Below are 144179 nucleotides of genomic sequence, written 5' to 3'. Positions count from 1 at the left end.
GTGGGTGTCAGGAGCCAGATTTGGTACCAAAGATGAGTTCAAGGAAGCAATTACCAACTATGCTATCTACAATATGACTTGTTTGAAACGATTCAAAAACTAAAATGACTTGTTTGATACTTTTGAAACTTAAATGACCACTTTAGAAAAAACGAAAAACTTAAAAGGACCTTCATATGCATTTGACCTAATAATTATCTTTATGAGTCTATATATTTCCAAATGAAAGGAGAGAAAGGAAGAGAATTTCAACTCAATACAAATTAAACTCGTGTAATTAATTCAGATCTATTGAAGTATTTGGCAGGAGTGGTGGCAACTTCCTTCTCATTTGTGGACGTAGCCCAATAAAACAGCGTCGGTTCATTACAAGTAGCACATAACAAATGAACCATGTTGTGTATATAATAATGTATGCATATACTCCCCAATTGTTTGGGAGGAACATCAACACCAAAGAAACTATTGAAAGTGAACCAAACACTTCCATGAGTGTATCAATTCTTCTTGTGGTAAACTTAATCTTAATCCAGAAGACCAAGCAATACAGTAGAAAGCTAGCAATAGAGACAAACATTGTCTTTGGATGGACATGAAATGCTGTGGGATTATCTGGATAACTAATTTGAAGGAAACCAATGAGTACAAAGAAAATAAAGGCCATAAGGCCATGAAAAGGATTGGTTTCCACTCCCATGATGTTATAAACATTAACAACACTCACAACATTGATTGTCACTTCAGGACCTTGATTAAAACTGGATATTGGTCTCATAACATTGGCCATGTTTTTTTTCTTCTTTCTTTTCAGCTGAGCCAGAACGGTAGATGCAACCTCTCTATATAGAGTCATTGGTCAATACTCAATAGTCATGCACTCATACTGGCTACTGTTGAAACAATATCACTTTTATTATATTAACTTTCTATGAAATTTCCTATTTGAAAAAAAAAAAGTTAATTAGCCCAACTATTTTAGATTTTTTAAACACAACGAAACTCTGGTGATTCAACCTTTTGTGATAAAAAAAAAAACATTTTAATTTCCAATGAAATTACCCCGTAATTACTAGTTGAATTTTAAACGCAAAATAACAATCAGACAAAAACGAGACGATAAATGAACAATATCTTGATTGTGATTTCTTTGATAGTATTTGACATCTTGTTCTTTGATGGTTGGGTATTTTAACTGTAAACCCAGCTGACATTTGTCACAACAATTTGGTCGTGGGCATGCGTTCAGTAATGATGTTCGTTTTTATCTTCAGATCATCTGGATAGTTAGTATCTTGGTAATTTAGAATGAGCATAGTGCTAGAATTTTTCGTTACAAGGAGCTTACATTAGAGTAATTATTTGATCGCATCAAATTTCATTTTTTGTGGTGGTTAAAGACTCACAAAATTATTATCTTTTGTGTAGATTTTCAATTGTGGTGGTCTAACCCTTGACTTTCATTGGATATATTTACGTGTAATTTTGTCCTTTTCATTTCTCTGGCTGGTCGTGGATTGATTGTAATGCTTACTTTTTGACCTCTTTAAGCACACATAGTGCTTCTTGAGGAGGTTTAATATATTATTGTTTTTGCCCTCTTCGGAAAAAATCAATTGGACAAAAACTAAGCGATTAAAATAGACATGTTTTTTATTACCAAAAAATAAAAAAAATAGACATGTTTTAAGCACAAAATAATGGGGAGAATTCTTCGAGAACTTCTACGGATATGCAGTAGGTGAAAGCCTTGAAGGTCAAATCTTTTAATGAACACACTTATTTAACTTTGAAAATCCACTTTGACCTTTTTATTCTACTGACAACAACCATCGATATTCATATTATGGGAAATGCTAACTTTTGCCTTGAGACACAAGTTTAAAATCTCGACATAGAAATATATTTTTTTTAAAATTGTGCATTTATTGTATTAAAATTTTATTTTTTAATACAAAAGTTATATTTTAATTTCCTTTTTAGCTTCTTAACTTGTGCCCTAAGAGTACAAGTTAACATGATCCTAATTATATAAGCGTTAACTATTGAAATTGACCTCGTAATATACACGATGTTTGAAAAAAGATCCTATAAAATAAAAAACACATAATTTGACCCTTTAATTCGAGATTCTTATTATTTATGACCCTGTAATATATGTGAAATATGAAGAAAAAAAACAACTTAGCGATTAAATTTTTTCATGACTTTTTAGAGGCATGTTAAGAACTTTAAAATATGACTTTACACAAAAAGATATAAATTTTTTACAAGCGAGAAATTAATTATGAATTTTTAAATCGTCAAAAACTCAAAAAACAAAACAATGGAAATCTCGATCTATAAATCAAATTTTGAGCTCATTATTTGTAGAGACATCTATAAAAATATATAAAAAGTATCTACAAAGTTTTATAGTGTTTCAAAGACGTTTCAATTTATTTTTATTTTTCAACTAAAACGTGCAAAATTGAAATTTTGTTCCTAGTAAGCGCGGATATTCACTCACTACAAGAAACATTACCTTTTGCCAGGGGCAAAATCCCTGGGAAAAGGACAGAATCCCTGGCAAACTGGACGTTTGTGAGGGAATTTCCCAGGGGCACAAGCACTCGCAAAAGCGCTCGTCGCTAACCCTTTGCCAGGGGTTACACCCCTGGGAAAAAAACGAGGGCCTAAACCCCTGGTAAATGGCCTGGCATTTTCCCTGACATAATCCCTGGCATTTTCCCTCACTTTATTCTGCAACTCTCTGACTCTGACTGCCATGACTGACTGACAACTGACTGATGGAAAGTCAAGTCAGTTCGAAAAAAAACCAGGGACATCCGAGGGGTTTAACCCCTGGCAAACGTCCATATAATTTTTTTTTAAAAAATGTTTTATTTATAAAAACATATTTTCATTAATTAATTAAATATTTTAAAAATAATTTTAAATAATAAAATGTATTTTAATTAATTAAAAAAATCGATTTTTTTTAAAAGTTGTTTTTCAATTACAATTAAATGGCTCAAAAATTATATTGGTTTAATTTTGATCGATAACCAACTTTCTTGTACTATACTATTGTTTTAATATATTATATTGTTTTATTTTATAAATTGATAAAATATAATAACAAATTTTAATTTATTATAAAAACAGATCTTAACAAAGTTTTAATTTAAAAAAAAACCTGATTTTTAATACACTATTTTAAAAAATTGTTTTCCAACAATAGACCTTTTTCGTAAAATATATTTATAAAAACCAGTTTTTAAAATTTTTATTTTTTTTAATAACAGATTTAGTTTAACAAACAGTTTTACTTTTAAAAAATATCAGATTTTTGAATACACAAATTTAAAAACAATATTCCCTAAATTTTTATTTTTTTTAAAACAGTTCAGAAATGTACACTTTCCTGAAATTAAACTGGTCCTATTTTTCTTAAGAAACAACTCCTATTTTTCTTTTAAAAAAATTCAGTTTATTATTAAAAAAAACAGAATATAATATAAAGCTTAGTGTTTGACCATATAATTTTTTAACATTCTACTACAACAAGCATATATTTCATTTTACCACAATATAAAAAAAACAACATGCATATATTTAATTTTATCACAATAAAAACAACATGCATATATATATATATATATATATATATATATTTCATTTTATAAAAAAAAAAAACAGCATGCATATATTTTATATTATCACAAAAAAACAACATGCATATATTTTATTTTATCATAAAAAAAAATAAGATGCATATATTTCAATTTATCACAACAAAAAAAAAAAACCTGCATATATCTTGCAAATTCAAATTAAATAAACCAACATTCATGCATAATAATATCAAAAAACAAAAAAAAAAAATTAACATGATTATATATTTTTTGGTTCAGATTTTCGAAAAAAAATTTGTTTTACAAAACAGCCAGCATATTTTACAACATATCAGCAACATATATATCATTTATATTGTTATGAGGAAAAAAATATTACTAACTTGTTGAAGCTTTACAATAGTAGATCTGCAATGCAATACAAAGACAGCAAGATTTGGGCAATAGCTAACCACATGAGGCAGATAAAAGTAACACAGCTGCAAATTACATACAAAATAAATAACATTAATAAGTAATAAAAATTAATATCATGATAAAACATGTAACAAATGAAGAAATTTTTACCAAATAAATGAAGTTTGATCAATGTGTTTTGTGAAAGTGTTGTGTTTTATGTGAAGAAAATTTTTTAAGTGTTGGGCAAGCTGTTAATGACCGGTGCATGTTCTTTTATAGGCAAGAAAAAAACCCAGGGCTTATCCGACGGCAAAGCCCCTCGCAAGCCTGCACATTGCAGTTTTTGCAGGCCCTTGTCAAGTCAACAGGAATCACAGCAGAGATTCCTCTACTTTTGGCAAAACCCAGGGGTTGTCCCTGGCAAAGGCCGTGGTTTTTTGCTGACATTGCCTTGCTTTTCACCTGCCACACCTGCATGCATCTCCTTTTGAATTTTCAACATTGGCGCCTTGCAAAAAACCAGGGCTTTAGTGAGGGCATACCCCTGTGTTGTATGCCAGCGGTAGTCCTTGGCATTTTCCCTGGCAAATTTGCCAGGGGTTTCAAACCCTTGTCAAAATCCCTGGCAAAAGGTCATTATTCTTGTAGTGACTGGTCAAATTTTGTTCCCTAATTTTGTAGGTATGGTTAGAACATAATAAGAACTTTCACAATGAAATTTTGGAATTTTTAAATGAGAGACAAATTAATTATAAATTGTTTAAGAAATTTGTAATTATGGAGAGTAAAAATTCATAATTAATTTGTCCTTAATCGAAAAAAAATCTATTTTTTTTAATGTAAAGCCATATTTTAACGTCCTTAACGTGCCTGGAAAAATTCATTGAAAAATTCAACCTTTAGCTCATTTTTTTGGACTACGCGTATATTACAAGGTTAAAAATAATTTTTTTTATCAAATTACAAGGTTAGAATATATGTTTTTTTATTTTAGAGGGTCATTTTTCAAACATAAAGTATATTACAAGGTCAAATTGAGTAATTAACCCAAAAATAAATAAATATTTGCATTTGTACTATAAAGTGATAATTATTTTGAGAGAAAGACAAATGTTAAAATGACAATTAAAATAAGATGGGGGAGTAGCATCTGATTTTATTTTTTTTTAAACAAACAAAAGGGGTGAAGAGGTGATGAATCAGCGCCCTAGAGATATAAACATAAAAAGAAAGAAGGACAAAAGGAGAAGGGGGACTTAACCAAAATCTTCTCAATAAAGGCAACAAAAAACAGGGGCCAAACGCCAAACCCAAAAAGAACAAGAAAATAAAAGCATACAAACAAAGGGGAAAAGAAAACGAACAAGAACAAGGAAAGTAACTCATAGAAAGCTCATGAATCAATCTGGTAACCTACCCGCGGAGCGAGTATTGTGAACCCGAAAACCCTTCTGCTTATTTTTCTTCTTTGTCGACCGAGACTCCACCTCAATGAAGGGCTCTTCCGAAGCAGCAGAGCGGTTTCTCAGATAATTGATAGCGGCCTCTCTTTCTTCCTCATCAGTGTAAAGTTGAGGCACAAAGTTCCTAGCATGAGTAGCATCTGAATTGATCTAAATTGCAAAATAAAAATCATCAAGGTGTATTTTAGTTGATCATTTTAGCTCTCAAATATAACATGTATTTTGTTAATTATTTTAATTCTCAAATATGGTTTCTATAAGTCAATTTAGTTCATAAAATTACAACAACAAAAAAAAAAAAAGAGAGAAATTAGAGATGTATCATTATTTAAGATTGATTTAATAAATGAGGTATCGGTATATATTATAAACTAGATGTATCATTTATTGATTGAACCTGAACAATGATTGATTTTTCTCTTATAATAGAGACCGAAAATTGTATTATTTAATTTTTCATTAAACAATTGTAACATGTAAGACTAACCTTTTCCTTCTAAAAAAAAGTAAGACAGCCTTCGGAAGTTAAACTGGATGTTTTTTTTTTTTTTTTGACGTTTAAGTTAAACTGGATTTTGAAATAAAACTGGTACCACAAATTGAATAATTACGCAGAATTAAAGACGAAATAAAAATGAAATGTCTCTGGCTGCTGGTATTATATACTCCAAAATTGTATACTAATTTTATTTTATCCGTAACATATTACTATTGGTAACTGAACTTTTTATAGTACCACTACAATTACCAAGCATAAATTCATAGTTTAGATCCTCTGAAATACTTGAGAGACTCGTTTTTTTTAGAAGAGTTGAGAGACTCAATTGATGAAATAAAGCAGGTAAATAAATAAGGAATTAAATTATTTAATTTAATACATCCCCTAAGAAAATATTTAATACATAAATTTGCAATTTACTCTATTTCTCTCAAATGGACCTCTTAAAAATTTGAAAGGACTCAAATTAAAAAACCTAGGGAATTCAGATATCTTTATTTCTAGATTTCATTGGAAAAGAGATGAAACACAAAAGGTGAATAGGAAATTTATCGTCAAATGAGTTTTACCATCATTAAGTTTTTTCATTCTTTTTGGGTCTATATATCTCCAAATGAAGTATTTGGCAAGAGTGGTGGCAACTTCCTTCTCATTTGTGGACGTAGCTGAATAAAACAGTGTGTGTTCATAACAAGTAGTATATAAAAAAATGAACCATATTGTGTGTATGATAATGTATCTAGATAATGCCCAATTGTTTGGGAGGAACATCAACACCAAAGAAACTATTGAAAGTGAACCAAACACTTCCATGAGTGTATCAATTTTTGTTGTGGTAAACTTAATCTTAATCCAAAAGACCAAGCAATATAGTAGGAAGCTAGCAATAGAGACAAACATTGTCTTTGGATGGACATGAAATGCAGTGGGATTATCTGGATAACTAATTTGGAGGAAACCAATGAGTACAAAGAAAATGAAGGCCATAAGACCATGAAAAGGATTGGTTTCTACTCCCATGATGTTATAAACATTAACACTAACAACATTAATAATTGTCACTTCAGGACCTTGATTAAAACTGGATCTTGGTCTTACAGCATTAGCCATACTTGATTTTTCAATTCAGTTTAGCCAGAATGGAAGATGCAACCTCTCTATACTACTGTATATTGTTGCAAGATTATAACTTTAATTAAGTTTCCATGAATTTTCCTATTTGAAAAATATAGGTAACTAGCCCAACTATTTTAGGTTATTTAAACGCAATAAAACTCTGGTGATTCAATCTTTTGTGATAAAAAACATTTTACTTTCCAATGAAATTACCCACTAATTACTAGTTGAATTTTAAACGTAAAATAGCAATAAGACAAAACTAATTAATTATTAAAAAAGACATATTTTAAGCACAAAATACAAGCGAGAATTCTTAGGCTTTGTTTGGGAGTTTGGAGGGGAAGGAAAGGAAAGGCTTTGACGGGTGCAAAATATGTGGAAAAATAGAGAAATCTTTCAATTTTTTTAAAAGAGTAGTTTTTTAGAGAAATGATAAATTAATGCATATGAGTACTTGATTTTTAATTTTAAAAATGTTATAACAACATAGATTAAATTTGAATAATTCTTATTAACCCTCCAAAACCCCCCAAAACACTTCCCCAATACAATTTTTTAGTTCCTCCAAATGAGGAGGGTTTTGTATTATGAAGAAAAGTTAACCCCCAAAGCCCTCCTCTATCATTTTCCTCTATTTCTTCCACTTGCTCATTCCTTTTTTCCTAAGCCTTTCCCTCCCTTCCTCTCCAAACTCGCAAACAAAGCCTTAGAGAATTTCCACGGATACGTAGTAGGTGAAGCCTAGAAGGCCAAGTCTTTTTATGAACTCACTCGTTTAACTTTGAAAATCCACTTTGGACCTTTTATTCAACCACGACAACAATATATGTTCATATTACACTCTCTTTACGCGCACTGGCAGACCGGAATATTGAAAGGAAAAGGAAAACCGTGTGCTCATTTCCCATGCTACATGCATATACCTCCAAATCCAATCTTAAGTAGTATATTTCCGATTTTAAGTACTTCATCCGATCACTATTATAAGGAAAAATTTACTTTTTATGTTCATTGAATGAGTGAAGTATGCGGCTATTAATATAGACCACATATATCATTTATTTAATGAATTTAAAAAGTAGTTTTTTTTTTATTATAATAGTGAATGGAGGGAGTATGAGTTAGAAATAAAATATTTGATTTAATTTAGATCAAATATATTTAAACTTTTATTTATATTTGTCCTCGTGAGTTTACCTCAGTTGGTTGGGATAATGCATAAAATATGCAAGGTCCGGGGTTCAAACCTCGGCCACTACCAAAAAAACTTTTATTTATATTTGAGATCAGAGTAGTATATGGTGAGTAGTTGATTAGGTTGGGTCATGAAAGATTTGGAGGATCATCACATCAGGCCTTGAACAAACATCAGGGGGATCATCACATCAAACTTTGAACAAACATCATGCCTTGAACAATTATGCAAATGAGATAGATACCACATTTTACCCCAAAATTATAAACATTAGGTTTATGAGTCTCTTCACTTATAAGGTGTTCAACGTTCACTTTTTCATCTGATATGAGATATATTACTCACACTTAATACACCAATAACCCCCCTCAAGTGTCAGTCCAACCATTCTTTATGGGTAAGCTCCCCCTTAAACGGTAGCTTTTCCTTCCACTTATACTTGTATCGTAGTTTCCGTTCTCAACAGGATAGATCGCCTGAAAATCCTTGGTCAAGAAGATTTTCGACAAAAGGAGTCGGTGAAACCCTTGTCAAACCTCGGCTCTAATACTATTGTTAGGTCATAAGGGGGACCGAGGGATCACCACGTCGAAAAAAATCATATAAATGAGAGAGACACCACTTTAACTTAAAATCTTAAGGAATTAGGTTTATGGGTCCTATCTCACTTATAAAGCTTGAAATCATATACGAACCGAAATTAGAGAACCTTAATTTCATCCGGTTCCTCTGCATATGGAGTTTATCAATTTACTCCATTTTCCTTCAAAAAAAAAAAAATTCAATTTGCTCCATTTAGATGCTTCGATGTTCGACACGTGGCAAACAAATAATGAAGGGCTGAGATTAAAAAATTAAAATGAAGGGTTTTTGATTAAAACGCATTCGTTCCTCTTTCTTTCTCTGCAAAATTCACGATCCCATTGAACCACCGTTCGCCGCCCGCAGTTCGTCGCTCTCCACCCAGCGCCGTTGCTGCTAGCACCGCCGTCGTGGATAGCTTTCTGACAGAAGTTCTGTTCACTCAACACACGTCTCCGCTCACACTCGCTAGTTGCAAATCGTCTCAGTTCAAGGTGTGTACAGTAAAAATCATAAATTTATTTCTCAATTTGTGTTTTGGGTTAATGAATTTTGATTTCCACCTGCAAAATTGATATTCACAATCACATATTCAAACACTTTTCAGTTTTCACAATTATTATGAATTTGTGCTATTCTTACATTCTTATATATGAAATTATAATCACATTATATATGAATTTATATTTACATGTGATGGTTGATTTGCAGCTTGTACTATGTCAATGTAGGATAATATTTGATATATTGCATATGTGCAGAACACAAGTCACTGGAATAGGATAAACCATTGTTCTCTGCGTCATTGTGTTCCTACTGAATCAGCTTAAGATGACCTCTCCAGACACTCATATTTTCATGGAACTTGCAATACAACAGGTAGTGTTTCTAAGACCTCTTTGTATGCACCGCTCATTTTTGCATATCTGCATTTAGTCGGGATTTGTTTTCATGTGTAATGAACTCAGCCGATGACTGTTTCGTAGCTTAACAAAATGTATTGTAGTTGGTTATGTGCTTTCTTTAACCTTTGACGAACTTTGTAATGCATCAAATTGAAAATAATGGAATGTGGCATAGAAAATTGGTGCTGATTGAGTGTAAAAATTGCATGGCATTGGCATATTTTGGTAGTAATAGTTGCATCCAAATTGATAACTTAAGTAAAGTTATTGTTTGCTAAGTATTGATTTTACCTTCCTTTTATGGACCATGTAGTCTAGTTTCTAGTGTGTATTATTGCACCTTTTTATCTTAGAGAATTGAATTCCATTTGTTTCATGTGACAGGCAAGGTTAGCTATGGGAGCCCTTGAAGTACCTGTTGGGTAAGCCACCTTTACAAATTGAATTGGATTGAATGATATCGGAAGTATTCATTTTTTTCATTGATTGATGTTGTTGTTAAGATTAGAAAGTGTTAGGATAGTGTAATGACCAGGCCAACATCCACATTGATCCCTGGAGCTAGATGTTTGCATCAACTCGTGGAAATGCATTTTATATAGTAATTTGGCTTGCCATTAGATGGCGGATATCAGAAATTATTTTATCATTTAGGGATGTAATTGTGTTTTCGTGTAAATTGAGATGTTTGTTGGGAATTCCATATTTCTTTCGTCCTATTGTTGTGTTCAGCATGGATTTGATTTGCCTGCAAAGTCAGATTAATTTGTTTAATAATTATGGTATTTGCTTTGTCTTTTAACATGATATAACCATGAAACAAGTTGCATTCAACATTTACTTGTAATCTTGAGTGTTTATCCTGTCATCTGTTTGGTGTCAAACTGGTTAAAGTGAATTTGATCAATGACCATACTGTATTTATTGAAAATTTAATATCTGTTTACAGTTGTGTAATTGTTGAGGATGGCAAGGTTATAGCCTCAGGAAGGAATCGAACTACCGAGACACGAAATGTAATTTGTTCTGGATCACTTTTATGTTTTTATATATGGTCATCCTCATGTTTGGAAGTTCCTCCTTTGATAATCAATATGATGTTTATAACTATGGAAGTGGTGTTGTAATTTGGATTCCAGTGGAGGCTATTCGGCCAAGGCAGCTTATTCGCTCCTCTATAGGAATTCCACGGCTGTGTCGGCCCTCCCGATTGATTTGGTTTCTGCTCTGGCACAAGTGTGGAAGTCTAGAGCTCCTCCCAAAGTAGCAGCCTTTGCGTGGCAACTCCTTCAGGATAGGCTGCCTACCCGTTGTAATCTCTTTAGGAGGAGGGTCATTCAGGACCAGGTTGGCACTCTGTGTGTTCTGCGGGGTGATGGAGGAATCGTCAGATCATTTGTTTTGTTCTTGTGTGGCTATTTTGCCAATTTGATATGGTGTTTCTAGGTGGTTAGGTTGGGAGTTAGTGCCTCACTCGAGTATTCTAGGTAGTTTTCTTAGTTTTGTGGGGTTGGGATCAGGTAAGAAGGTTGCCCTTGGTTTACTTTTGGTTTGGCTTGCTGTTGTGTGGGCTGTTTGGAACTCTCGTAATGACATCATTTTTGCGGGAGGGACTCCATCTGTCGATCTTTTAGTGGATAAGGTGAAGCTCTCATCTTGGAAGTGGTTCCTGGGCTATGAAGCCCCGATACGGATACGGATACGGGTACGATATGATACGGGTACGCGAATACGTCAAAAATTTCAAATTTAGGATACGATACGGCTTGGATACGTTTACAATTTTTTTATATATATATATATATATATATATATATATATATATATATATATATATATATATTAGACATAAACGCACAAAAAATAAATAGCGTGAAATCTTAAAACTAATTACACCAAGTCAAAATACAATGGACCATTCACCAACTAAGATATCCTTTAAACCAAAACATACCATATAAACAACCTGCATTATGATGATACCAAGGTAGTATGAAGATAGTCACCCTTTTCAAGTAATGGCCAATATAATGATCCCAATTTACAAAAATTAATACTTGTGATCAAAATACAAATAAAAATTTTAAATAAAAATTAAATCATTCGGATACTTCTGGGATACGTATCCGGGAGTATCCTTAACGTATCCTTAAGGTATCCAATATATTTTTAAATAAAAATTAAATTAAATCTTTCGGATACTTCTGGGATACGTATCCGGGAGTATCCGCGGAGTATCGGTATCCGATACGTATCCGACACGGGTACGGCACCATTTTGGAGTATCCGGGCTTCATAGTTCCTGGGTAAGAGCTCTGTCAGCCTCTGCTCCTTTTATGAGTGGGAGGTGCAACCTGTCCTGTGCTGGTTCCGGTAGGGTGTTTGAGTTGTGGGTCCTGGCTCTCTTCTGGGGAGTTGTGGTGTGCCAGCCGCTCCTTTCTGGCTTCTTGTCGAGGTGTTTTCTTTTTGTTTTAATTGTTTTTTTCCTTGTTTTTGTTTTAGTGTGATTGTGGTTTGATGCTTTTTGGCTTCTTTTCTTTGAGTACCTCTAGTATTCCGAGCCTAGTATCAGTTTTGGTATCTTTTGTTCTTTTTTTGTATCTCTGTCTTGTACTATTTGGGATTTGCTCCCTCCTTTTTCTATCTATATATTATTACTTTGCCATTGAAAAAAAAAAAAAAAACTATGGATCACTTTTGAGTTTTATGCGTTTCTTCTACCTTGGAAGCTTTTGTGAAATTTGGATTCTGGAAGTTTAGTATTTTAGTATATAGAAAGATTAATATTACTTAATGAAGTTTTGTTTTTTTTACTAAATAAAATTTTACAGGCTACAAGACATGCAGAAATGGAAGCTATAGATGTGCTTCTAGAACAGTGGCAGAAAAATGGACTTTCAATGACTGAAGTTGCTAAAAAGTTCTCAAACTGCAGTCTTTATGTTACTTGTGAACCATGCATAATGTGTGCATCTGCTTTATCAAACTTGGGTATGCTCCTTCAAATCTTCAGTTGTTCGATCTATTTCAGTATCTATCTTTATGTTGTCCTTTCTAATTCAATAATTTGTCAGGTATAAAGGAAGTGTTTTATGGCTGTTCCAATGATAAATTTGGAGGTTGCGGATCAATACTTTCATTGCATTTAAGCGACGCTGTGTCGCCTAATAAGTATGCCTCTTAACTTCTCCATATCTTTTCTTTTAATTATTTTTGTTTATCATTTTGTATGCAAGCTATTTGTTTTTTTATTTTTTTTGTTTTTTTAAGCACCAATTTTATTACATCTCATGTTCTTTTGGGTGTTTGTTTTATTGTTGTATTTTCTTATAGCTCTCCACTACATCCTTTATTGTTTATAAATGGGTAGTTCTAAATTTTCTTCTCATTAACATTGTATTTCCATCTACAAGGGGTTTCAAATGTGCTGGAGGTATAATGGCAGAAGAAGCTGTCCTTCTCCTACGAACATTCTATGAGCAAGGAAATCCAAATGGTAAAGTTCTAGTCACTATTTTTTTAGCAGATATTTTGAATAATACTGCTAGCAGATTATAGGATGCAAGGTAAATTACAATGACCTCCCATGAGGTATGTTAAAATGTCACTCACACCCCCTATAGTTTTACAAAAAAACACTAACCTCCCTTCACCTTAGCGGTGTTAAACTACCATTAGAAAAAATAAGCGAAAACTTCAATTTCTTTGTTGCATTCTTACGGAACCCACGTGCTTTAGCATGAAGATTGAATTGAAGTCTTTCCAGGAGTTACGACTTACAAGTGGCAGCGTAATGCTTGCACAAAAATCTCATTCCAATGGAACCCGCTTCACAAATGTAACCCCCCCTAAAAAACACAGTAACGAAAAGTTTTCATTTAAAATCCTCCACAGATCTAATTACTATGAAGATGATGAGAAGTATTGTTATCCCAAACTTGTGTAAATTGTGGAAGAGGTGCACACTGTTGCAAAATGATTGACTGTGTCTGGTAGGATGTTACTGATAGGGAAGAGAAGGCGATGTGTGAAGAACTACTGTTTGTAAAGAGTAAAGACTTTAGGATAGGGGAGCAATGGTTGAAATAAAACAACAAATAAAGTGTGTTATTGCCGATTGAAAAACTAGATGGGATGTGAGTGTCATTTTAACATTTTAGGGGAGGTGAATGTAATTTGCCCTAGAATATATGGTCTAAAAGCTTGAGTTTAGATTTCCAAGAGATTTGGGGCGCGGTCACAATGGACTAGGTTAATATATTTTATAATTTTATTTTTCTAATTTCAATTTATTGTTTTCATTTCATTGCAGCTCCAAAACCCCACAGGCCTCTGGCACATCAAACAACAACTTGAATTTGTATATCAATAGGTTGATTTTCGTTTTATTTTTCTTCCTGGGAAAGGCATCTTGTTTATTTGTGAGTTGGTTTTGGCAGTCTCCTTCCTATTTATGAACGGATAGATATAAATCCCAGAAACCCTAATGTACATTATTGTTTTCCACAATTTATACTGTGGCCTGTCTTGCTTTTTCTTCGTTTTCTATTCAATAACTGTTGCTGATGTGTGGGCGCAAGCCGGTGTTTGGTTAGTAAGTTAAACGTGGTTAATTTTAAAAACGTGATTGATTAATGGTTATACTTTGAAATGTATATTTCTTGATAAACTTTCAAATTATTGGAAAGAAAGACACTTTCCATTGTATCTCACAGCACTGCAATGAAAACTAAGAAAACGCTTGTCATTCTGTGCAATCATATATTCATATTAGAGTCTGTTTACTTTCATCACAGTTTTCATTATTTTAGGAAATGCATTTTTTCTACTTACTCTCTATCACAAATGTTTACGAATGATTCATTCATCTCCTTGTTTGCAAATTAAAATAAACATACATTTTTAAAAAATAAAAACAGTATATATTTTCAGAAAGTAAATGGAGTTATAATCAAAGATTTTTTACCACAACATAAGATACACAGAATGTTGGGGTTAATTTGATCAGACCAACCAATCATAAACCGGTCATTTGATCACAAATTCACTTTTCTAACTAAGAGAAGCCAAATTAATAAAGTTATAGCAGTATTTTCTTGTTTTCTAGCCATCCTTGTTGCCAATTGTTAGAAGGGTACTTTTAAAGTCAATTTTAATAAGAGACTCCACTCTCATGATCCATTGTTGATCTTTCGTTACAATAACTATAAGTATTTTGTAACTACTAGTCTATAGTTACGTATCAAATGAATAATAGAATAACAAATCGATAACCAATGAATCCACAATTAAATTAATTTCACAGCTCATCTCATCATGAATCATATGAAATGGTGATTCATACTAAAATTTACTATAACAGGGATACATTCGAATAATAAATACTTAACAAGACAGCTCAAATAAACCTTAAAAAAAAAAAAAAAAAGACAGCTCAAATTCATTGATGTAGTTATCTCATAATTAGTCTCTGTTTTTTTTTTTTTTTGACAAGATAATTAGTCTCTGTTGAACAATTCTTTAAGAAAAGTCTCTAATGAATAAATCCAAGGAGTTGAATACCTGTTTTTACTGTGTAATTTGCCGACCTATAATGAAAGTTTAATCTTATTGGTGAGTGAGACTACAACTGTACAATTAAAAATTGAGTACAAGAAAATAACCCCTATTATAATTGAGGTGCACGCTGTCATCATGAATCATACTGAGAAGTGAAATAGAACTTAAGATAGACACAAAAAGTAAAGGTAACCCAAACAAATTAGTTGCAGGCTTCGTCTGGATATAACAATTCGAGCGGATTCTACAATGTAACATTTGATATTCATCTTCAATATTTATATAAGACAAATTTCATGTGATGTGATGTTAAACTCTACCTAAAAAAATGTTACATGTGAATTAATTATATAATTTTTTTTCCTCAAACTTTTATTAAATAAAGAACATGTTGTGTCTATGACTATATTTTGGTGTAACTTTTTAGACTTCTAATTTTCTTTTTCATTTAAAATGTGCATAACAATTTTTTTATCATTCTCTTAAACTATTTAACTTAAAATATTATCTTTATTTTTTGTCAAAAAAAAATATTATCTTTATTTGTGTAATCAAATAACTAAAATTTTAAAATAATTGCATAAACTATGCAACTTTTATTACTTTTATCGAAATACAAATAGACGGACAAATTACCAACCTGTCTACCACTTACTTATCAATTGTTCATAAATTATAGATCAAATTGTCTATAATCGAAGCTCAACTGAAAAATGTCAAAATTGTTAGACGTCAGGACTTGGATTTGATGTCACGATCCCTCACTTATATGTGTGAGTTTTTTTAGTGATTATTATCTACCAAAAAAAATTATAGATCGAATTATGTCACCAACTATACAGACACAACACGGAAAATACTTGGGTGACATAATATCACCGTGACATTAAATCTGGGCCACACAAATGTACTCATGGATGTGTTGTGTGACCCAGATGCAAATGACAATGTGTGTTGTGTGACCCAGATTTAATGTCACGGTGACATTATGTCACCCAAGTGCTGTCCAGGACTAATACTATATACGGTTCAAGTATGACAAATATACTATTTTTTAAGTAGTTTTTCTGTCAACGTCAACATATGATAAATGGTGACAACAATAAAGCAAATTAACTGTAAAGAGAAAAACAATAAAGCCAATTAAACTATATTATATAATTTGTAATTTTACTGTGAACATTTACGAAGCTACCATTCTACATTCAAGAAAAGCCAAATATATTAGTCCAAACTTTAGTATACTCATTTTAATTGAATCGTTCCTCAAACTCTAGTTAACCAACATATAGTATGGCTGTATTAGCTGCATGCATGATTTGTGACATATTAGCTAGCAATGACGGCAATTTCAACTATGCATTTGAAGCGTCCTTTTCTTCCTATATATATAGAAATTCAATTTTCATTTGAGAAGCACAATATATCAGAGAATATTAAGAAGAGCAAAGTCAAAAGGTTCAAAATGAAGCAGATATTAATCATCCTCTTTTTCTTTATACTTCCTTTGGCATTTGCTGATCTGCAGTTAGGGTTCTATGCCTCTTCCTGCCGAAAAGCCGAGTCCATTGTTAAACAAGTTGTGCAGAAGCGATTCAATCGCGACAAATCCATAACCGCAGCTTTGCTTCGCATGCATTTCCATGACTGTTTTGTCAGAGTAAGAACTATCTAGCTAAATATGTTCTAAGTGTTAGTTTGATAAAAAAAAATATCCATTTTAAGTTTCAACAATTATATAAAAGTTAGATGAAAATAGTTGGTTAACATGAGGTAAAAAAAAGTTTATTATAACTTGTAAGATAAGTTATTCATTTTTAAAAAAAATTATAGCTTCACTCCTCTCTTGCATTTGCAATTAGAGGTTGACCGTTGTTATCCATCAACTAAAAGATCAATACTCAACGGTCAACCACTGCAGAGACGAGACAAGAGAAGACCAATTATTTTGAATTTATTTTTCTATAGTATAATTATTGAAAAGTTTATTAAGTTAGCTCTAGGCCATTCTCAACTACATCGATTCATAACATACATTTCCATCCATGTGCAGGGTTGTGATGCATCCCTCCTCATAGACTCAACCAAGAACAACATATCAGAGAAAGATACAGGTGCAAATGACAGTGTTAGAGGCTATGATCTAATCGACGATGTAAAGGAAGCAATTGAAGCTGCATGTCCATCAACGGTTTCATGTGCTGACATCGTAGCACTTGCTACAAGAGATGCTGTGGCCTTATCTGGAGGACCAAAATACAACATTCCGACTGGAAGACGCGACGGATTAATTGCCAATAGGGACGACGTTGATTTACCAGGACCTAACATTCCTATAGGAGCACTATCACAATTTTTTGCTGCAAAAGGAATTACAACCGAAGAAATGGTGACCCTTTTGGGAGCACATACTGTTGGTGTTGCTCATTGCGGTTTTTTCGCAAGTAGGTTATCTAGTTCTAGAGGGAAACCTGATCCTACAATGGACCCTGCATTGGATACTAAGCTTGTGAAGTTATGCAAGTCAAATAGTGATGGTGCTGCATTTTTGGATCAGAATACTTCTTTTACCGTTGATAATGAATTTTACAAGCAGATTCTTCTTAAGAGAGGTATAATGCAGATTGATCAGCAACTTGCTTTGGACAAATCAACAAGTACTTTTGTGTCTAATTTTGCTTCAAATGGTGATAAGTTTGTTAAGAGTTTTGCAACTGCTATGATAAAGATGGGGAAAGTTGGAGTTTTGGTTGGAAATGAAGGAGAAATCCGCAAGAATTGCAGAGTCTTCAACAAACGCAATAATTAGCTAGAAAGGATTGTAGAGATTCTATTTTCTATTTCACTTTCTTTTTATTTTGTTTGAAAACATTAGTTATTGATTTCATTTGTTTGTTCTTTTGCAAACAGAAATTAACAAGAATGGATGAACAAATGTATTATTTTTCCTTTAGATGTTTGTAAGAATTTAGTACTTTTAAGTTTTTTTTCAAAACAAATTGTTCATGTAAGTTATAAAATATTGGTACCATTACCCTTTTTTCATCCAACTGTTAAAAAAATGTCTGTGGTTGTTTAACGTTGATGTGACATTTATAATGTTGTTGATGATTTATTTTTTTTGTCAAATTGGGTTGGAATACAGAAAGAAAATGTACACAAGTAATCATGTTTGGTGTCATAAGCACTTTTTAGATTTTGCCACCTCAACATTAAACAATCACGTAAAGGTTTTTTAGCGGAATTGGATGAAAAAGCGTAATTGAACAGACATTTTATGATTTAAAGAACTAATTTATGGTGGATTCTAGGGTGAGGGTTCAATTAAGTTCCTCACCGGTGAGCCACTTTGAACAACAAACAAGAGCCATTAGATTAATTGAGCTCAAAGATTCTATTATGCACCGTACATACTAGATCACATCTCTCATCTTTTTCCTCCTACTTTTTGGCTCCCAAACTCCATATCCACGGTCACAAATCCCTTTAACAAGTTATTATCCTTGTCTCAACATCTCCAATCAACTTTCACTACCACCATTTGAGATGTATTTTATGGCTATAGGAGTTATTTCAAACAAGACTGTAGGAAATTATGATTTCTTCAAATCGAAAATCTGTTTCTTTTATTAAGATGTGAATATGATAACTATAGGAAGTGAAGGAACAAGGTTTAATATGTCAGTTTTAAAAAATCTATGTTTTTAAAAAAATTATTTTCTCTTTTGAGATGTAAGAGCAACCTAATCATTTTAAATTGAAAGCAAGGTTTTTTTATTGTGCAAAATCTATGTTTCATGAAATGCTTAGATATGGAATTAAGGGTTTTGAGTGCCAAAATGAAGAGTCTTAAGGTTTCCTGGTCATTGTGATAGATTGGTCTGGGTGTAGATTAGACAATGGGGGCGGCGGGTGGATCAATATCTGTCGAAGGGCATCAGTTGAAACTTGAACGAGATGTAGAGAGATGAGTGGGGGAGAGAGAGAGGCTGGGGTATGGATTGTGTGTGGAAATACATATGTGTTCTCATATTTGTCTCTAACTCATCCAAACCTTTTAAATTAATCTGACGACATCTAAAAGTGGCTCACCGGTGAACTGCGTTGCATGGGTGCAGATACGGTACCCGGTACGGGTGCGGGTACGGGATACGCCTTTTCTCAAAAAACAAAGGTACGGGTACGTTAGGATAATACTATTTTTTTAATTTAAAATAACATAGCATGAGGAAGGAATATGAAAAAAAGAAGGAGTGACTATTATAGAAAACGAAAAAGGAAGATAAGAAGATACAAGAAAAGGCTTGAGTGCTAGACTTTTCTACTTCTATAACTATTGGCAGACAAGAAAAAGTGGAAATTAAGTAAGTAGCAGCGGTTCTCTAGTAAATGTTGTTGTGGCTCTTGAACGGTTGGAGTTTATAATTATAATTGCTATTCTTTCTCATGAAAAAACAAAAAAAAAAAACTATAATTGCTATTAATTCTCATGAAAAGCCTCATTTTCTCAAGAAAAAACGGTTATGCGTACCCTGAGAGTACCACCGCCGTACCCTAACCGTACCAAGGTTTAAAAACAAAAACAAAAAAGTTGGTGCGTCATGGGTGCGTACTGTACGCGTACCGTACGAGTGCCAGTACCCGCGCAGTACCCGGTACGGGTACGTTTTGCAAATTGGAGTACCCGTGCTTCAGAGCCGGTGAACCATTTAGTTGATGGTTCACCCTAGACGTCACCCTAATTTTTAACCAAAAATCCAACTAACTTTTTAAAAATTAAACATCTAACTTAAATTAAAGAACCGCAAGTTGTATTTGGCCTAATTATTTTTATTGATCTTGTACTAGATTCAGATTAGAATAACTAGCTAATATTCCCTCTGGTCTCGCATACAAGCTAAAATAGTTATTTTTTTTACACATTGATAAATAATTAGTCTCATTTAAGATTTTCTAAATAGTAACTTGTATTTTTACACATTAAAAGTAATCAAAAAAATTATTTGTATTTTTCAAATTATTCATCATAGGAACATGTTCTACGAGAGTAATAGAGTTATTGACAACATGACTCTCCAAAAAGAAAAAAGATCTGGTTCGATTTCTAGAGTCATCTATTTGAAAGGTAAAAAAATAAAATGTACGACCGTTGATAGGAGGATTAATCGCATTGCGTGTCCGAAAGACCTAAGCAATGGGTAAACCTTGATAATTAGTCTCATAGTAAGTTTAAAAAAGCCTAAGCCGTGGGAATACCGTGGCCGACCTTTTGGGAGTCAAATATCATAATTAGGGTGAGTTAAAAAAGAACCATTAACATAATTTTTGTTGCATCTCCATCAAAAAAAAAAATTTGCTGCATCTATTTGAGAAAAAAGGAAGTATGTTAGAAAGAATGCAGCTAATATAACCAAACTATCGATTAGGCTTTTAAAGTGATTCAGTATTAGGTATTTAAAAATTTGGACTTGTATATATCTTTTCTCCCATTTTCGTAAACTTTAACCACACTTGCAAATTATACCCTAAAGTTGCTTTAATGGTGTAACCATAGTGCAGCATTGAGAGAAAAACTAGTTGAGACAGCCGATTATTATTGAGAAAAACTAGAATTTCTGTCAATGTATTCTATATTTAAGTTAGTCCAAATTTACGAATACTCAGTTGAATTCAATAATTTTTCAAAGTCTAAATCCATAGTTTACTTTCGTTGTATTATATCTGCATACAACTAGCAACATATTAGCAGGCAATTCAATGTGAAAGGTGACAATTTCAATTATGTGAAGCCTCTCTTTAATTTTTTTCCTATACAATGAAATTAAGCCTCTTTCATTTGAGAAACACAAGATCAGAGTGTATTAAGAAAGTAAGAGTAGAGGATAAGAAGTCTTAAAATGAAGGAGATATCAATCATCCTCTTTTTGTTTGTACTTCCAATGGCATTTGCTGATCTACAATTAGGATTATATGCCTCTTCCTGTCAAAAAGCCGAGTCGATTGTGCCGCAAGTTGTGCAGAAGCGGTTCAATCGCAACAAATCCGTAATTTGAGCTTTGATTTACATGCATTTCCACGACTAACTTGTTAAATATATTCTAAATTCTAGCTTGTGAATTTGTATAATTAGTTTCTGCTAAGAATATGATTCTTATCTAACCAAAAAAAAATCATTTTAAGTTTCATCAGTCATACAAAAGTTCCATGAGAAAACTTGGTGAAAATGGTAATTGTTACTTGTACAAAAAGTTATAGTTTAAAAAATCAAAGCTTTGATCATGTATTACTAAATTGGTTTGTCATACGATCAACCTGACCACATAGGCATAAGAAGATTAGGATCTATTAAAAAATTGTTTTGATTTAATTTTCGATAGTTTTTATTCAAAAGTTTATTTGTATTGATAACATACATTTCCATCAATGTGTATGGGTTGTGACGCTCGCATCTCTTCTCATATCTCAACAAATAGCACGAAATCAGAGAAATAAAATGACGCAAACGAAACTGTTAGAGGCTATGATCTAATAGACGAGCCGAAGGAAACAATCAAAGTTATTTGTCCTTCAACAATATCATGTGCAGACATCATAACACTTGCTAGAAGAGATGTTTTGGACTTATCCGGAGGACCAAAATACAATGTTCCGACTAAGCTTGTGAAGTTGTTTGAATCAGGTAATGATGCTGCATTTTTGTATTAGAATATTTCTTTTATTCTTGATAATGAATTTTACCAACAATTTCTTCTTAAGAGAGGTATATTGCAGATCGATCAGAAACTTACTTTGGATAAATCAACAAGTCCTTTTGTGTCTAATTTTGCTTCAAATGGTGGTAAGTTTGTTAAGAGTTTTGCAACTGCTATGATAAAGATGGAAAAAAAAATGGATTTTTGTTAAGAAATAAAGGAGAAATTCGGAAGAATATTGTAGGGTCTTCAATAAACTCAATTAGCTAGAGTGGATTGAAGAGACTCTATTTTCTATTTGGGTTTTATGCGTATTCCTACCAAAAGTCGAGTTCATTGTTAAGCAAGTTGTGCAGAAGCGATTCAATCGCGACAAATCCATTACCGCAGCCTTGCTTCGCATGCATTTTCATGACCATTTTGTAAGAGCAAGAACTATCTAGCTAAATATATTCTAAATTCTAGTTTGTGAGTCTGTATAATCAGTTTCTACTTAGAATATGATTCTTATCTAACAAAAAAAATATTCATTTTAAGTTACATCAACTTTTGAACTACCTGTTTTGCATACACTTCATTTTGGAAGGAGTATCTCTTTATGTTTGTGTACAATTATCATATATATATGTGTGTGTGTGTGTGTGTGTGTGTGTGTGTGTGTGTAAACTTGTAAATGACTTGTTGAAAAAACATGTACATGACTCACACACACCCACATATGCACGCACGCGTGCGCACACACTCAAGAATGCAAATAGTTTTCAAACATTGAACAATTTTCTAATTTTCAATGTCAATAAAAATATCATTCTCAATATAAGTAATCAAACAATTATTTAATCATTGATCCTTTTCTTTATAATTTCTTTTGCTTTTGCTGATCTAAAATTAGGATTATACTCCTCCTCTTGCCAAAGAGCTGATTCCCTTGTTCAGCAAGTGGTGCAGAAGTGGTATAATCGAGACAGATCCATAACCGCGGCCTTACTTCGAATGCATTCCACGACTGTTTTGTCAGTACTAACTTGTTAAATATTTTTTTAAGAGTTAGTTTAAGAGCTTGTATAATTAAGATCCATAACTTCTAAGTATCTGATTCTTATCTAACAAACAAAACATCCATTTTAAGTTTCAATAGTGAAAATGTGTAAGTAATGACAACACAGAATAGTAATAACTTGTGAATTTCACTAATTTGCAATTGAGATTTCAATAGTGATGAAATAGTACACAAGTTCAATTATGCAATAACCACAGCAAGTAAAAGGAGAAAATTGAAGGTACTCTTCTTACAGATAAGCAGTACACAGCCACAGAAAAATAGGAGGGAGAGAGAGACTTGTATTCACCAAATTCTTGCCTAACTAATCCAAAGCACAACTCAAGCATGAACACATCAGTTTTTTTACTATATTTCCATCTTTTTTTTTTTTGAACAATACTATATTTCCATCTTAATTGTTGCTGTTGCTACCGTTGCTCAGTTTAGTGTAGAGGACGAAGGAATATACATGCACCAATTTCTGAAAGCGCTGACACGATCTCCCACAGGCTGGTCAAACAACACCCACCACTGCAAATGGAACGGTGTCACATGCCGATCGAATCGTGTTACCACCATCAAGCTTCCTTCAAGCTCACTAGTAGGTACAATCCCTATCATGATCAACACTCTCACTAACCTCACACACATTGATCTTCAGAACAATTCGCTAATAGGTCCTTTGCCTTTGCCCTCATTGTGCTCCACACTGTGGACCTCAGTCATAACAACTTCACGTCAGTCAAATCTTATTGCTTTAGTGTCATGTTAGGTTTAAGAACCCTAAACATTAACAATAATTTGAATCTCATAGCATGGATTTTTCCCGATTTGCATGATTCCAAGTTACTCCTTTATTACCCGGTACGCTATTTGTTTCTTCGTCATCATCTTGCTCTTCTATTTTTCTTTTTTATCTATATTTGACAAACTAATCTTCAATGAAAGTGTTTTAGATGATCAAAAAACATGTAAATGACTCACACACACGCACATATGCACGCACGCGTGCGCACACACTCAAGAATGCAAATAGTTTTCAAACATTGAACAATTTTCTCATTTTCAATGTCAATAAAAATATCATTCTCAATATAAGTAATCAAACAATTATTTAATCATTTATCCTTCATCCAATTTCACATCCGATTCTTGATAATACTCATAACAGAGAAAACTATTTCATTAGTTACAGTTACCACATATAATATCAATGACAACTTTAAAAACCAATATACTAATAGATACACACAATATGTTTTTCAGTGGATTGGGATTTACAATTTGAAAATTGAGATATATTTAATTTTTAGTTTATTAAGTGTGGATCTTTTACCATTCCTCTATTTGTTCGGTAGTGGAGTAGTGTATACAAATATTAAGTTTTAAATTTTTAATGAAATTTTTCCGCTTCCAATTTCAACCTTATTTACAATTTTATCATTCTTTATCTAATTAGATATTGAATTTCATCGTAATTTAAAATTGGATCAAATCAAAAAATAGAAATTAGGATTAGATATAAAAACAATAGAATTTCACAAAAAAAAAAACTGGTAATTACGAAAGTTTGATAAAGAATTGTTTTACACGTGAATCAAATAAGGTTCTGCGGAATAAGTCGTTTTTAGGTGTTTAAGTTTCACAAATGTACATACTTCTGATCTAGAATTTATGTCAATGTATTATATATTTAGATTAGTCCATATTTGAGTATACGCAATAGAATCCAAAAAAAATTCAAAGTCTAAATCGAAGTTTAGTTTGACTGTATTATAGCTGCATACAACTTGAAACACATTTGTAGCAATTCAGTGTGAAAGGCTACAATTTCAAATATGTGAAACCTCTTTAATTTTCTGCTTATATATAGAAAGCCAATTTTCATTTTGAAAACACAATATCTGAGAGTATTAATTGTTAGGAAACTATGCAAAATTTCCCCATAGCCAGATTAAATGAAAGTGAAATAAATGTGAAATAATAACACACAAAATTGTTAACGAAGTTCGGCCAATAATGCCTACTCTCTGGACTGCTGCAGATCTCTTTAATAAAATGGGAAATATATGCAATTAGGATTATATGCCTCTTCCTATCAAAAAGTCGAGTTGATTGTGCAGCAAGTTGTGCAAAAGCGGTTCAATCGCGACAAATCCATAATTGCAGCTTTGATTTGCATGCATATTCAACGACTGTTTTGTCAAAGTAAGAACTAACTTGTTAAATATATTTTAAATTCTAGCTTGTGAGTTTGTATAATTAGTTTCTGCTAAGAATATGATTCATATCTAATAAAAAAAAATCATTTTAAGTTTCAACAGTGATACAAAAGTTACATGAGAAAACTTGGTGAAAATGCTAATTGTTACTTGTACAAAAAGTTATAGTCTAAAAAATCAAAGTTTTGATCGTGTATTACTTAATTGGTTTGTCAAACGATCAACCTGACCACAGAGGCATAAGAAGATTAGGATCTATTAAAAAACTATTTTGATTTAATTTTCGATAGTTTTTATTCAAAAGTTTATTTGTATCGATAACATACATTTCCATCAATGTGTAGGGGTTGTGATGCTCATAGCTCAACAAATAGCACGAAATCAGAGAAATAAAATGACGCAAACGAAACTCTTAGAGGCTATGATCTAATAGACGAGCCGAAGGAAATAATCGAAGTTATTTGTCCTTCAACAATATCATGTGCAGACATCATAACACTTGCTAGAACAGATGTTCTGGCCTTATCCGAAGGACCAAAATACAATGTTCCGACTAAGCTTGTGAAGTTGTTTGAATCAGGTAATGATGCTGCATTTTTGGATTAGAATACTTCTTTTATTCTTGATAATGAATTTTACAAACAAATTCTTCTTAAGAGAGGTATATTGCAGATCGATCAGAAACTAACTTTGGATAAATCAACAAGTCCCTTTGTGTCTAATTTTGCTTCAAATGGTGAGATGTTTGTTAAGAATTTTGCAACTGCTATGATAAAGATGGGAACAATTGGATTTTTGGTTGGAAATAAAGGAGAAATTCGGAAGAATTGCAGGGTCTTCAATAAACTCAAGTAGCTAGAGTGGATCGCAGAGACTCTATTTTCTATTTGGGCTGAAATAAGAAATAAAATTATTTAAGTGAAATCGGAAATAGAGTCTTTGCAATCCACTCTAGCTAGTTGAGTTTATTGACGACCCTACAATTCTTCCGAATTTCTCCTTCATTTCCAACCAAAACTCCAATTTTCCACATCTTTATCATAGCAATTGCAACTTGCAAAACTCTTAACAAACTTGTCACCATTTGATGTAAAATTAGACACAAAATGACTTGTTGATTTATCCAAAGCAAGTTGCTGATCAATCTGCAATATACATTTCTTCGGAAGAATCTGTTTGTAAAATTCTGATCCAAAGATGCAACATCATTATCTGATTTGCACAACTTCACAAGCTTAGTATCCAATACAGAAGGATCAAAATTCTTAGAATTGATGTATCTCTGACCAAGCCCTAGAGACTGGAGGGTGTTAATGATCATTATTTAAGTTACAAAATCTTATAATCATATATAAGATAGTTAATTGTAAGGTAATACATATATTGAATTAAGTTACAAAATCTTATAATCACATATAAGATAGTTAATGCATGTGCATAAGTATTTTTATGAACATAGTCAAGAGGTGCCGAACTACATTAATCTGAATATTTTTTTAATCTCTTTCCTACGTGCTTATATGTGTCCCATCAAAGACCTTTAGACATGTGGGCAAAGTTCAATAGTGTGCAAACTTTTCTCTAACACTGCAATATGATAAGTACTTATAACCAAAGCTGGAGAATTGATGTAGATTTCATTAATTTTTTTATTTAACTATTAAAAGGAACACCTTTTATCAAATGGACCATTTGAGCCATTCTTTTGACATGAGTCAAAAAAGCAGACATTCCACCAGTTAATTATTTACGTTACTAAAAAGAAATACCTATACCTAATTGTTTAGTAAAAGGATCTTTTAATCATAAAAAGTAGAGCCATAAAACAAGGCTTTTTAAGACCCTTGGAGACTTTGGTTATAAGTAAATAAGACTAATTGCTCCAAGAAAGATAGGAAAAAGTGATAAAGTAAAAGCACTTATGATCAAAGACTATGAGTCTTTGCCTTGTTAGAACTGCACTTAAAAGAATTTCCAATTATGACTTGCACTTCACTAGACAACAGAAAAATAAAGTAAACGTAAGTAGGGTAGTGTTTTTCCCTAAAGATAAAGGATAATGACTTAACCAGCTTAAAAGAGAGTTCTTACAAGATCAAATGTGACATACTACTAATTTCATCACTTTTCCCGTACAACATAATTCTTTCATGGGAAAAATCACTTTTAGAAAATGTATATTAATTTTCAACACTTTCCCTTGGTGCTCTTTTCTTGAATTGGAAAACGAATCAAAATTAAAGACCAACTAACTTATGCATATGTGTGTCCTATGAAAGTAATAATAATAGTATGTTTAGTAAAAGTAATTTTTGTTCTGAACTTGATAAAAATCCATCCAAAAGAAACTTTACACCCAGGGTCCATCGGTATATTGTGCATCACGAGTATTCATTGCCGGTGAAGATTAGATGGTGTTCCAACAATCACAACGGGTAATCGCTCGATTACCTTATCGGAATTTCCATCCAAAACTCCGGAAAGGTTCCTCTATGAAAGGACATTCACAACTAGGAGAAAGATATACATCATTATAACAACTACCTCTCAATCTCTCATTGACTTGAACGCCTCAATATAGATAGGTACAATACCCCATTGAGAAGCTACATCCGTTGTCATCCATCACGCTCAAGCAAAGCCAACCTTCGTTTGAGATCCATCTCGGATCAATTTTGATTAAAATTGATTGTGTATTGATTTGTTTACAATTAAGTTTGAATGATTTACCAAGTTTGATGTAAACATTAATACACATTTTTCAAACTCATCACCCAAACACTTACATTTTGACAAAAATAATATGAGGCAAAATCAGTTAAACCACCACTGAAATCAAACACATACTAAGTGTGTGTTTGGATAAACATTTGATAGATGTGATTTTGAACATGGTTAATTTTGTATATTGATTTGATCAAGATTAAGTTTGAAATAAGGTGATTTATATTTATATATTATCACTCTTAAAACAAGTTTGATGTAGAAGTTAGTCTCGGAATCAAAATCAATTAGATTCAAAATGATCAAACTATTCTACTAGATTTTACTAAAATCCCATTTGACAGAAAACAAAATCAATCTCAACATATCTTGTGTGAATCCAAAAACACAGATAACTTCCAAAATTCATTCTAATCACATTGGACAATTGAATCATGAACTCACACATCTCAAACCAATATATATTTGCCTACATGCATTAATAACATCCTACACTTTTCTATTTACAATCCCATAAGTGAGTACTGTTGCAGTAGAAATAATCACTGTCAATTATCCTTTATTGTGTCAAATTCAAAAATCATCATTTTCAGAGATTATAGCTCAATATAAATTTAAGTACACAATTGAAATAAAATCTTACAACAAATACCACAAATCAATGCTACCTTAAAAAAACATTGCAAGAGAAACGAAGGCCAGCAATATGTACTAGTTTATTTGACTGAAAATATCAATGAAAAATTTAAAGCTAGAAAATTATTATATGCTTTCCTGGATTGTATGAGCATGAGAAATAGCTCCTGAGCTGGCTTCCAAAATCTGAGAGCCACCCAAAACACCGTCTTTTCCTTCTTCATTAGGCTTCTTGGTAGCTAATGTAGCCCGGATAGGACTTTTCGAGACTGCATCTGTGACATCAGTTCTAATTGTTTTTCGAACCGGAACACACTTGTCTGTTTTATCTTCATCTGCGAAAACTGTATCTCTATTGTGCTTTCCTAGGGTTGGTGAGCCATTTCCTGAGCAGCAACTGTTACTTGTAGAGGAAGGCGGCGAGAGGCAAAGTGATGGTCCACTCCAATGTGATGCTGCTACAAGTTGTAAAGGTATATTTTGTGGCTGAATTCCTGGAATTGCCAACATAGGTGTTGGACACCATTGCATGGATGCCGAAGTCGGATGAACTGCTGCCATTGAAGCAACATTATTCCAACCTGGATTCATTGGTAGTACCCATGGAGAAACAGGATAACACTGCAACCAATTTGATGCATTGTGTTCTGATACTTCATTTCCTTGATTGCCGGTGTTTGTTACAGAAGATCCACACAAGGACGGTTCCTCTCTATGTTGCACAGAACTGTTTGAATTTGCATCGGCACTTCTTTTTTGGTCTCTAAGATGAAGCATTGATTCCATTGATTCGCAAAGAGGGGTATCAGGACCAAATTTCAATACAGTCTCGTTATCCATGGATGTGTGGTGGTGATCGGATGAGTTTGTAGTTTCTAGCCTCGTGGTTGGAACTCCATTCGTGGTTACTATAATTTGCCGGTATTGAGAGGCTAGGTGCTTATTCTTCCGCCTCCCAGCACCTATCGGAACATTTCTCATCGTTCCACCAGCAGTCCAGTACCTTTGGCAGTTCTTGCAGAAATGTCGAGGTTGATTGACGTTATAGTTGTTGAAATAACAAAACTTGGTGTCCCAACTGTTGCATCGCGGACACTGAACAATCTTGTCTGGTTTCTTTAAGAGTTTATCTTGATCCGTATTACCGGTCTCCGTGTTATCTTCGGTGGGCTTGGAATTTACTATTGGCTCCTTTTCTGGTATAGACTCTTGTTTACTATCCATTGAATCAGAAGAATTGTCTTGTTGCTCGGTTTTTTCTGCACAAGGTATTTCCACTTCTGTTTTCCTTGTACTGCTGCAAGTATCCTAAAATTTAAACCACGAATTAGTGATAAACTAAGCAGAATACAAACTGATAACATAACCTAAGAATAGACAGAGAAATGAAATCAAGGAAACACAATTACAATATTAACAAACACAACAAATTCTCACATAACAGGACACAAGTATAACTTTTTGGCACCTCAAATTTTGCAAGCATAACATGCGCTTATTTCACTAGTCCTGATCTTTTACTTCTATTGGATAACAATATCTGCCTCAACTTCTGCTTATCTCAGATAATTAGCAAAGTATTGAACTCAATTCATATACTTGATTTGATGTACAGTAAGACTGACAAAACATCAGAGATTATGTTTATAATGCCAAGAGAAATCATCATAAAAAAAACACCTAGAAATTAAGTGTACAAATGACTCTAAGAAAATGAAGAGGATCAAGACCAAATCCTTTGGTTCACATCAATCCAAGAATTACAAAAATCAATTTGATGAAATCAGTCTAAGTTAAGTTTTTTTATCTTTAGATATAACATCCATCTTCCATCACAATTAAAACATAAAGAGAGAGATGCTACAATTCAAAAATGAAACAAATTCATCAATCATCAATCATTGGTATAACTAGCTTCACCTAAATACCGCCTTTGTTTACATTATATTGGTCTTAACCCTCTACTCTCTAGTAATCCAGAGTTTAGCTGGGAAGTAAGTAAAGTCTGACTAAAGATTGTTATAGTCCGGATTCAAACCCGGGTTCTACGGAACAATTTGTCCTTACCTCAAGCTCATTAAAATGAATCTTAATAGTAACAACACCTCCACTAAGAAACAAAATTATCCTTCAAACTTCAGAAGATTTTGATGCTTAAAATGAACTCAAACAACCAACCAAAAATCTCAACAACCCCATAAGAAAACAAACAAAATAAAAATCCAAAATTTACGTCCAACCCATTTTCATATGCAACATATACAATGAAAGAAAAAAGCATGATACATGAAGAAAGACATAAGCTGAAAGGCTGAAAAACTTGTTATGTTGTTATTATAGTTATATATGTACCATGGGTCCAGAATTGGCCGGAATTGGACATTCCGGCACCGGAATCTTCCAACCAAATAGCATAATACCATGATCCTTCTGAGTCTGAGACATGTTCATATGTTGTTTCAAACTTTGAAGCTAAGCAAAGAACCTTCAAAAAAACATAAAAACAGAAACAGAGGAAGAATCAAACGTGTGAGTGTAAAAAAACAAAGAAAGTGTGTGTGTTTGTTTGTTTTCTTTTTTCTTTTGTGTAACTACTAAAATTTGTTACAAAACAAGACAACTTTTGAAAGGGTAGAAAGAAAGAGTTGAAAGTTGCACTATAAACCCTCTGAAAGTAAAAAGGTTCCCTGCAAAAAGCACAAAGAACATGAGGCATCAAAAACACACACACATTAGTACTCCCTCCGTCCCAATTTATTTGACCCCTTGGCTCATTTCACACAGATTAAGAAAAATGTATAAATAAAGGGGAAAGTGGAATATATTGTATTGGGAATGATGAAAGTTGTATTGAAAATTGAAATGACTCAGTTATTTTGGGACACTTTTTTTTAGAAAATGGGTCAGATATTCCGGGACGGAGGGAGTAATTTTTATTTTTATTTTTATTTTTTCATTTACTTTTTATTAGGTAGATAAAAAAAAGTATTCTTTAATTCTTTCCTTTCCTTTCCTTTTGCAATCACAAAGTGTTTCTTTTCAAAAGATTGCCTTTTTATTTTTAATTTTTTTATTGAAAAGTGTTTTCTTTTCTCTTGATTGTGCCCAAACATGGGACCCTATTTATACATTGAATATAAATGCCTTTATTATCATTATGTTAAAGAGCTAATCTAATTGAAATTAAAAAGTTTTAGTTTTTCTCTCTAAAATCTAATCTATTTTACTTATAACCCAAACTGCTAAACATCTTCCTTTTTGCATTGATGAAAATGTGGAATTTTTTTTACCTAAAAATATAAAATAAGGAAGTTTAGACTTAAAAAGAAAACCTACTTGTATATCACAAAAGAAATAATATTCTAATATTTTCATTCTTATTCTTTTGTTCTTATTCTTTTTTAGAATAATCTCTGTATACCGACATTGTGCATTTGTTAATACATATTCAATTAAGTTAAATTGCAATAGCACTTTATCATGTTAATTCTTAAAATATTTTTATAGACACCTATTTGATAATATATGATTGAATGTATGTGTAACAAAATCATATATAAGATTTGAATTCTTTATAGTTACAAAAATTAAGTCAAATCTTAAAAAAAAAAAAAATCAAATCAAATGTTAATAATAAGTAACATTTAATTAGAGGTTTAGAGTTTGAATTCAACTTTAAAAATGTAGCAATGTTAAATTTTTTAAAAGATGATTATTTTTTCTATTACAAACTTACCAACTTAAAGGATGAATTTTTATCTTGTCAAAAAAAAAGGATGAATTTTTACGACTCTATGCAAATGATATTTAGTTCACACAAAAAATATCATGCAGTAAATAAAATATGTACATGCTTTCTAAAAAAAAGTGAAACATGTATACTTATCATGAAAAAAATAAAGATAATCCTTGAATACATTTTTTAGCTCACATTTTCTAATTGTTGTTGGTTAAAACGCATATCAATCTTATCAATTTTATATGAAACTCACATGATTTAATGAGTTAAAAGAATATACTATAGAATTGAGATATGTATGCATGTATTTGCATTTTGTGCTTTTAGTCACGCTTAATGGAATAGCATATATGTACTGTATATAGAATATTATTATTGGCATTGGAATGGAAAAAAATGAAATAGATGAAAAAAAGGTGGGGATGAGAAAAGGGAGAAAGTAAAAGTGCTAGCTAAGTTGGGGGTGGAGACAGGTGGCAAATGAGTCAGCAAAGAGAGTAAATGATAACCAAGAAATAAATTGGGTATTTCTTTTCTTGAAGATGTGGATGACATAAGAAAGAGAAAAAGAGACAAAAGTGATTCTTGATGCTTTTGCATTGCCGACTTAAACATGGGCCATGCTTCCATGCAATGCAACCCAACAACGCTAAGGACTAAGGAGGCTCACTTTTTACGCCGCCTTCATCATCTTTGCCACATGCTCCTAATATACATGCCAATACTATTGGAGTATACTTATCACATTTTCTATATAATAATACTTTTTTCTGGGAGAATAAGGTTTGAAATTTGGTTGGGAAAAATAATCTTATTTTGTTTCTGGGAGAATAAGGTTTGAAATTTGGTTGGGAAAAATAATCTTATTTTGTGTTTGAGATGTTAAAGTGAGATTACTTCCAACCACAATATTCAAGGGAAAAATAAACTTTCGGTTTTATTCAAGGGAATTTACGGTCAATATGATTTTACAATTTGAATTTTTGTATACGTTTGGTTTCACTTTTAGTAGAGGTAAAATCAACTTTGAGAGTTATTTTTTTTTTTTATAGAGAAATTCAGTTTCAAAGTTGAAGAGTTAATTTTTACATGTTTTGATGATTTCAAGTAAAATTAAAGAGAGGTGTTATTTTCTACGAAGAAGAATAAGCAAACAAAAATTAAGAATCAAACGAATTGATGTTTTATAGAAATGGAAAATTGTTTAGTTTGGATTTGGTGGACATCTTGGCCGTGTATTGGTGAAAATGGATGGTATATAACAAGTCGTGGTTTTCGTAGATTGGGTATTCGTAGGAAGAAGCATTTTTCAAAATTAAATTTATTTTAACTAGAATAGTGAAATAAAAAACTTTTTTGATCAAATATATAGATTTTATATTATGTTATCTTAAAGTTATAAGTGTGGTTATAATTTAAATTTGATATGAAAAAAAATATCATCTTAATTTTGTTAATTTTGTATATATTTTAAAATATATTGCACATAACGATTAAAGTATTTGGATTTATACTTATACTAATTATTTGTAGTATAAGATGCAAAAAAAAAGATGCAATCATTGTTAAACTTAGCATATGTAATATTTTGGCAATAATACGCTGACGTACTGTATATTATTATTTGTTGACATAATGTATTTTATTAATCATAAAAACTAAAAAATTTGTATTTTTTTATATAATAGTCAGTGTCAGATGTATACACCTAGTTTTTGAATGCAAACGTTAAATTTTTTAAAATTAAATTTATTTTAACTGGTTATAATTACTTAAGTTTGAATTTGTAGTTTTTTTTAAAGATCGACCAATGAATTTGTTGTTTTTGTCTTTTACAATTGATTTTTAGTATTGAATTTATTTTTCAACTCCTTATTACATGTATGTATCTTAACATAATTCATTTTAGGTTCAACTTAGTTATAGTCAAAATTAATTTTATGAAATAAATTAATTCAAAATAAATTTGTGTCACCGTATAACAGAACATATACTTTGTGACACATCTCAATTCTCAATCAATCAACTTATTTTACTCAAATTTTACCTATGTTTTGCTACTTTTAATCTTTATTTATGTTTTTGTAGCTTATTTGCTTGACAAGGAGTTAAGAAACTCACAATTGTTGTTGTAATTGTTTAAAAAAAGTTGAGAGCTAATAGCCGAATCCTCGTCTAGCCTTCAAGATTTACAACAACTTAGCAGGCCGTGCAGGACAATACCACCAACAGAAAAATCTACTATTGTCCTGCAGGGCCTGTTTTTCTGTAAAAATCTAGTATTACTTAAGTGCGGGTAAAAATTTAATTTCAATCATCTATAAAAAAAAAATTAATTAGACTCGAACAATTGGACTCAAATAGTTAATGAACTCCATAAAATAACGAATTATTCGGGAGAACCCGAATTCAATTTCTGGATGGAACAATTCTTGGTCAGACTATATTTATCTCACGACTGAATTTCAAATTACCTGAGTTCACTTTCTCTTAGAACCGGATGATTAACAAAAAAAAATTAATTTAGACATTTCGCTCTCTCGATATGTGAACCACCGCATTAAAGGAGAGATTTTTTCCTTCCGTTAACCTAGTTACGTGCATGTTTGGTTCAACTTCTAGAGGGACCATAATTGATAATTGATTCTTGTGGTGTAGAATTGATGTTGACATGTTTGGTTGTTATCGAGTAGAATTGATTCTACTTGAAGCTAGAATTCGTAGTTTTTGATTTTAAAATTGACTTTCACATACAAATTTATAGTTAAACTTGCTTTTACATGAACGATCCAAAGACAAATCACTTTTAATCAAAATCAATTCTACATATATAATCAATTCTATCATAATCAATTATTCCCCCACACAACCAAACACACGCTACAACAACAACAATTAACCATTCAAAAAACTAAAATAATTAAATTGAGTTTGTATTTGTTTTATAAAAAATAAAAAAAAAGTGAGACTAATTCCATGGTGCACGAGTAAGTTTTGAGTCGTACATATTTCCTCGGGTCTAGGATTATTTACAAAAATTTGTTTGTACTTAACTACAAGACCTTCTACTAATTTCAAGATGTATTTATTACTTCTTTTTTCAAATATATCTCTTATTAATGCTATCAATTTATCTTAGAATATAAAAAACAAAAAGTGAATGTAATTATACAGAGTAATTTAATAATAGTCACACATATTTCTAACAAATTTATTGTTCCAATAGTTTTTCTTAATACTCATCTTTTTTGTTACATGTTCCTGTATTAACGCGGAGGGAGTATCGATATGTATTTAATTATTGGATCATTATGTTTCATCATATCTCACTTGATTTGATAGTGATACTTAATGATTTAGTCTCTGTTTGGTTCTGCGTTTCGACGTCCCAAAAACAAGTTTCTTTCCAAACACGATTTCATTATTCGCTTTGATATTTGGATAAAAGCAAACATGAATCCCAACATTGTGCGTTTATCGCCAATCATGTGTTTACTTCATAGTTAGAAATAAGAGCTTTTGCGGCAACTCATAGCGATTTTGAGAATTTAATTTTAGGTGACATACTTCCTATGGAATGAGATATAAGCAAAAGTGGTAATTGAAACATCAATGTATGTGGTTAAACATTTAGCTCATATACATCAACTTTTCAACTATCATTTTTTATTATATTTCATTTTGAATGTAGTATATAATTTCTCCAACTATCCATGAGGTCTCTACAATTTTCCCTAATTACCCATGGCTTCTTTTTCACTTTCCAGTTTCCTCCATTTCAATAAGTTGGTCAAAGTGATGATTTTGTCGAGTTCGGGTATGCTCCATTTAGGCTAAGCTCCATTTACTCCATTTAGGGTTTGGATGCAAGACATGTGGTAAAAAAATATTTAACGGTTGAGATTTTAAATTAAAAAAAAATATTTGTTTAGTAAAAATACATAATAATAACAAACAAATCATGCTCCCTTCTTCTCTCATATCACAACAAACTTTTATTGCTTTTTAATTTAAAATTTTAACCGTTAGATATTTTTTTGCCACATGTCTTGCATCCAAACCCTAAATGGAGTAAATGGAGCTTAGCCTAAATGGAACATACCCGAGCTCGATTTTGTCATTCCTCAAATTTTTTCTTCTCTACCCCGCAAACTTACAACACTCTTTTTCTTTCTATTGGTTAGAGAAGAAGTTGGATTTGGGCTGTCTTTTTGTCAAAAGAATTGGGCTCTTAAAGCCCATCAATTTCTTTTCCTATACAAGCCGATTAAATGACAAATTCTTATTTGATAATTTTTCTTTTTTCTCTTGATTATTTTTTATTTAAAATCATGCCGTTGAATTATTGCTAAATACAGGCCACACCTTTATTTATGATCCAAAAGTACTTTTGTGGTTTTTATCCACAAAAAGGTAGTTTTGTGGATGATTAACCGTGAATACATCAATAAGTTAGGTCAGTGGGCAGATAATAACAAATCAACAAGTTGACTTTTATTGGTTGGTATGGTACATTCATATGTCTATTAAAGTCTCTATAGTCTATATTATTGTGCCACATATATTATTTAAACTCTAAAAGGTTCTTGTTCCCCTTGTCTCATATCCAGCAAGTAATTCAAGATGCAAAGAAATTTCTTGAGCCTGCTTGTGCTACTGCTTTTCTTTTTGAGTTTCTCATATGTTCTCTCTTCCTCTGCTTCCCCTGCAACCAGTAAGCATTTCATAGAATATTTAAATGATTAATGTTCAATATATTAGCTTTATATTTAAACTTCTTTGTAGAATATTCGATTAATATTTGAACTTATTTGTCCTAGGAACCAAAAATTTGGAAGGGGAAGATACATCAGCTATGCCTTCTCTAGCTATGGTCAGTGCTATTCATCTCTATGCATATAATAATATTCTATAATATAGCCTATAAAAAATATTAATGTTGTGATCTCAAAATTTGACATGGGATTATGTTAAAATTATGTATCCTAATCAATATCTTTTGACTGTGCTATTTCTTATATTGTGTATAATTGGCAGGTGGATGGTAATTATGGTGAGGAACTTATGGTAGTTGATAAGGAAGAAGCATTAGTTGAAAGGAGGATGGATTTGGAAACTCAAGACTATGGAGGGACCGGAGCAAATACAGATCATGAGCCAAAACCCCCTAGAAGGATTTAATCTCCCTATTTAAAAATGCCACTAAATTTATGTTTCTTTGTCTTTTTCATGTGTAATATAATGTAATAATATATATATGTATGCATGCATGTTGTTCCCTTTCATTAATTTAATTATAATCTGTTTGCTCTGTCACGCCTTGTCATCTGCTTTTCTATTAAAAGTCACAAATTGTATGTAACTTGAGTTGAGTTGTTATTTTAAATAAACAAGGTTGGCATTCTATATAACAGCATTAGACGAACAATATGTGTTTGTCTATTATTTTATTGTGTTAATACGTGTAAATTTTGAACATTTTTTTATGAAATTTAATTTAGATTCTCATAAGAATTAGTTAGGTTTTGCTTAAAATTATATGTATAAATGTTTGTGACTTTTAAACTCTTTTTTTTTTCAATGACATCACAAATATATCATTGTTATAGAAAATTTTATTGAAGAATGTAATTGGATAAATGAATAATATAATCTAACTCAAAATCTCTCATTCCCCTTATATATTATTGTCATAGTCTCAGATAATATTGTTTCTATTATAATGTGGTGATTTCTTTTTCTTTTGACTAACAGTGAGGTGATTCATATTTTAATGGTATTTAACTATTTTTATAATTAATAATTTAAGTAATATCATAAAAATGATAAAATAGTAAATAAAATACTTTAAAATGAAAGATATATTGGAAAGGGAAAAAAAATTAGCCTAAATTCAAGTATTTTCTTTATATATGTATGTACACACATACACATATTTAAAATGGCATACTATTACTAAAGAGTGACTTGACTTGAGTTTTTCCTCTTCTAGGTTTCCATAGATATTCTCTCCATTGAGAGCAATCCTATTTGAAACTATTACACCAATAAATATGACACATCTTTCAATTAAAATTCGGATTTTAGTTTGTCAGCTTATAAGAGTCTAACACATTTCGCTGAGCCCAACTTCCATTGGTGATCATTTGACTAATAATTTACACCGAGAATATATGTCCACAAAAGTAAAACAATCACCAAACATGTATCTAGCTATATTTGAGAGCAATCCTATTTGAAACTATTACACCAATAAATATGACACATCTTTCAATTAAAATTCGGATTTTAGTTTGTCAGCTTGTAAGAGTCTAACACATTTCGCTGAGCCCAACTTCCATTGGTGATCATTTGACTAATAATTTACACCGAGAATATATGTCCACAAAAGTAAAACAATCACCAAACATGTATCTAGCTATATATTCTAGCAATAGCCGAAACAATCTCTTGCGTCGTCTAGTCTCTCACATCTGATCTTGTCTCTGATTCATTTCCTACAAACACAATAGTGTATTTAATAAACCAAAAGATTATAAGCTTGAAGTCTAGCAGTATTTTATGCAACATAAATCATATTATGAAGACAAAATAAAACTAGGCATATATAAGGCATAACTATGGGATCTAAACATTCTAGTTGGCCTGTACATTAAAGAATGTTGTCCCATTTGAAACTAGTATAAATGAAAAATGAGTATTAATTTGAGCAGAATATGAATTCAGTTCATTTGCCAAACATGTTACTGCCTTGCAGGGAAAGACACAAGAACATTAATAACTTCAATACATTTGTCAATCGATCATGATAGAAAGTAGGAATAACAATCTGCTTTGTCTAACACTATGAAAACAACAAATAGTAAATAAAATTGTTTGTACCTCATAATACTCTTGGTACTGATTTTCCCATGTTATCTGTCTGTAATGCCTCTCTTCCTCATTTAAAAGGTACCCTTCAACCTATGCAGCATTTTCGCAGCGAGAATAATCAATGTCTTATGCACGACGATGAAATGATAGTAAAATAGTGCGGACACAAATATGTGTTTGTGTGTGTAATACAAAGCAACATCAAGACGGAAGTTTTCAAGGGCCGAACAAAAAGATCATGTCCAAAAAGTTACTTGTAATGAAAGAAAGAAGAAAAAAATTGTATCTATTTGCCATCTATCGAAAAGATTATGTTCAAAATCTGAAAATAGTTTTACCAAAACAATGTAACAGATGAAACATTTCACTTGTTAGTCACCTCTTCGTCATCGATATCAGATAAACTTTCTGATTCATCTTGAGCTTCTGCACTGATGTCATCATCTCTATGTGAGTCATCATTATCATCATCTTTAGAGGATTCACTCTCAAAATCATCCCCTAAAATCATTGAGAAAAGTAAGAATCAATAGCTGTAAACGGAGGAAATCTACATCCCCTAAAGAGAAAATAAGAGCACGCGACAATACTTTCAAACACGGAAGCAAGCAATTCTTCTTTCTGTCTCTTGCGTGCACTATTTGATGCTTTCAACACCTAACCAAAGGAAGTGGAGAAAAGATCTTTGAAAATTGTGTTAGTTTAAGGCCATCATATGCTTATGGAATGAGAAGATGGACTATTCACATTCTTTTATTTGTTACACTAGTTTAAAAGAGACATAGTAGCATGGATACATGTAAAATGAAATGCAAAATAAGCTACTAACATCTAGACAAGAAAGAAACTACTAACATGCTTGAAGCATGTTTCACATAGTCCAAGAGCACAATAGGACACTTTGCTATCTATGTGCTCACACAGTAGATTTTTTGAAGTAGATCCTTTGAATTCACTGTTTTTGTCATGCTCTTTTGCCATTGTACTCAACTCTTCAACCTGTAACCATAATAGATTGATAAAAAATTTCAGTCCAGTTTCAAATCCAAGATTTTGAGTTCAACCAGAAACATACTCTAAATTTAAGAGCCCAAAATTGTATAGAGCTTTGGTAATCCAAAACACACCACATAACAAGATCTGGACATAACTCTGAATGAAGAACCAAATTCATCAAGTGTATAACTAGACTACCGTGAAGGTCAATGCTATATCTTACTGCTAACATGATCATTCTTTCTCCTTAAAAACCAAAAACTTGAAAGGAAACATAATCTAAATAATAATAAATCACAATCACAATCAAAATCATAATAATAAATTTATGGAAAGAAAAACCTAAGGTCTCAAAAAATAGCAGGCAAGCATACTGTCATATATAATCCTGCAATCACATTTTAAATTACATGGCCAAAAGTGTAATAAGCCCCCCATAGCACTGAATAGGAGCCACCACAAAATCCCACATTTACAAAGTAAAAAAATCTACTTAAAATCTTCATTGATCCAATGATCACCTACGCGATGACTGTGTGAATGCACGCGGGTTTTGACTGGGCAGTGAAACAAAGGAAAAAGAAGGGAAAGAAAGGATACCACAGAACCGCCGGCAAACGACTTTGCGAAACTCCTGAGAAAGGAGATTGAGAAATCAGAAAGTGAGATGAAACCCTAATGGCCAGTTTTTTCATATCAAAAACCCTAATGACTAATGATCGTTCTATTTTTTAATTTTAATTATGATGAATTCCCAAAAATACCCTCAAAATGGCATAGTTTATAAACTTTGATGACGGGTACTTTCGGAGTTTCACCTCAGAATAAAAAATTCCCGCCATTTCACGACCAAAATGGGCTAAAATTTTCTGTATCTTGTACTCCAAGATACAGAAATTCCCCTAGTTTATGTTACAGAACCCAAATTCCAAGTCTCGAAATCATCCTCAATCATAACCCTATAAATAAATCATATTTCTTCGGTCCTTCTACCAACTTATTTTAGTTCATTCATTCTTTTCCAAGATACTACTATACTTTGTGTTTCTTAATTCAAAGGGTAGCCTTGAAGATGGAAGGTTCTAGAGTGCTTGAAGGAGTCTAAGTAAGGAATTTGTTTGCTTATCAATTTTCGGTTGGTGATTCGATCATTTGTTTAGGAGGGGTTGGGTATCCGTAACTCCTCGGGTTAACCAATTTTGTGGACAACTTGTTTTGATGGTTCTTACAACCCAAATGTAAAATAATGTTCAATAAATCACTTAAGTGTATGTTAGAAGCGCATGACTTCCGCACGAGTAGAAGCAAGACATAAAATATGGAATGTAATTTCAGCAAAATGCGAATCATTTCTAACTTTGGAGTGAAAGTTGAAGATCATATTACATCACAAATTACATTGTTTAAATATCTTGGGCCTATAGTACAAAACGATGGAAAAATAGAAGCAGATGTAAATTGTTGGATTCAAGTTGATTTGTTGAAATATCTTGGGTCCATATAATATGAAGGATAATTATTGATAAGCGAAAGAAGACCTAGAAAAACTATAAGAGACTATATTTAAAAAGACCTATAGATTATGAATTGGATCAAAATATAATTTAGGGTTAAATATGTTTTTAGTCCCTACAAAATCAAGAGTTTTCAACTTTAGTCCTTATAAAATTTTAATGGTAATTTTAGTCCTCCATAATATTGAAGTTTGTAATAATAGTCCCTATTTTGAAATTTTTTTACAAAAAATTTATACTTTTAGTCCTCCAAAATTGTCCCTATAAAATGTAAATAGGGACTAAAAGTGAATAAATTTTTTATAGGGACTAAAGTTGAAAGTTTGTAATTTTGCAGGGACTAAAAACATATTTAACCCTATAATTTATGATATAACATTATTGCGTAATTTGATCCATGTAACGACCATACTTAATAAGATAAGACTAGATTGTTATTGTTGTTGCAAAATGCGATTATTCCTTTGAAAAAGAATTACTTTTCAGCACAAAGCAATAGAGTAAAGGCTCTAAGAGCATCTCCATCTCAGAGACTTTAGCAGGTACATTAAAAATTAGATATGAAGATGAGGTTTTTTTTATCATTGGAGAGTGTTGTTGAGTTTGAAATTGCTTAAAAAATTATCTAGAGCTTGTCCAAGGGATTATCTCCAGTGACCTTCACCATTAAAATAACATTTTAAGACTCAATCTCAACTGAAAAAGTGACCAAAAACCAGAACTATCACAAAAAGTGGATGTTCAGATATGCAGAATCAACAACCAACAAACTATAAAAATATGTAAAACTAACGGATCTAACTAATGCAAAAAAATAAAAATCAAACTAATAAAAAGACCAACAAATCCATATCCAACAGGAATGTTGGAACAAATAACAAAACATTCCAAACTTCCGACGTCGCATATAGTCTCTCTGTCATGTCTAGTCTCGTCTCTACCATCGTCTCGTCTCGTAGATCTGAGCTCGTCTCTCCTTCATTTCCTACAATAGTGTATTTAACAAACCAAAAAATTATATGTTGAAGTCTAGCAGTACTCTATGCAACATTAATCATACTACGTAGACAAAATAAAACTACGCATAACAATTGGATCCGCACTACTAAACATTTCACTTGGCCTGTACAAGAATATGAATATATAGCGATAATGACCTTTCTTGACTCCTTAGCTTAAACAAAAGAAACACACATTAGGTGTTCTGCTACTACATTACTTAACTTGGGACACTTTCTTTCTTGTTTCATTATCCTTGTTGGCTTTCTATGATTATTCATTTCAACGTGAAAAAACATGGACATAAAGATTGAGCTTTCGAAAACATGGACATTTGGTTTCTGAATTTAGTATCGCCACTAACAGATGATGAAACAAAACAAGAGAACACAACGTGGTAGTTTCATTTCGTACAATTTCCAGGGGCGGTACAAGTCAGCTGGGAGGCAACACCAAATAGCATTGGAGGATGATGTTCGGACATGGTAGAGAAAACGACGGAGGAATGCGAAAAGGAAGAAATCTCTGATATCATGTATGGGTTTCAGTCTTTTAGATAAAAGGAGAAGAGAAAAAACAAAGACTTTGAATATGATCATGGTATAAGATGATTGATAATAATTTGATACAAAAGATTAGTGTTAGGATTGTAGAGTAAATGGAAATTTGAGTAGTTAAAGTAGTTATGAGTTGTTAGAATAATTAGTTGGTTTGTTAGGTGGTTGTTCAGATGGTTAGTTTGGTATGTGATCAGAGATATAGTTCTAAAAATGGATTTGTGATGATCTCAATAAAAATTGATTCAAAAAGTACCTTTCTGAATTTTGCCAAAGCTGCAACAGCAGATTCATAACGCTTTCTTGCTTCATGTACATCCTCCATACATTTATTCACAATGGCGTCATAAAATTCCTTCTTAGCTGCTGCGACTGCTTCCTCGGCTGCTTGCTCCTGCAAGAAATATAAAGTTAAGTGAGATCCAGTGCACATTAACTCCGACAAAATACTAACAATGTTAAATGGAAAACCAGGGGAAAACAGAAGTATAAACTACAAGTATCAAGTTCCATATTGAACAATCATGATAGAAAGTAGAATAACGAACGTCTGTTCGTTATTAAATAAAATTGTCAATACTTTATCCAGCACTACTACAAAAATAAATATTACATAAAATTGTATGTACCTCATACTCTTGGTATTGATCTTCCCAAATTTTATTCTTGTAACGCCTCTCATCCTCGTTTAATAGGTACCCATCAACCTATGCAACATTTTGGCAGCGAGAATAATCAGTGTGTTTTGCATGACAATGATCTGATAGTATAATACCTCTGAGCTGCAGACACAAATATGTGTTTATGTGTATGTAATACAAAGCTACATCAGGATGGAAAAATATCAAGGGCCTTGCAACTAACAAAAATAAATTTGGCCAGGAGAAACATTAAGCTACAAGAATAATAGAATCCCAAATTCTTGAATTGATTTCTGATAACATCTAGCTAGATATAACAATCATTTGAAATAATCAACCAAACAGACTGAAAATAATTAAGGATGGAGTTCATTTCTGTTGGATGTTGGATTTAGACCTCAATCCCTAAAGTTTAGGGATCTGATTGCAAGAAAGGGGAGCAAAACACCTTGGCCGTGTGATATGTGACTTCGAACTAGATAATGAAGAAGACAATTTGAATTTCTGACCATGATATTTCATCTTTTTAGGTTTATGTTAATTAGGATTTTTTGATCAAGATTACTCTACCTTTTCGGTTATCTCTAATAATCTAGCCAGCCAATATCTTCACCAAATCCTTAAGGGAACCTCAAATCGATTATATGAGATACATGCCGAATACATATACATATGATATATATGCTGGCAGCCGGAGAGAAAGTGTTGATTATAGTCATAATGATGACCGTTCTCTCTATTTATTATCATTGATATAGTTTCCTGTTTTTTTTATTTCTTGAGAGATTCTATCTTGTATATAGATTTGTACAACCTCATTTTGACACCAGATTCACAAAGCCTAATCCAAAATTCTAACAGGCACAAAACACTTGGCTCTACATAGACTACTTTGAATGTTAAATGGTTTGTATAGACTAAAATTTTAAATCTGACTGAAGACTTATTGACAACTCTTTACGTACTAAACAAAACATTGCCCTACCAAACTACAAAATATTGAAAAAAAATAGCTGACTTGCAATGAAAGAAGAAAAAAATCTATTTGATCTATCAAAAAGATAAAACATTATACTTGTTAGTCACCTCTTCATCATTGATATCAGGGAAAATTCCCAATCCATCGTTGTAGAATGTGTCACATTGTCCAAGATCATCAAAATAGGGCACTTCACTATCTTTGTTCTCACATGGTAGACCTTGTGAAGTAAATGATTTGAATTCACTGTTTGGCAATGCAGCCGGATCTTTTTCAAGCTCTTTTGACATTGTATTCAACTCCTTAATCTGTAACGCACGCAATAGATTGATGAAAATTTGTAAACTAAAGAGTCCAAAATAAAAGATCACAAAGCAGCAACTAAAACATTATTTAATCTGGAGATAACACTAAGGGAAGAGACAAATTGATCAACAAAGTGCATAACTAGAACTAACAAGAAGGTCGATGACATATGTTACTGCTAACATCAGCATTCTCCCTCTCTTCAAGAACCAAAAGTTTGAAAGGAAACAAAGTCTAATAACCCCTACCCCTCCTACCACTCTTATGAACAACTTTAAAATCAAATGCAGTACAACTAAAATTGTGTTGTCCGATCCCCTCCTTTCTTTTTCAACAAAACAAATAAACCCTAATATTATTTTATTTTGAAACAGCACATATTAAAAACAACAAAATTACAAATGCCGCACATCAGCGGCATCATACCAACACAGCGGCAGAAAATAACAGTCCGCCACACAGAAAAATAACACCAGAGCAGCAGCATAATAAATTGACAAAAACCCAATTATGAGGTTAAAGACCAAACGGCTCAAATCAGCCACATCCCCAAAAGTCCGAAGAGACAAAGAACCGCATCATAGGCTAAAAAGACACCCATCTCTATCAAAAACTACTGCGATCAATATCGCTTTTTAAACGCTTTTTTGGATTCCAACGCCACTAGTAGAAAGAAAAAAAAACCTAATACTGATATCAACTTCTATTAACAATGATATTAAATCATAATAATCAAAAGCATAACAATAGTAATAATAAATTTATGGAAAGAACAACAGCCAAGCATGCTGTCATATATATATAATCCTGCAAATCATATATTAATTATCTCTAAAACAGAAGATCAGAGATAGGTTGTTAAAGAGAAAGAGTAAAAAAATGATACCTACCACCGGAGAAAATAGCCAGAACCGCCGTTATAAGCACAGAGGAACTCTGGAGAAGATAGGAGATTGAAACTCAGAAAGCGAGCATACCAGATATGAGAGAGTGAGGAGAGTGCAACGTAAATGTTTTTTGGTGTCTTTGTAATTTTCTTTAAATTCCAAAAATACCCTAAATAGTCCAGTGTTAAACGTTAATGACGACGGCTATTTTTGGAATTTCGCTAAACAATACAAGATTCCCGCGATTTCAGCTGAAAAAACGGGATTAAATTTTCTTTTCTATCTTGGATTCCAAGATACACAATTGTTCCCCTAATTTATTTTTAAGATAACATGACAGAAATCAACGGATTTTTTAGGATATCGATGTACCTGAGGAGATCATTCTCTCAAGAGCTCACAACAGTATTGAAGTGTACTTCCAAGCAAGCAGCAACAATCGTTGTTCTCATCAGTCACCCTCTTCGTCGTCTCATCCCACAATCAGATCTATCACACATTGGTGTCAGCTTCAGCGGTTGGAAGAGCTCCCAACACGCATACCTAGATCAATGAGGACTGGGATAAACCCAGGGTGGATTGGATTAAAGTTAAAGCAATGGAGTTGGCTAAAGATTGTTGTCCCTTTCGTGTTGTTTTTGGAAGTGATTGTGAAACAATTATCAAGCTTGCATCAAGTTCTCCTGAGTTACCTATTATACTCAATTATTTATTACTCTATTCTTTTAATTTTTTCATTTATCTTTCTTATACTATTAATGAAAGATAATTTTGTAAACAACTTATAATTTCTCTTATACATATAATATACAATATTGATTATACTTTTTAATTTGTGTGAAATGATCAAAACGTCGCATAATTTAGAATAGATGAAGTATTTCGCTTCATTCGTTCTTTTCCAAGATACTAGTTCCTTTTTTTGAATTAAGTGTCACCACACTCTTAGTTCATCTAAGAAAGACACGATGTATCATCCTTCAACAAAAACTATACTCAAGTCACGAATTATTTCTCTCGTTAGAAGCTCTCTTGTTGACAACATTGATGAAGTGCGTCCGCAATTTTTTGGTTGATCAAAGATAACCTCCGCATGCAACTTTGGTGACTAATCCCTTCAATATAACTAAGATCCATTTAAGGGTTTGACATCTTCCAACACATGCTTCTTTATTCGCATCGACAAGGATCAAACCCTAGACCAAATGGTTAAGAGGCCCAAGTATATTTTATTTTCCATAGTTTATCACTATTGTTCTCTTTTTCCATCAAATAGTCTAGTAGCTATATGGTATAAGTGTGAGAAGTATGAAATCCGAAAATAGAACTTCAGTCCCTACATGACACTATTGCTTTAGTAGTAATCAATTTGTATACGTCAACTAATATGAAGTGTTTGCAATCTTTGTGAACAAGTATATTGCCTATGTACATAGAATATTTAGAAGGTGATTTTAGTTCTATTGAACTAATCAAAAGACTATTTAATAAAAAAAAAAATTAACGTTTCTCCATCTATCACACTGGATCGACAACTTTTTTTATGGTGTAAGTTTAAACGAGTTAGTAGAACAATCATGCTTCATTAGAGTCCAGATCGACTTCAATGTTTAAAGAATGTTTAGAGATACACATGTCATCCACTAAAAAATATAAATTGAAAATCTACCGTTAGTTTAAGAGTTTTCTTTTTAATAAAATCTTAAGAGATTTTTTGTTGACATAACTTAACAGAGCATGTTAAAATACATCCATCAGGTAACTTTATATAATTAATAATGGCCATAAATAAAAAAAAAAAAAACTCTATTAATTATAATGGCCATAAATAAAAATAAAAATAACTCTAGAAGCACGGATCGAACCCAAGTCATTTGGATAAAAACATGTGCACTACACCACCGCCAAGCTACACCATAATTATGTGCTACATACGACAATATAAATATAAGACGGATCAAACTAACAAACTTAAAAATTAAATAGTGTTATACTCCTCAATAATTTTTTTACCAAATATATATGTTTGAAAATTGATCACTGGTTGAAAGCTTATACCATGTAGATTTTATCTATAAATTTATTAAAACAATCCGAAATCAATTAATATGTTGTTGAAACACGTCAAGATTAACCTCTTAAAGAAGTATTATTGAACAGTGTTAATCTTGCGTATCAAATAACATCAAATCATTTCAAATTGAAATAAAAATTTAAAGGACAATCCATATGATATAAACTTGCAGTCGGATCAATTTGTAAAAATATATATCCGATAAAAATTATTGAGCAGTATAACACTATCCAAATTTTACACGAGTGTAAGTAAATTTAACCAGACTCGCTGTTTCAAACACTTACCAATACCCCAACCAAATCAATAGCTGATCTGCATTTTAAAACCTTGCTAAAATTTAGTAAGAAAAAAAACCTATCTAAAATGATAGGAAAGACTTTCAGTGTCAACTGTGAGATTTTCTAGCGCTATCATATATATCTAATTTAGCTGTTGACATGGTTAAATATACCACTTTTGTATTTAGGTGAATATTTTTTGGTATGTAACGCAATATTTTAAACATTTTATGTCAAATGGAGTACCCCTACCAGATAACAACTACCAAGATGAATCCTAAATAATGCCTAACCAACAATTTCCTGCTATAGGTTCATGTATGTTACCTATGATTAAAAATGGTGAGGAAAAACCACCTATTCATGCCATCACAAAATAGATGACAATTAAACATCCAAAGACTTCAACAATATCCAGTTCCCCTGCCGGCAGCCATGTTGAATATGGATTGCAATAGAGAAACAGCATCAACCAACTAATCAGTAATAACCCTCATCATAATTATAACCATCTTCTTCAGGGAAATATGATTCATCCATATTTTCATTATTATACCAATCATTGTCACCATCCTCAAAATAATCCGCTGATCCCAGTTCATCATCGTGATTATCAGAAGCTAGATCAAATCGTACTTTCTTGGGATTACGTTCATCTGCCTGTAATATAGATTAATCATCAGAAAGCAATTTCCAAAACAACTAACTGTTGATAATAATGTTGGAAAAAAAAAAAACTTTAAAACATTTAGAGTAAAAAACAAAAGCAATGTCATTAGACATTAACTAGGAGACCTATCTCATGATCATCTCAACTGATTTTAGATCAACGTAATTTTTAAAGATAATACATGTAATAACAACTGTCAAACAAATGATGAGTTGTGTAATACATATCTAGTAAAAAGTTACTGAGCGATGTAACAATACTAAGCATTACATCAATGTAATTGAATCCCTTCTCATTAACTGTCCATTAAATCAAGAGTGAGTTCCCATAAGCTTCAACTTTTAAATGTTGATAACTTTCAAATGACAGAATAGATGGAACAGAATTTATGTTTCAGCTATATCATATAAATATTTGTTTCATTGGCAAAACTCAAGTGTATACAAATATACACGTGTTAAAAGGAAGAGAGTTCTAGAGAGAATTACTGGTTTGTCTTCAAATAATTTTGCAAAGTTATCCATATTGACTTTGTTACTGAGCCCCTGCAAATGATAGAAGTAAACAAATATTGTTTTTAAATTAGTAAAATATATAAACAATTTCAGAAGATCTTATGCGTGTGAGCATCCGCTAATTTGCAAATGCCTAAAAAGACCAGAAGTCTAGAAGCTTTATAGTAATAAGTTTAATAAATAAAACATCAAAATAAAATGCATATATAGTCTACTATTGAGCAAATACCTTTCTTTTCACCATTTGGCAAGCAGCCTCTGCAGCAGATTGAGCAGGCCCTGATTTTTTTGCTTGTTGAGCTCGTCTCTGCTTTTCCTACAATAGTATATATTTAACAAACCAAAAGATTATATGCTTGAAGTCTTGCAGCAATTTGTGCGACATTAATCATACTATGTAGAAAAAATATAACTAAACATAACTATCAGATCGTACTACAGAAGCATTCTAGTTGGGCTATACATCCAAGAATAATTTCACATTTGAAACTAATATAGATGAAAAATGAGTATTAATTTGATCAGAATACAAATTCAGTTCATTTTCCAAACATGTCACTGGGGAATAAACAAGAATATGAACAAGTTCTATACATAGAAAAACACATGTATATATAGCAATAAAGTCCTTTCTTAACTACTTAGTTTAAACAAAAGAAACACATAAGTTGTTTTGTTATTACACTCCTTAGTTTTGACACTTCCTTGTTTCACCTCACTTTTCTACTTTCTATCATTATTCAATTCATCATTAAAAAAACATGGACATAGCTTGGGATGACAGGTAGAAAACCAGCCTGGAATAAAGATGTTGCAAACTTCCAATTAGCCTTGGAAGAAGTTGTTTGAGTTGCAGCATGGAAATGAGCTATATGGTTTCTGAAATTAGTGCCGTACAAACATATGATGAAGCAGCATAATAGACCACATTGGCGGCACAGGCCATCTGAAAGGCCAACTTTAGAAAAAGCAGATACTACGGACGCAGCAAACAGAACTGAAGGATGATGGTCGTCAATGGTAGAGAACACGACTAAGGAACACGGAAAGGAAGAAAATCTAAAAAATAGAGTTCTGGATTTTTATGAAGTTTCATTGTTTAGGATGGTACCACATGAAGTCATGGCTTTTAGTCTTTTAAAAGAAGGAGAAGAGAAAGAATAAAGACTTTGAATATGATTATGGTACAAATATGATTGATAATTATTTGAAACAGATGATTATGAACCAACACTATACTAACTAAGAATTATGGAAGCTAATGTTGAGAGATAATCTAATCTAAGATATATAACAACAGCCAAAGTGCCAAACCTTATCCCACTAAACGGGACCAGCTACAAGGATCAAATTGCCATAATGTTCTATCGTAAACTATATTTCGATCTAACTCATTAATCTTTAGATCTTTCTTAAAGTTTTTCTTAAGATACTCTAACACAATATCCAAATATTTTTTCTAGTGTACCACCCACATTAATAAAGTGTAAACGACATCATAGCGCTAGTCATAAATTTATAACATGGAACCGGATAAATTGATATCAGTGTAAGACTAAGAGTAGCGTAGCAATATCACATTCTTCAGTTCAAGCATTCCATATTTTAATTGAATTGGTTACAGATAGGTCAAAATCTAGTAGAGTAGACAATAGTTTTATATATTGGAAAATCATATGCTAAGAAAGCATAGAATTTTTTTTCCCGGTTATCATGTTATTGGTACGAAGTTTCAACCGCCGTTTATGAGTGACTAATCTCTGTCATGGAACCTGTGCGGCACACAAGGTGGGTTCCACCCTCCCAACCGTTTTTAACGTTGATTAATGTAATCAGAGCTACAAATCTAACACCAGATTTCAAAGATAATTTTATCTCACAGCTGATGATCTCACCAAAAATTGTTCAAAAAGTACCTTTCTTGATTTTGCCACAGAAGCTGAGGTAGATTCATACAGCTCTCTTGATTCCACTGGACAATTTTCCAAATTTGCTTCATAAATTTTCTTCTGAGCTGCTGCAGCTGCTTCCTTGGCTGCTTGCTCCTGAAAGAATATATAAAGTCAAGTGAGATCCAGTGCACATGAACTCCAACAAAATACTAACAATCATGAGAGCATGTGGAATAACTAACAGACTACTTTATCCAGCACTATTAAAACAACAAATATTAAATAAAATTGTCTGTACCTCAAGATACTCGCGGTTCTGATTTTCCCATATTATCTTCCTGTAAGGCTTCTCTTCCTCATTGAAAAGGAATGCATCAACCTAAGCAGCATTTTGGCAGCAAGAATAATCAGTGTGTTATGCATGACAATGATCTGATAGTATAACAGCGCAGAGCCGCAAACGCAAATATGTGTTTGTGTTTGTGTGTGTAATACAAAGCAACATCAAGATGCAAAATTTTCAAGGGCTTAGCAATAAACAGAGAAATAAATTTGGCCAGAAGAAACAATAATCATTTGTGTTTATCAACCAAACTAACTGAGCATAATTAAAGACCCATTTATTACAGATTATCAAAAAAGTGATTTTGATGCTCAATAATTTAGAGATTAATTTTATAGTTTTTTGAAAGAGCAAAAGCTGGTCTGTGTTTGTCTCTGAAGCTTGTATACATGTAAAACGGTAAAACACCCGTATTGAGTACATACCTGATACGGGTACGCATACCGAATTTGTTCGGTACTCTAGTTTTTCTCATTTTTTCGTTGCAAGTGGGATCTGTGGCTTTCTCATATATGAATATAATAATATAATATATTTGTGTATTTGAGTTTCTTTGTTGTAACCAAACATATATTTTGACTTTTAAACTTCTATTGTGATATTTTTGTTGTGAATCGAAAATTTAGCTCTCATGTTATATTATATATAAAAACAACTCGTGTTTTTTTATATTGATGTACCCATACATCAATATAAAAATCAGTACCTGTGCATCCTAGGTGTTTGTTTACCATAATGAAAATCACATTTTTTAAAATGGTTAGTTATAAAAAAATGATGTTCTGGAGAAACTACTCAATCCCACATCGACTATGAATGAGTTAAATGTAGGATATAAAAGAGAGGTGACTCATATAGCTAATGCATTACGGTTTTAGATGGAGATGTGGCGCCTCCATCTCTTGTAGGTCAAATTACCCAACACAATCAAACAGATCATGTTCAAAATCCAAAAATAGTTTTGACTAAACAATGCAACAGTCATTTGCGGTTCTAAAAGCAGAGGTGTATTTAGATAAACCAATAACAGTAAAATATTATATTTGTTAATCACCTCTTGGTCATCAATATCAGAGAAATTTCCTGATTCATCTTGAGCTTCCGTACTAGTGTCATCCCCTCCCTTGCATGCGCTATTTGATGCCTTCACCACCTAACCAAAAGAAGCAGGAGGGAAAATATATTTGAAAAGTGTGTTAGTTTAAGGCCATTGTATGTTGAATGGAAAGAGAAAATGGAGTTGTCATTAAGTAGTTAGATGCCAATATATTCATTGGCTTGAGAAAAGATGGTTTTACATAGGATGAGTACATTAAGAAAGAAAAAGCTTCTACTTGTTCACAAATTTTTAAAAGCTTCCCATCTTGTTTTGTTTATTCGACTTTTCTGATAGTACCAATATACAACTATAAAATTAGAAAAAAGATTTAGCTTCTTTCTAAAAAATGGCAAGCGCTAGTGACTATTCACACTCTTTTATTTATATCAGTTTAAAAAAGACATAGCATGGATACTTATAAATGAAATGAAAAACTACCCGAATTCCCAATTAAGGTATACTTACATCTGCATTTTCCTTAGAATTTGTTTTCTTGACTCTCTCCTGTTCAGCTCGCTGGAATGCAGGAGGGTCCAAACCACCACCGAATCCTCCCGAGACCATATCAAACTGTAAATGTATCAATCAGATCAATAATAAACATTAAAAATCAGCATTGGTTTAAAACATGCAAAACATCTAGACAAGAAAGAAACTACTAACATCCTTGTAGCAAGTTTCACATAGTCCAAGTGCAAAATGGGGCACTTCCATTTCTTTGTGCTCACACACTAGAGGGGTTGAAGTAGATCCATTGAATTTACTGTTTGGCATTACAACCGGATTTTTTTCATGCTCTTTTGCCATTGCATTCAACTCCTCAACCTACAACAGTAACAAATTGATGAAAAATTTGAAAACTGAAGAGTCCAAAACTGTATAGAACTTTGACAATCCGAATATAAGTCAGACACATACTGTCAAGTTAGAAGAGTCTGTCATCTCATATTCTATCAATCGCTTGTTCATCGTTTGCTCGCATATATGGAAGAGTCTTAGCTGCATTGCAAATTAGAAAATCAACAAAAGACGCACATATAAAAAAACTGGAACAGGAAAAACAGAGCATGAAATAGTAGAAATAAAAAATAAAAAAAAATACTTAAAAAGGTGAAAATAAAAAAACAAGAAAACTCATAACTAGAGAAGAAAAGAGAAAGAAGGGGAGAAGAGATTGGCTTCCAAATGTACAGGATGGTGATCAGAACGAAAAACAGAGCATCAGATTAATGTTACGTGAGAGGAGAAAACAAAGATACCGCTGGAAAACGAACCAGGATCGCCGGAGATGAAATTGCGGCGGAAGTTTGAGATGAAAGGCGGTGAGGGACAGAGTGAGAGAGCGCGCGAGAAGAAACGCGAAGTATTAAGCCCTAATGACTAATGGTGTATTTTTAATTACCGAGAAATCCCAATAATACCCTCAAAATGCCACTGTTTAAACTTTGATGATGGCTGTTTTAGGAAATTTGGCTGGAAAATAATAAAAGGTTCCACCTATTTCAAAAAACCAATCTATTTAAAATCCAAAAAACTGATAATTAATCTGGTGAAAGCTCAAAGCATTGAATTGATGGGTCATTGGTTGAACTAAATCACATAATTGTTTAAAAAATTCTAGAAAAAATTATGACCACCTTGATACCTTAAAATTAAAAATGATGCTAAATTTATTTTATATCTTGTCTTGAAAAAGTAAGATATGACAATTTTAAGGGAAAAGTTTATTTTCCGAAAGTTGAATTTTAATATTTTTTTTTAAAGAGGTTAAAATGAAATATATTACCAACATCAAATGACCTTCCTAGTATAAGGTGCACTAAGGAAGACCCAAAAAGTGTGTACACACAATTTACAAAAAAGAAATAGGAAAGAGCACTAAAAACAAAGCAAAAACTACTATTAACCAATGTCCAATAAGGTAGAAGGACTACTCCACCCACCAAGTTGAATTTTAATATTAATTTCTTTTTTAAAAAAATTAATTAATAACATTGCAAATGAAAGAAGAAAATTGGTTTATATAAAAATGTCAAAAAAAAAAAAAAACTGTCAAAAAAATTGGTTCATATAAATTAAAGATAAATCTCATATAATCGGTAAAGAAAAATAATTATTAGCTATTACAAAAATGTAGTAACGTTTATATATTTATATAATTGAAACAATATCATAAGGAGTTTGCTAGTCTAGTGGTTGGGTAAATGTCATGAGAACTCATGGTATGGTCTTAAGTTCGAACCTTGGAGGTGGACAATTTTTTTGAAATAATTTTTAAAAAAAAACTTTAGCACATTGAACAGAACTCTCTCTTCTCAAGTCAATCTAGTCTAGTTTTTACCACTATATTGATTAAATTTTAAGTTTAATTAGGAATTCATTGATAACCTCTTTTTTTTTTTTTCCTTCATGATTATAGTCGGTGGCGGAGCCAAGGAAAGATGAATAGTGGGGGCATCACTATTTATATAATATTGAAAACATAATTATGTATCACACTAAAGTAAAGAACTCGCAAGAAAATGTAATTGCAGTTTTTGATACTTCAGCTATATAGAGGGAGCAACACACTGAATTGAACCGAGACAACACCAGTGTGCAACATTTTTTATCAGTAGAGTCTGGTTTTCAGACATGCCGAACGAAGTGAGCATCTTAAGTTTCACCATTAACACAAATTTAATCTCAACAAATTAATAAAATATGTTCTGTCTAATTATATTAATAAATAACTTATAAATGTATAAGATTGGAAGTTTAAAATTAAAATTTACAATAGGGGTTTAACCCTTAAAAGATCAACAATGGAAGAAACTATAAATGAGTGAGGTTTGTTGTTTGTATTTAGCGTTTGTGTTTCTTTTAATGAAATTTTATTATGGATGTGAGACAACTACAAGTGAGACAAAAACAAGTGTCAGATTAAAATTGTGAAATTTTATCTAGGTAAGACTTTGAGCCCGTTTGTTATAGCTTTTTTAAGAAAAAAAAATCACTTTTTTAAAAAAAATAATCACTTTTAAGAGTTTTGCATCCGTTTGTTACAGATTTTTAAAAAAATCAAAATCTAAAAAAAATTTAAAAACAGCTTCAAATGAGAAGCTGTTAAAAGCAGCTTCTCAAAAATAGATTTTTTTTAGAGGAGAGAGAAAATATGGATCTAAAGATTGAACTAATTTTGTAACAAAAAATCCCTTTTATATAGCTGTATCCAAACAAACTAGATTATTTGTTTAAAAAAAGTGATTTTCATTACGGTAAACAAACGCAAAATAGATTCTGATTTTTCATAAAATCTCTAAAAAATAATCTCTAAATTAATTTATGTCAAAATCACTTTTATTTTAATCCGTAACAAACGGACCCTTTATCCTATGTGAGTGGAATAGAAAGAAAAGCTTCTAACATTTCAATTGGATGATAGATGAGTGTGGGCTGCTTGATCAAAATTTTAACATATAAACAACCAAGTAATTTCCCAAAACTTAGTGCAGGCAAGTGCACCCACTATGCTATACATGCCACCGCCACTGATTATAGTCTTTTCTAAATCGTACATCTTCAACTCAAACAAAATAAAAATGTTTGTGAAATTATAAAATCGTTAGAAAATGTTAAAGTAACTTACAATATCTCGCTTGGAGACTTTATGACCATGTGCATTAGCAGAGGTGTATAATGCAGCAGCAAATAATCCACCAGGTTTCCTCCCTGTCTGTTTTCAAACGTTAGTTAGCAATGCAATGTCTAGTCTAAATGAAGAAAAATAAATCACATTTGGTTTCAAAATTAATGTTTTGTATCGTAAAAAAAAAAAATCAAAAACTGAGTAAAAATATCAGATCAAAAAGCAGTCACCTGCAACCAGTCACGGTTCATTTGCGTAATAATGTTCAGTGCAGTTGCAGAGACAACCCCATTTCTATGGCCAAGCAAATCTACATGTAAACCAATCCAATAAATAATAATGACTCCTTTCTCAACACAGAAAAAGAACAATGCGATAGAAAATTGAAATGAAAAATGATAAAACCTAATTATTATAAATTTCTCATATAAATAAAACTAGAATACTAGATGAAGAGTTTTCCATACTGACATCATACAAGTTAAATTGTCTTTATATATTTCCACTTTTATCAAACGAACACTTAATTTAAAATATTTGATTGTCAAAAAACACTTAATTTAAAATATAAAAGAATTTTCTCGACTAAAAGTAACTTAGGAACATTTTCAAATAAACATGATGATAAAAATGTCTATCTATTTTCTGAAGTGAGAAGAAAATTGCACTGGTCTACTGTATATAACCTGTCCTGCAAGGCAACCAGACTATCCATCCTATGCACCAAAATTCCACTTATCCAATTAAACAAACTGAACTAAAGCTGGATACTTACTACTAGTATATTTATGAAGATAAAGAGAAGGATCAATAGGCTTTTTAACAATTGGATGATTGTCAAGCCTTAACACTTCACAAAGCTGCAAATAAACTCCTCCAAGCTCATAACTGCACAACAAAGCCACACAAACAAGATTCAGAAAAACATTGTCATATAAGTAAACCAATAAGAAATGAGAAAGCTTACTTACACATTTATCCTTAAATTGTTTGAAAATTCAATAAGAAAGTATGGCTTTTTATTTTGCCTGCAAGAAGAAACATAATTTGAGCACGAAAAATAAAATATTAATGTTGAATTTCAAAGTTCAAACACTATTTGTACAGCGCTATCCAATGGAAATTACTAAAAAATCAAAATATTGAACAGATATTGTAAGCAGTGCTTCCCACCAAAAATTTGGATCCTCTAAAAAGTGTAAAATGAGAAAATCAAGGGTTGTTATTTAAACAAAGTAACAAACTCATGATTTGTTATGATGTATCTACAGAATCAACTTATCACCATCATCATTTAAAAATGTTAACTACTTCCCTGTAACAGTTTGCATGTTCTCTGTTTCTGTAACTGCCTCTCTTAAAAAAAAGGGAAATGTTAACGAGTACCCCTGGGGGGCACTCTTTAAGACCTTGAAATGGTAACTTTTTTAAAAAAAAATTGTAATCAATGCATTGGAAATTGAAATATTTGACTTTTTTATGGAATAATTTATTCTTTTAGAATGCTTAAAGAGTGCCCCGGGGGCACTCGTTAACAGGACCCAAAAAAAAAAGGCCTCTCTTGGAAAGTTACCACAGAAGAATTGAACAGTGGCATATTCAGTGTTATCCTCCGTATATATTAGAATTTCTACTTTGATGATTCAGTGAGAATCTTAGACTGAATAATGTAAATCTTTCTCAATTGATTTCAGTTAGTTACACGACGGTGATCAATCTATTTATAGATTGAACTATGTTGCTCCAGAAGGTTCTAGCCAACTGACAGCTGTCCGTTTGTTAGTTACAGCTAGTGACAGCGTATAAAAACAGTTACAAGAGTATTTATCTACTGTGGTAGTCTATGGTAGTATACTGAACAGTAGGAAGACTAATCCTTGAATTTTCTCCCACAAAGCGCTGGGTGTGATGAATTACGCGCAGAGCTTGGAGCCTAAGTCCTCAAACCTTGAAGATGGAAGAGCCTTAATCATATGGCCTTTAATAGTATACAATCTGAATATGGTCTTAACCTATAAAATGGGCCTTAGTTTGCTTCCTCAGCACATTCTGTTATATGGTCTTAACATAATATAACTGACTTGTGTGTGCTGGAAAGTAGAAACTCGTCTATAGCACGGAGAGTTCTTATTTCTCTCGGTCTCTCTCATAATAATTTCTCTCACTTTCCTTTAATTTCTCAACTTGCAGTAGAACTACAACTTGTAGTTCTACTAAGCAACCTCTGACACTTTTCCTACATCAGTACGGAATTCATCCATAGATTGGAATTGGAAGCTCAAGTATTCATTTTGAATGAACTTGACCATAACTATCTAGCTTCAAATTTTCAACTTCTACCTTGACTACATGCACCCTAATCTAAAATATTATCTACTGAATCTAAAAAAATAAATATGAAATATACACAACACAAACATATGACTTATGTCCAAACAAATATACAACTTTGCACCTGCAGGCGGTATATTAAACTAAGAAAATGAGATGCAAGTTTAATATTTGAAGTGAGCAAGTGACAAAAAAGGTTTGAAATTTATATCAAGATTATTATCTGTCTATTTGATCAGATTACGAAAAGGGATCTTCAAAATTTTCACATCATGTAGGCTGTAGTAATTTATTGCCACTAGAACTATAAGATGATAAATGTATGAAGGTTATTACAGATACAGTTTGATGCAAAACCGATGCATAAAAGATTCCATACCGGAATGCAAGATAAAGACACGCAGCCCGTACTTGCTCTGATTTACGTCCTCGGGTGAAATTTTTTGCAAGTGCTATCTTCAATAGAAAAACTAAAGGATTAGTTAAATAAAAAGAAAACCATTTGATTTGATATTACATAGAAAGCAAGGACATGGATGAAATGGAAAATATTAACATACTTCATAGAAGGCCCTAGCTTGGCGGACCACATCTCCCTCACTTACTCCAAGGCTGAGACTTAAATATTCCATTTCTTTAGAAGCTGTAAGCCAAAGAAAACTGGCACATGTGAATATAAATAGTCGCATGTATGAAATTATCTGTGGTAACTACTTAAAGATAAGATATAAAAGGACAACTATCCAAACTTCCTTTTTATTGCATTGGCTACTGCGAGCATTATTGGAGTATACCTTACTTGACTAATCTTAATATGGATATTAAACACTAAACTTATTATTGGACGACAGCTTCGAAATTTTTGAGGAATGGCCAGAAGAAAAGTAGCAGAACTTGACATATTCAACACTAACACAGTAACAAGTTCAATGACTCTCACGTAAGTTATATCATGCCAAATAAAAAAATCAATTGATATTAAACAACACAACATTTTGGAAACCATCACATCAATTACATCCTGTATGTGGAATCAGTAATGAGGTTTAACAAATATATACCTCTATATAAAGTCCTTTTACGTGAAGCATCTAACTCCTCAACTGCTTTTATCAAATTTCCCGATATTTTGCTCTATTAAACACAAATAAGGAAAACCATAATAAAATACGTAACAAAAACTGGAATGTAGGGTGGCAAAAAAAGCAAAAGACAAAAATGCTCATAGAAAACACAATCAAACTCGTCCTTCAAATGGGTAACCAATAACCCGGAAACCTCAATTGAAAACACCAGACATAGTAATAAAGTTATAACATTCTCTTTTGATATAATAAAGTGCAACAAGAAATGTTATGTTGCATTTCTGAGAAACTCTACTATGAACTTCAAGGAACTTGGATATCCCTATTTTCCTTAAGCACGCGACAGCGTCGTGTTCACAAGAGAAACACATTTCCCTATTTAAAAGACCTGGCATCACATGTGCAGAAGCACATCAACCTAGATTTGGATCCCCTGCATGTGTAGCATAGTGGTGACTATCTAGCTTCGCAATCCAAAGGAACAGGCTTTGTATCCCTACCCGGGAATATATGACCTAGTGCTTTCCCCTCCTCCTAAATAAACGAAGAAAAAAAAATATAATCCCTCCTCTACTTAAAAAAAAAAGAGTTTAATTTTCACACAATGCTGGTGTAAAATAGTTTACACTGTCAGCACATCATTCACTATCATGTCCATGACGACATTGGATATGGTTATGATAAAATTCAAACGTTTCTAATAATCTGATAGTTGTGATTGACTGACAGGGTAAAAAATCTTTAATCTGATGCATCAACAGTGTAAAAGAGTTATACACAGTCATCCATTAAGAAACCATCAATCTATCATGTCATACAACTTACTTCAACATGAATCTAATTTATATAAATTAAACTTATTTCAAAATATCTGTGTGATTTGACAGAATACAAGAGGATCATTGGTATAAAACTATTTTACACTGAAAATGAATCTTCTGTTTTCTCTAAAACTACATTTCCTTTCACTCTAACCATACCCGCAAATTGAACTTAAACCACAAGCAATTAAAATCCCCAATATCCCTTTACACTAGCAACTTATACCTCCTTCCTATAACACTACATCATCAATTTTAACCTCAAATTCCTCTACCCTAAAAAACAAACAAAAAAACACCATACCCTAAAAAACTTCAATTACCTGTCCGGCGGAGTTTTTAGTAAAAGTCGGCTCCTCAGTTAAAATCTGATCTTCCAACACCTTCCCACAAGATGTACAAACCCTGACAACCAAAAAACAAAGGAAAAAAAAACCAATACGCATAAGAAATTTTCAGTTTCGCTACACATTCGAAATTGAACAAGCATAATAAGTAATAACAGTAACATAATGTAGAAATTGAATTAAAAAAAGGTGAATTGTTGGTTGAATTAGTGTGAAAGAGTGATAGTTACAAATAACATTCTTCGTGTAGCTCAGCGCGAACGTTTTTGACGCAATGATCGCAGTAAACCATTGTGCTCTGAGTGAGTTGAAGAAAACGAATCTAAAGAGTGAGTGGGAGGGAGAATTTGAAGAAAATCAAAGAGAGAGTTGAAATTGTGGATTGTGGAGGAGTTTCAAGTTTGGTTTGAATTGTTTGTTAGTTAGGGTTCATCGTTGGGCGTGCATAAATAAGCCGCCAAATTAATTAATTTATTAATTATAATTTTCAACTATCACGCCGAAAATTAACGGAAATGAAATTATTTACACAAAATTGCACAAATTATAAATAGACTTGGGGTGCAAGATACGTTTTTTATCTTTAATTTAATATTCATATATTTAATTAATATTTTTTGTGACGTTTTTAATTTAATTAATATTTAATGGAAATAACTTTTTACTTATAATTTTTTTTCTCATTTTTTTAGTCGGTAGATAATGTGATAAACAAACATTAAACACTACTAAAACTCACACTATTGTGTTGTAAGGTATCTGGTTGAAACCGAATGAAGACGTTTAACATAACAATTTCAATGTTATCATTTGTGTTGGATTTTATGGACTTTTTCTATGTCAATTTTACTCATCATATGATGTACTAAAGAAAATTACCCATATAATATAAATTGAAAATTTTAAATATATTTTTTATGTTATTTCATATTTACAAATTTAACAAATATTAAATAAAAAATGTTAACCAATGTCTCTAAGACCGGTTAAAGATTCAAATATAATGGTATTTGCATTGGAAGTTGTGAAGTTTATACCTCAAAGATTTAAGAAGTGTCATTTTCAATTATAAACTTCCTTTTTTGGTTTCATTAACTAATTTAAATAATATTATAAAATAGATAAAATAGTAAATAAAATTGTTTTAGTGAACTATACATTCGAAATTAAAAAAAAAAACTCAAAAAGAAGTATTTCGTTTATAAAGTGTTATATATATAAATTGGATTTCTTATAATATAGTACCATCAGATTTTACTGGCTTTATAGTCTATTTAGTCCAATCTTATTTTAAAGTTAGTCTCCAAAAATTTGAGCAAAAGTATCATAATTGCACGATCGGTCTTTTAAAGGCTTATTCGGACAACAAAGACGTGTTGAATCTCGTTGCCAAACCTCATTAGTAGATAATACATAAATATTATGTCCGCAATTTTGAGTCATCTAATAAGTTGAGCTCGGAGAAACTTATTGAACTGATTGGCATCTTGAACACCCCTGCATGAACAAATTATCTTCAGCTGGAATGCAATTGATAATATTAATAAAATTGATTTACTTATAAAAAAATCTTACAAGCTTAACCACCAAAAATTAGAGGGTTGATCTTGCCAAAAACACACTATGATTCTTACAACCGTTAACTTTCGTTGGTCAAAAGTTATTTTAAATAAACTTATTTTGACAAGCTGATTTGGATTAAAAATAAATTGAATGTAAAGTAAGTTATATTTTAATGCAGTTAAGTAAAAAGTAAAAATGGCAAATTTTTCTAATAAGTTGAACTCCTTAATTACAGAAAAAGTTGGTTGAACAATAAACTAGTAGATGCTAAGGTTTCAACTTTCAAATCACATTTTAAAACTCGAGAAGGCCTAATGATATCAAAATCATTAAGTCTAAAAACGTTTTAATCTCGCAATCTCTTACAAATTTATATCCAAACATGCACAGGAACTAGTCAGAAATCTTCAAATAAACTTGGCAGAATTTGTTTCGACCTTACAGATTGTTTAGAATTTGGAATGAAAGAGCTCGATGCTAATGTCCAAATCAATATAGTCTCTTTGGTTTCATGACTGTTTTCATTGTTCCCACCCATAATTGTACATCAAATTAAACAAAGTCAAAACTGCCAAAAAAAACTGTTTCAACCTAATTTTTTGTATATTGTCTTTACAAGTGATCCATTAAATGGAAATCAAATGGTTACCTACACTTGCAAAAAAAGTGCTTGAACCTGACGAGACAATAATGATCTCAACCAGCTTAATCAAAGGTCTCAAGTTCGAAAACGGAAAATGAAGCATGTTAAAACTCTTGTAGAGCTTTCTCCTCCATGTGATCCTACAAACTTGAGCGGTGTGATACCCGATTTATATCAAAAAACTGTTTACCTACACTGCATTTGGCGAAAAAATTTATCCATAAGGATTTTGTTTAACAAATTTTTGAGCCTTCTTGAGCCAGGACCAGGTTTAAGCAAACCATAATTCTCAGTTCTCAAACCTGAGCATGCTTTGTTCTTTCCACCTTGAGAACACCACCCTCCAAAAGAAAATCCCCCCTTATACCTCTTCAAAAGATCTCTATCAATTTTATCGAGAACAATATCATTTCTCTTGAATTTTCTAGCGAAAGGACGGCTACTTAGAACCATTTTCCTATAATCTTTAAGTCCTAGAGACCTAGGATGTTGTTTTGGAGGATTGTCCCAAGTAATGTAGTGAAGATCATGGTTGGCAGTGGTGTTCTTGTAGTCTTGTGAGTTGCATATTACTGTTTGGAAATATCCTTCTGGTGATGAGACAAAGTTAGTGTAGTAGAGGAGTAGAGTCCTTGGCAGATTTTCCCATCCCACGATGCAATACTCAGAAAATGATCTTGATACTATTGTCCATGCTGAACCTGAATTTTGTGAATATTGATCATGATGTTAGCTGATGCAATCTGTTAACATTGCAGATGCAATTTTAGAGGTCTAGTATAATATATTGTAATGCGATGATATATAATATAATGTCAATAGTCTATTCCATTGCCTTGGCACAAAATCAAGCAAACTGTTAAGAGTCCACATCGGAAGTAGAGGCAATCCCCACCTCACAAGTCGGTTTTGTGGGGTTGTGTTAGGCCCAATCACGATTTCTAAGATGGTATCAGAGCCTCTTCAAGATTCAATGGGCCACCTGCTATCAGGTTTCTGCTATCGGGCCACCCACCGCTTATGTCAACGAACCAAGCCCAATAGTGCTGGTCGTGAGGGGGGGTGTTAAGAGTCTCACATCGGAAGTGGGGACAATCATTACCTCACAAACCAGTTTTGTGGGATTGTGTTAGGTCCAACCACGATTTCTAAGACTAACATAATATTTCAGAAGTATACTTTCACCCTCACATTTTTATAAAAATCATAATGTGTGGGAGGGAAAAGAAATTCACAATATAGATAATAACTTTATTGTTTGTTTATACACACGTGTAGCTCATCAAAAATGCTTTTGTTTCCCCTTCTTTTGTTTCCCCTTATCATGTAATATGTTCCCAGTTTTGATGGACAAGCCATAAGTTCCTCTTTTTGCACCCCACTACTTGTCTAATAATACTTACAACACACGTTGGATTTTACTTAATATATATATATATATATATATATATATATATATATATATATATATCAAGAATTTGGCAATTCTTTTTAACAAAGTTTGAATCAAAATAATTGGTTCTTGTGGATTTAACCGTATAACACCACTTATATATGATAATATTTAAAATTTGTGACTGTGTATCACTTAAGTGAATCGCCAAGCCACTTGACTCAAGTAACCTTTGTTAAGAGTAAGAAATTATGCAAAGTTAATAATTTGGAATAGATTCCTTTACTGGTTTCGAGTTTAAAAAATTTAGAAAAATAAAATGATTACCAGAAAAGTTTTTTTTATTCTGTGTTTGAAATTGAGACTGACCTAGTAAACATAAACAAAAGAAAACAAAGGGAAAAAGGTAGTATTCATTATTAAGACATTATTATGTATGCACCGTTTATGTATGTACCATGTTCCTCTACAAGTATGAAGGCACGTGAATTGCTAGAATCAATCAAGAAATTAACTAAAATAATTGCATCAGCCATCAGGCATGTGCATCCACTAGAAATAGACACTGCACACTGCACAATACCATCACCATATGTACATGGATTATCATCTACTTTATCTTCAAGTAAGTCACATGTGTATTTTCCAATTTAAGGAGGCACTTATGTTGGAACAAAATGTGTTTAACAATAAACCTTAAAGAGTTTTGATGATAACAAGGTATTAAAAATTGTAAATTGGATTAGCTAATATTTGTTCAAGTGTACAGGACCATAATTATAAAGTTACATCATCATTGGTTCTGAATGAGCAAATAAAGAGCTATGGAAACAACAAAAATTTGAAGCTTGGACGCTCCTGAAGGCAACTTGCTCCTAAAGAAAAAGCGCTCCTGAAGTCAAGCTGCTCCTGAAGAAATAGCGCTCCTGAAGTAAGCTGCTCCTGAAGAATAGTGCTCCTGAAGACAAGAGGTCCAGAAGTCACATCATCAGAAGCTGCATCATCAGAAGCTGCAGAAGTCATCTCATCAGAAGCTGCATCATCAGAAGCTGCCTCATCAGAAGCCATTTCACCAGAAGCTGAATATCAACTGGATTTGCAAAGAATCAAGAATTGAAGAATCATCAATGCAAAAGCTGTCTATTGGATTCGAAAACACAAACAAAGGATTAGTGGAGTTTGCAACGGTCATTTCAAAGGTGTTTGAAGGCATGTGTTTGCAATTTGGACGAAAGCGTTGACATTGTACTTTGTACGAATTGTACAACCACGTTCTCCACTACTCTGTTTTGTGTCTGCACTTCAAGACAAGAAAACAGCTCCAGAATACGGTCTCGCCTGCATAGATGTTCCTTTGGATAAGGAATGGATTTCAAATTGGTTCTTCATAGGACAACAACCAAATCAGGCAAAAGATCATTGGTGAAAGATCAAGCTTCAACAACGACTCTTTGGTGTGCTGGCAATTTCACAACGTCTCTTTCACACCTCTATATAAAGGAGTGAAGACCTAGAGAATTGGTAATGCAAGAACGCTGAACGAAAGACTCACAAAGATTTTCACAAGTACCAAACCTCTGCTGAAATTGTTCTGCATTCACTTAGAATTTCTGTGTCTCAAAGTCATATCTTAGAAATTCTTAAGTCCATTGAGTCTGTATCTGATTTGTATTGTGAGCACCTCTGATTGTATATCAAGTGTTCAACCTTAAACAATTTTCTGTGTAATTTTGTTTAGTTAGGAAGTCTCTTGCAGTTGTGCTTGAGCAGGAAGTCTCTTGATTGTGTTCTTGAGCAAAGGAAGTCTCTTGCTTGTGTGCTTGAGCATTGGAAGTCTCTTGCTTGTGTGCTTGAGCATTTGTAATCAGATATTACTCATAGTGAAATCTCCTTGGAAGTGCAAGGGGGACTGGACTACTTCCGGATTGTGGAAGGAACCAGTATAATTGCTTTGTGTCGTTCTTCTTCTCTCTCTCTGATTTATTCCGCTGCATTTAGATTCTGATTATCACTTCAGAAGCTGTCTCACTTAGCTTCTGATCAGTGTGTTCAGTTTTTAGGAGAAACGAAGAATTTTCCAAAAACACAATTCAACCCCCCTTCTTGTGTTTTTTCTCACCTTCAATTGGTATCTAGAGCCTTGGTCTGTTGTGTATCACTTAACCGTGCAACAGTCAAAGATCTGAGAAAAACATGACTACTCCTCCTCCTGATGGTGATACTAGCTATAAAAATGTCTCACATGATTATAGTGATAGTAAGAAAACCAGTGTTGGAAAAATTCCAAAGTTCAATGGAGATGCTGAAGAGTTCTCTTGGTGGAAGACCAATTTTTACAGTTACATCATGAGCCTAGATGAAGAATTGTGGGATATTCTGGAAGACGGCGTTGGTAGTTTAGTCCTTGATGAAGAAGGAGCTGCTGTGGATAGAAAGAAACATACTCCAGAACTGAGGAAACTTTACAAGAAGCATCATATTATCAGAGGAGCTCTTGTCACTGCCATACCCAAAGCAGAATACATGAAGATGAGTGACAAATCCACTGCTAAAGCTATGTTTGCTTCTCTCTGTTCAAATTATGAAGGGAGCAAGAAGGTCAAAGAAGCAAAGGCTCTCCTGCTTGTACATCAGTATGAGTTATTCAAAATGAAGGATGATGAAACTATTGAGGAGATGTACTCAAGGTTTCAAACCTTAGTTTCTGGTCTACAGATTCTAAAGAAGAGCTATGTTGCTTCTGATCATGTAAGCAAGATACTCAGAAGCTTACCTGCCAGATGGAGACCAAAAGTGACTGCCATTGAGGAAGCTAAAGATTTAAACACTTTAAGTGTCGAAGATCTTGTTAGTTCTCTCAAAGTTCATGAGTTAAGTCTTAATGAACATGAGTCTACTAAGAAGAGTAAATCAATAGCTCTTCCATCCAAAGGCAAGTCATCAAAAGCTCTCAAAGTGGTTGAATCTGAAGAGGAAGAACAGTCAAGTTCAGATTCTGAACCAGATGCTGCAGAAATGGCCATGCTCTCAAACAGACTTCAATATCTGGCCAAGAAGAACAGAAAGTTTCTCTCCAGAAGGGGTAACTCCAGAAGCTCAAGGAAAGAAGATCAGAAGGGATGCTTCAACTGTAAGAAGCCAGGTCACTTCATTGCTGAATGCCCTGATCTTCAAAGAGAAAAGTCAAAGGACAAGTCAAAGAGGTCTACCTTCAAACCAAGCAAACTCAAGAAGCAGATTAAGCAGAGTTTAATGGCAACCTGGGATGATTTGGGTAGTGAATCTGGATCTGATAAAGAGGAAGCTGATGAAGATGCAAAGGTAGCTGTTGGGTTGGTAGCAACAGCAACTTCAGAAGCTGGATCAGATTCAGACTCAGAAGATGAAAATGAGGTATATTCCAAAATTCCCAGAGATGAACTTGTTGAGTCACTTAAAGAACTTCTTACACATTTTGAAGTAAGAACCAATGAGTTGAAGGATTTAAAAGAAAAATATGCTGATTTGGTACAACAGCAAAAATCAACTCTATTGGATCTGAAAGCTTCTGAACAGGGACTTAGGGGCTTTGACTTCATGTGTAAAACATATGAAGACCAGCTCAGGTTCTTATGTCAGAAGCTACAAGAAAAGTGTAATGAAAAACCTTTAAGTAATCATGAAATTGCTCTTGAAGACTTCATTATATCTGGCATTGACAGAAGCAGAGTGGCTTCTATGATTTATAGCATTTACAAGAACAATGGCAGAGGAATTGGTTTTCCAGAAGTGAAACTGGAGAAAACCAATCTAAAGTCTTGTTGTGAATGCATCAAGGAAGGTCTGAAAACATTCTTTGTACCAGAAGGGGCTGAGTTGGAAACTGTTGTTCAATCAGAACCTGAAGCTTCCAGTTTTAAGGCTAAGATTACTTCAAAGCCAAAGAACTCTAAGTCAAAGGCTATGATCAAATCTGATTCCAAAACTTCAAAGGTTAGGATCCTGAAAAGATCAGAACCTATTCCTCAGAGTCTGGTGAAACCAAAATCTGGGGTTCTGAAGTCTAAGTTTCAGAAGAAGACAGTTGCTGCTTCTGAAGTACCAAAACCTAAGGTGATGATTAATCAGAAGCAACCCAACTCACAGCACAAGGTACAAGAAGTGAAGAGTAAAGCCTTAAGTACTAACCTTCCAGGACCCATAGAACAATGGGTACCTAAATCTAAAAATGTCAATGATGCAGGTATGTCTAAGAGCAGTGCCAAAGCAAAGATCATGGTACCTAGACAGCGGTTGCTCAAGACACATGACAGGAGACAAGTCCATGTTCCTCAGCCTAACAATGAAAGAGGGAGGAAATGTGAAATTTGGAGGCAACCAGTCAGGCAGGATCATAGGTACAGGAACTATTGGTAATTCCTCTACCTCAATTAATAATGTATGGTTGGTAGATGGTCTTGAACATAACCTTTTGAGTATAAGTCAATTTTGTGATAATGGTTATGATGTGCTTTTTGAAAAACCCAACTGTACAGTAATCAACAAGAAAGACAAATCCATTGTGTTCAAGGGAAAGAGAGTTGACAATGTCTATAAAATCAATTTTTCTGAACTGGCTGATCAGAAGGTGATCTGCCTACTATCAGTGAATGATAAGAAATGGATGTGGCACAGAAGGTTGGGACATGCTAACTGGAGGTTAATCTCTAAGCTTAGTAAGTTACAACTTGTGAAAGGGCTACCAGACATTGACTATCATTCAGATGCACTTTGTGGTGCATGTCAGAGAGGGAAAATTGTGAAATCATCTTTTAAAACCAAAGACATTGTCTCAACCTCAAGACCTTTAGAATTACTCCATATTGATTTATTTGGACCAGTAAGTACTGCATCCTTATATGGAAGTAGATATGGATTAGTCATTGTTGATGATTACAGCAGATGGACTTGGGTGAAATTCATAAAGAGTAAAGATGTTGCGTGTGATGTATTCAGTAGCTTCTGCACTCAAATTCAATCTGAAAAAGAATCAAAAATTTTGAAAGTCAGAAGTGATCATGGTGGAGAATTTGAAAATGAGCCATTTGAAGCTTTTTGTGAAAAACATGGAATTTTCCATGAATTCTCTTCTCCTAGAACACCACAACAAAATGGAGTTGTAGAGAGAAAGAATAGAACTTTACAAGAAATGGCCAGAACCATGATTCATGAAAACCATTTACCAAAACATTTTTGGGCAGAAGCAGTGAATACAGCATGCTATGTTCAAAACAGGATCTATATTAGACCTATTTTGGAGAAAACAGCATATGAACTCTTTAAAGGAAGAAAACCCAATATCTCTTACTTTCATCAATTTGGATGTACTTGTTACATTCTGAACAACAAGCTCTACCTAAAGAAATTTGATGCCAAGGCCCAAAGAGGAATCTTTTTAGGTTACTCTGAAAGGTCAAAGGCATACAGAGTGTATAATTCAGAAACACTCTGTGTTGAAGAATCTATGCACGTTAAATTTGATGACAAGGAGCTTGAAGATAAAACTTCAAAGCAGGGTGAAAGTTTTGCAGAGATACAGGTTCCTGAAGCTACTCCAGAACCTGATCAGATAGCTGAGTCTGAAGATAGTCCAGAAGCTGAACCCACATCAGAAGCGCAAGATGAAACTGCTTCTGATAAAGCACAAGATGGCTCACATCAAGAAGATCCTCCCAGAAACACATTCAAACACAAGTCTTCACATCCTGAGGAGCTAATCATTGGAAACAAAGATAGTCCAAGAAGAACAAGATCACATTTCAGACAAGAAGAGTCAATGATTGGACTAATCTCAATGATTGAACCTACAACAGTTGATGAAGCACTCTCAGATGATGGATGGATCCTAGCTATGCAAGAAGAGTTGAATCAATTTCAAAGAAATGATGTGTGGGATCTGGTACCCAAACCTCAGCACAAGAACATTATTGGAACAAAATGGGTATTCAGAAACAAGCTGAATGAGCAAGGTGAAGTAACAAGAAACAAAGCCAGACTTGTTGCACAAGGGTATAGTCAACAAGAAGGCATTGATTACACTGAAACGTTTGCTCCAGTTGCAAGATTGGAAGCAATCAGGTTACTTCTTTCCTATGCAGTTAATCATGGCATAATATTATATCAGATGGATGTCAAGAGTGCATTTCTCAATGGTGTCATAGAAGAAGAAGTGTATGTTAAGCAACCTCCTGGATTTGAGGATATTAAATATCCTGACCATGTTTTTAAATTGAAGAAATCACTATATGGCTTGAAACAAGCTCCCAGAGCTTGGTATGATAGACTAAGTAATTTCTTAATCAAAAATGATTTTAAGAGAGGACAGGTTGACACTACACTCTTCAGAAGGACCCTTGGGAAAGATATTCTTGTTGTGCAAATATATGTTGATGATATAATATTTGGTTCTACTAATGCATCTCTTTGCAAGGAATTTTCTGAGTTAATGCAGGATGAATTTGAAATGAGCATGATGGGAGAGCTGAAGTTCTTCCTTGGCATTCAAATCAATCAATGCAAAGATGGAGTCTATGTTCATCAATCAAAGTACACAAAGGAGCTTCTGAAGAAGTTCAAACTTGAAGATTGTAAAGTGATGAACACTCCAATGCATCCTACGTGCAACCTGAGCAAAGAAGATGAAGGAGCTAAAGTAGATCAGAAGCTGTATAGAGGTATGATTGGTTCTTTGTTATACCTCACTGCATCTAGGCCAGATATTTTATTCAGTGTATGCTTGTGTGCAAGATTCCAATCAGATCCTAGAGAATCTCATATGACTGCTGTCAAGAGAATCTTCAGGTATTTGAAGGGAACAACTAATCTTGGACTCCTTTATAGGAAATCCTTAGATTATAAGCTAATTGGATTCTGTGATGCTGATTATGCTGGTGATAGGATTGAAAGAAAATCAACCAGTGGCAATTGTCAATTTCTGGGTGATAATCTTATATCCTGGGCTAGCAAAAGACAAACAACTATTGCTATGTCTACAGCAGAAGCAGAATACATTTCAGCTGCAAGTTGTTGTACACAACTACTTTGGATGAAACATCAGTTGGAAGATTATCAGATAACTGCTAACAGTATTCCCATTTATTGTGATAATACTGCTGCTATTTGTTTGTCTAAAAATCCAATTTTGCATTCAAGAGCTAAGCACATTGAAATCAAACACCATTTTATCAGAGATTATGTTCAAAAAGGAATTTTAGATATACAATTCATTGATACTGAAAATCAATGGGCTGATATATTTACTAAGCCTTTAACTGTTGAAAGATTTGATTTTATAAAGAAAAATTTGAACATGCACTTCGTGTCTGATTAAATGTTTGCTTGCTCCTGAATAGGATTTTAGGTTCTGAAGTTAGTTCAGAAGCAGTAGTCCATCAGAAGCTCTTTATTGAGGTTCTGAGGAAAACTCGCTTCTGATGATGACATCAGCATCTGAAGTCCAGAAGCTGGATTTGTTGCTTCTGAATAGTTGGATTAGTGGAAACGTTAGGAGTTACTTTTTAAAGTAACTTCTGGCCCACTAACTTGGTAGTTACTCTGTGAACTTCTTACGTGGCCTGTATGTGTTGGTGTATAACTAAAAGGGCAATGATGATTTAAAAGCTTTGAAAGTACTTTTCACGCGCCCCCAATTTTGTCATTAATGTTATGTTTGTTTGTCTCTTTTGAATTGCAATCGTTTTACTTTTAACACTTTGTCAATTCACACACTACTCACTCACAACAAACACATTTGCTCTCAAACCGTTTGCGAAGTAAGCGCATTCTCTCAACCTTGGAACCCTAAAAATCTTCATCTTCTTCAAATCTTCGTCAATCATCAAATGGCATCATCAAGCTCAAAAGTTTCAGAATCTACTTCAAACAAGCAAAGCGTATCAGAATCATGGTCCATCTACAAAGAAAAGACTATGGATATTCCATGGGAATCCTTGATAGTCCAAATAGAGTCACCAGTGGATTTTACTTCACTCAAGAAGTACGAAGTAAACATGGAAGGCTTAATAGAAACACAGGAGCTGTCTGAGTATTTCAGAATGCTAAATGGGCCAACATATGTGAATTTGGTCAAGGACTTTTGGTTAAAAGCTGAAGTGTACAATGAAAAGCCTGCAAAAGTTGTAAGCAAACAAGCTGGGTCAAAGAAAGGGAAAATGGTCATGGATATGAATCCTACATCATTTGACAGCTTAGAAATAAGGTCTGAAGTGATGGGCATTCCTATAACCATCACTGAGGAAGTTATAGCTAAAGCTTGTAGAAGGCATGCAGAGGGAAGATTCCAAGAAATAGTCAGGAAGGAAGATGTCCTGCTACAAGGTTACTACAACACTCTTTTGGGTGGGAAGAAGGATGCAAAGCCTTCTGAAATGGAGATTCACAACAGGATGTTGGTGAAATTCAGTAATGATTGCTTCTTTCAAAGAGCAGGAGGATCTGACCAACCCAACAATCAACAGAAGCTAGCAATTTACTTCATGGCTATTTTGGAAAAGATAAACTTCCCAAGATATGTAATGGATCATCTCTGCTGGGCCATAAATGAAAGCACTATCAGAGGAAGAAAACAAGTACCCTATGGAAGATTGCTGTCTGAAATCTTTCATCAAGGAAGGGTGCTGGAGTTCTTAAAAAGGACAAGGAGTGCTTCTGATAAATGTTTCAAAGTCTCTACTGCTGAAAGGACTATCAGTAGCAGGAGCTTACACTCTATGAAGTTCTTCAAAGAAGCTCCTAAAGATGAGAAATGGTTGGAGTTGACCACAGAAGAATCTGAGATTATCAGAGACTTTCCTTCCATAGTTAAGGAAAGTAATCCTGAACACTTAGCTAGATTAGTAGCTGAGTACGTCTTGGAGGAAGATGCGAGGTCTCAGGAGGAAGCTGCTCTTGCTAAAGGAAAAGGCAAGAAGGCCAAAGCAGTTGCTGTGTCAGAAGCTGCTGTTTCTGATGCACCTAAAGGGAAAAGGGCCAGAACTAGTTCTGAATCTGATGCTGCTCCTACTAAAGGAAAGAAGGCCAGAACCAGTACTGAGTCAGAAGCTGCTATTGCTAAAGCTGCTAAGTCTGAAGCTAAACCTGTTTCTATCAAGGATAAAGGAAAGATGCAGAAGATTGGTGCTGCTTCTATTCCTCAGAAGAGAAGAAAAGGTAAGGCAGACTTGGTAATCACTCAAGAGCAGCTGGAGGAAGCTCTTGAAGAAATGGAAAAAGAAGAGGCTGATCCCAAGCTGAAGAAGAAGAAGGCTCCCCTTCAACTTGTGAGTCCTATGGTTGAGATGACTCCAATAAGGAAAAGGATGGCAGATGAACGTGCTTCTGAACTTATTGCAGACAAAAAGGATCTAAAAGCACAATACACTCATCAAAGAGATGAAAAGCTCAAGGCCTTGGGATTGGAAGATTGTGATAGGTTCTACAAAGATAAATTGGCTGAAGTAAGAGCCATTGCTGGTAAGCCCACTGAAGACAATGAGGAAGACGATATGATGCTCATGTTTGAAAATGCTCCAGAAGAGGGAACTTCAGAAGTAGTTCCTCAAGCTGCTGATCCACAAGAGATCACTTCTGAAGCTGGCCCTGCAGATCAGGTAATTCAGATTCCAGTCACCTCTATCCCCATTTCACCTTCTTCAACATCTGTACCTGAACCAATAGAAGACACTTCTGTCTTAGACAATCTTGCTCTCCATTACTCAGGTGAGTTACCCATAGACAAATCCACCTCAGAAAAAGCCTCTGAAACAACTCCAGAAGCAGCTGCTTCTGAAAATGTTGTTTCAGAAAACCCTCATCAACAAACACCTGAACCACATAAACCCACAACACCCCCACAATCACCAACAGCTACCATTGACCCCCAACTCAACACTCAAACATCAACTTCACCACAACAACCACCATCTGAAACTGAATTTCAACCTTTACCTGAACACTCTCCTGAACCAACTCCCATGGATGTTGACATCTCTCTAGTCAATGTTCAAGCCTCAACCTCCACCACACACATTGATTCTGACCAGCCCTCATCTTCTAACACACAAACACACCTTACCATTCCAGTTCCTAACCCTATTCAAGACTTAGAAATCAGTGATTCTGATCTTGAAATCCTTGAACATCCACCCACAAACATCCTGGAATCTGGATATATCAATTCTGAGCTTCAGACAATCCTTAGTCAATTGCTTAATCTTGTGGATCAACGAAGGACAATTGATCTCACAAGTGCATATGAAGACTCCTGGGCATCACTTCAGAACCGGGCAACTGAGCTAATTGAAAGCTTAAGGGCTAAGTGCATCAGAAGCAAGGAAGCTTCTGTCAGGAAGTTAATGGAGCATCTGAATCAGAGTCTCAGAATAAGAAGTTCTACACTGCTCCTGGCAAACCAGCCTTTCTTTTTAGAAACGGATTACTTGACCAGAGAAGCAAGGTTGTGTAAGCTTCTGAAGAAACAGATGGCACAGCAGCAGCAAGAAGCTAAGGAAAGGGAACAGGCTCTTCTCCAGAGGCAACAACAGCTTGAAGAACTGTTGCAGAAGAAGATTGAAGAAATGGAGGAGATGAAGAAACAACATCAAACCAACACTTAGTTGCACACCCTTGTGTTTTTCTTTTTGTTTGTTGTTTGTTTTGAATTCCTAGTCCTTGCTTCTGAAACCATTCTGTTTTAATTCTCTTTGCTTCTGAATGCTTACTGATTCTGACTGTTTAGCTGCTTCTGACAATTGAATATACATGATTTTTGCTCTGATTTATTTAGTTCATTGCTTAGTATACTCTCTCACGTTTGAGTTTTTCTCATATCTTTTTGTCTTTTGTGCTTAGATTTATTTTAATTTTTTTTGATAATGACAAAAGGGGGAGTATATGTGACAAGTATTTAAAGGCTCTGAGCCCCATTAATGGCATTTGAAATTTTTGAAAAACTTCTATCTTTTTACCTTATTGGTATAAGCTATGAATGAACGAAGGAGTATCAAAATTCAAGTAAAGTTAATTGAACCATTCTTCTTATCTATAAGTAAATTCTTTCATTGATTCAGTTTTGCTTTTAAGCTCTGATAATAATTATTGCGCGCAAAATGAATTTAATTAACCTGGATAGAACTTAGGGGGAGCTTACAAACCTCACCTTAAAGACTATCAGACTCAGGGGGAGTTTGAGCTTACAAACCTCAGATTCTGAGCTTACAAACCTCAGAACCCCAAAGTCAACTTGTTAATTAGATTAACAACAATTGATCAATTTTAAATACTTTTGTTTGTCATCATCAAAAAGGGGGAGATTGTTGGAACAAAATGTGTTTAACAATAAACCTTAAAGAGTTTTGATGATAACAAGGTATTAAAAATTGTAAATTGGATTAGCTAATATTTGTTCAAGTGTACAGGACCATAATTATAAAGTTACATCATCATTGGTTCTGAATGAGCAAATAAAGAGCTATGGAAACAACAAAAATTTGAAGCTTGGACGCTCCTGAAGGCAACTTGCTCCTAAAGAAAAAGCGCTCCTGAAGTCAAGCTGCTCCTGAAGAAATAGCGCTCCTGAAGTAAGCTGCTCCTGAAGAATAGTGCTCCTGAAGACAAGAGGTCCAGAAGTCACATCATCAGAAGCTGCATCATCAGAAGCTGCAGAAGTCATCTCATCAGAAGCTGCATCATCAGAAGCTGCCTCATCAGAAGCCATTTCACCAGAAGCTGAATATCAACTGGATTTGCAAAGAATCAAGAATTGAAGAATCATCAATGCAAAAGCTGTCTATTGGATTCGAAAACACAAACAAAGGATTAGTGGAGTTTGCAACGGTCATTTCAAAGGTGTTTGAAGGCATGTGTTTGCAATTTGGACGAAAGCGTTGACATTGTACTTTGTACGAATTGTACAACCACGTTCTCCACTACTCTGTTTTGTGTCTGCACTTCAAGACAAGAAAACAGCTCCAGAATACGGTCTCGCCTGCATAGATGTTCCTTTGGATAAGGAATGGATTTCAAATTGGTTCTTCATAGGACAACAACCAAATCAGGCAAAAGATCATTGGTGAAAGATCAAGCTTCAACAACGACTCTTTGGTGTGCTGGCAATTTCACAACGTCTCTTTCACACCTCTATATAAAGGAGTGAAGACCTAGAGAATTGGTAATGCAAGAACGCTGAACGAAAGACTCACAAAGATTTTCACAAGTACCAAACCTCTGCTGAAATTGTTCTGCATTCACTTAGAATTTCTGTGTCTCAAAGTCATATCTTAGAAATTCTTAAGTCCATTGAGTCTGTATCTGATTTGTATTGTGAGCACCTCTGATTGTATATCAAGTGTTCAACCTTAAACAATTTTCTGTGTAATTTTGTTTAGTTAGGAAGTCTCTTGCAGTTGTGCTTGAGCAGGAAGTCTCTTGATTGTGTTCTTGAGCAAAGGAAGTCTCTTGCTTGTGTGCTTGAGCATTGGAAGTCTCTTGCTTGTGTGCTTGAGCATTTGTAATCAGATATTACTCATAGTGAAATCTCCTTGGAAGTGCAAGGGGGACTGGACTACTTCCGGATTGTGGAAGGAACCAGTATAATTGCTTTGTGTCGTTCTTCTTCTCTCTCTCTGATTTATTCCGCTGCATTTAGATTCTGATTATCACTTCAGAAGCTGTCTCACTTAGCTTCTGATCAGTGTGTTCAGTTTTTAGGAGAAACGAAGAATTTTCCAAAAACACAATTCAACCCCCCTTCTTGTGTTTTTTCTCACCTTCAACTTATACTTATTATATACCATCATTGTGGGGAAAAAATTGAATATTTAATAAGTTTGTAGGTCTCAAATAAATCTCATTTATTTGCGGATCTCACATATCTTTAATATTTAAAAAAAAAATGTAATGATATAGAGATTGATAGGTGATTAGTGGATCTTGTTTAAAAAATTTATGTGATGTACTGGGTTTTAGAGATTGAGTACTTATTAGGTACCACTATTAAAAAATTATAATGAGTTATATATACATGTTGAACTCAATTAAGTACTAAAAATGAATTTCTCTATTGTGAATGTTATTACATCCTAACTATAAAAAAAATTCTTTATTCTCCCCATATAAGGACAGAATTGATCAAAACAATATAAGGACGACAAATTCTACACAATATATTGTATTTGTGTAACTAAATGTGCTATTTTTTATGTATCCTTCCTTTCGATTTTCTTGGGAAATAATCCTAATAATTTGAAGGTTATATTTCATCCCAATTTTCTATTCAATTAATAATTTATATGTAAATGTGCTTATATAGTGCCCACACCACATTTTCCATAAAATTCATCATGCAGGAGTTGATGAAAATAGATAAATACTAATCTTGGTGGGTAAGAGGAGGTTGTGGGGTTCAAGGCACTCAACTACATAGTTAGGTAAAATTTCTTGATACCACATTATACACATGAATGCTCAACAGCTACCACCTAGCTACCATTAAATTACCTTCCATGACTAACGAACAAATTGTTGAAAGTGACATTTTCTTTTGCATCCAGAACAGTATTGATAGTTTAATCCTTAAATCTCTAAATCCAACCATAACACGCAACTTCTGAACAATATCATATTTAAATGTTCTAATCTAAGTGACATAAATGTTAAACTAATCTATAGACTATACCAATAGACAAGATGTCGAATATGTTCTAATAAGGACATTAACCAATTAACCAAATGACAATAAACTATGACATTTGATTCATTGCCATGTATTTTGTGACAACTCATGGTCACCCTAATCATATTTTATAGAATCACATGGTCCACATATATATCCCCTTAAATTACTTAGCAAAAAAGATAAGATAACATGCGTGTAATGAAGGGAACAAGAGGAAAAGCACTTGCAAACACACAAACACATACATTAGCAAAGTCCAAAATAAGCTAAGAGATTGAAGGGAAATTAAACCTGTGTATAGTTTAAAAGATGTTGGCAAATTCCTTTGCTTAATGATCCACCAAATATCTGATTTATTGAGGCTATAAAGTCCCGGATCTATAATCATTGGCTTCCCTCTCTTATTGCTAAAATTGGTTATAAAAAAAATAAAAAAAAATAAATAAAAGTCATGAAATTAGTACAAATCACAATGCATATGAAAATAGAAAATCACATGAATGAACAATATTCCACTCACAATTTCCAACCCAAGCGACTACTATGTTGTATGAAATTAATATCCCTTGGCACCTCAGAAAAAACTTGGATCAGATCTGAAAATTCAAAAAAGGTTCATACCAATTTAAATCAATCATTAACAAATGCAATCAAATCACCATAGTTAAGATCATTTCACAAATCCAATAAAACAATGCATAAGCAACAAATATGTAGCATCTTAAAAAAACGTTACACCTTGTATATAATTGCAATCTAGATTTAAAATCTTGTAACAAGTAAACTATGCTAACTTGAAATTAAACACACACACATAGATTGATTTATTCAAATGTCATATAGTAATTAAGGACACTCACCATACCATCTTGTGTAACCAAGGGATAATCAGAAGCACTAAGATTAATAAACCAATCCCAATGACATGTCTTAAGAAGCATTGCCATAGCATGAAGAGTAGTTGCAAGCATAGTTGGTCCTCTATAAGTTACCAAATTAGGCTTCCCAACAATCCAAACATTTCCAACTTGACTAAAAACAGGATCATTAGCAACATATTCTGCCACATCTTTATGTTCTGCATCTGGAGCACCATAATCCATGTGAATCAAATAGTAGTTATTTGGATGATACAACACTTTAAGCAACCTTTTGAGCTTCACAGTATCTCCTTTGGATGCAGAGATCAAGTAAGCAAAAGTAATTGGGTATGTTATGTTGGCTTTTAGGACATTGAAGTAGTCCATAGTACTAGGTTTCAAGGTTGAAATTTGAAGGGTTAGTCTTGTAGGGATGAAGAGAAAAAAGAATATTATTGAGGTTACCATGAAGGTAAACATGAATATTTTGATAACCATTTGAGAGAAAATTGCAAAAATAAAGAGAGAGAAAAATTGTGGGAGAGAGAATGAGGTGGTGGAAGAAGATGTTGTGTAAATAAAGGGTGAGAGTGTTGTATTTTCAATGGTTAATGATGCAAATTTTGTTGGGGTGAGGATATTATAGTGTGAGTGGAATTAGGAATAGTGTGCTTTACATATTGTGCGTTTTTCTCTTTGAACACAAGGACTCCATTTGTCAGTAAAATGTCGGTTGAGACAAGAAGTGGTAGATTCTGGTGAGGTGCAACTTGCATTGCACTTATAATTATTACCACTATTATTATTATTATTAAATCATTATAATCTTGTCCCTGTTATTGAAATTTCAATAAAGTTGAGTTTTTTTTTTCTTTTTTCCTTTCTTTCTATTTCCGTTTTTCTCATTAGGGTGATGATTAAGTAGTTCTTCCTTGCCTTAGAATTATGGAAAGTAGTTTAATGTCAACTTTTTATAATTTCAATTCTTAATTTTTGAAATGGAATTTCAAAGCGATCTAATTCAATTTTATTATATTCGAACATTATTTTAGACATCAACTATGATAACGAAAGTTGAAGGTTGATGTTGAAACTAGACTTTAATATGTCATTGGTCCCTGCAGTTTGTTAAAAATTTGTCAATGGTCCTTCAGTTAACTTCAAGTTAAAAAAAATGTTAAAACTAACAGTGTGCCACGTGGACCACTTATTTCACGCCACGTGGCACACTAAAAGACAAATTTTTCATAATTAGAATTAATGAAATAAAATAATTGATTTTTTAATGGTTTTTAATTGATTTAATTTCTTTCTTTTCTTTTCTAAATAAAAACTATTTAAAAATCAATAATTTTATTTCAAATTTGTGAAAGATCCTTCAAACTTGAAACCTTCACCAGATGCAGTTGTCGACGCAGGGGCGGACCCGAACAGGTCCTGGTGTGGCAAGTGCCACACCAAAGCAATCTAATTTTTTTAGGTGCAGGTAAGAAAGGAAAAGTCTTTGTAGGTGCAGGTTTGTGTTTGCTGATATCTGCCATCAGCTGCTTTAAGCAGTAGACCTTGTCTGTGAGTTTAGTTCGGCTACTGTTGCTGTTTTGGGGCTGCTGGTGGGATGGGTAGTCGCGTTTAGCGCTTTTGCTGCAGCAGCTTGGGTGCTGTGGCTTTGGTGTATGACCAGCTGCGGCTGTTATTGCTGGTTCTGGTGTTGTATGGGGGGTTCCAGCAGCACAGCCACTCTTGTTCATTTAGTTCCTTTACATGTGTTTGTTGTTATGGGCTTGGGCCTCATATTTGCATATGTTATTGAAAATTAATCTTCTCATTATGAAAATTGCTCATTTACACCCAAAATTTACTCTAATAACCCTGATTCAAGTTATTTGGCACTCGTTGCAAGCGGTAGTTAACTCATGCTCGGTATTTAATTATTTGATAAAAAGTTGTGCCTCGCCAATATTGGGAGTCCAGGTCCGCCCCTGTGTCGACATGAAGCTCTTTGATGTGTAGAGGAACCTCCGTGAGACAACCAAGCTTCTTGCAGTTGTCTAAGTACAAAATTTGAAGGCTTTCAAGTTTCTTAATGCTTGAAGGCAACATCTTCACATTGCTTCCATCTAGTCTTAATTCATTCAAGGAATCGATATTTATAGGGAGTTCAAGCAAGTTGCCACAACCCTTCAAGTATAGTATTTTCAACGATTTTAAACCACCAAATATGGCTTCTAACTTTGATTTAGTTTCTACATCTATAAACTAAATTAGAAAAATAATGTCCGTGGAAATTACCATTTTGCCCTTCTGAGGGGTATTTTGGTAAATTACAAATTGGACTCCCCTTGCCTATATATATGTGAAAAGAAAAAAAAAAGGGGAGAGAGAAACGGGAACGGGAGAAAGAAGGGGGACGAAAGAAAGAACGGGAGAGGACGGGAACGAGAGAAAGAGGGGGTTGAGGGGGAGCGGGGGAGAGAGAGAGGGAGGGAGTACCGGAGAAGAAGTCGCCGGCGGTGGAAGGGAGTACCGGAGAAGAAGTAGCCGGCGGTGGGAGGGAGTACCGGAGAAGAATTCGCCGGTGGTGGGATTGGATTGAAGATGTGGTGTTAAAGAAATGTTTGTTCTTCTTCTTCTTCTTCATCAAAGGTGATATATTTATGTTTTCTTCAATCTAAAATCATGCATGTCTTACACTGAATCAGTTTTATGCATTTTGTGTTTTATTTTTGGTTTTGTCATCCGATTGCATATTAAGGGTTTGTTCTTTCCCGTTTTTTTTTTTTGGATTCTGATGGGGTTTTTGTTGCATGTGTGTAGAAATCTGTTAGTTTGATCTTAAGGTTTTAATTTTTCAGTTTTGGTTTGTTTCTTTGCAATTTTGTGTTTAATTCATCTATGTGTGCAAAATTTTGGTTTTTGCTTTTGTTGTTTGGTAATTCTGGGTGGATTGGTTTGTTTGGTGATTTTGGGTGCAAAATTTTTCAAGAAAGATGTTATTTATTCCCTAAGGTTATCATCTTGGCATGTTTTTTGGTTATACTTTATATAATTTAAAGCCTACTCTTTTTGAAGTTAATTAAACTAATTATGTTTATTTGCAATCGCTTTGTTTCATTTCAGGAGTTTTTTTGGGATTGCTTCTGAGAATCGACAGGTAATTTGAATTGTTGTTTTATTACTAGCTGATGATGTCAACACCTTTTATTGTGTTAACTAATTGTTGTTTGTTTTAATTTCAGACTTCCAACTTCCAGTTTGAATATCTGAGCTTTTATCTTGCGGAAATTCAAAGCTGTGGTGGAGACGCCGGTGGTTTTGGCTAACGTGGAGAGGGATTTCTTATCGGAATTCAAGGCTGATTGCATGAAATTTTTTGAGAATCGACGATTTGATAAGGTTTTTTCAATTTTCACTATGTTTTTGTTCTTGTGTTTATTTATGGTGATTTGAATGTGAATTGAGATTGTGTTTGTTTTGGTTTAGGTGAAATTAGTTCGTGAAGTTATGAATCAGATGTTGGAAGCATGTCCCTGATGTTTCTGATGATTTTTCGCCACCTCTGAAATCGCAATCTTCTTTTAAAGGTAGCATTAAATTTTGGTATCTGGTGTATGATTGATTTTGCAGTTGAGAATCTGATGTGAATAAGTATTAGATCTCTTTTACAGAAATATAAATCTAGATTGTGTTTGTTTCGTGTCGACTATTAAAATAGAAATTATGATAAATAGAGGGTGAAGACAAAAACAAATGTTTGATCTTAAATAAATTTATGATCTCCAATGTGTCTGTTTGTGATCTATTGCATTGATTGTCTATGATTGTAGATTTTTCTGGGTTTGTGTTTTTGGCTCAGAGAATGCAAGTGATGGATGGTATCCTCCGGTGTCTCAAAATTCATGTAATCCTGGTTCAGTAATGGCGAATCTAAGGACGAGATCAGCTCCTGTTCGCACATTACTTGGAAGCAATGAGAATTTGGCCTAATAATGGTACAACAGGGATGCCAGAATTATTGATTCGCCATTATTCTATGTCCAAGTTTGCCATTCTACCTCTAATCTAATAATACTTTTTCCTATTTCACCAGAAAGTTTGCAGAAGATGAAGGAAAGAACACGCCTCGCTATGCAGAATCCAAAGGTGATGTCATGTAAGCATATTTTATTAACTATCTATTCTTAAATCTTAAAAGGATGAGGACATGGAACAATGATTCCTCCTGTTTTCATCTTTTACTCATACACTTTCATTAACTGATTTATGTTTAAGATTCAAACAAAGAAAAGTGTCAGTTAGACAATAAGTACCAAGTAGTTTGAGTTTGAGTTTGAGGGGGGTATCATGCATGATATATAGGAAAAATAAAATAGAGGGAATCATCCAACACAGCTGATACATTCTTCTTTTCTTTTCATTCCTAACAAATCCTTTCCTATCATGCAGGTCAAAATGAAGTTGACTAATCTTGGACATGCTCAAACGTAACTATAAGCCTTTCCATCACCATTTTTCTTACTTTTAAATCTTGCTTCTTTCTTTATTATTCCTTTTACCCCATACAATCTCCTTCTTTATGGATTGTACAGTACAGAAACAAAAATGAAGATTAGTGCTGGAGTGAGAAAGCTATGGGAAATGAGGCGTGGAAGGAAGATGGTGCAGGAGAGTTGCTGCTTTGAGTGGAATTCAATTGCAGGAGCATCTAGGCCAGGCTTTTTTGGTCAGTAAGAGCTGCAATGGAATTCCTATGAAACCTTGGATCAACAACTTAAGTAGGAGTGGTTGGCCAGTGTTGAAGAAAGGAAACAAATGGCCAGGGCACCAATTAGCAACAGAGCACCCAAGTCCCCTGAACAGAGAAGGAAAATTGCAGAAGCTATTGCTGCAAAATGGGCTTATCCCGTAAGTGTATATGTTAACATCTTGAGTGTTTGGTAGATCTTTTGCTCAGTTAGCATGCTATTAGAGTCTCATAAATTAGTTGTCTGTCATTGACTTTAAAGAAGGTAACATTTTTTTAAAATAATTGTTGTGAATTCGGACAAAATCACACCAATGAATAACAAAGATGTGTGGAGCAAAGGAAGTGGTAATCAATAGATAAAGTGTCTCCAAGCAACAACAACAAAAAACAGATCTAAACCTAAGTGTAGAGCAACACCACAAGCATAATCAAAGCAATAAAGATAAGCAATGAAAGAAAGGAACAAACACACCAAGATGGTAACCCAGTTCGGTCCAATATGACCTACTCTGGGGGAGAGAGCAGCCCTCCAATCCACTAAGATGAAAGTGATACAAATGGGTTACAAGAAATTAGCTTAAAAGCTCACAAAAGAACAAGACCTAATTTCTACCCATTTTCATGTCACCAACACTCACAATGAATCCTAAGAGAAAACACAAAAGGAAGCTTTTGATCCTTCCAATGGTGAAATCTCACTACCCAAGGTGTTTACAATGTTTCCCAACCCAAGAGATCCTCACTACAAAGACACTCAACCCTAAAGTTACCTCCTTTGTAATCCAAGTTTCTCTCTCTTTTAGCTCTCCTTCAAAATCTGCAAAGAAACACTTATATAGCAGTCTTCAGCTGTCAAAATCGTGTCACGTTTGTCCAAATCGTGACACGTTTGATACGTACGACCCAAGGTACGACCAACCTTATCCTGAAAACGTGCCCAGCAAGCCGAAAATCGTGTCACGTTTTCCCAAAATCGTGCCACGATTATACACCAGCAAAACATGCTTTCGGCATAGCCAAAATCGTGACACGTTGATGAAATCGTGTCACGATTTCTCTGTTTCTCAAAACCACAAATTTGAAGCCAAAACAACATTCTCCACCTTGACTTCTAATTTGGTGATGATGTCAGTTTAACCATCAACCACCATGCTGCTCTCTCCAAAAGGGAATTACTCTTCAACAAACTTGATCAAGTCCAAGCAATGCTTGAACCTTGATCTAGGCAATGACTTGGTAAACACATCCGCCGGATTCTCTTCCGATGCCACTTTTTCCACCACAATCTCTTTTGCTTCAATCATGTCTCTAACAAAGTGCAAGCGAATGTCAATGTGCTTTGTCCTCTCATGATACACTTGATGATTCGCCAAGTGAATGGCGCTTTGGCTATCACAATGTATTTTCACACATTCTTGAGTAATTCCTAACTCACCAATCATCCCTTTCAACCATATGGCCTCTTTCACCCCTTCAACAAGGGCAATGTACTCCGCTTGAGTGGTAGATAATGCCACCACGGATTGTTGATTTGCCTTCCAACTAATAGCCGTGCCATAAAGAGTAAACACAAAACCCGATAGAGATTTTCTTGTGTCCACATTGCCCGCATAGTCCGCATCAACATACCCCTCCAAAGCATCTTCATCTTGAGCTGCTCTTGTGTATTTCAAACCGCACTTCAAAGACCCGTTTAAATACCTCAACACCCACTTCAAAGCTTGCCAATGCACAATACCCGGATTTGCCATAAACCGACTCACAATGCTAACCGCATAAGCTAAGTCCGGCCTACTACAAACCATTCCATACATGATGCTTCCAACCCCACTTGCATAGGGAGTACTTTCCATCGCTTGCTTCTCATCCTCGGATTGAGGACATTGTTTTATGGACAACTTTGTGTGGTGACCCAAGGGAGTGCTCACGGTTTTAGAGTTTGTCATTCTAAAACGCTCCACCACCTTCTTCAAATAACTAAGTTGAGATAAGAAAAGTTCACCTTTGTCACGATTCCTCAAGATATCAATTCCAAGAACTCTCTTTGCCGGACCAAGATCTTTCATCTCAAATTCACCATTTAACTTTTCTTTGAGCTTCACAATCTCATCCTTGCTAGAGCTTGCCATCAAGATATCATCCACATATAGAAGAAGGTAGAGAATGACTTTCTCACCCCTCTTCAACATGTACACACAAGAATCATACCCGCTTCTCACAAAGCCGGTCTTCAAAAGAAATTCATCAAACCGACGATACCATTGCCTTGGGCTTTGCTTCAACCCATACAAAGATTTCTTCAAAAGACATACCTTAGACTTGTCCTCCACAAAACCTTCCGGTTGCTCCATGTAGATTGTCTCTTCAAGGTCACCATGTAAGAAAGCGGTCTTTACATCCATTTGTTCCAACTCAAGATTGAATTGATTCACAATAGCCATAAGTATCCTTATGGAACAATGTTTCACCACCGGTGAGAAGATCTCATTGTAGTCGATCCCCTCCACTTGAGTAAAACCCTTGGCCACAAGTCTTGCTTTGTACCTAGGACCTTCAACTCCCGGAATACCTTCCTTTTTCTTGAAGATCCACTTGCATCCAACTACCCTTTGGTGTTTAGGTAGCTTCACAAGTTTCCAAGTTTGGTTCTTTTCCAATGAATCCATCTCTTCATTCACCGCCTTCAACCAATACTTGCTTTCTTTGCTCTCAAATGCCTCCTTGAAGTTTCTAGGCTCCGAGTCTTGCACATCTTCAGCCGCATTTAGAGCAAAACACACCAAGTCCGCATAACCATATCTTCTAGGTGCCGTAATGGTCCTCCTCTCTCTATCTCTAGCCAAAAGATAATCGGGATCCACTACCGGTTGAGTTCCACTTGTATCCGATGTTGAAGCTTCATCTTCCACATCATCTTTCTCTTCATTTGGAAGCTCCACCTCAAACTGAGTTTCCTCCACCATTGTTTCCGGTTCTAAAATCTCTAGGTCTTTACACTTCATCCCCATACGGGTCTCATCAAAGGTAACATCCCTACTAATCAAGACTTTTGATCCTCCACTAGAGTCCAATTTCCACAACTTGTAACCCTTCACACCTTCCGGATAACCAATGAAGACACATTTCAAAGCTCTAGGCTCAAGCTTGTCTTGCTTGATATGCGCATATGCCAAAGCTCCGAAAACCTTCAAAGAGGAGTAATCTGCCGGTTTCCCACTCCATACCTCCATAGGTGTCTTGAAGTCTATTCCCGTTGATGGACATCTATTGATCAAATAAGCAGCAGTTGTCACTGCTTCACCCCAGAAACTCTTAGGTAACCCAGCTCCTAGAAGCATGCACCTCACCCGCTCCAAAAGGGTCCTATTCATCCGTTCAGCAAGACCATTTTGTTGCGGTGTTCTCGGTACGGTTCTATGCCTCTTGATTCCTTTTAACCTGCAAAACTCATTAAATTGCTCTGAAACAAACTCCAGGCCATTGTCAGTTCTCAAACCTTTTAGTTTAGTTCCCATTTGATTTTCTATGAGAGTGTGCCATTCCTTAAACTTCTCAAAGGTGTCACTTTTGTTTTTCAAAACAAAGACCCACACTCTCCTAGAATAATCATCAATGATGGAAAGAAAATAGGAACCCCCTCCATGAGTAAGAGTCTTGGAAGGACCCCAAAGGTCCGAATGCACATACTCAAAAGGTCTACTAGAATGATGCATACCACTACCAAACTTCACTCTATGTTGCTTGCCTAGTATGCAATGCTCACAAAATTCTAGCTTGTCCAATTTATCTTTTCCTAGCAAACCTTGTTTAGCTAGTTCAACTAAACCTCTTTCACTAACATGCCCCAATCTCAAATGCCACAATTCAGAATTATTATGAGGTACAACACTAGCTACCGATGCATTACCAATTACTATGGAACCATCTAAAATGTATAAGCCATTCATTTTAGACCCTTTAACCGTAATCAATGCACCATGCGAAATTTTACAAACCCCATGCTCAATTCTAGTGCTATAACCTAGACTATCAAACATGCTAAGGGAAATTAAATTTCGCTTAAGTTCGGGAACAAACCTCACATCCTTTAAAAGGAATTCACGGCCATCAAACATCTTTAGACGAACGGTGCCCATGCCTTGGACTTTGCACGCTTTGTTATTTCCGAGTCGAACAACTCCTCCTTCTTTTAGAGCCAAAGTCTCAAAATATTCCTTCCTAGGACACATGTGATAAGAGCATCCCGAGTCCAAAACCCAACTCTTCTCCGGTTCCCAACTTGTGACCACTAGTGCACCCGCACTCTCATAACCATCTTCATCGGACGCCACCGCAACTTGAACGGAAGAACTACCATTGCCCCCTTTATCCGGGCAATCCTTCTTGTAGTGACCTTGCTTATGACAAAGAAAGCATTTATACTTTGATTTGTCAAAGCCCTTGGACTTAGACTTGGACCTCGACTTCCCCTTGCCTTTTCCTCTTTGCTCACTTCTCCCTCTTGTAACATTCAAGCCTTCACCACCATCATCAACCTTCAAGTCCTTGAACTTGGTCAATTCCTTGGTTCTCAAAGCCGATTGGACCTCCTCCAAAGTAGTGGTGCCCTCCTTACCATAAAGGATGGTATCCTTGAAATGCTCAAAAGACTTTGGTAATGAACAAAGTAACAACAAAGCCTTATCCTCATCTTCCATATTAACTTCAATGTTGGCCAAATCATCAAGAATTTTGTTAAATTCCGCCAATTGCTCCGAGATTGTTTTAGACTCCACCATCCTAAATGAATAGAGTTGTTGTTTCAAGAGTTGCCTATGAGCCAACGATTTCGTCATGTACAATGACTCCAACTTAGCCCACATCGACGCCGCGGTAGCCTCCCTCGCGACATCCCTTAAAACCTTATCTCCGAGACATAAAACAATGGCACTCTTTGCCTTGTCTATCATCTCACGCTTCTCCGCTTGTGTCAAATGTGCCGGCATCGCCGCTTCACCCTTCAATGCTTCTACACACTTTTGTTGTGTCAAAACCGCTTGCATCTTAACCTTCCACAACCCGAAATCATTACTTCCGGTGAACTTCTCGATGTCCCACTTTGAACCCATGATACCAACTTTACCAATTCACGCCTATGCCCCACGGTGGGCGCCAATTGTTGTGAATTCGGACAAAATCACACCAATGAATAACAAAGATGTGTGGAGCAAAGGAAGTGGTAATCAATAGATAAAGTGTCTCCAAGCAACAACAACAAAAAACAGATCTAAACCTAAGTGTAGAGCAACACCACAAGCATAATCAAAGCAATAAAGATAAGCAATGAAAGAAAGGAACAAACACACCAAGATGGTAACCCAGTTCGGTCCAATATGACCTACTCTGGGGGAGAGAGCAGCCCTCCAATCCACTAAGATGAAAGTGATACAAATGGGTTACAAGAAATTAGCTTAAAAGCTCACAAAAGAACAAGACCTAATTTCTACCCATTTTCATGTCACCAACACTCACAATGAATCCTAAGAGAAAACACAAAAGGAAGCTTTTGATCCTTCCAATGGTGAAATCTCACTACCCAAGGTGTTTACAATGTTTCCCAACCCAAGAGATCCTCACTACAAAGACACTCAACCCTAAAGTTACCTCCTTTGTAATCCAAGTTTCTCTCTCTTTTAGCTCTCCTTCAAAATCTGCAAAGAAACACTTATATAGCAGTCTTCAGCTGTCAAAATCGTGTCACGTTTGTCCAAATCGTGACACGTTTGATACGTACGACCCAAGGTACGACCAACCTTATCCTGAAAACGTGCCCAGCAAGCCGAAAATCGTGTCACGTTTTCCCAAAATCGTGCCACGATTATACACCAGCAAAACATGCTTTCGGCATAGCCAAAATCGTGACACGTTGATGAAATCGTGTCACGATTTCTCTGTTTCTCAAAACCACAAATTTGAAGCCAAAACAACAATAATTTTGATGCTTTGAATACTCAACATTTATCCGTGATTGTAGTAATGTCATAAGTGTGTAAATTGTGGTAAAGCAGTATCAAATGTCATATTTAGCAATTTTCTTTGACAGGAGGCTTGCAGATTTTACATGATAGAAAGTGCCTTTGCTCTTATGGTGGCTTCCTCATAAATGTTTCTGTTATTTCTGTAAGTGGTGCCATTTGCAATTCTTCGAATATAAATGAAGAAGATCAAAGGAGCTGTCAGGATTTACATCTCAACAAAGCTTCCTTCCTACTTAGAGTATGTGAAACCTGTTACTTGTGTATGTTGTAAACTTTATTTACAGTTGTTATTCGCAAGGGGATTATAAAATTTTAGATAATAATTTCTGACACGTGCCATTACTAGGATTTCTTGGGGAAATGGAGTTCGAAATTGTTTGGAGTTGCTTTGCTTGCATCAGGTCAAAGTTATACGATAACAGGAACCTATGCAGGGAAGTATGTTATGCAGGTAGACTGTTTCATGTTTTTTTTACCGTATTTTGTGTACACTTTGAAGCATTGATAATCTTTTGATGTTTCATTTGCCGGATGATCTAACAGAGGTGTGTGGTGCTTGTGAGAACTCTGTTGATTATTCCTTTCATGTTCAGTTTTCATTTTTCACACATAATTTTGATCCAGGAAGAGAAGTTAGAGCCTCTGAAAAATACAACTGATGACCCGAGGATAAGGCTCTTGAACCTGTTGTATGCAAAAAAAAAGGAAAGAGCTAAAAGAACGTGGGAGGTTAAAGGTACTACAATGTTCTCTCTTTATTTAATATTACAGCATACACCATTGTCCAATGTTGTCTTTATTTCCAAATGCTGAGAGATTTTGCTTGCATATTTTTATTATGTTCGAAACTGTCGACTGTTGACTTTAATAAGAATTGGTCTCTCGCATGTTTCAGAATGTTGAATTAGAAGATTCAAAGTTTTAAACTTAGGTAGGAACTAACAATGCCATATTAATATACAAACCTCATAAACATTTAATCTTTTAATTTTCTGAGTGTGGCATCTTAATCTTCTAACTATGGTATATGGCAATGTTTTTTTTTCTATATGTATATAGTGAGGGAAGACATCAAATCTACCACTGTGCCTCTATTGGCAGAAGGGGATGATATAAACGACGGTTCAAGCAAATTAACCCCAACATTTACAAGAGGCAATAAGTTCTTTGGAATTCCACTATCAGATTCAACAAACAACAGTCCTAGATGGTCTTACAAGTTTAACAAGAAATCACCATTAGAAAAGACAAAATTTGCCTCTGACTCCAACGAGGTAATGAATTCTGTTCAAATTGATTTCGATGATGCCATTGTAAACAATTTGAAGAGACAAGTTCGTTTGGACCGAAAATCACTCATGGCTTTGTACATGGAGTTGGACGAAGAAAGAAGTGCTTCAGCTGTTGCTGCAAACAACGCAATGGCAATGATCACACGGTTACAGGCTGAGAAAGCAGCAGTGCAGTGGAAGCATTGCAGTATCGGAGAATGATGGAAGAACAGGCGGAGTATGATGAGGAAGCATTAGAGGAAACTAATGACATGCTTCTCAAAAGAGAGGAAGAGATTAGAGCTTTAGAAGCTAAATTGGAGTTTTATAGAAACAAATATGGATGTTTAATAGAAGAAAGTGGTGGTAATAATAGTCCTTCATTCAGGCTCAATGAAGCAAGAGGAGAGGATTTTAAAGATATTAAAGCAGATAAAACATATTTGCTTGGTCGCATGAAGAAGATAGAAAATAGATCACACTTTTCAGAAAATGGAGCTTACTCCTTACACTCTGACTTTGACAGTGTTAATAATATAGACAATGAGACAGATAATTAACTAAATATGTTTTCACTTAGTTTATTTTAATACAAACTATTCATTGTTTGTTGTGTACTATGAAGCACGGATACGAACACGGACACCAGACACGACACAGACACGCCGACACTGTTAATAATTTGAGAAAATCACATAAGTCGGTATAATTATATGTGTCGGTGTCAGACACCTAATCCGAGGAGTATTCGTGCTTCATAGGTTGTGTACAGTGGTGGTTTTTTGAATATAAATTTTACATGGATAGTATTTATTATGAGTGATGAAATTGTGAGAGAGAACTTGCAAACAAGATAGAACGATTCATTGATTTTCCCTACTTTATTGAATAAAGACTACAAAGTATGTATACAAGATGTAAGTTGCACCATAAGCTAGGCAATGTCTAACAAAGAGTACAACTGTCATTAACTTCCTCTGATTGTCATCAACAACTTTGGAGTCTTCTCTTCACTTGAATTAAGTTCATATAATGGTATTGAAATTTGAAAATATGACCTTATACATGTAACTTTAAAATTTGGATCATCCAGCAGGTGCACTAATAGATCAAAATTAGTACATAATATTTACTTTGTTACTTGAATTTAAAGGAGGAGTGAACATAGATTTTGCTGCTTGAATGTGCGAGGTATTATCATTATAGTTTCTAAATGTATCAAAATTATAAAATCATTTCTAAATGTGTTTTTTCTTTCAGTAGTAAGTTTAGTCATCGTATATATATTTCGTTAGTTTCTTCTTTAAATGTGTTTTTTGTTAGTCAGTTTTATCTTTGAATGGAAATGATGCACATGACAAAAATCTTTTATTCCAACTTTTCACCAAATTACTTCCTGTGTTCTGCCTTTAGATTGGTGAACCGTGTAGCAGCCCATCCCTGATTGAAGTCTTATCCTTAAAATTTAAATGGAAAATAGTTCTGCACATAAACCCTAGCCATAACCTAAGCATACTCAGACATTTTGAACTGATTTATGGCCTGGCGGTAAAACCCTAGGGTTTAAATTTGTGGTAATGACGTTTTAGCCCTTAGTTAGTACTAGGGCGCCAAAACTTGGATTCAAATGTTGACTGTAATGACTAGAGCATTGCATGTGTGTTTGTCTTATGATTCGGTGTGTGTTTGGGCGGCAATGTGAATTGGTTGTGAAACTGCAAAATAATAGCCACACAATTAGCCAATAGGATGATGCTTCACGTGACAAAACAGAAAATTGAGCAATTAAGGCATAAGGTCGGTTTCAGAGGTCGGTTTCAGAACAGAAGAACAGCTTCTTCCTTCTCTCTCCCATACGGAAGCTTATTCTTCCTCTCCTCCCAATCCATTTTCAATTTTCTCCTCACAAACCTAAACTCTCTCCCCACCTCTCTCTCCTTACGGTTTAAATCTCCAATTTCAACTCACAATCAAACAAAATCATTACAATTTGTTTTTCATTTTATGAATCGATTCTTATGGGTGGTAACTGGTAAGTTTTAAGCATTTGGGGTTCCATTTCTCTCTAATTCGCTCGCTGGGTTCTATTTTCAAATTCATTTCAGCTATCTACAATCTTCTTTCACAATTGTGTTGCTTGATTTGTGATCCATCTGTTACAGTGATAAGTTCGAAGGAGAATGGTGAGATTGAGAGCAAGAAGAGAATCCCGCATCAAAGGAAGTAGTTAAGGTAATGATTGATTAATAATTCGTTATATTTTCCTTGCTATAGATACATAGATGAATAAATTCGGTGGCTTGCCTCTATTTGATTTTGCTTGCTGTTGAAATTTTGGATCAAGAATTTGAAAATTATCTTCATATGTCTTACACCTACACACTTACTTTGAGTATAACTTTCATTTGTTTCAATAGAGAAATAAATCAGATTAGGTTGTTTTTATGATAATTAAGTTTTTTTTTTTTTTGGGCATGTGTATGGACTGCAGAAAAATTGTGGGCGCTTGATGTACAAGAGTATTTACTGCTGCTGGTGTTCTCTTAATAAATTGAGAAGGATCATGGAAACTAGGTGATATACAAGAGTATTTACTGCTGTCTTTTTTCTTCTGGTTTTTACCTCTGGTGTGCAAAGTTTTCCTGCTGATTATGTTTCATTGTTTGGCTATTTTAGAGCTCTGATTAGTCGAGTGGGGGGCCTTGCTGTTAAATCTCATTGCTTGAAGCAATAGGTAGTTCATTGCATTGGGTGTTTTGCAAGATCATTATAGACTTATAGGCTATAGCATTAGATTGTTTTGTTTTTCCTATTGATCTATTTTGTATGATTTTTATGGGCCATAAGATGTTCCTTGACCACTGTTAGATGTGTGATGCTATTTAATGAAACTCCTAATTATCGGCGAAAAAAATGAAATATTCTCAAACCACTTCAAAAGGTAGGAAGTAAAATGGTACATCTTTTTGTATGTTTTTACACAGTATATGGACTTATAGCATGTAACGATTTAGATTGCATTAAGTTTATGTAGGCTTATTTGATGCTTTTGACATATTCGAATTTCTCATCTTACCCTTCCTCTTCTATTTTTTATTTTGTAGAATGGAAAGCAATGATAAGTTGATTTGAGTTTTTTCTGGTCTTTGGAATGGATACCAATGTTGATGGTGAAGTTATTATTCTTCTATTCTTTTTATCCAAGTCATTCTTCAATACCGATGGTAAAGTTATTATTCTTCTATTCTCTTTATCCAAGTCATTCTTCTATTGGATGAAAAATCAGTGTTTGAAGATTACCGATATCGTTAATTGTTAAGTGAACTCCCCTGCTAAATCGATTCACTAATGAGAAGTTTGCAATGATTACTGGATACATACTTCAGAAGTGTGTTGCTTTTATCCTAAAGGCAGCAAGGCCTTTTTCTTGATTAATTCTTGAATCTATCTTTTTAATGATGAATCCCTCTGCTGCAACCCTTTTCTTTTCCTCTGCTGCTACCTTTTAGTCCTGTAATTAACTCAATGAAAATGGAAAACACTCCTCCTTTTAAAAATATTAACTCAATGAGTTAGGAATCCTTTAGATCTTTTGTTGCATTGATAGATAAGTTGTAATAAGCCTTTTGGGTAAGAGTGATTTGAAAAGCAACGATTGGGTAAGATGGATTGCACTTTGATGTGAGTTCTACATAACTAACTAACCTTTGTTTATTACAAACAAAATGGACTATAATCTTGATGGATATATAATAATTATGAATTCTTGATCCACTTTGTAGAATAAATTTGGAAAGGGATATATTTATGGTTTTTATTAAGAGCTTTAATGTCATGCAATTCATTTTGTTTTAGATTGGTTTATGCTTTGTGAACAATTTCATGGCTTTTTAGTTTTTGAAGTCTCTATGATGCAATTTCGTACTTCTCTTTATGCTTCTCTTCATTGCAATTTCATACTTCTCTTTATATTCTATCAATTGGTTCAAGCTTTAATTTGAGTCATACTTCTCTTTATGCTTCTCTCCACTACCATTTCATAGTGAATGGGAATGTACTCTTACTTTCTTTTTCTTATCAGTCAAGTTTATAATAAAAAAATACGAAACAAAGAAATTATTCATCACCATGTGCTTCATTGCCACCTAACTAAGTATACTCTGATATACAATTCTAACTAAGAAGTTTTGGTGTGTATTAAGTGATTTCTAACTCGAGCAGCATTGCAAAAACGATGCATGCCAATAATCAAAGTGATCATGTCTATGTTCAATGGTATTAATGCCATTCATGTATCCTGTTTTGATTATGGAGAACTGTCATAAAAGAGGTTGTTGATGGTGTATCTGTCCATTAGCTTTTTCAGCATGCGCTCTCACATTTTGCCACTCATTTTGTATTTATTGATGAAAGGTTTGTAATGGCCCTGCAAACTTCAATGGAAGGTTGACTCACAAATGCTTTCCATTTATCTCATTTTGGTTCAATTTCACCTCCTATGTTGAAGTAATTTTCTCAAATGCTTCTTAGTCTCCCTACATGCTTCTCAAGTTTTAAAATTGAATATTGATAAATTTCATTTGAAGACTAATCAGTAGAATTTTCTATTTAGATAACTTACAATACAATACAATGCTAATTTAAAAAAACTTGGCTACACTACATTTACTTTACTTTCATATATTTGAATATCATTGTAAATCTCCACTGCATTCGTTGTAGAAGTCTTGGCTTTCATAGGGTATACTTAATATATATATAGTAACTAAATTTGATTATTTGTTAAGCACTTTGGTATCAATTAATCTATAATTCAACTTTGTTAAGCTTGCCAATTCTGGATGTTAATTGGAATATCCCCATGTATCTGATACAAAAGTCTGAAGAGTTAACAAAGCAAATTCTCACGGTTGCCCTCTTTATCGATGATTCCCGCGATAGGTTGAATTGGAGGGCCTTTGATGATGGAGAACTTACTAGCAAAATTGCCTATAACACCTTGCACATCTCTGGTCCTAAGGTGAGGTGGTGTAAGTTAGTTTGGAACAATTTCATACCTCCCTCTAGGTCTTTCATTTTCTGGAGATTAGCTCACAACAAGTTGCCGACGATGAGAATCTTAGGAAAAAGGGCTGCAAGATTGTGTCAATCTGCTGTTTCTGTCATCAACATGAAGAAACATCCACTCATCTTTTCTTCTGTTGCCCAGAAACGCATAAGCTTTGGCATAGGTTGTGCACCGGGATTGACCAAGACCTGCACTGCTCAGGATGGCTGAATGTGATTGACAATTGTGTTGGTAACTGGAGCAAACAGGTTCAGCAGGTTTTGATAGCAGCAGTTCTGCACATTATCTGGAGGATTTAAATAAAACATAATGATAGATATTTCAATAATAATGCGCATTCGATCGAACATATGTTTCGGAGTGTTATTGTGGAAGTAGGATGTAACTTCAACATAATTCAAGCTTCTAAATATGCTATACTGGATACCAAATTATCACATATGTTTCATATTCCTTTAAGGCCAAAAACACTAAGTGCTGTTGAGAATATCTACTGGCACTCTCCGAATATTGGTTGGACTAAGGTTAACATTGATGGATCCTGCTTTGGAGCTCTTGCATCTGGACTAAGGTCAGTTGGCTGATCAAGCCCCATTTGTATATATTTTTTTATTTAAATTTATTTGCTGGCATATAGTCGAGATTTATTTAACTAATTTACTTTGACTAATTATTTGTTCAATTAATCATTCAGGAAACCTTAAGGATGACTTGATTGTTGCTGATTCAACAAATACTCCAACTAGAAAGGCATTATGAAAGAAGACGGTGCATCCACCGCAAAAAAGCCAAACGTGTTGTGTATGAAAATTGAAGATGTCAAGTAATTTTCTTGCAAGAATTAGTAGTTTTAGCAGTGATGCTAATTCTTATGTTATGTTCTCTGTTTTTTTAACTCATTTGACTTTCAGTTGTATTATGTTATGTGAAACGTGAATGCGCCATATATGGCTTATGTGAAACGTGAATCTTGGCTGGATTTCAAAGCTACTGGCATCAAAACATTTATGATAAAGAATTGTAGTAATATCAATGTTAAGATCCTTTATCAAAAGTAATAATATCATTTTCAAATTGCAGCAAATCAATCAAAACAAATCATTCAAATTGTGATATTACTATTACCACTTTTTATCAGAAGTAGTAATGTCATTTTCAAATTGGCTGGATATATAGTTCTGTTATAGAAGATGCTTCTATATGCTTCATACGATGCTTCTATATGCTTCATACGATGCTTCTATATGATTCTCATCATTAACCCGCGCGACAGCGCGGGTCGGCGACTAGTTATCATTAATATTACTTACAGTTTTGTTCTAAACCCACGTGATGAGCCAACCAGTTGATTTTTGGCCGTGACCATATAATCAAAATTTGAATTGCTCATTTACTTTGACCTTCTCATTTAGTAGACAGCACTAACCAAATTGGTCATTTCCAAAAGGTATTTAACTCTTACTCTTCTGACTTCAATAATGTTGCAAAATTTGTTCATTAATATATGCTGATCACTACTAAAAGCAACGAAATTTGTGTAGCTGTGTCAAAACTTCAAAAAACTTTCTATATCACTACTAAAAGCAACTCTTAAAACTTTTATTGATAGGATAACAAAACTTAAATTGGCATATGCATATGAACCTGGTGACGATGGTAGAAGTCATAAAAAAAATTACACACGTAGCGCCACGTCAGCATTGACTTGGTCAAAATTGGCCTAGGGGGCCAAAAGTGCAAAGGGTGCAAAACATAGAGGGCCAAAATCGAATTATTTTAGTTAGGGGGTCAAAATCGCAACTTCTTGAAACATAGGGTTTGTAAGTAGCATTTGATTTTATTTTTTCTTACAATTATTCTTTTTTTGTCAATTCTGTTGTGCTTGGTTTTGATAAAAAGTTTAGCTAAATTATGATGCGCGTTAGAAATTTCACTACTCTGTGTGAGGAAAACCATTGACTTTAATCTCTTTTCAAAATTACTTTTAGAAGGCTAGAAATCAGAATGTAACGAGACCTTTGTGCAGAATAATGTTTTGTTCTTTTCACTGGTCAGATATAAGTTTCTTTTCACTGGTCAGATATAAGTTTCTTTTATAGACAAACAGGTATTAGTATGTACTCCCTCCGTCTCTAAATTATAGTCGTTTAAAGTTTGTGCACGATTATTAAGGAAATGATTAATTTTGTTGATTTCAATGGTAAAATTAATATTATTTACTAAAATACCCTTATTAATTGTAGTTAGTGGAGTAGTTATGTTGGATGAAATTCAACAAATAAGGGTATAATAATGGAAAAAAAATAATAAATGCTGCATTAGTATTGTAAAGTGATAATTATTTTGAGAAAAAGAAAAAAATGCTAAAAAGACTATTATTGTGAGACGGAGGGAGTATTAGGCATATTATATTTCTTAGATTTTAATAATTGGGTTATGATTTGCCAGAAGTTGTGGATCAATAGCACACATTGTTCAATATTTTTCTGCGATCCCTGACTTTACAATACTGTGCAAGTTTAACTTTATATCAAATAAGTCACAATATATAGAAATAACCGGTTCTTAGGTTACAACATCACTTTCCCCTTTATATAATATATTAATATCAATTGATTCTTTCTTTGCAGATCCCACAAAACTCAGCTGGCCTCATTGAGTATAGAGCACATCCTTTATGGCTACAAAAATATTGTCCATCAAACACAATGCGGGTTCGCCACCAAGAAGACTCGATTTAAGAAATGCTATTGAAGTTGGTAAGTTTGTGGATGTTTACAAATTTATCCAAAATGATATGTGCTTCGATCATAGTACAATACTGATATTTTTCAGAACCAGGACTGTTGCTTTAAAGGGCAGTGGGACATTTTGAAAATCAACTAACATGCTCAATGTGATGCAAATTGCAGGTTTTGATGGTGTTGAAATTCATGGAGCTCAGGGCTACCTACTTGAACAATTCATGAAAGATAAAGTGAATGAGAACAGATGAATATGTGTTTTAGCAACATAATTGTTTTTTTTTCAATTATCTTTCTTTTCGAGATGTTGAGCATATGAACACATTCACATTTTACCAGCATATATCAACACACAACACATTCACATCCCAGGATGCTGAAACAATAAATCTTCTAAGGTCAATTAGTTTTAAAGTGTAAGTGTTCAATTTTTTCTGTGAATGGATCATTTCATTTGGTGAACTTCTAATATTTATTCCTAGGGAGATTGTCTAAGTTCTATAACAAGTTTGGCTAATCTGAAAAGAAATAATGTAACAGTTATAAGTTGATAGCAATGAATTTAAAGAAACCAATTTGAACTTAAATGAAGGAACTGAAAACAAATCATGCAAAATCAATTTGACAAGAACATGTGTAGCAATACCACAACTTAAAATATGAAGTGTGTCTTTGGTTGGTAAAGTGACAAACATATTTGGGCAGAGATATTAAAAATTTGGTAAAATGATGCATTGAAAAATAAATAGAATTGGTTGTTGCAACAATTAGGACCAAGAAAGGAGACTGTGCTGATAAAATCAACAAATAGGACTAAATTTATTCCAGTGATTTACATTCTGGTCTGTTTAAGGCATTGTTTATGTTTTAATCAATACTGTTACTCATGCACAAGTAGCTAAGAACATAAGATGAAGAGGGAAGAAGGATCGACTCTCCTTCCAGCACCACATCTACCATGTTTTCCTATGAACTTACTTCTGTCATAACATTACCTTATTCAGTATTGATGGTAAAGCCGCAAAGAGCTTGTGCTGAATCTTTGATAGCCAAAACCAAGAGATTGTGGAATCAATGCTTCTCCTATTGGCAAGATGATATCAATTTCTAATCCTCAATGTGAAATTGAAGTTGAATCATCTCATACTCACAGTAGTGGCAGAAACTCGATTGTGGGAGACATATATTGTACTAATAATTAAGTTATTCAATGTTTGCCAGAATCTGGCCTACTTCCCGAATATGTTGCACCCTCACAATGGCTACTGTAACTGGAGTAAATTGTAGTGAAATAGTTCCAATGAAAACCAAACTTTCATTAATATTTTGATAAAGATTTATAATATTTGTGCAATATTCGTTCATTTGCTCAATTTTTCTTTGGAACAATTTTTTTGCAATGGTTTCATTTTTGGTAGACCTATCTAAGATTTGATATGTTATGGATCATGGTTTTTTATATTTATATGCATGTAATATCTAAATTTCGAATCAGTTTACTTTTAAGCGTATTAACAAATATGTGTTTGCCAACAAAATTATCCGAAAAAAAAAGAAGCAATCCACCCCGTGCGAAGCACGGGTTTGTAACTAGTTGCAATTAGAAAGATCAAGCTTAGTAAGCGATCTTATGCAAGACATTTCTTTCAGTATATTCTCAAGTGGTAATCCTTTTATTTCATTTCATTGGTGGCCCCAGCCCTTTGTTTCATTTCTTTTCTTTCTATATAAAAATTATTTAAAAATCAATAATTTTATTTCATTAATTCTAATTATGAAATTTTTGTTTTTTAGTGTGCCACGTGGCGTGAAATAACTGGTCCACGTGGCACACCGTTAGTTTTAACATTTTTTTTAACTTGAAGTTAACAGAAGGACCAATGACAAATTTTTAACAAACTGCAGAGACTGAAGCCAAACAAAAAAAAGTGCAAGGACCAAAGCCAAAAAATGATGAAACTGCACGGACCAATGACATATTTAAGCCTTGAAACTATAAGACTAAATAAGAGTTTTGAAACATGAATAGTCTAAATTCTATTGAGGTTGTATAAGGTATTTGAACTTCATGGATTTTAGCTTAATGGATTTTAGAAAATAAGAGACCATATTGGTTTAAAGTACACTTTTAAAACCTCACAAGCTGACAAGCAAGCATTAATTAATTTAGTATATCTCACATTTAGACTTTGATTACCATAACAATAGGAAGAATTGGGATTGAATTGGCTATTATTGTGATGAAACATCTTTTCAAGGCGTTTCTTTTATTGCATACTTTCTTCGAAACATCAAACTTTCAAATACCAAATATTTTTTAGCTAAACAACTTAGAAAAATGCATTTGGTAATGGACAAGTCTTTACAGAATCGAAACTTTATATCATGCAATAAAAATGTGCACTTGCAGGCTTATCACAAATCATCAACAAATAACCAAATTTTGTGTTTTGTTGATGATTTGGGGCATGTAAAAGAGACATGTGCTTTTCATAATGACGTGTCTCTTGCTACGTATTGCACACATCACAAGTCTCATCAAGAGTCACATCTTTACGTCGAAGTTGGGTGATGAGTACCTGTCCTTTTCAAAACCTCATAATTGACCATTTCATCATTATCATCCTTTAGAATGCAACTTTATAAAAATCTTCCTTCTAAACACTAGTCCTCTGATATACCTTCTCTCTTGTTGTTTTGCTCAAACATTTGGTTTGTCTCTGTACATGTGTATGCGCAACAACAATTCCTTGTGTTAAAATTTGAGGATAGTAGAAAGGGTATATGTCTTACTTTGACTAGGGAGTGATATATGCAGGCTTACCTTGTAAGGGACATGGATAGAGGCATTTGTAGATACTAGTTACTAGACATCAAGATAGGTTATCAATTTCACAGAATATCAGAGTGTAATGCCACTCTAGTATCCAAGTGAATGAAACATCAAAGGTTAGAAATATAGTGGATCTCTCGTTATCTGCGAGACATCAAGATGCACGAAGGGAGATATATGAATGTATAATTTAAATAGGAGGAGTATATAATCGATCAAAAAATTCATTAGAATGCTAACAATTGAAGCTTAATCACAACACAACTTGTCCATTGACTGTTTCACCCCTCACTCATATTTTGTCAATAGACTAACAACCATTTATCTATTACCACAATTTTTAACGACCAAAGTAATTGAACGGTTAATTAATATACTTTGATACCGCAAAAAGTGACTCTTGAGTAACAATGGAACAATTCTAATGAACCACAAGAGAGGAAGACGTCGCATCTCTACCAAAAACCTTAAGACGTTGAGAATATGAATCACCTTTCTTATATATCTACCATTGAACTCACTCAAGTCTATGTGAAACTACCATTTACAATTGAATACCAACAATCTTCCCTTAAATGTGATATAAAGCTCTCGTATTACTCCTACTCCTCCACAAAGCCGATCTAGGACTTTGAAATCACTTATCGGGGAGAAGATGTATGAAGAATATTAATGGTTTCGTGGTGGAAGAAGGTGGATGGATCGGATTTTATCAACAACAAAAAATTGTTTTCTTTTAATTTTACATAATTTTTGTTTCTATTTCTTTTAATAACATAAATACCACGTCGAAATAAAATATAGCGAAAATAGTTATAAAAAAAATACACACACAATGTCCACATAAACTAAGTTACACAATCAAATGAAAATAGATAAAGCAGAATTCACTCATATGACGGTGGAAAGACACCATTTAACCCCTAACATACAGAGTGAACATGTTTCTCTAACGTCCGGTCATCGATAAATGCTCGAAGAACAAAACACATAACTGTATTTTAACAATATTATCGATAACATTTAAATGAAAGCAAACTACACACAATTCATCAAAATACATCTTACTGGATGGTTAATTTCTATGATTTTCACCTAAATATAAAAAGATAATTTGATTTCCAAGGTAACCTGTTAACATATTAGATTACCTTAGTTCAAATGAAAACTTTTTTACTTTGATGAAAATCAGATAGAATCAATATACAATAAAAGGTAAGATGATGAGATGTATGCGTTTATCTTTATTAAAATATTAATGAAACTATTACAAAATGCAATCCCGTAGCTTATCGATTACTAGGCGTTAGAGAAACATGTCCATTGTGCAAATCTTCACTCCTTCCTCTTGATGTTACATTTTTTATGTTTAAGATGTTCTACGTGTTAACACGGGTAACACAACTTTAATAGTTGACATGTTTTTAAATCGGTAGTTCTTTCAAATTCTAGACTACCCTCGTCTTGAAACTTCGAGCACTAATAAGATTGGACTTTGATTTAGTATTGCCACAACCTCAATTTTGATGGTTCTCGAAAACAATGAAGTTGAACCAAAGTTTAATTAAAAAGAAAAAACATTGGAAGCTCTTAAAAACAGAAAATGGTATTTGAAACCAAATTTCAAATGAGTTAATTTAAAATATTTTTCTTCTAATGTTAGATACAATGCAAATTACATTTTTACAATGAAAATGTTTGTTTAGTATTTTGTATTATTTTCTTACAAAGATGTATTTAAATAAAGAATAAAATATAATTTTATCATTATTTTGATTGACAAGAGTGGTTTCGATGTATATTTCTCTAGTGCGATAGACAATTCAAAGTTGCATGATCATAAGGCAAACAATATTTGTGTGTTGGTTAATTTTTTTTTTAAAGAAGAAAAAGAAAAAAAAAAGACTTTTATTTTTGTATATTTAGATAAAAGACAGTGGTTTCTAAAAGAAAAAAGATATTGAATGGAAAAAATATATTATGATGAGCTTGTATCTTTTTTTTTTTACGTGATTTTATAATTGTTGGTTAATATACTTTAAATATTTGTTTTTTTAGTAATATATTTAAAATATTATAAATGTGAGTTTTTGAACCATAAGTACACAATTGGTATCATAACAACTTTAATGATTAATGCCATATGTAAACCATATTAAAATATGTTTTCTTTGGATTAAGTTATTTATTTAAACAAGATTTAGAAATGATTAAGTATGTTAATTGTTAATTTGTCGGAATTTGTTGAAATATGAATTGAACTTGAGATCATCTTTATCACTCTACTTTTTAACTCTTATCTCATACAACAAACCAACCTTACATCTCCTAAATCATTTAGTATTATTAGCATATATTTAGTTTTAATTAATGGCAGCATAGATTTAACTTAATGATGATCGAAACTGAGTCAAATAAAATAAAACTTAATGATCGATAGAAAATAGAAAAACAATATGCATGAGTTGAATTCCATAATAAGAACCAAAGAACAGACACAAAAACTGAAATAAATTAGTAGATAAAAGAATTTAAAAAAAAATATTATTGAAAAAAAGGAACAAATAGATGGTTATTATATAAATGACATGATAAATAATTAAATTCCCTATTTATTAAAAAAAAACTATAAATGATAAATTATAATAAATTAGGTCACTATTTATATATTTAAAAAATATAAAGGGAAGAAGAAGACAACAAAGAGAGAAACAGAACAAATGCAAGAGAGACAGATTTGAAAAGTGAACGAAGAAATGAATTTATGATCTTATGTCCCTCTTTTTCTATCTTGTATTCATATTTATATACTCATAAAGTAGGTTAAGTTCTTTGTTAGACTAGGAAGATGCCAAAAGAGAAAAAGTTTGAGGTTGTTGCTTGCATGACATACACTACGTAAATGTATGCAGAAAAATGGAAAGAGGAAAAAACAATCGCGAAAGAATAGATTGGATTATGCTCAAAATGTTAAAAATCATTTGGATGCTTGTAATCATTTTAGAAAAAAAATGTTATTTGGCAAGTATGCGAACAAGTCTTCCATAATCACAAGACTATGGACACAAGTCTTACGTGCATTCACATAAAAACAAAACATTGATTTTTTTAATTACTTTTGAAATAATTAAAAGAATAAAATGTGGAATTAATATTTTGTGAGTATCCATAAAAAAAATTATATTTGGTCTTGTGATTATAGAGGAATAATCCAATATATTAAGCATGTATATTGAGAGACAGCTCTTTTGAACATCAATACGGACAACTACATTGTTCATCCTTTTTTTTAACTTTTTTTTTTTTTCAAATATAGAGGAGGATTTGTGTAACACAAAATTTAGGTTGTATCATTGATCAATTTTGCTCAAACATATTTTTTAATTAACGGATGATCTTGCATTAAAACAATGATTCAAAAGCATCTAATGCATCAAGCTCCATTCTTAGTAACAAGATTCATTGGGTGGTTTAATTCAAATACAGACTTTGAGAATATTTTTCAATCAACTTCTAAATCAAAATCAAGATATGAGTGATCAAAAATATCAATCATTAAGAATATAATAGAATCACTAACATTAACAAATAGTCGTATTAACTGAAATCAAAGTTTGGCACATTACATCCAATACCCAACAAAAGAGATTTCGCCACTCATTCCCATTAGAGAAGATAAGAAATAGAATCAAGATAAAAGAACAAGAACAAATCCTCCTTAATCCGCTCTGGCGGTGATATTCCCTCTGTTCCCTCTTTATTCTTTTTTCTCTCTATTGTTTTTGCCCAATAAGAAGATGGAACAACAAGGTTGTCCCAAAAGTTGTCAAAAATGATTGTACAAATATGATTACTCTTCTGGAAAATGAGTGTGAAATTTTGTTTGTTATTTGTTATACTTAAGGGTAAGTTGGAAAGTTTAGGGTGTTAATGGGGTAGAAACATAAGCAAAGGGGTATGAGGTAAAGTTTTCTAAAGTATAAGGTCTTGGTGCTAGATAGCAAATCATAGCCATAAAGTATGACAATTGATCTTTAGGCAATTGCTCACAAGAAGCAGCAACTCAAACTTTCATAAATACTTCTCAACGGTAGTTAAACAGTAGTTACAAACCGCTCGCCCTTGGGCCGATGTATTTTCCTTCTGACTTGAATCCTCTACCTTGGTTGGCATCCATAATGCTCATTTTGGCGTTAAACTGAATCTTACTTCGTAAATGCAAAAAAAAAACTGAATCTTACGCATAATATATTTGTTAATATGTTGCAACGGAGATTCATTCATTCAAACACAATGAATAAATCAACTTGGTCAGCACGAAAAAAGAATCATAACAGTTTGTCACCCCGTTCTTGGAAACAGTTTGTAAGTCTACCGTTGATGGTATTTTTAGATTTTCGAGGTGCTTGTAAACTATTCTATGTGACTAAAGAACAATTTTTATAAAGTAGAGTGAGACTTGGATCGTGTTTGGCCAAATGTCCCGTTACAAATATCATATTAAACTTGATCAATTATTTGGACAAAAAACTTGTTCATTATGTTTTGTTGATAAAAACTTGTTCATTTTTATTCTTATCAGAAGCAAGCAGCATAATCTCTTTCAACATTTATTTTTAATGAAGAAATTTTCCCATCTCCATATTTTTAAAAAGTCACGCCTATTTTTGAAAATGTACTTCTAAACAACATAAAATTTGCATTTTTTAGTTGTGCAAGTCCAAAATCATGTTAAGAATCAAAATAAAATCTCCCTTTAGTTTATGCTACATTGGACATTTCAGGGATTACAAATATTCGAGTATATCCATGTTCATAGGGCATGGAATCTCTTTTTTCTTTAGGGACATGGAATCTCTTAATGCCTTCTTTTTCTTTGTTTTAACCATTTTTAACATATTGTACCTCTGTCAAAAAACATACTGTACCATGACTATGTAAATTGCAGACCTACATTTGTTTTAACTTTTAACCAACCAAGGCCACACACTGCCATCAAAATGTCTTAATCTCATCTTTGTTTTGCCTTTCAAGTTTGATGGAATCACTCAAAAGTCCAATGCAATGCATATACTTTTTTTTTTTTTTATCTTATACAAGTCTTTTGTTTCAATCAATAAGGGAGTGTTTGAGTTGTTAGCTTCGATGTCTTAATCTCTTTCTTGGTAACAAGTCATAACAAATTAAAGAGGATAACGTGAGTAGTAGCCAAAAATACGAGGATAAGGAAAAATATTAAAATATTTGATGCCAAATTGTATAGACAATAGTTAATTTATTTATTTTTTATAAAATGTTAACTGATTTTAGTGTTTTTTAAAAACAAAACCCAATTTGATCTAAAGAATCACCGGTTCACCGATTTTTTTTTTTCCGTAAAATCTTCGGTTCACATCAGCTTGTACCAGTTTAGTTACACGCTGATCCAATACTTGGCTTGAATCCGTCGTACCACTTGTTGCTTGTTTGACCGAACCGGTCCGACCGGTAATTTCAAGATGGATTTTAAAAATTTGCTTAAAAGCACTTACCAATTGAATTGTTGAAATTAAATCTATAACTATGTTTTTTCAACGATGAGAATGACATTTTCTGTTTGAATAAGAAATTGTTTGAATCTATATATGTAGTCACATTTTGACTACTTCTAGTTCATATTAAATTAATTTTTATAGTTTCCTTTGTTCATATAAGTACTGGACAAGAAGTGAAAATTAGTTAGTAGTTGGTTGGACAACTCCTTTTTTTTTTCCCTTTAAAAAAACATATTTTTAAAGTTGCTTAATTCGTGTCACTTTATGATTATTATCCTTAGAAAAGAACCAATTTTCCAGGGAAAATTCACCTAACAGGGCCACTTGGACCATGTGTATAATAGAGGCAGAAGGACCTTTTGGATGTTCAGCATATCTCAGTTTTTTTTTGAACAAATCAAAATGGGAATATATTACTAAACCAACGATGATCACCCCGCACAAGGTGTGCAAAAAGTAATCATCGAAGAAATAATTACAAAGTTAAGATGCCAAAAACAAGGCACCAGAAAACTAAACTAATTACAACAGTACACCCATACAAGGAATAGGGTGTTTCCACCAATCGTGATATGAGTACGCAAAAGCCACCTGTTTAGACCTCAACCATAAATAAGAATTACACTTAACTAATTCTATAAGATTTGTAGGATCGGAAATGGTATTCTGGAAAACCCGTTGATTCCTATCCTTCCAAATTACCCAAACAGTAGCATACCATATAATTCTGTAATATAAATGAGTAAAAAGAGGCATTCCCGCCATCTTAGTGAACTGAATACAGTGATGTCGAAGTTCACCAGCATGCACAAAAGAAATACCTAACCATTTGCAGACAAGAGCCCACATGTTATCGGCCATAGTACAATGAAGAAAAAGATGCTCCGCCGACTCACTGGAAGCACAGCCGTACACACATGACGTGTCAGCAACAGATAGTACACCCCGATGCTCCAAGTTATCTTTAGTTGGAATGCGATTACGGAGTAGGCGCCAAACCAACAAAGACACCTTTGAGGAGCATATCTCAGTTAAGTCTCTAGATTTAACTTTAAAGTATTGTAATTTCTCTAAAAAAAATATTGAAACTAAAAATGTTATTTGCACAACTAAATAGTTGTCCAACAATATATTATTATTTAGTGATGTATTTTTATATGGTGTCAATTTTTTAATCATTCAAGAAACATTCCTCCAACAAAACTTACGAAAGAGCTTTATCTCTTAAAACAGTTTTGCCCACCTTAATTCAAATAAATTATTCAAGATATAATGCGATTTATGCATATCAAGAAGGATAAAATTTAGATGCATTTATTTCTATGTTTTTGTATGATTCTTCACATAAAATACTTATAAACTATCAATTATTGTTTACATCCACAATTTTTTCAAAGTTTGTTATAACCAAAAAAAGTGAATTTATATCAAGAACAATACAAAAAACTCAATAAATACACCTAAGTTTTTTCTTATCGAGAATATCATAAATATAAAAATAATTTAGTTAGATATATATGGTAATTAGAAATATTTTTAGACTCACAGGTTGTCACATCGTTAAAAATAGTTGATTTTTTTACAAGTATCGTAAATTAAAATCATACTTTAAATAATTTATGATATTTTACGAGACAATGAATCAAGACTAGACTTTTTATAAAATGTGATCAAACGTTACTGATTAAATCATGCATCAATAGAAAATATTTATTGAAAATCACAATATCACTTAATTTGTTAAATATTTATGAGATTTACATAAATCAAAAGTCACAAATTAAGAAAAAAATAAAAAATAAAAAGTGCCATCAAAATTCATCGATTAAAGATTTATACGTTATAGAAAACTGTTGCATAAAAACAATATTAAATGCTCATGTAAAAAATAATATTTGACCTATACCAGTACTCCACGTCATCATCACATACATCCTCTTCTACTCTTCATTTTATAGTAAAAAAATACTATATAATTGCATAGCTTTCAGAATATGATAGAAAAATGAATTTAGAGAAGACTGAAGTTTTGGTCAATGGCTTGTAAAGCAAAGAAAGTGTGTGATGTGAAATGTGACATTGATTCAATCATACATATTTGAAGCTTTTGAGTCTTGGAAATTGAGATTTTTTTCCTACTGGTTTTGCCTCATTGGTAGGGAGCAAGAAAGTGAAAGAACAATCCAAGAAACTGCTTTTAGTGTTTGAATTCTTCTTGAGTTGAGTGCAGTTTTGAATTCAACATGGCCACCTTGAATAACCATCATGACAGAAACACACAACCACAGGTTCAACAACAAACTCTTCACATTGAGGTCTTTTTCTCTTTCTTTCTTTCTCTTTGTTCCTTTAATCTTTTCTTCTTTACTTTTTCTTTCAACTGTGGAATTTTCTTTTTGCTTCTAATCTTCTTTAAACTTTACTCCCTCAACAAGCTTGCTTGTTGCAGAGTGAAGATATAATCCATTTCTTTCAATATTCTTGAGTTTATTCCTGTGTTGTCGATCACGGATTGCAGAAAATAGCCGTTTCTTCAAATTCGGCTATGTAACAGTGCTATAGCGCGCTATTTGACCACATTTTGTACAAACAGCGTATTGCGCGGAACAATAGCGATTTGTTCAGATTCCGATTCGTTATAGTATATTGATTGTTTAATCTATAGAAGGCTAAAGTCAACTTGGTTGTTTCAAGTGCAGGCACAAGATTCAAGCTTTGTCAACACACCAACAGTGGCAGGAAAAACAGTCAGAAAGCTATTTCAGATTCTTTTCTACTTGTATCTGGTTCTGATTTCAATCTTGGTGATTTTCATCATCATCTATGGTCTTACCATGGACTCTTCCTCCCACCATTTCCACCCTGAGAAGTGGTACCCTCCACTTCTTGCATCAACAGTATGTGGGGGAATTCTTGGTTTGACGTGGCAATGGATCATTGCACGCCACCCGGAAAAGGCGCTCAGGGCAGCATTTTGGTTGAGTCCATTGTTAACGTGTGCAATGGGAATTCTGTTTGTGTTAATTGGTTCTGCATTGAGTTTGGTAGTTGGTATAGTTTCTTTGATTTCTGCAGTGATTCAATCCCTCTATGGTTGTTGGGTCGGTAAGAGATTCGTCTACGCCACTGAAATCTTATTGGTTTCTAAAGCTTCTCCTCCTGCTAAAACCAAGCGCTTAGCATGTTCTTTAACTGTCATCGGTATCATTTACTGCTGTTTTCTTGTGTCTGGAATTGGCGGCGCAAAAGCTATCCAAAACAGAACCAAACTAGCAGACATTTGCATCTTAGTGATCATACTGAGCCTTGGATGGACTATGCAGGTTCTAAAGAATGCAATACAAGTCACAGTTTCAAGGGTTAAGTATATGCATTTTTCTGGAGGAGGTGACATAGACCTCAGAGTTGCATTTTGTGACACAGTCAAGCACTTAATTGGAAGTGTTTGTATAGGCTCCATCCTAGTCCCTACCATTGGACTCTTCCGAGGCTTTGCGCGATCAACGAGTCTGATTGGAGGTGAAACAAATGAGTGCATGTTTTCTTGTGTTAGTTGTTCGATGGGAATTGCGTCGCTTCTTGTGACAAAGGGGAATAGATGGGGTTTTGTGCATGTTGGAGTTTATAACAAAGGGTTTGTGCAAGCATCTTCTGATACTTGGGACATGTTCATTAGAGTTGGATTAGAGGAATTGATAGATTTGGATCTCACTGGTGCATTCTGTTTTCTTAGTGGTGTTGCAGTGGGTGCAATTTGTTGTCTTGTGAGTGGAATCTGGAGTCTTGTAGTGTACAAGAACTATGCCATGGAATTATCCATTTATGCTTTCCTCATTGGCTATTTCCTGGTAAGAACTCAGTTCCAATTCAAATATTTTAAATTCAATCTTTTTTTATTTATATTATAATAATAAAGGTTTGTTTGGATTGATTTATTTGAGCCTATACCGGCTACCTACTAGCATATGTATTTGCGTAATTGTTTGGACGAGCTTATGGAAGCGGCTTATGACATGTCCATAAACTAATTTCAACTTATTTTCATAAAGTCTCTAGAATAACTTATGAAAACAGTTTATAGCTTATATGAAGATAGTTTGATTTTATTTTATCTTTTTATTAAAGCAATAGCTTATACATAAGCACCTCTATGATAAGCATTTACGCCATACGCACTTAATTATTTTTTTTTATCCAAACATAGCCTGATTATCAAACCTCAATTCAAATAGTAAATTCTCAAACTAATTTACTATTGTGTCAAATTCTCAGATTAATTATTTGAATTATTCTCAGACTAGTTATATCTTCAAATAGTAAATTTTCATACTAAATAGTCAAACATTAACATAAACAAAATGGCCCTATTTTTCTTAATAATGAAGATAACTTGAAATATACTATTGTTGACAATTTGACACATTATCCTCTGTATTACTTCTGTGACTAAGATAAAACATTGTTCCAATGAGTTTTGCAGTGTAGGTTGGCTATTGCATGGCCACAAGCATGTGTTTCGGCTTACTATGTGGCCTATGCAGAGAACCCACAGAGCACTCAATTTGACTCAACTATTCCAGTACGTTTGGAGCAGCTTCACAGATCTCAAGCTATACAAAGATCTTCCAGAGCTTAAACACTGAAGATAATAGAATAGGATAATGGTCACTTGATTTAGTTTTGATGAATTCTTCAAGTATGATAAATTCTTGAGATAATAGCATAGGATACTGATTACTTGATTTAGTTTTGATGTATTCTTCAAGTATGATAAATTCTTTGATAATGTTGGTACTTTACTCATCTACATGAATAGAGAATAGAAATTATTTTTTGACATCAAAATTATGTTCTTTGGTTTTTGTGTGTATATTGAAATGTGTGTAAACTTGCATTATATAAGTTGTTGGGAGGAGCTTATAAAGACAAGCTAAAAACAACTTATGAAAATATCATAAACTATTTTAATGAGCTCTTCTAATTTTCTAAACATTCGCACACAAGCTTATGTCATAAGATAAGTTCAAATAAACTCCTTCAAATTCCTTTTTAGTTAATTGAAGCAGTGGCTCATGTGAAAACTTCATTAAATTCAAGTATTCAACTATAACTTTCATGTAAGTTTATTTAAGGTAATCAATCTCTATAACAAAAGAATATTGTGAGTACACATAATCCAGAACTGTAAGACTGATCTGGTTGGTATTGGTAGATATCGTTGACATAACAAAAAAAAATTAAAAAAAAATAATGACTTACAAGCAATGCCAATTGCCAACCAAAACAATACATATAGGTGGTACAACAGAATTCCAAAAAGTCGGACTTAGATCATTTGGATCCCAGATGACCTCGCCCCCCACATTCTGTACACATTATATTACCAGTTCCCCCACAACCTACATGCGCAACAATATCAAATCGAAAACATCGTCATCAAAAAAAGAAATGCTGCAAGTATAGTTCAAACACAAGCAAGGTGCATGAGATTGAACAGGAAAGAGAATATACCTAGGCAACGAACTTTGACAATTATGCCCTGGCTTTCCATTATGGAGTCAACATATAGACCTGAACCTGCACAGGTGGCACAAAGCACGGCACCTTTGGCATGGCAATCAGTACATCGGGGATTGTTACCAATAGCTTTCTCAGCCAAAGATAACCCAACAGGCTTCTCAATTATTTCTTCGGGGATGGCTTTATCATAACAAAACAGAGATTCAAGATTACTTCTGCGTTCGTTCTCATCTTTCTTTAAACTTGATGCAGTCTGAAACATAAGGAAATAGTTAGCTGTGACATTTCTTAGATAAACAACAATCTTCTGCATAAGTATTATGTAAAAAGCTCTCCGATCTCATTGTAAATCCATCATAAGACCACAACCGCTTATAATAGCTCATCACAAAAATTATCTAACTTTTATGGCGTGTTACCTATTTCTGTATTTTTATCTACATGTAAGAAAATTTTATCTTAATTCTTAAATGTACACAAAACCTTGAGACTTCTTCACATCTGTTTAGAAGGCAGCAAAGGCACTGAAACTGATGAACATAACTCTAGTGTGAAAGCAAATGTACATGTAAAATCCATTGAGTTATCTAAATTGTCCAAAACCGAGGAACATGACCCCAAATGTCGCAATATAAAAAGGAGTAAATTGTTATTTCCAAAATGATTCTTTTATCCCCCTAAAATGTCCAGACCATACCAGTTCAAAACTGAAACTGACATTAAAAAATCACAACAAAGTATACAGCACACAAGAGGATAAAAAGTTCAAAATCGATGCATAAATAGATAAATAAAGGTTCAAAATTACTAAAGAGCAAGTATCAGACCATATCTGACCCGAGTAACCAGAATTTCAAATTAATGAATAAATTGACAAATCATGGATAGGATCAGTACTCGGCACGCGAAAAGGGTGTAACAAGTTCAAAATTGATGCACAAATTGACTAGTTTTCCTACGTTGGAGCTAGAGTCAGATTGGTAAAGTTAGGTTCCAGCTCATCAGGGCTGGAGTCATTCACCTCATTGGCCTATTAAGTTTATCGCAAATTCACAATGATATATCTATTCATGTCTTTTAGCTGATGAATTTATCAATGTTTCCATAAAATATCATTTATCTCCTCTTCAGATGGGTTCACATTGGGATGATAGATGCATCAACGGAACCCAGTTCTGCAACGGTTGAGGTTAGTTATTTCTTTGTGAAGTACAAGGCCTTACAAATCACAATCATTTTATGCATTTACAGGGAAAATTAACCATGATGTTGTAGACCCACTCAATCTTCCTCCAACCCATGATTCTATGCAAGTCTATGGAGGAACGATTTTGTAAGCAAGTTAACTCCAATTTGATTCCTAGAGTCCTAATTCCATATGATTCAATAATATCTTTTTGTTCTTTACCAGCATTTAGAAACACCTTAAATTGGTGTATCCCCAAAATCCAATGAAGTTGAGAGAATCAAAGATATTATTGAAAGAACAAAAAGCAACTTCAGCCCAAGTATCTATCTACCACTTATATCTGTTTATCAAATCTGCGCTAAGCTAGGCCCAGCTTTAACAATGAAAAAACAGTATGCAGTGCGGTAGGTGTTACAAATGCTCATCAGAACGAACTTTCCTAATCAAGATCCATCTGCTATCGTTGATTCCTTGCATTTTAAGAACAGCTTATATATGATAATGGGAAACTAAAGTCTAAACTGTTCACAAACGCCTATCTCTCGAGATTTTTAATTTTTTTTTTTCTTCTTCCAGAATTCTATAGATTATTGAATCATTTATCACATTATGCAAAAGAGTATTTCTCAAAGTAGAAACATACATATTCCTTACAAAGTTAAGTTCTTATCATTGAGCCGACACAAATCAACTACATGAAATGATGTAGCGGAGGATACTAAGTAATACATAATAAGGCGTATATTTATAACCAAACATTGGCATCTTAAATTTGTTCAATCCTAAAGACGTCTAAACATTTAAATAAATTCAACACTACAATAGTTGTTTGTTTCTAAACAATAATAATTCTAACAAAACAAAAAGTAATATAGTAAGATAAAATAACTGACCCCATTAGAAGAGCAGCTAGAAGCTGCACCATTGTTGTTAGAGGAAAGAACACGAACTTTGACATTGGACCCAAAAGTGATTGGTTTATTGGGATGATTCGAAATCTTAAACGATGAAGAGTTTGTGTGAATAACGAATTTTGAGGTTGCCATTTGAATTTGAATAGTAGGTGAAGCTATTGGTGCTGGATTAACATGTATTATTATTGCTTCAAAACAACCTCGTACTCATCGCTTGTTTCAGTAACCGGGTTCTCGTATTTCACGATGAATATCCATGGGTACCCGGATTATGAATCCGAATAGGAATTCGGGTGCAGTTTATGGACTTTAGAAAAAATGGGCTTTTCTAAAAATTAAATGTAAAGTGTGATGCTATCTACACCCCTCCCATTCACTATTGGGATAACCCACCAATAATTTGCTAATTTGAGATTTTCAAATTCATAAAACCTTAACTATCTAACACTCACCACTATTCAATATGGTCATCACACACATTTAAAATTATATTTAAGGGTTTACGTGTATTGAGTTGAGTCGACTTTGATCAAATCAGTTACTCAACCTAATTAAATTTAATCGGATTTGATTTGGCTAAAAATACATAGTTTCTTCTACCAAACTACACCCTCCGGTCACTAATATAAGCAAAAATCCACTTTCTAGGTTCATTTAATAAATGATGTATGTAGCCTATAATAAAGACTACATACATCATTAATTGAATGAACGTAGAAATTGAATTTTTGCTTATATTAGTGACCGGATGGTGTAAAACCTAGTGATGAGTGGGTTGGTTCAGGCCTAGTAGTAAGACCTACCTTTTTTAAATGAAAAATTTAATACTTAGACTAAATTCTACAATTTTAAATTATAACATTTCAAATAATTTTAAACACTTCTAAATCAACATATAAAAATCTTAACATAATTGACAAATTATAAAATTAAATATTACGAATTTTTGAAAGGGTCGGTTGCGGATTTAAAATTATAAATTAATTACTAGAATCAAACCACTTTAGACTAAATCAAACTAGATTGTCCTCGTAAATTTAGCTCAATTATTATATATAATGTATAATATATACAAGGTCCGGGGTTCGAACCTCGGACAAAAAAAATCAAACTGGTTCGAATTCAAACTAAACAAAACACTTTGAGCTATGTTGCATCACTAAATTTAAGAACACTCTCATCCTCAAAACACCTGGTCATTCTAATAGTATACATTTTTTATACGTGAGAGCATCCAAATTCTTTGTAGGGTTTATATTTACCCCAACCCGTAATTTTAAATGTCTTGCTTCCTCCACGTTATGTCTCTATATTTGAGCTCCCAATGTCCAATGACAACCACAACACAATTCATCCTCATTCAAAATACTTGAAGCCAAATTCATTAAATCATCTCAATCTCAAGTGATAAATACCAACAAAATATTAGGCGGTTAAACGATCTTACTTAATTAAAAAAGTAGCTTATCTTTTAAGCAAAGAACATTTGTAAAAGAGAAAAGTGTGTGGATCGATAAGAAAGTGGAGGTTGCGGTAGTAGGTTTCAATTCCAACTCCAAGTGTGAAATGAAGAACGGTGACATCATCTTAAAGTGCTTATGGATATTATAATCTTTGTAGTTGACACATGCACGTCGAGTAGAAGGCCGGCCTCGGTGTTGTTAATCACAAGTTACCACGCAAATTTTAGAATACGTGTTGCTGTTTCATTGTTGACGTGTTTTTTTATTTTTAGTACATAAAGTAAAAAGTCTTATGAGTTTGTGTATTTAGTGTATCAGTCAGTGCTTGTTTGGTTCTATTATAGAAAGTCCTAAAGTTTACAAGGGTCAAACGGTTTGACCATGTTTTTTTATGTCTGGTTTTCATTTTTGAAGGTTAATTTTTAATTAGTTTTAGAATAAATTATGAGCTGAAATAACTAGTAGTATCTGTTAAAAGAAACATTTAATTCTTATCATGTATGAGCTATGCTTAAATTATGATCGCGGTGTGTACCAACTTTCATGTATTAAATTAGAATCAATCTCTTTATTTCATTTTAAAAAGAGTTAATTTATTTTATCAAAAAATAACACAAAGATCATACACATAATATAATATTTTAATTTCTATTAAAAAATGTCATTGGAATTTCAGGTGAAATCACAATCTCTCATAAAGGAAAAGATCGCAATCAAGACTTGTTTTTCAAACGCGTAAACGTAAAAGTGAAACACAAAAAAGCAGCAGGGTGTGCAATAACTAAGAGACTTAATTAGTCAGCGGTTTATCCCGATTGCCGACATGAAGAAGAAGAAGAACAAAAAATATCAATTTAGTTGTTGAGATATCCACTTTAATTTTCTATCTATTCATGTACAAACTTTGTTCTACAATATTCAATATATTGCAGCTTTTGATTTTTTATTTGAGTTTGAAGCCGTTATTGATACAAATTAGCTTGGAACAAAAAAAATGTCAAGTAGCTTAGTCGTTAGAGCTTATGCATTTTAAACGTGGATAAGTGAGTGTTCGGAGTTCGAAACCCAACCTGTACATATAATATGCAATGTCTCTAACAACTGAGTTAAAGTCAAGAAACTCGCAATATCTTCGTAATAAATGAAGAAAATACACGAATTCTTCGAAATTAAAAATAAAGCACAAAACCTACAATTTTGAATAAGAAATAAAACAAGTTAAAAACAGATCGGTATAACCCATCTGAAGAATCACTTTAAAAGAAAACATAACCCACCAAAGTCGCTTTTTATCCTTAGGTATATGGTTGCAATCACACGAGCACTTTACACCACTCAATCAAACCTAATGGGAAATGATAGTTTACTTTGGCCAACAATTTATTTGGAAAAAAAGATAGATTAACTACTCACTAATTAAGAAAAGAAAATATCAAACTATATCGTTGTAATTCTTTGATGACATTACATATTGCTCAATAACTTTTTATGAGATTCTTTTTTTGAAGAGAAACTTTTTATGAAATACTTTTTTTTAGGGCTTTCTTATGAAATACTTATATCAAATATTCATCGGTGGCTTGATATGTTCTCTTTTAATTTTGGGTTAAATATGTTTTTGGTCCCTATAAATATGACAACTTTTCGTTTTAGTCCCTCTAAAAATTTTCTTCAACTTTTAGTCCCTATAAAATATTCAATCACTACTTTTGGTCCCTATTTTTAATTTAATTTTTGTATTTTTTAATGAAATTGTGCAGAAATGTGTAAAATATTCTAAAACAATTTCTTGAAAAAAATTAGAATTTTTTAACAAAACACAAATTAAATATGAATTTTTAACCCTAAAAAATATAAAAAATCATATTAAATTCATGTTTTGTTAAAAAATTCTAAATTTTTTTTGGAGTGATTCTTATAATATTTTGAATTTTTCTAGAAAATTTTATTAAAAAAATATTAATTCTACATATGAGTTTACTTTAAAAGAGGGACCAAAAGTAAAGATTGAAAATTTTATAGGGACTAAAAGTTGAAGGAAAATTTTAGAGGGACTAAAACAAAAAGTTGACATATTTATAGGGACCAAAAACATATTTAACCCTTTAATTTTTCATCTAAATATGAAATTAGTTTATACTTCATTGAGTTCGTCAAGAATAACGTCGTTTGATACCAATGCACTACCTCCGTCCTTAATTATAGGGCATTTTTGTGAAAAATACAGGAATTAAGAAAGTTGATTGTTGAATTAATTTTGTTGATAATTGTAATTGTTTTACTTGTTTGTCCTTTATGAAAGATAATTACAGTTAAAACTCTTTAAATTAATAATGTCAGGACCGGAGAAATTTATTAATTTAGAGAGTTATAAATTTATCGATAAATTAATAATTATTAATTTAAAGAGTTTTTAAGTAATTATACTATACATACCAAACAAAAAGGCAAATTAGTCTATGCCTCTTAAAATTACGTTGCAGTGAACCTTGGGACTCAACGTAAATTAGTAAACAAGAAGAACAAATGTGTTCAATGTATTCTTGATATATTTTTTTCAGTTTCTATGAATTATTAATTTATGATTTTCTTGGGACCGAAAATTATAAAGGGATCTCCAGAAAAATTATTATCTTATTATTTTATCGAGTTTTTCAATTTTTTACATTGGCCCAAGTCGGGACCGGACAAATTTATTATTTTAGAGAGTTTATTAATTTACCGAGTATTGATTCAAAGAGTTTCTACTGTAGTTGATGTTTTTATAGACTATATATTGCAGAAAAATATGCAACATGAATAGGGATATAGTGGTAAGAAAAAATTAATGTACATTGAAATTTGAAAGAGATCTTATAAAAAGAGACAAATAAAAAACACAAAAGGGGCTTATAATTAGGTACGGAGGTAGTATAAGACTGTTTTTTAAGGACCAATTTATTAGATTTGATTCTCGATGTATAGCTCAATAAAGTTAAGGGTTGAATATGATTTTGATCCTTATAAATATATCAATTTTTTGTTTTAGTGCTTTTAAAAATGATTGACTTTGTCACTAAAACAATTTTCATCGCCTCTTTTGGTCTTTATTTTAAGTCAACTATTATGTAACATTTCTCTTTTTGAATAAAATTTCCAATAAATGTTTATGATATTATAAGAATCTATTGAAAAATATATTTTTTTAACAAAATATGAATCAAATATGTTTTTTTTTATGTTTTTAGCGTTTAAAAATTCATATTAATTCATGGTTTTGTTTAAAAATTCTATTTTTTCGGGAGAGATTCTTATAATATTCTAAACATTCATGAAAATTTTCATTAAAAAAATAAACGTTACACATGAGTTAACTTAAAAGTAAAGACTCAAAGCGGTGATTGAAAACTTTTTGATGACTAAAAAGAAAAGTTGATATATTTTTAGGGACCGAAAACATATTTAACCATAAATTTAAATGTTTTAAGATTCACAAATTTATCACAAATTAAATGTCTAAGATATTGTTGTAAAACTAGAGATTTAGTTGAGCTATTAATAGTTCTCAACCGTGATTCTCTTTCTTTAAGCAATTAACACTTAGGAATGAACTATGTTCTTCAAATGTAAGTTACATCAATGAGAAATTTTATTAATGACGACGACACAAACGATCATATTACAAATTTTTGATAAAAAAAAAAATCATCGATCTAGCAATATTTAAGTAATACATCAGTGTATTTTGATCACTCATCGGTATACTCCAACCCCCTTTCAAAAAAAAAAAAAAGGTATACTCCAACCCATAATTTATTTTTATTTATTTATTTTCATAATTTTTTATCCTTTAAAAAATATTATTTTTATAAATTAAAGCTAATATGTAGAAAATTATAACATTATATTGGCAAAATTAGTTATGTTTTTTTAACCAAAAAAGTTATGCTATGGTTATATTATTGGCTACCAAATATGACCCTATTTGTCTTCCATTGTTATTGTTACTCATACATAAAAAATAAAAAAAATAAAAAAACTTATATCCGCCCCAAAAAAAAAAAAACTGCTTTATCGTAAATACGTTGTAGATGATGAGCTCGATGTCAAAACCAATCAAACATAATATAGCTCTATTATTCGAGCTTGTAAAGCTATCTATACTAAATAACTACCATAACACCAATAATGGATTGGTGTGCCCCTTGGTCACTGCTAAATTTTGTTTGTTAGGAGACAAACTAATCACAACATTTTGACAATGGTGTAATGTGTTGTTATTTATTTTATATAGTATATGGTAACATTATATTAGTAAAATTAGTTATGTTTTGTTTATATTTTTGTTTTTTGTTATATTATAAACTACAAAATATGATTTTTTTTTTCTCATATAAAGTTAACGTTATATATCAACATTACATTGGTCTGAGTATAATTAAATTTGGTTTTTTTAAATAAGATTTTGAGTTTAAATTTTGCGAATGAAAAATTATGTTTGAGAAACCTTACTAGTAGAGATGATCTCTCAGATTTTCTCATAAACATCAAATACCGACCAAACCGTTAAATACTTCGTATCAGTAATTATAAAAAGATATTTCATTTTCACTTGCATATAAGAAAAACCAATAGAAATATAAGCTATCCTCATTTTTTTTTAATATAATTAAACCTATCATTTCTTTTCATTTAACTTTGTCAAAAAAATAATAATTCTTTTCATTTAACTTTTTACGATAACTTGTTTTACGATATCATTAATTGAATGATATTATTGGAATTATATCAAATATAGAATAAGTTAAAATTTACTTGTCAACAAAAAAAGAAGTTAAATTTCCTTATATTAAAATATCAAAGGTAACCTTTTTCTCCCCTTATATTTAAATCCATTATAACTATATCCTTTAAAATGAAAAATTAAAATTAAAATTAAGGAACGAATCTAAAGAACATTCTATTTATTGCACTTAAAAGGTGAAACATTACTTATGCTCTAATTCCAACTGTGCAAAAAAAAAAGTTATTTCCAATTTCACAAAAAATAAATTATTACCAGAAGTGCAAAAGGACAAAAATAAGAAAACATGAGTGCTAAATCGGTTATTAGGGTTTAGTATCTATTTAGATCATACCTTGAGAATAATCTCTAGGTGGGTATTTATAGTCCTTTTAGGCTTATGTTTTTCTGACTTAGGCTCTAAATAATTTAAACCCTAAGTCAAGAAGCGTACATGCTAGATGCTTCTAGATACTTTGACCGAATATTTAGCCCCAAGATATTAGAAAGGCGGTTTCGGTGCTAAAGGCAAGGGCACACCCTAGAAAAAGGCCAATAAACCTTTGTAGAGGGCTAGCAAGCCCTTGATAGAATATTGATGGTCCATATATTTTATTAATTAAAATTCATATAAATTTTAGAAAATTTATTCGAGACTCGTATAATTTGGTTGGATATATATGAAATTTAACGTGAGTGTAATAAAATGTGTGTTTGTGAGTGTGTACTTAACAACAATAACAAAATGGGTTTACTTCAAAAAAAATAACAAAATGGGTTGACACTAACAATAACAATAATGAAAATACTTATACGATAAATGCTTCTATAATCACACACTAACAATACATCTCATTTATTCATGTAAAAAATCCTAATTATTAAATTATTTTTTATTTTATTATACCTTTGTCAATTTATTAAGCGTGTTTAAATAAATTATATTTACAGTTGTAAGGACACAAGTGTTCTTCATACTCATATTTAATGTCCGGCATGATTGTCTAAACTAAACTTAAGCGATGCATGGAAAACAATTAAAAAATTATTATTTTAGCTAAAAGAGAATCTATGGAAAACAATTAAAAAAAATGACAAAAAGAAAAAGGAAAACATGTTGCTCATGTCATGGATGAAATGAAATACCATCCATTCAACCATACATGAATGAATCCAGCACTAACGTGATATGATATATGAAACTTCGATAGGAACTGTTTGTTTCTTCATTCTCTCTCTCTCTCTCTCTACTTCCTCACTACTACTACTCCCATGAATATGCAACTTCTCTTCCACCGACACGTGTCTATATATGTGTGAGTGTTATACCCTTTCTTTTCCCTTTCATTTCATTTCACTCTTTCTTATTCGGTTGCTGTATCTTTCAATTTCATCATCACAATCACATCTCAAATTTTTTCCACTTTTTCTTTGCCTAATTATCTCTCTTAATCTCTTCTTTCATTCCAAAAATCTCATCCAAATTTTGAGTTTAAAGGTTGGTTTTTTCTTTTGTTCTGTTCTGTTGCGGTACTATAAAAAAAAAACTCTGTTTTTTTTTTCTTAATTCAGAGTTTTCTTAATAACCAAGTTTCCATCTTTATCATGATCATGCAACTGGGTTTTGTTGTTTATTAATCTCTCAAACCAAAAGGGTTTTGTTTTCTTAACACAACCAAACCAATATGTCACAAATGTCACAATCCAAACGCATGTTTTTCACTTTGTTCTTAAACACATCTTTCCTTTTGTTGTTTTGTGTTTTTCTTGTTCTTCACTTTCAATCCTATGAACACGTTTTTCTCAGAAACAAAAGCAAAACCAACAATAATAACAGAAACTTTGTCTCTGGTGTCACTGATGATGAGGATTGTAAAAGTTTTCATAGCTTAAGTGATTATAAAGCTAAGTGCTTTTACCTTAAATCAAACAACCCTTGTGTCACACAAGGCTATGTTGATTACCTTTACATTTTCTATTGCAAAATTGGAAATTTCCCTTTATTGGGTCATACCCTTTTGTTTCTATGGTTATTGGTTCTCTTCTATCTTTTGGCTAATACAGCTTCTGAGTATTTTTGTCCTTCTCTTGATAATCTCTCCAAAGTTTTGAGGCTTTCACCAACTATTGCTGGTGTCACTCTTCTCTCTCTTGGGAATGGTGCTAATGATGTTTTTGCCACACTTGTTTCTTTCAAAGGTAATGGGACACAAGGCATTGGATTCAACACTGTTCTTGGTGGTGCTTCCTTTATTTCTTGTGTTGTTGTGGGAGTTATAAGTATTTCAGTTAGACATAGAGAGATTCGTGTTCAAAAATCTGCTTTGATAAGAGATGTTTGTTTTCTTCTGTTTGTTCTTGTTTGTTTGTTCAGTGTCTTCATCAATGGTGAAATCAATGTTGTTGTGGCAGTTGGTTTTTGTTTGATGTATGTGGTTTATGTTGCTATTGTTTATGTCACATCTAGCAAAAGAAAAGGTGTTTGTGATGAAGATGATGTTGATGAAGTTGAAAGTGATTATGGTGATTCAAGAAGTCATGGCAATGGCAATGATTTAGATGTTCCTCTACTTGGTTTTATGGAGAAGGGAATGGTTCAGATTCATAGCAATTCAAATGGACTTCAAGAATGTGAGTTCAAAATTGAGAAGAATATTTCTTGCTGTGAAAAATCTTCAATATGTAGAATGTTACTTTATGTTTTGGATATGCCTCTTTACCTTCCTAGGAGATTAACAATTCCTGTTGTTTGTGAAGAAAAATGGTCTAAAGCATATGCAGTTTCTTCAGCTATACTTTCACCACTTTTATTAGCTTTCCTTTGGATTCCATACAAGGAAAACAGTTTCTCCAATTCATCAAGCCTATTAGTTTATGGAATTGGGTTATTGGTTGGAATTATATTAGGAGTAATAGCAATTTTCACAACTGAGGCATCAAATCCTCCAAGAAAATTCTTGTTACCATGGCTAGCTGCAGGGTTTGTGATGAGTGTGACATGGAGTTACATTTCAGCTCAAGAATTAGTAGGGTTGTTAGTTTCACTTGGTTTCATATGTGGTGTTAATCCTTCAATACTTGGATTAACAGTACTTGCTTGGGGGAATTCAATTGGTGATTTAGTGACTAATTTAACAATGGCTTTAAATGGTGGGCCAGAGGGGGCTCAAATAGCAATTTCAGGTTGTTATGCTGGTCCTATCTTCAATACAGTTGTTGGATTGGGATTATCTCTTGTTACATCTACTTGGAGTGAGTACCCTTCATCTATTGTGATACCTAGAGATCCATATTTGTGGGAGACATTGGCATTTTTGGTTGTTGGATTGATTTGGGCACTTGTTGTTTTGATTAGAAGAGATATGAAGCTTGATGCAATGTTAGGTGGAGGACTATTAGCTATTTACTTCATTTCTCTTATTCTTAGGCTTACTCAAACACTTGGTTCTCTTCAATTTAAGGATATGTTAGTGTGACTCTTCAAAAGATAATAAGAATTATCTATTAGCAACTGACATAGTTTGTGTCTATGAATGAATTATGTTTATGTAACTATATGATAGATAGGAGTTATTTCTTAGGGCCTAGTAGAGGTATACAAGTACTCGCATAACTTCCACTTCAACTTGTATCTATCTTTCCTTTGCTAATACCATTATTACTGCGATATTTTACTGATGCATCAAGATGGTGTTACTTAGTTTTGCTAATACCAAAAAAATGTTTAATATTTGCTTGCTTTATTGATGTGAAGATGATGTTAATTAGTGAGATCCTAATACTACTATAAAAGTGTAGTAGTGTTCTTAGCTTCACCCAATTGCATTTAATCTGTCTTATTCACATTTGAGTGCATTGAGGTCAGTTAAAAAAAAAAGTTTGGATTAGCTGACTTCTCAATGAGAGTTGTATTATTATCCATTCATATTTTTAAAGGATATGTTTGGTTGAGGGGATAAAATCAAAATGTAAAGAGAGAGGCCAAGAATGTGAGATGAAGGAAATATGAATAATTTATAGTATTTTCTTTTTTGAAGGAAAATGTTAATTTGAGGTATTGTTTTGTACTCATTCTGTTTTTAAATATTAGACCTTTTTTGACAACTTTCTTACTTTTTATAAGACACTCTTGAATTTCGAGTTGCATTAGTTATTTTTTTACTAACTTGTCCATAATAAGTTTATATATTTTTCTAGAACCAACAGTAAATATTAGGATAAAAATATTAACTAATTCTTTGGATAAATTTGTAAGAATAGTATCAATTGATAACAAATTTATTACTAAGATCAATTTTTTCAATTTTCGTGGTGTAACATAAGAGAAATAGAACCTAAAGAAATAGGTGTTTATTAATAAAAATATATACCGACCAATGTATATATCCATCAAAACTAAACTTCTCGTGAGGTTTATCCTAAACCGTCAATGGTGGGAACTATAGTCAATAATTAGAAGTATAGAACATTTGTTGACGGTTAGAAGTATAGAACATAACATAGTATATTCTTGACAAATTGAAGACGCCTTGTCCGGTGGCTTGGACGAATCGGACTTGATTTCTTTCCAGTGATAAATGCATTTTGAATATTATTCAATTAAATGTGTTTCTAATTTCTCTAAATATGTGGTCGGGATTTCATTTCTAACTTGTCCATATGAAAAGAAATTTGGTTGGGGAACAAGACATTATGTGTGTCTAAGAGATTAGTCATTGTTAAACGTTGGTGAAAACTTTGTACTAATATCACAGTATTTAAAAAATAATTTTAAACATAGTTTCTACTTTCTTCAAAATTTTAGATTTTTTTTTTGGTGGAATGTTAGAACTTATTTTAGTCTTCGATGTTTACCAAAAGTTGACGCCACATGTTCCAATTGACTTTTTTTATGACATTTTATTGATGCTATTTTAAAATATCATTGGTGTAATAATTTAAATCATTTAATATTTGCTAATTTATCTGAAACTTCAAATTAAAGATTAAATTATTAAATTAAAAAAGAAATAGTTACACTTATTGAGTTAATGATATTTTCATATCTTAACGATGATAATAAATTTGGGGTTGGTCTACAAGTTGGCTTAAAGCCTTGAAGCGTGCTTCTCTCAAAGTTTAAAGTTTGATCCCCTTTGCAGCAATTTCGATGGGTTAAGTCCATGCATACTTTAAGTGAGGCCCCCGTAAGTGGACGGTAGGATTGAATCCTTCGGATTGAATGGTGGTAGCTGGATATCTAGTTTTTTTTTTTTTTAAAAAAAAAAAAAAAAACATCTTAACAATGATATGCTAAAAAAAGTCATTTGAAAAATATGACATGATGTTTAATTAAACAACGTGGTACGTGAACTAAAATTGATAACCGAAAATTTAGAGATAACATAGTTCAAAAGAATTTTTAATAATGAATAAAAATAAAAGTTGTGAGTCACAAATGATATCTCTAAAACTATGATTCCAAGAGATATGCAATCCATAAGAAATAACACTAAACTCAACATTAATATTAATAGTGTAACCTTCTTCAAAAAAAAATATTAATAGTGTAACCATAGCTCCATGTGAAATCAGCGATTCAACCACCCATAGAATTCATCATAAGACCCTCAAATAATGATCTACTATGATTACCAATCAAACTACCATCAACATTAACTTTAATCACATTATGTGGTGAGGGTGCCAAGAAATCAACCGGTGTGTAGATATGGGAGAAGAGCCGCAAAAATCTTCTTGGTTGAATTATAAAGAGAGTGAATTTCGCTAAGAATAAATCAGAGAGGGTGACTACTGTAGGAAAAAGATTCGTCATTTCGAGACTTTTAAATAAACTAACATCCAATAAGAAAAATAGTACTATGTTGTCCGGTTGCATGCATTGTGAATCATAAATGAAGATCACCTTCATTAGGGTCATTATGTAAATCAAATTTGAGTTTATGCCAAACCGGTATCGTCTTGGGGCAATCCCACAACATATGTAAAAGTTTCTGAGGAAGTACTACATCTTTAACAAGAAACAATTAAAAGACATATGATAAGTGCACCAAACTTAATTGGTAGGCAACTTCTCGTACATAACAATTCACATAAAATGACGAAATTGAGGTTTTATTATTACTACAATAATTTTAATGTGCAAAGATATCAATAAGTTTAGAAAGTTTCTTGAGTTTACAAAACTAAGTTATCACCATTGAGTTAAATCTCAAGTGTGAGTTTAGAATTGTAACTTCAAGTACATAGTCTCTTTAATTAACAAAAATTTCTCTCTTTCTCAATTTTTTTAACAAAATAATTTTAAAAATGCATTTTAATATTTTTCATGCACTATAATTATAGTTTTACCAACAATGAAATTGTCAAATAAGAAGAGTTTTGAATCCTTAAACAAGTGACAGAGGTTGGATCTTTGCCTCTTGTCAACATTGTTTATAACCTTATCAAAATGATTAAAGTTTACTCATGTTTTTTTGTTTTTTGAAAGTAAAGTTTACTCATGTTATTCACTAATCTCATTAATTAGAGAGGGAAATAAATGCCGTCTTCTAATAGTTTTCCCTTCAATTATGTAGATAATACACAGCTGATTGTCCGAAAGAAGAAAAAAGAAATCAATCAACATTATGGATGGGTGAAATGGACCACAGTACCATGATTTAGATGTATGAATTGGACTTGTATGAAACACATTGGTCCTATTAAAATGATTCGTCCTCCCACTTGATAGGAACTTGTTCGATTAAGATTGGGTTCAGGCAACCTCTTCCAATTTGTCAATTATTACTCCCCCCAAGTTGATGTTCTAGCTCACGAGTGTTTTTCATTTCTTTTTATTTATTTATTTATTTTATTACGTACCAAGTAACTTGATCCTCAATCAAGTAAACCAAATACTATTTAAGTACACGTACGTGTCATGCAAATAATATATTTTACAATTTGTTTTCGTGAAAGTAATTGAACCCACACGATTCATTTGGTATAAACAAGCAAGTAAATATTGCCAAAATATAAAAAAATAAACAAAGAAGTAATTTGCATCAAAGGGACGTAACTGTAAATATCATCTTAATTATATATACTACTAAAACCAAAGTTTAGGTTTTCACCTTTAAGTTTACCTATATACTATGTTGTTGTTTATGTCATTCTCTTCAATAAATGCTTGCGTGCGTTTGAAAACATCAATGGCAGCGATGTATGATTTTGACTTATTATTGATGATTATATTTATAACTCATGTGACAATTAGCTCCAAATAAGACAGAAACGTGACCTTGCATTGCTAAGCCAAAAAAAGGAAAAGACATTTTATGTGAACTTTCCTCTCAAAAAATTATGTGAACTAATTAATTTGAATGTTAGATAATGATTTTGACAGAAAGTACGTAACTCTTATCCAAATCTCTGAACCTTCAAGATTTACTCTTAGGGCGGTATGTTTTTTAGTTAGGCTATTAACGTTGTACAATTTGATTGGCACAAAAACACACATGATTGGGGGGGAAGAAATCTTAGTTAAAAATGGGTGAAACATGCATGAATCCAATTTTCAAGATTTGTTTGTTGAAGGCTTTTCAAATACGAGTATTCATTGCTCTATTCTCTTAATTATATATATTTAAGATTATTTTGGCTGTCTTTTGTGTGATCAATTTGGCTCCATAGGACATATGCATTGGTGTTTGAATCTTTTTTGTTGTATTTCTGATTAACTCTAATTAGGGCTAGATTTGTTGCTTTACATGTGGGTTAGAATGTCCTTATAATTCAGGGTCTAACCCATCCTTAGAAGACCGGCTTGTATGTTGAGGAGTGCCTCCTTCGGGGTTGCTAACACACCTCATCACACTTCAACCTGGTTCAATGGGTCTGAAGCGTGGACAATGCAGATAGCCCAACGATAGACCCGATAGACTTTGATACCATGTCACGAATTATGCGGCCTAACTCATTCTTACAAAACTGGTTTGTATGGTGAGAAGTGACTCATCTTTATAATCTCTTCTCAAGAATCCTATCTATCCGACTAAATCCACCGAGTGTTGGCTGCTAACCATTCATTAGCAGCGAGTTCAATTGAAGGTAAAACAGAACCTTGTATGACATCTGAAGGATTCAAATCCAAGACCTAGAGAGAGGCGCACTACTAAATCCCATGTCTTCACACCGAGCCAACTTGGGTTCAATTTTAATTTGCTTTACATTTTGGTTGAATTTATTCTTCCTAGTAAGGTAAAAGACATAAAATGTGACAAGACACATCACCACAACACACACCTATATATGATCCTTATTTGTCTTTGCTAAAGGTAGAGCTGGGCAGGGGTTCCACTCCCATTCCAAATGGCCTACCATGCCTTGATTACGAATTAACAATACGTATGAAAATGGGAAAAATGTGACAAGACTGTAGAAGAAGATGGATAAGAGGTTATATGCCTCATAATTGGTTAAAGTAGTTTTGGCCAGTCCTAACCCACATGTAACCGGCCAGTAATTTTTGGGAGTAATCCTTTACTATTTACTAAGAAGGTTGTAATAAATCCAACTATTTAACTCAAATTTTTCTTGTGTTTGATAAGTATTCATTTAAGTCCCATATGAAGTGGTATCAAGAAATAAGTAAAATGTTACTATAAATAAATATACATAGAGTTGGTTTAATTTTTTTTCTCATCACGGCAACTCTAAATCGTTTGATGTATTGAAGGCTTGAATAGGTGTGTGTCTTTGAGAACTCTTACAAATTTTCCATGCAAAATTGTGTGAATTTGCCATTTTCTCATTGTGAAAAATTGCAAGTTGAGTAATAAAATATTTTACTGTGAGATTGTATTTATATAAGTACGAAGTGCCAAACCACATTAAATTTGTGAGTTGTCTTTTGCTTCTTTTTCTTGTGTGGTTGTGCTTCTCAATGTTTTACAAATCGAGAGTTTACCTCAACTCGTTTTACCTAGGTAAACTCGACTCGTAAACTCGAATCGTAAACTCGTACGAGTTTACCTAAAATTGAAATTTTATATAATTCATTATACGCATGACATTGGTAAGCTAATATAATATTGTAAAAAGATCAATATTGCAAAATATGACTTAATTATAAATGCAAAGTATACCAAAAAGTGGTATACTTAACTTAGTATCAAAATAAAAAAGTTAGCACACTAAAGCATAAGTTTTATAAGTCCACCACCATTACCATCCTCAGAAGCCATGGTTGTGAACCTAGAAAACAAAACATAACCTAATTTAAATAACAAACTTTAACAAGCTTCTGATATTAACAAACAGTAATAAGCTATTTAGAAAAAGTGAAAAACACTACAAGCAGTAGCACAATAACACCGCTATTTAGAAAAAATGCACATTCACCAATTCATGAGATGCCTAAACCAGTAACAGTGTAACACACTAACACAGCTATTTAGAAAAAAAAATGCGATCTATGATTCTATGTTAATTAAAACCTTAACAACTATTTACAAAAGATGCCTTTTGAAGCTTTGATGATAAAAGAAACAATAAAGGAAAGGAAAAAGAGAGTCTGAATTTGAAGTACCTTTTGAAGTTTGAAATCGGAGTTTCAACGGTTGGAATCGGAATTTCTTTGTTTTCCACCGGAAACCTAAGGTTTCATGCGCCGCTCCCCTGTTCTTGAGGACTGAGAAAATGATATGAAACTTTCACTTCAGAAGTAGGTTGAAACGCGTTGTAGAAATGTTTCATTTGGGCTTCAAAATAATGGGCCAAACAAATGGGCCATTTTAAAAAAAAAAAAAAGTAGGAGTAAACTCGCAAAAACGGTAAACTCGCCCGATTTTACACGAGTTAACTCGGAGTAAACTCGGTCAAACTCGTCAAACTTTCCGATTTTACCAGAAATCGAGTTTACCTCCGAGTTAACACGTTTTGGACACCTAAGCACGTAAACTCGGTAAACTCGCCGAGTTGACACGCGATTTGTAAAACATTGGTGCTTCTTGTGTAGAGAAATTTACCAAAATTATTTTGTACGGGAAGTAAACCAAAATGACACGGGATAAACATCATTTACATCTTTTTTTTTTTAAGGAAGTCCCTCTTTAATTATTAAAAAAGATGTAATTTTGCATTTTTATCAAGGGATAAATCCTTTACCAATAGGCGGATCTTGTTAAAATAATCCTTCATATATATCAAGTGGGTGTATTCTTGTAGGCTAAGCTATATCGAAGATGTAGAATATAGGCCATAAAAACAATAGTTTGAAATGAATATTTTGTTTTAAAATGTTCGATTAAGGCATATACACAACACCTAGTTTTTAATCATATATATGAAAAATTACACATGAATAGAAAACAAACGAACAATGAGATGTGTCGTTATACCTCTCTAAATGGCAAAATCAATCATGATACACACAACATTCATACACCTATAAGACATGACATTTCAAAAATATCCACCATGAGATCTCAACTGAAAACCAAAACAAATGCTAGGTGAATCGGTCGATCACTTTACTATATATACATGACTTATGAGATTAGTAAAAGATTATGGTACAAATTTATTTATTTGAAAGTTGCAGCGTTTATATTGCATCGTTGTGATTGTCTAATCCAATTGTTCTAAAACTGTTTACAATGGGTCACTTGCAGCAATGATTCACGGTAGAATGCACATTTTTATATGTTAACATCAATTTTATTTCCTTCCAATGAAAGCTTTAATGAGAAACTCTTTACTAAGTTAGATCATATGCTATAACACTGGCTCATTCTATGGACGAGTTTCTTATCAGAGTTGAAGCTAACGGTTTCTCTAGTGGAATTTGGTGCCTCTGAACAAATAGTTGTCCAAACATTATTGTAGCTTCCACGTGATTTTTAACCATCGTTTATGCGACTCCAAATGCAGATCTTAGAGAAAATGGTACGCAAGAAATTTTGTTGCAAGTATGAGAGTATATAGCGTCATCATCCACTCACACTTTTTAAAAGGAAATACTTGACATACCAAGTTTGTTCTTAAGACATGATAAAAGAACTACTACATGGAAAATATTGTTTGAAATCGTTGACTTATATTACTTTTTATTTTATCTAACAAACGATGCCAAAGATGATGTTTTACTAAAATCTTGATGATAGTAGTTTATCCTTTGTATTTCTACTCCCTTTTTCCGCACACACTTAAGACTTATATGCTTCATTGCTTTACACATTTTCAAACTTAATACGTCACATTCCAAGTGATTTGATTCAAGGATAATGAGCTCTATCAAAGGACAAATCGTTTCGAAGAACCCAAATTTAATTCTTAAGTAAAATATTTTTTTACCAAACTTTACTTATCTCGCAGCTAAACTCTAAATTACTATGGTCTCTTTTCTATCGAACTGGAGTGTTAATAAAAAAATAATTTTGGTATGTCACCAGATTTATAAAAATAACTTCATTTTAAAACAACATAGTCTATAAAAGTTTTATCTATATGTCACACTACTAAACACAACTTCCAAGTGTAACAAAAAAAAAAAACACAACTTCCAAGTCAAGATAGATTTTAGATTCTTTTTTCTCCTGATTCTCATTTTTTTTAATAGGTTGTAACCAGCAGATGAAAACTTTCAAAAATTATTATTTTTTAAAATAAAGTATTGTTTTTCTATAAAAATCACAACATTAAGCATAAATTGGGCGTCAATAATTATATACTAGTACTTTGCAACAAGACATCCACAATATTTTCAACTTAGAATGCAGTAGTCATAGCTATACCAAGAACATAAAAAACAAAAACGTCACAAAACAAAAGACATCACCTTAGCAGAGAACCCATATTGAGGATCAAACTTTTTTAAGAAAATTGCTGTTGACACATTAGAGAAGGCTGGGACACACATGTAAAATACGTTTTTGCCCCCTCGGCAGTTAACTGCCGAGGAATTAAAAATCCGGCTGCAGTTAACTGCCGAGGAATTCCTCGGTAAGTTTTCTGCTACAAGTCTGGCAGAAGCTCTCTCATCTCCATTATTCATCACATCTTCAAATTTTTTTTCTCAAATCTCTCTCACCAATCTCTCTAAAAAACCCAACCAAATCCAACCAAATTTATTCAACAAAATCACAAGTAAGTAATTATAATGCTATTAACTTAAATTTTAGTTGTTATAAATGTTTTTATTTTTTAGTTTTTGAGTATATTTATTTTATTTTAGTTTTTGAGTAGATTTACATAGTATAATTCATTTTTAGAGTAAAATGTTTGTATGATGTTTATGTTATAGTTTAAAGTTTATTGGTTATATTTTAATTTGGTGTTTTAAATTAATTTTTCATTTTAGTTTTTAATTAGATTTACATGTTATAAATCATTTTTAGATTAGATGTTAGTTGATTAATTTTGTTAAAATGTTTGCATGATGATTATGTTATATTTTAAAAATTTTAGGGTTATTTTTTAATTTGGTGTTTTATATTTTTTATTTTATTTTAGTAAGACTATATGATTTATTTTAAGAGTAAATATAATTTGAATAATTTTGCTATATTTTACGTTAATTTTTTTTTAATTTATGATTTTTAGAGTCTATGTATAATTTGCAATGTTTGAATGAGTTTTTCATTGATTCTTTTAAATTTCTATGTGTGTAGATTTGAAACAATGGCCGGATGGATCGACGTTCATGCAACATTCAACGGCGGAGAAACTCATAGGTTGAAGGTTCGGTGCCTTGATGTAGCGTTAAGAGGTCTCAAGGATCAACTGAATGAATTCTACCAAGGAGTCAACCCCAGAGACACAAGGAGGGTGCAAAATATTTTGTATAAACGTCCAAAGCTCGACGAGGGGAGCGTATCATTCACTTGGGTGGAGTTAAAGAACGACGAAAACGTGACGAGCATGTTTTGGGAGCACACCAAGTTCCAGTGGATCGATATGCAGGTGACGTTGCTGAGATCAACTGAAGATATCATCAACAGCTTGATTCCACCAGAAGATCGTCATTAGTTAGGGTAAGGTGCATTCAAGCTACAACATTTGTCTCACCTCTGAAATGGGGTAATTCAAACTTGCCAAACAGCGAGGACTCAAGCATTTCGCTCGCTATTCATGTTTTTCCTTTGAAAAGATTAAATTCTTGTTAGGATGGTTTAGATGAAGGTATTAGGTGTCAAGGAATGGACCTCATTTCGGTGGCATTTGAATACCTTCATCTAAATCAAGCCTGACAAAAATTTATTCTTTTCAAAGGAAAGCATGAATAGCGAGCGAAATGCTTGAGTCCTCGCCGTTTGGCAAGTTTGAATTTACCCCATTTCAGAGGTAAGACAGTTGTTGTAGTTGGAATGCCCCATTTATGTAATGTAACGAAACCTGTATCGCAATATTTATTGTAATATTTATTCGAATTCACGCTATCGCAATATTTATTCGAATTCACTCTATCGCAATATTTTAAATAACATAAAATAATTTTTAAAGAATTTCTAATAATTTTCTAACAAAATTCTAAGTAAACAAAATAAATCAAAAAAAAAAATTAAAAAACAAACTTCGGTAGTTTAGTACTGTTTTATCTTGGTTTTCGGGTGTCAAACATTGATTACGTTTGAACCTTTTAAACCGGTGATATCTTATTTTTTTCTTGGGAAGGGAAAAAGTAAGCAAAACCCTTGAGAATCGAGGTCCGGGAGTTGTTTTCGCTACGGGAAGGTGTTAGGCACCCATAACGACTATAGTATCCTATAGGAACCGTCTTTAATTTCTACGCGTGCGCTTTATTTTTAAATGCTATTTTGAAAGATGTTATTTAAACCTAAAAGTATTCTAAGTGAAGAATTGGAGGGAGAAGAATGTTTTTGGATTTTTATTTTAGTTGAATTGAAGGAATTTTGTTCCTTGCCTACGTACCCGATTAAGGGATCAAATCCACCGTAGTTCTCTTCCAAAAATGTTTTTGTTTTTGTTGGTTGATTTTAAGTTTGAAAATGGAATTTGAAGAATAGAAAGAGGCCTCAAGGGCATGAGATTTAGAAAAGGTGAGGTGGGATTAGTTATTTGCGAAATATGGTCAAAGTATGATTATTTTCATTTGGAATTTGATTAAGAAAATGAAAAGGAAAATTCAATGGGATTTTGATCCCAAGGTTTATTTAGAAAAAGGGTTTGAGTGATGTTGTTCATATTTGTTTGGAAAATTGGTTTTTTCTAAGTATAAGTCCTAGGCATTCATCTAAACATACAATCCTAAACATACATCTAAACATGCATATTCTAACTATATAGTGATGTGTGTGCATGTGTCGGTGCTTGTGTCGGTGTACATCATTAGAGTCCATTGTCCTTTACATCATACCCTAGATACATTCTATGGCCTCTTTGCCAAGAAAATTAAAAGTGCACAAAGGAAAAATATTACAAAACTCCTAAGTGTTTACATTCTAATTTTGATACAAATTCAATTGCAAGAAAAAAATAGAGATGAATATGGGATGAAATGGAGATGCTTATGAAATGATGAAACATGAAATGAAAAGATTTAGTAGCACATGACAATATCAAAGGAAATAAAGCAAGAGAAACACTAGAACATAAAGGATAGAAAATGAGTGCAAACATGGCTAAAATTTATTCATAGAATGCAAGAACCATATGACCTATAATTCTCACATTCCAATGCATTTTTAAAGGTTTAGAAACAAGTCTTGGAATGGGAATTTAGGCAACATGATTTACTTGGCATTTTAGAACAAATTTTAAGCATATTTACATTATTTAACTACACAATTAACTTGTAAGCTAAGTAACTAATCAAGATTCCTACTCATGCATTAATATCAACACAAACAGTAGCTAAAACTCCCTCAAATCAAGTGGTAGAGGTCATCAACATTCATCAAGCAACTTGGATTAAAATCAAGCAAATTTTCATTCATTTTCAGCACAAAATGCCACAAAATAGTAGGAAAATTAACACCTTATTTTTTGACTAATTTTAACGTGTGAAAATTATCACAAAATGCTACAAAAATATCAAGAGACCTATATGAATTTTTTTTAGAAGTTTTTAAAGGTTTTTTGGACTAAAAAAAAAAATGCAAGAAAATTACTAATTCTAACAAAAAAATGGGAAAAAAATGCTTCACACACTTTTCTCAATTTTTAGCACAAAAAAAGCCACAAACATGGTAAAAGAAATATTAAGAACACATAGAAAATTTTTTAGGATTTTTCATGAAAAGATTAAGTGGACAGGGGTGCAAATAGCGAAAATCAACAAGAACAGCAGATACAAAGGGGGTGCGCATATCAAACGTGCAGGAAAGGGCTCAGGCATGGAATTGGGCCCTAAGAGGTGGGCCAGGGTTGAACCATGGGTTGAACCGGTTCATTGGCCTATATAAGGCCTTGAACCGGTTCAGGTTCATTTCCCCCTTTCTACTTCTCTCTCTAAAACACAGACTAGAGAGAGAGAGTCTGCAAATGACTCTCTCTTCTCCGATGAGGCCTCCTTCCTCCGACGTGGTGGCCCAGGGTGGCGCCGCCGCGTCGGAGCTTCAACCAACTCCGATCTAAAATCTAAACACATCATCCTGAAGCTCTTTCTCTCCTCTTTATGATTCTTGCACTCGTTTTTCAAAATAAGGCACGGATTCGAACAGATCTACACTTGTTTCTACGACCTAGGGTTTCGAAAATTTCTTCTGATTTCTTTGAACCTAAACCCTATCCTGGCTTATTTTACATGCTGATGATGAATTTATGCTTTAAATTGAAAAACAAACGGTGAACTTCATGATTTTCATTTTTAGGGTTCGGTCTTCGATCTTTTTCAAATCTTTTCGAATTTCCATTTCAATTCACCGTTTAATCTTTCAATTAGAATCTTCGATGATGATTACAAACTGAATGAGAAGGTTTTCGTGTACTTACCTGAGTTGATTTGGAGATTCGAACGAAATTCTTCAGAAAACCTTGAAGCTTGGATGTTCTTGATGCTTCTGGTAAGTTCTTGCACAGAAACTGAAAATAAATCAGTTCTTCACTCTCTTCTTCTTCACTGATCGAACTCAATCTTCGATTTCTTCGTCTTCTCCACTGTGATCGTGTGGATTTGCTGCTTTGGTGGCAAATTCACGCTGGAATTGCAGTGTTTCAAGTTCGATGATGAAGATTCAGTGATGAATCTCTGAGAACTTCATTGAATTCACTTCAATTCTTCATTCTGGTGAAGCTAGGGTTCATCAATGTTCTTCGTGTTCTTGTTATTTCTGACTTTTTGATCGTAACTGAATAGAGAGAGAAAGAGGAATTCTGTTTCTGTGTGTTTGATGTGTTGGCAAATTGTGAATGGTATCCCCTGTGCATTGATGACTTGGTCCCTTATATAGGCTGCCATGTGGCCTTGGTGGCCAATGGTAGCCTGCCACCTGTCTGGACGTGACCCTTGCTGAGTTTGGGACTTGGGGGTCTTTCTGCAATTGTTGAAAATTTCATGGACCATTCTGTAATTCGAAAAAAAAAGACTGGACTGCAAGTAAAAAGGACCAAAAAAAATTGGACATAAAAAAGGACTTAAATGTAATTGACCACAAAACAAAAGTTTGACCTAACAAGGAAAAAGGACTAAAGTGCAATTTTAAAAAGTTTTTAAAGGACTGAAATGTAATTTTTAACAGTTTTAGGGACTAAAATAAAAATAAAAATAAAATTGGAATAAAATTGGTAACTTGGAAAAAACGTAAAGTGAAACGATTAAAATTGACAAAACGGACTAAAACGAACCAATGGCCTAAATGAGGTACTTTAAAGTACCTCTCTGCCGAAATTTCGTGTGAAATGACCAAAATGCCCCTGGGGCTAAAACGACTGAAAATGACTCAGATGCAAATTTAAAATGGATTTTTAACAGAGAAATGAAACAACAGTTTATTTAAACCAACTTGAAAAACTCAAAGACAATTTTTAAGATTTGAACAGAGTCTTGACACTTGAAAAGACTAAAATGCCCTTAGGGGCAAAACTGACTCGAAATGACTTCAAATGCAATTTTTGAAAGAAATTTTGACATAGGAAATGACTAAAATGCCCTTTTATGTGAATTTTGCAAGTAATATTGAAATAAAATGCAGAGAAAGATGCAATTGATCAGAGACAGTTCAAAAGGCTTGTAATGCAAGAAAAGAAGAATTGAACAAGTATTTTTAGGTCCAAAATTAGGGTATAACAGCTGCCCCTATTTAAGTTTCTTTGTCCGGAGAGTCAAGAGACGAAGTCTTAGAGTTGACGGGACGAAGATACTTAAATATTAACATTTGCACTGTTTTTGGACATAAAAATACGCTTTCAGAGTTTCAAAGATATGAATGCCATGCAAGACTTTGATTATGAATGCAAGACAAACAACTGGAGTCTATGGAACCTGTCATGTCACTGGGGATTCAGATAGACACTGACAGGGTAGACAAACCAGGGATGGAAAATAGGGTACAAGTTGTTCTTTGGGTCGAACCAGCCACTTGACCAAGGAATACAAAACAAGAGATGGGTGCAAGCTGTTCTTGGGATTGAACTTGGCACTTGACCGGAAACATAGACATATAGGCAGATACGAGCTGTTCTTTGGATCGAACTTGACGCTTGGTTGAAGATACAAACAGATAGGCAGACACAAACTGTTCTTTGGATTGAACTGGCCGTTTGGCTGGGGATATAGACAAAAGGGTTGATACAAGCTGTTTCTTTGGATCGAACTTGCTTGTGGGATTATCACCACGTCATGTGGGAAGGTGCAAACTGTTCTTTTAGATCGAACTTGTCGTTTGACCGATAACAAAGCATAAGCTGGGTACAAACTGTTCTTTTTAGATCGAACTTGTTGTTTGTCCGGAAGCATGGGTATAAGCAGGTACAAGTGGTTCTTTTTTTGGATCGAACCTGGCACTTGACCCGTAACAAGATACAAATTGAAAGTCTGGTTTAACAAGATACCAATTGAGGGTAAATTGTCATTGACTTGATTTGAGGGTAGACATGACCATTTTTGTTGGCCCAAGAGTAAATTGAGAGTGAATTGACATTGATTTGAATTGAAAATTGACATTTGAAAGAGAGATTGAAAGTTGAGATTGAGCAGAGACATAGACATAGGCATTGGATTGAGAGTTGCAATTGAAAGAGACATTGGAAATTGGAATTGGATTGAGACATAGACATTGACATTGGATTGGAGAGTTGCAATTGACATTGAAATTGGATTGAAATTAGATTGAAAATTGACATTGACATTGGATATTGACATTGACATTGACATTGGCATTGACATTGACATTGACATTGATATCGACATTGGAAATTGTCATTGAAATTGGAATTGAAATTGGAGATTGGAAATTGCTTCGAATTGACATTGAATTGGAATTGGAATTGAGATTGCTTCGAATTTGACAGTTGACATGGTTTGGAATTGAGATTGGAAAGTTGAGATTGCATCGAATTTGACAGTTGAAATTGAATTGAATTTGACATTTGGAATTGAAATTGAAATTGAAGCTTGACAGTTGAAATTTGGATTGAATTTGACAGTTGAGAGTTGGATATGCAACATGTATGTATGGTATAGCAAGATTATTGGATGTATGAGCACATAAAATGCATGATTATACATGTATGAATGCTTGGAATACATGATTGGCTTGTAATTTGACAGAGAAAGTTTCACAAAGGCAGATGAGACATTGGAAGATTGGGCACGTAGTGGCTCGTGCTGCAACATATTCACAGGGGAAAACCTCTTTGGAGAGACCGTCGTTGAGAGACGTATCAAAACCATGGCTGAGGGCAATATAAACTTGTAGAGGAGGGGAACCTTGGAAGATCCTTGGATACAGGTCGCCGTTGCTAGGCGTGTCAGTGCTGGGTAAACTTCGGACGTTCGCATCTGTGGTCAATGCTTTTCAATATTTCATTTTTCATTTTTTCATTCTCAAACCCCATTTTTGCCTGAACCGCCCTTTCGGGTTTTCGATTCACCGGGGAATAGATTCTTTTTATTGCCCCATTTTTGCCTGAATTGCCTTCATAGGTTGTCAATCAGCGGGGTGCTCATTTTTGCCTAAGCCGCCCTTTCGGGTTTTCAACTTAGCGAGCTTTTCATTTTCATTTTTCAATTTTTCATTCTGTTTTTTCATTCTTGCCATTGACCACAGATCATCCTGGGGAGTAACCTGCTTGTAACATGTATTTGGAAGAGACATTGACACTCATTCATTCATGCATGTTTCATTGAAATGTACCCTATTGCTCAGGTTTGCTCTCAAAATAGACAGAAAAAGATTTTTTCAATTTTCAAAGATGTTTGTTTCAGACATTGACATTATCAAATAGAAAGAAAATGTTTTGTATAAAGCATTGAAAGTAGAAAGAAAAATAGAGTTTCAAACAGTAGAAAGGCTCAAATTGATGTAGAAGAGTGAGGGTCAGCCAAAGGCATGACTTCACGGATTTACAAAGCTTGGAAAATGGTAATTTTATTGGTTGGTGATACATTGAACACGATGACCGCTACATTTCATAGAAATTTTGAATTCACAAGTACAGAAGCCTCCGATGAAGACGATCATTGACAGTTGCAGATGCCCCAAGGGGTGATGGTGATTTGCCAGATATAGTTACTTGTCTTTTATTTTCAACCTCATTTTTGCATGAACCGCCCTTTCGGGTTTTCGGCTCATCGAGGCGCTCATTTTTGCCTGAGTTGCGTACAATCTCAGCGAGCTCTTCCATATTCATCATTTTTTTGTCCCTAACTTTTGCCTGGATCGCCCTTTCGGGTTTTCGATCCACCGGGAAGCGCATTTTTGCCTAGGCCGCCCTTTCGGGTTTTCGACCTACCACGCTGTTCTTTTCTTTTTAGACAAAGTATTTCTTGACTATATCGGCATTAACAGGATTTGGGAGTTCAACACCATCCATGTGTGTAAGAATCAAAGCACCACCAGAGAAAGCCTTCTTGACAACATAAGGACCTTCATAGTTAGGTGTCCACTTGCCCCTTGGGTCGGGTTGCTGTCTTATCCTTCTTTTCAATACAAGTTCGCCTTCCTTGAACTCTCGAGGTCGGACTTTCTTGTCAAAAGCATTCTTCATCCGCACTTGATACAACTGTCCATGAGTCATAGCATCCATACGTTTCTCTTCAATCAGATTCAATTGATCATACCGACTTTGACACCATTCAGCCTCAGTTAACTTTGCTTCCATGATCACTCGAAGAGATGGAATCTCCACTTCCAGAGGGAGAACTGCTTCCATGCCATATACCAAAGAGAAAGGAGTTGCCCCGGTTGAACTGCGCACTGCAGTACGGTAACCATGCAAGGCAAAAGGTAGCATTTCATGCCAGTCTTTGTAAGTAGCGACCATCTTCTGAACAATCTTCTCGATGTTCTTGTTAGCGGCCTCAACTGCACCATTCATCTGAGGTCTATAAGGAGAAGAGTTGTGATGTTCGATTTTGAATTCTTCACATAAAGCTTGCATCATACTATTGTTCAGATTGGAACCATTGTCAGTGATGATCTTGTTGGGAACACCATATCGACAGATGATGTTATTCTTGATAAACTTGACAACCACTTGCTTGGTCACATTTGCATAGGAAGCAGCTTCAACCCACTTGGTGAAATAGTCAATTGCCACTAGAATGAAACGATGTCCATTGGAAGCCTTCGGTTCGATTCTTCCGATCATGTCAATGCCCCACATAGAGAAAGGCCATGGGGAAGAGATAACATTGAGAGCATGTGGAGGCACATGAATCTTGTCAGCATAAACTTGACATTTGTGGCATCTCTTAGCATGTTTGTGGCAGTCACGCTCCATAGTTATCCAGTAATAACCGGCTCTTAACAGTTTTCTTGACATGGCGTGACCCGAAGCATGGGTCCCAAAGGTACCATCATGTACATCATGCATCAATTTCTCAGCTTCTTGCTTGTCAACACATCTCAGCAAGACCATGTCATAGTTCCTCTTGTATAGGATTTCTCCGTCCAGAAGGAATCTACTAGCCCATCGTCTCAAGGTCTTTTTATCCCTGTTGGAAGCACCAGGTGGATATTCACGATTTTGCAAGAATTGTTTGATGTTGTAGTACCAGGGCTTTTTGTCATTCACATCTTTGTCAGCTTGATCTGGCATATTTTCAATGGTAAACACATGAGCGGGTCTATCAAGACGCTGCACTTTGATTACGGGCACATCATTCCAGTGATTCACACGAAACATGGAAGACAAAGTAGCGAGAGCATCAGCCATCTGATTTTCATCCCGAGGGATGTGGTGCAGCTCAACCTTTGTAAAGTATGTCAACAGACGTCTTGCATAGTCACGGTATGGGATCAGCTTCTCATGATGAGTCTCCCATTCACCCTTTATCTGATTAATAACAAGTGCAGAATCTCCATAGATGTCAAGGTGTTTAATTCTCAGATCAAGGGCTTCTTCAATGCCCAAGATGCATGCTTCATATTCAGCTATGTTGTTTGTGCATTCAAACGTTATTCGAGCGGTGAAAGGAATGTGGTGCCCCTGCGGAGTTACAATAATGGCTCCAATCCCTTTACCGTAAGCATTAACAGCACCATCAAACACCAATCCCCATTTGCTATTGGGATCCGGCCCTTCATTGATCAGGGGTTCTTCACAGTCTTTTGCTTTCAGATACATGATCTCTTCATCAGGGAAATCAAACTTAATTGGCTGGTAATCATCAAGAGGTTGACAAGCAAGATGCTCAGCAAGGACACTTCCTTTGATTGCTTTCTGAGCTTTGTACACAATATCATATTCAGACAACAACATTTGCCAACGTGCAATCTTTCCAGTAACAGCAGGCTTTTCAAAGATATACTTGATTGGATCCATTCGAGATATTAACCAAGTTGTATGATTCACCATGTAATGACGCAGGCGTTTGGCGGCCCAAGATAAGGCACAACATGTCTTTTCAAGCATTGTATACCGAGTCTCACAGTCGGTGAACTTCTTGCTCAGATAGTAAATAGCATGCTCTTTCTTACCAGTCTCATCTTGTTGACCGAGAACACAGCCCACTGAATCCTCTAACACTGACAGGTACATAATCAAAGGCCTTCCTTCCACTGGTGGGACAAGGATAGGTGGCTCTAACAGGTATTCTTTAATGCTATCGAAAGCTTCCTGACATTCATCATTCCATACAACAGGCTGATTCTTTCTGAGCAATTTGAAAATTGGACCACAAGTAGTAGTCATGTGAGATATGAATCTTGAAATATAATTCAGACGTCCGAGGAAACCTCTGACTTGCTTCTCGGTTTGAGGGGCCGGCATCTCTCTGATGGCTCGGACTTTGTCAGGATCAACTTCAATGCCTCTCTGGCTGACAATGAAGCCTAGCAACTTTCCAGATCGTACACCAAATGTGCACTTGTTAGGATTCAACCGCAGCTTGTACCTTCTCAATCTTTCAAACATCTTTTTCAAATACACAACATGTTGCTCTTCATCACTTGACTTTACAATCATATCATCAACATATACTTCAATTTCTTTGTGAATCATATCATGAAACAGAGTTGTCATGCCTCTTTGATAGGTAGCACCAGCATTTATCAAGCCAAACGGCATTACTTTATAACAGAACGTTCCCCATGGAGTGATGAAGGACGTCTTTTCTCTATCTTCAGGAGACATTCG

General features: G+C 33.4%; 10 protein-coding genes, 3 long non-coding RNA genes and 1 pseudogene across 20 annotated transcripts; 7 read left to right on the top strand and 7 right to left on the bottom strand.

The window, feature by feature from the left end:
• The first annotated feature begins 8991 nt into the window (after window positions 1-8991).
• On the top strand, window positions 8992-14342 carry EMB2191 (Cytidine/deoxycytidylate deaminase family protein). Of its 2 annotated transcripts, none has more exons than XM_085723553.1 (8): window positions 8992-9365; window positions 9633-9750; window positions 10161-10198; window positions 10726-10792; window positions 12608-12767; window positions 12851-12947; window positions 13190-13272; window positions 14089-14342. In XM_085723553.1, exons 2-8 carry the CDS (start codon window positions 9703-9705, stop codon window positions 14130-14132), a joined length of 537 nt encoding a protein of 178 aa, XP_085579679.1. In that variant the 5' UTR covers window positions 8992-9365; window positions 9633-9702; the 3' UTR covers window positions 14133-14342. The 2 variants fall into 2 exon arrangements, with proteins under 2 accessions (XP_085579679.1, XP_085579680.1); XM_085723554.1 differs by having other exon boundaries at window positions 9230-9365; window positions 9603-9750; window positions 14089-14285.
• Window positions 14343-16776: 2434 nt separating this feature from the next.
• On the top strand, window positions 16777-18316 carry LOC146909436 (peroxidase 44-like). The gene is made up of 2 exons (XM_085723552.1): window positions 16777-16995; window positions 17389-18316. The coding sequence occupies exons 1-2, from the start codon at window positions 16801-16803 to the stop codon at window positions 18142-18144; spliced, it is 951 nt and encodes a 316-aa protein (XP_085579678.1). The 5' UTR covers window positions 16777-16800; the 3' UTR covers window positions 18145-18316.
• A 10226-nt stretch (window positions 18317-28542) lies between these two features.
• Window positions 28543-31284, bottom strand: LOC146909435 (cyclic dof factor 2-like). The gene is made up of 2 exons (XM_085723551.1): window positions 31004-31284; window positions 28543-29959 (listed from the first exon to the last, which is right to left on the bottom strand). Exons 1-2 carry the CDS (start codon window positions 31100-31102, stop codon window positions 28778-28780), a joined length of 1281 nt encoding a protein of 426 aa, XP_085579677.1. The 5' UTR covers window positions 31103-31284; the 3' UTR covers window positions 28543-28777.
• A 5662-nt stretch (window positions 31285-36946) lies between these two features.
• Window positions 36947-37801, top strand: LOC146909434 (uncharacterized). The gene is made up of 3 exons (XM_085726343.1): window positions 36947-37104; window positions 37211-37263; window positions 37428-37801. Exons 1-3 carry the CDS (start codon window positions 37014-37016, stop codon window positions 37569-37571), a joined length of 288 nt encoding a protein of 95 aa, XP_085582469.1. The 5' UTR covers window positions 36947-37013; the 3' UTR covers window positions 37572-37801.
• A 925-nt stretch (window positions 37802-38726) lies between these two features.
• LOC146909433 (uncharacterized) lies at window positions 38727-40235 on the bottom strand. Its single transcript, XR_015017538.1, has 4 exons — window positions 39854-40235; window positions 39643-39764; window positions 39273-39353; window positions 38727-38887 (listed from the first exon to the last, which is right to left on the bottom strand). It is a non-coding gene; the product is annotated as an uncharacterized LOC146909433 (long non-coding RNA).
• A 2243-nt stretch (window positions 40236-42478) lies between these two features.
• LOC146909432 (uncharacterized) lies at window positions 42479-46655 on the bottom strand. Of its 2 annotated transcripts, none has more exons than XM_085723646.1 (6): window positions 46515-46655; window positions 46142-46191; window positions 45057-45257; window positions 43959-44036; window positions 43586-43723; window positions 42479-42758 (listed from the first exon to the last, which is right to left on the bottom strand). In XM_085723646.1, exons 3-6 carry the CDS (start codon window positions 45237-45239, stop codon window positions 42711-42713), a joined length of 447 nt encoding a protein of 148 aa, XP_085579772.1. In that variant the 5' UTR covers window positions 45240-45257; window positions 46142-46191; window positions 46515-46655; the 3' UTR covers window positions 42479-42710. The 2 variants fall into 2 exon arrangements, with proteins under 2 accessions (XP_085579772.1, XP_085579774.1); XM_085723648.1 differs by having other exon boundaries at window positions 46146-46191.
• Window positions 46656-47781: 1126 nt separating this feature from the next.
• Window positions 47782-48622, bottom strand: LOC146909431 (uncharacterized). Its single transcript, XR_015017779.1, has 2 exons — window positions 48504-48622; window positions 47782-48069 (listed from the first exon to the last, which is right to left on the bottom strand). It is a non-coding gene; the product is annotated as an uncharacterized LOC146909431 (long non-coding RNA).
• Window positions 48623-48657: 35 nt separating this feature from the next.
• Window positions 48658-61648, bottom strand: LOC146909430 (transcription factor IIIB 60 kDa subunit-like). Of its 2 annotated transcripts, none has more exons than XM_085723645.1 (18): window positions 61459-61648; window positions 61205-61286; window positions 60037-60594; window positions 59536-59618; window positions 59355-59431; window positions 57616-57672; window positions 57420-57532; window positions 56875-56954; window positions 56645-56731; window positions 53935-54015; window positions 53680-53841; window positions 53482-53586; window positions 52972-53070; window positions 51873-51953; window positions 51599-51727; window positions 49912-49998; window positions 49656-49712; window positions 48658-49157 (listed from the first exon to the last, which is right to left on the bottom strand). In XM_085723645.1, exons 4-18 carry the CDS (start codon window positions 59605-59607, stop codon window positions 48978-48980), a joined length of 1467 nt encoding a protein of 488 aa, XP_085579771.1. In that variant the 5' UTR covers window positions 59608-59618; window positions 60037-60594; window positions 61205-61286; window positions 61459-61648; the 3' UTR covers window positions 48658-48977. The 2 variants fall into 2 exon arrangements, with proteins under 2 accessions (XP_085579771.1, XP_085579770.1); XM_085723644.1 differs by having other exon boundaries at window positions 60037-60109.
• Window positions 61649-63185: 1537 nt separating this feature from the next.
• LOC146909429 (beta-glucuronosyltransferase GlcAT14A-like) lies at window positions 63186-79990 on the bottom strand. The gene is made up of 4 exons (XM_085730267.1): window positions 79383-79990; window positions 79038-79113; window positions 78809-78924; window positions 63186-64135 (listed from the first exon to the last, which is right to left on the bottom strand). Exons 1-4 carry the CDS (start codon window positions 79873-79875, stop codon window positions 63621-63623), a joined length of 1200 nt encoding a protein of 399 aa, XP_085586393.1. The 5' UTR covers window positions 79876-79990; the 3' UTR covers window positions 63186-63620.
• A 1744-nt stretch (window positions 79991-81734) lies between these two features.
• On the top strand, window positions 81735-91999 carry LOC146909428 (putative myosin-binding protein 6; annotated as a pseudogene). The gene is made up of 12 exons (XR_015020496.1): window positions 81735-82020; window positions 82495-82528; window positions 82614-82770; window positions 82858-82958; window positions 83202-83366; window positions 83465-83517; window positions 83821-83858; window positions 83964-84279; window positions 90204-90376; window positions 90485-90589; window positions 90763-90874; window positions 91198-91999. The product of XR_015020496.1 is annotated as a putative myosin-binding protein 6 (transcript).
• Window positions 92000-93203: 1204 nt separating this feature from the next.
• Window positions 93204-97510, top strand: LOC146909427 (uncharacterized). 2 transcript variants are annotated; one of them, XR_015020494.1, is made up of 7 exons: window positions 93204-93441; window positions 93572-93641; window positions 93901-93983; window positions 94086-94143; window positions 94514-94633; window positions 96237-97048; window positions 97172-97510. It is a non-coding gene; the product is annotated as an uncharacterized LOC146909427 (long non-coding RNA). The 2 variants fall into 2 exon arrangements; XR_015020495.1 differs by lacking the exons at window positions 93204-93441; window positions 94086-94143 and having other exon boundaries at window positions 93503-93641.
• Window positions 97511-109589: 12079 nt separating this feature from the next.
• Window positions 109590-112433, top strand: LOC146909426 (protein PNS1-like). 2 transcript variants are annotated; one of them, XM_085730263.1, is made up of 3 exons: window positions 109590-109903; window positions 110288-111436; window positions 112069-112433. In XM_085730263.1, exons 1-3 carry the CDS (start codon window positions 109832-109834, stop codon window positions 112222-112224), a joined length of 1377 nt encoding a protein of 458 aa, XP_085586389.1. In that variant the 5' UTR covers window positions 109590-109831; the 3' UTR covers window positions 112225-112433. The 2 variants fall into 2 exon arrangements, with proteins under 2 accessions (XP_085586389.1, XP_085586391.1); XM_085730265.1 differs by having other exon boundaries at window positions 109738-109876.
• LOC146909425 (DnaJ/Hsp40 cysteine-rich domain superfamily protein) lies at window positions 109907-115432 on the bottom strand. 2 transcript variants are annotated; one of them, XR_015020493.1, is made up of 4 exons: window positions 115191-115432; window positions 113100-113361; window positions 112848-112987; window positions 109907-112227 (listed from the first exon to the last, which is right to left on the bottom strand). XR_015020493.1 is itself a non-coding variant. In XM_085730266.1 (3 exons), the coding sequence occupies exons 1-3, from the start codon at window positions 115341-115343 to the stop codon at window positions 112920-112922; spliced, it is 483 nt and encodes a 160-aa protein (XP_085586392.1). In that variant the 5' UTR covers window positions 115344-115432; the 3' UTR covers window positions 112688-112919. The 2 variants fall into 2 exon arrangements, 1 of the variants encoding a protein (XP_085586392.1); XM_085730266.1 differs by lacking the exon at window positions 109907-112227 and having other exon boundaries at window positions 112688-112987.
• Window positions 115433-122600: 7168 nt separating this feature from the next.
• LOC146909424 (cation/calcium exchanger 2-like) lies at window positions 122601-125122 on the top strand. Its single transcript, XM_085724203.1, has one exon. It carries the CDS (start codon window positions 123122-123124, stop codon window positions 124910-124912), a length of 1791 nt encoding a protein of 596 aa, XP_085580329.1. The 5' UTR covers window positions 122601-123121; the 3' UTR covers window positions 124913-125122.
• Window positions 125123-144179: the final 19057 nt, after the last annotated feature.

Source organism: Medicago sativa, chromosome 7, assembly GCF_051527215.1.
Source record: "Medicago sativa cultivar Bolivia chromosome 7, Bolivia_mono, whole genome shotgun sequence".
Taxonomy (NCBI): Eukaryota; Viridiplantae; Streptophyta; class Magnoliopsida; order Fabales; family Fabaceae; genus Medicago; species Medicago sativa.
This window is presented reverse-complemented; position numbering and strand designations above follow the sequence as displayed.

Excerpts from the sequence above, each read along its gene's own strand:
- EMB2191 (XM_085723553.1), top strand. The coding sequence starts at position 9,703 with ATGACCTCTCCAGACACTCATATTTTCATGGAACTTGCAATACAACAG. Across the intron at positions 10,199-10,725 it reads GCCCTTGAAGTACCTGTTGG|TTGTGTAATTGTTGAGGATG; the intron begins GTAAGCCACCTT and ends ATCTGTTTACAG. Across the intron at positions 10,793-12,607 it reads GAACTACCGAGACACGAAAT|GCTACAAGACATGCAGAAAT; the intron begins GTAATTTGTTCT and ends AAAATTTTACAG.
- LOC146909436 (XM_085723552.1), top strand. The coding sequence starts at position 16,801 with ATGAAGCAGATATTAATCATCCTCTTTTTCTTTATACTTCCTTTGGCA. Across the intron at positions 16,996-17,388 it reads TCCATGACTGTTTTGTCAGA|GGTTGTGATGCATCCCTCCT; the intron begins GTAAGAACTATC and ends ATCCATGTGCAG.
- LOC146909435 (XM_085723551.1), bottom strand. The coding sequence starts at position 31,102 with ATGAACATGTCTCAGACTCAGAAGGATCATGGTATTATGCTATTTGGT. Across the intron at positions 29,960-31,003 it reads CGGCCAATTCTGGACCCATG|GATACTTGCAGCAGTACAAG; the intron begins GTACATATATAA and ends TTTAAATTTTAG.
- LOC146909434 (XM_085726343.1), top strand. The coding sequence starts at position 37,014 with ATGCAAAGAAATTTCTTGAGCCTGCTTGTGCTACTGCTTTTCTTTTTG. Across the intron at positions 37,105-37,210 it reads CTCTGCTTCCCCTGCAACCA|GAACCAAAAATTTGGAAGGG; the intron begins GTAAGCATTTCA and ends TATTTGTCCTAG. Across the intron at positions 37,264-37,427 it reads CTATGCCTTCTCTAGCTATG|GTGGATGGTAATTATGGTGA; the intron begins GTCAGTGCTATT and ends TATAATTGGCAG.
- LOC146909432 (XM_085723646.1), bottom strand. The coding sequence starts at position 45,239 with ATGTCAAAAGAGCTTGAAAAAGATCCGGCTGCATTGCCAAACAGTGAA. Across the intron at positions 44,037-45,056 it reads CTGATATCAATGATGAAGAG|GTTGATGGGTACCTATTAAA; the intron begins GTGACTAACAAG and ends AATGTTGCATAG. Across the intron at positions 42,759-43,585 it reads CTTTGGCAAAATTCAGAAAG|GAAATGAAGGAGAGACGAGC; the intron begins GTACTTTTTGAA and ends ACACTATTGTAG.
- LOC146909430 (XM_085723644.1), bottom strand. The coding sequence starts at position 61,520 with ATGGTTTACTGCGATCATTGCGTCAAAAACGTTCGCGCTGAGCTACAC. Across the intron at positions 53,071-53,481 it reads ATTCTAAGGAAAATGCAGAT|GTGGTGAAGGCATCAAATAG; the intron begins GTAAGTATACCT and ends TCTTTTGGTTAG. Across the intron at positions 51,728-51,872 it reads AGAACCGCGAGTATCTTGAG|GAGCAAGCAGCCAAGGAAGC; the intron begins GTACAGACAATT and ends ATATTCTTTCAG.
- LOC146909429 (XM_085730267.1), bottom strand. The coding sequence starts at position 79,875 with ATGGTTATCAAAATATTCATGTTTACCTTCATGGTAACCTCAATAATA. Across the intron at positions 79,114-79,382 it reads TCCCTTGGTTACACAAGATG|ATCTGATCCAAGTTTTTTCT; the intron begins GTATGGTGAGTG and ends TTGAATTTTCAG. Across the intron at positions 64,136-78,808 it reads ATCTTTTAAACTATACACAG|GTTCAGCATGGACAATAGTA; the intron begins GTTTAATTTCCC and ends CACAAAATTCAG.
- LOC146909426 (XM_085730263.1), top strand. The coding sequence starts at position 109,832 with ATGGCCACCTTGAATAACCATCATGACAGAAACACACAACCACAGGTT. Across the intron at positions 109,904-110,287 it reads AACAAACTCTTCACATTGAG|GCACAAGATTCAAGCTTTGT; the intron begins GTCTTTTTCTCT and ends TTTCAAGTGCAG. Across the intron at positions 111,437-112,068 it reads TCCTCATTGGCTATTTCCTG|TGTAGGTTGGCTATTGCATG; the intron begins GTAAGAACTCAG and ends TGAGTTTTGCAG.
- LOC146909425 (XM_085730266.1), bottom strand. The coding sequence starts at position 115,343 with ATGGCAACCTCAAAATTCGTTATTCACACAAACTCTTCATCGTTTAAG. Across the intron at positions 113,362-115,190 it reads CTAGCTGCTCTTCTAATGGG|ACTGCATCAAGTTTAAAGAA; the intron begins GTCAGTTATTTT and ends CTTATGTTTCAG. Across the intron at positions 112,988-113,099 it reads TGTCAAAGTTCGTTGCCTAG|GTTGTGGGGGAACTGGTAAT; the intron begins GTATATTCTCTT and ends TTGCGCATGTAG.
- LOC146909424 (XM_085724203.1), top strand. The coding sequence starts at position 123,122 with ATGTCACAAATGTCACAATCCAAACGCATGTTTTTCACTTTGTTCTTA.